We start from the raw sequence: 144179 nt of genomic DNA on the forward strand, positions 1-144179 counted from the left end.
ACAGATGATCATATTATTGTTGGCTATACCACTAAACTGGGTATTGCCTATCCTACTATCAAGAGACCTGACCTTCTGCACCCAGATACTTTCTTTTTTTTGTGGGTAGAGGTGGAAATCTCAAAAAGACGCTGCTGGGCCAGGTTGCAGCAGTGTGTGGGATTCTCACCCACTAAAACCACCCCCACTTCTCCGTCCATATCCTCGCGGGACCACCGTGAAGTATTACTTCGCTGGGAGGGCTCTGGTTTACACTAGTGGAACTAAGTCACGCGTCCATGGTGCTTTCCGAGTTAGTTTCAGTTTCTTCAGCTTCTCCTGTATCGCTGTTAGTGTTCCGTTTATCACACTGCAGTTTGCTGTTGATCTCAGCATCCCATCCACGAAATTATAGGGTTCAATAACTGCGTTGAGGGCATCGTTTAACCTCCTTCTTTCATTGGCAAATCTCGGACAGTGGAACATAACATGCCCCAGGTCCTCGGGTGTAGCCGCGCTTTCGGGACAGTCTGGAGATTCATACAATCCGAAGCGATGCAAGCACTTCCTGTATCCACCATATCTCGTAAGGAACTGCGTTAGGTGGGTAATTTAATTCTCTTTGCTTACGCTCGACCCATCTCTCAATACAAGGGATCAGTGTATGGGTCCAGCGGCAATTTTTGCAATTATCCCACGGTTGCAGCCATCTCCTGTACAGCTCCTTCCTAATGGCTCCTTATCCGATAGAGACCGTGCGCCTCATTCGCCAGGAGATCCAAGGGAATCATTCCCGCGATGGCACACATTGCCTCACTTGATACTGCTCTATATGCACTGCACACCCTCAGCGCGATTGGCAGGTATGCCGAACTTACCTTTCTCTGTTTGCTGTATTATACAGTGCGCACGCCCAGAGAGGGCCGCGTTAGCAGGATAAGCCGCCGGCGACTAGATTTTCGTCCTCCAAAATTTGGCATCATCCTTGCTTGAGATGAACTAGCCTTTTGTGTCTTTTCGCCAGCATAGTCCAGGTGCCCCTTGAAGCTCAACTGGGCATCGATCATTACCCCCAGGTATCGATCGATTTTGATTACCAACGCAAATTTTGACAGTGTTGTTTTTCCTGCGATTGGTAATAAGGACCGCCTCCGTCTTATCTTTCGCCAGGTCCAATTTCACCATTTGGAGCCATGCTTTGATAGCATGAATGGTTTCACTTGCATATAGTTCAGACTTCCTGGTGGTCTTTCGCAACTTTTACCACTGCCAGGTCGTCTGCAAAACCAATCAATGTTGCCTCCCTGGGCACGCGAAGGCCGAGCACTCCGTCATACATTATGTTTCACAGCAGGGGCCCCAGCACGGAGCCTTGGGGAACACCTGCCGCCACAATATATTCATTCCGTCCGTCGTCTTTCTCGTACCAAATAAGTCTCTCCGAAAGCTAACTCTCGATTATCCAAGCTAAGTAACCATGGACACCCAGTTTAACCAGAGTGCCCATAATCGAACCCCAGTTGACTGAGCTAAAGGCATTCCTGACATCTAGCGTTACCACCGCGGAGTACTTACTAGCGGCCGATGCCTCCAGGGCCTGGTACACGACCGTTGCAATGGCATTAACCGTGGACCGCGCTCCACGAAACCCATATTGCCGCTCCGACAGACCACCCGCTAGCTCGACGAACGGAAGCAGCCTGTTGTATATCACCCTCTCCAACATCTTCCCCATAGTGTCTAACAAACAGATAGGGCGAAATTAAGAGATTGCGCCAGGTGGTTTTTGAGACTTCGGTAGCAGAACCAACCTCTGCCTCTTCCACTGAGTGGGAAAAACTCCTTGAACCATGCATGATTCAAATGTACTTATGAACCATGCGGGCCTGATTTTAGCAGCCAACTTCGGAGCTTTGTTCGGAATCCCGTCTAATCCCGGAGCCTTATTGTCTCCAATTCGTCCACAGATCTCCCATAGTTCCTCCTCGGTCAGCCCGGCGATTGTGAAGACATCTTGTTGAACCGTTGGATGAGGTCCGCTTTCTTCTTGTTGTGGGAAAAGAATTAGGATTATTTTGAACAAGAGTCGCGAGCACGTCACTTGGGGTGATTTTTGTCCACGAATCTTGTTCATTACAATCTTGTAAGCAGCGCCCCACGGGTTCGTATTTGCTTCAAGGCACAACTGCGTCTAGCAATTCCTGTTACTTTCCCGTATAGGCTTCTTCGAAGATCGCGGTATTCTTTCTCCAACTGCTGATGTTCTGACTTCCCTCTAGTTCTTTGGCAAAGCCTACTCGCTCGCGGACACGATGCTCTCAATAGAGCGATTACTTGGTTCCACCAGTAGTTTAGTTTCCTAATGTGATGGAACTGGCGTCGCGGCATTGTAGAGTCGCAGGTCTCAGTTATCCGTCGACATAACTGGCTCACTTTTTCCAACGCCATTCCCTTCGGGTTGTAAACTGCTTCTAAAGCCATCAGGAATGTCTCTTCCTCGAAAGCTCCAGTGGACCACCCAGCTATCCTGGTTTTTCCGCTTTTGATGCTCACTTGACTGTCGCCTCCCCCGTTCCTGATGTCAAGAAAGATGGCCTGCTTCACTGTGGGTATAATGCTCGCTCACCCGCCAGACCATCCCTCTCGCCAATGAGGTATTGAGGTAGGCTAAATCGACGATTGAGCCTAGTCCTCTGCCACGGAAAGTGGACACGCATCCAACGTTGGCGAGTACGATGTCCAGCTCCGCGAAAGTTTCAAGCAAGATTTGGCCCCTGTCCTAAAGCCCACGCGTTGCCCACCGGCAATGATCTCCTCATATTGCGCTGATGTTGCACTAGGAGGAGCATAGCAGCTGTAGATATGGACGCCTTTTATAGTTTCCAAAAGTATAAATTCCTTTTCCTTCATCTTCCTGTTGTTCTATCAAACTCATTAGTAACAACGTTTGTATTAGTCATATTTTCAATTACAGACTAATTGCTTGTTATATTTCCATTTATTTTATTATTTCATTAATTATAGGAACATGCTTCAGTTTCATTATCATCACACCTAACGCTGTGCAGCAAATACACCAACAACAGCCAAACAAACATAAAATCATAACACATGTCCTTGACCCACATTCCAACCAGAAGATCAAGGAACTGACAACTTTCAGACCGTTATAACGTTAAAATAAAAAAAAAATGTGGACAAGGTTTCCTTCACCTGACCAGCGACGTCGTGCACGTGTTAAGTTTGAGATGTGTCTGTGCGCTCGCATTTGGCGAAAAGTCAAAGTCACAGAGCAGATAGGCGAAAGCGAGGGGCTCGCCATCGCCGCACCCACCTTATCGCACTTTCGTGCTTTGGCGCGCAGCACGCACACATGGTCCCCACATATGCGGTGTTGTTATGCACATTTGCCTGGGTCGCCGCTCGTCGCCATGTATGCCTGTTCGTAGTAAATGCTTGCTTGCTTCTAGCTCTATCTGCCCCGAATAAAATGACGTGTAAACATCCAATAGACCTAACCTCAATTCCGCAAATATCACGAATTGACTCAAGTTGGCTGTCAATTTTGGACATAGTCCGGCGACGAGTCCAAAGTTTGTAGTTTGGCTGGTATCGGGGTTTTAAAGGTGCCAGAGTTCGCTGGGAAAAGTTAGAATCTGTTGAGTTATTGGTGGTTTGAATAATGTGTGAGGTTTAGCCGGAGGAATTCATAGTATCACCTTCGCAATTGGAAGTCAAGAGTAGTTACAGGGAAAATGAAGTCAATGAGGAAGATGTCGAAGACCAATTGGGAGGTCCTGGACACTCCGGAGGTATGTTGTTTGGTCTAATAGCATTTGAAACTCATTTTCATAATTCTTCCTGTATATGTTTTTCATCTTTGCACATCATATTCTGCCGTATCTGGGAATTTGCTCAACAACCTGGAGGAGTTAATAAGTGATCCTTACTTGCTGTCGATGAATTAGAACAATTCAGTGTCCTTCTAGCAAGGTTGTCTTCACAGTTTCAGTTTTACAGTTTCGCTTTCTCCCCACCGTGTAAATGAGCATCAGTCAATTGGAAAACTGCCCCCAATGTATCTAAAACTGTTTTACTTCCTCACCAGTTAGTATTATCGATTACTGAGAAGACAATAAGGACCCAAGTCCCTACGTTTACATGGGATGCAACTACAATTCTCTACGCAATGTTTTCACTCCATGCGAACGAATTAATACCGATGTATTGGTTTTACTTAGATGTTACGCAACCACCCACTTTGCTTCCCAGACGTACCTACGCTAACCAGGCTTATCACTTGGAATTTTTTAAGATTAACATTTATTTCCAAAATTCCAATTTTTCCACCCCTCAGGCTAAAATTCGATTGCTTTGCCTAACGCGTGGTATGCTCCCACACTTATCTAATCTAATTCTAGTCAAACTTGAAAATTTGGTTGGGAAACTTTTCTTATCGATCTCACAATTTTTTTAACTACTTCGTTTATTATTGTGTCTTCTGTTTTTTTTTTTGAGAACTAATAATATGGGATCAACTCTTACGGACTAAAAGACATGAATTCCTTTCTAGTCTTTGGAATTTTGATATTATTATATGATTAGCGTTAGCGATATTCTAGGGTACGATATGCAGGTTGGATTAATTATGTTAAGTCAATGAGGATTATGCAACAATTTTTCGGCAAGAGTATTTGGATGATTTTCAGTTTTATCGATAAGTTTTAATTTCGTCTGGAGGACGAGAATAATCAATTGCGCTTCTAAGAGTTTAGATTTTTGTCTGCTACTTGTAGTCGTCTTTTTCTTCAGCCTTTGTCCCGTTCACAAGCGCGGTCGGCTCGTCGTGATGGTTTTCGCCATTTGGCTCTATCTGTCTGATCTGTCTGCTGCTTGTAGTATAGTCTAAAATTGATAGACAAGGGTAGCTTCCTCTACAAACTACAATTTTTAGTTTTAAATGTAAATATATATTTCGGGAGCGACTTACCCCCTTCATCAGTATAACGCTACTACTGTTTTTAAAGGGGGGGGGGGTCCACATTGATGCCGGATCGAACTAAATGGAGAGCAACTTGCTCCCACTCCTGATGGTCCACGGACTCCTCTAAGAAGAAGAACCGTAGCCGCCTTCATCCCTCTTTTAATTTTGGAAACTTGGGTGTTAAACCCACTCGAAAAATTGCAAAATTGCTCTTCTTAAGTCTGTTGCTACTAAATGCTGTCGAACATTTGCGTAAACAGTTCTTACTAAAATGGCCTAAACATTTTCGATTGGATTAATGCTTGGACTTCTGGCTTTGTAGTCAAAAATAGTATTTAATGGGACGGAAATTTTCTTTTAACGTTTTTGCGACATGAATACTGTCATTATCTTGTTGAATTATGAATTCTGTGCTATTATTTATATTTTGAATAGCTAATTAGGACATTCCAAGATCCTATAAATCTTTCTGCCTACATTTTGTTTGTTATAAAAGACAATTGCAGTTTTCCGTAATAAGAATTTACCGGTAATTTGCCGGGTACGTCTAGATTAATTCTTTACTCGTTTGACATTATGCTAGGTGATGACGGCTTTACGGTTTCTTACCAGGGTACAATTCTCAAAAAAATATTTTCAGCTCTGGCAAAGCTCTGGTCAATAAGGCGGATTTGCGATCAATATAATTCGTAGTCATGTTATGTTCTGCGAATTATATAAAGGAGCACTTAACATATGGAAGCCGCTTCGGCCACGTTGCTCCCAGTACGGAGGTCAGGCAGCGTCTGACGATTTGCCTCTGCCCTGGTAAGAAACCGTAAAGCCGTCATCGTCTAATATTTTGAAAGTTTGGGTACTAAGCCCTAAACGAGGGTCCGTGGACAAAAAAAAAAGAGGGAGTAAGTTGCTCCCCATTTGGTCCGGTCCAGTATTAAGTTGACGCGGACTTAGGACTCCACAACTCTCAAAAAGACATTATGCTACTTTTTCGTTCAAGCCGTATGATTTTTTAAGGTTTTGTTTGTCTGTCTGTCTGTCTGTCTGTCACACGCAATTTTCTCAGAAACGGCTATGTGACACGGAATTTGGTGAGAAGGTGGGAACTGTGAACGCGCAGACATCCAGTGAATGATATCCTTCTACGTTGGGATTAAGGGGGGTCCCCCTACATGCAAAAGGGGGGTGTACAATTTGTGGGTATCAAATGAAAGGCCTTGAGTAGTACTTTACGAAGCCGGTCTTAGTTTTGACATTTGCTAGCAAGGGCGGGGAGTGGGAGGGGTGGAAAGTGATTATTGCTTTAACGGGCCCATTCTCAGAAACTAACCAACTAAAAAATCTGAAAAAAATATGAAGCTACGTCTGTATAATAGATGATTTAGATTTAAAAGTTTATAGTAGTATAGAATATAATATGAAACATGTTATCCCCAAGTTTGATCAGAATCGTACTATTATTAACAAAGTTACAGTAGCTCCAAGTTGACTTCATCGTGTGAATTTACTGCAACTAAATAAAAATATCACACTAAGGTGAGTAGTCTTACATGGTAATACATAAAGGGCTACGTAAAAATGGGATAGTTCTACACTCAAATATACTCACAGAAGAAGCAAACAAAACCTTTCATACCTGGAGCGCTGAGCTTCCGGTTTCTCGACTTGTTACATAATTCAATCTGGCAGCTTTGTGAAAAGATGTAGGCTGGGATATTTTTGCCCGTTTTCCTTCCATTTGATTTTTCTATCCGCGCTTGAAATCTATTGAAATCGATACTTTCTAGTTGCAAGTTGCAATCTTGACACAATTTGCCTTTTTTCTTGAAAATGATAATTTGTCTATGTGATATCTTCATGTTTCCTGCAAATTGGAAGTAGAAATGCCGTAGTTGTCACCCAATTAAATTTAATTTTGTATTACTTCCACCGATCTATTAATGTGGCGAGAAATTCCACAATTTGAAAGTTTAGTTTCTTTTAAAACCGCGGTTCGGTTTTTTTCCACTTCTTTTAGAAGGTTTCCCCTTGCCATTTTAATATTCACCTTTTTCCAATTGAAATCATTGGCCTGAAATAATCCTGAGAAATTGGTTTTTCCGAAATGTTTAAAAAATCCCGAGAACAAAGGCGAATCTAGCGCTGTTATTGTGTTGAGTGACATCAAGCTCGATCCCACCGTCGATAGAAATTGTGCTACCAAGCTAGACATGATCGACACCCTCGATATTCTGCCCGCTGGTGCAGTAAGAAAGAGTGCGATGACAAATCTGCCTGAGAACCTTGTTGGTGTGGTTTTGCTGGTGTTTATATCTAGTCCAACTATGCTTGCTTTTCATGTCAAATCCAGATCGATTTGGCCAAGGCCTTCGATTCGGTGAGAAAGACGAACGTGTTTGAAGAAAGATGTCATGGCCAATTGAAGTCTTCCAACCTTTCGGATAAGGCTGCATGAAGAACGTCACCGATAATAAAAAAGAGTATCATCTTATTTTTTTTATTTGTAACGCTGTGTTATCATTAATTGGCAAATTGGAAACATATCTGAGATGTACTAATAGCCTTCGTACGGCTTCTTTGGTGGGCTTTTGTATTTTAATTGGAAAGACCCTTTATATAGGGCTTAAAATAAATAAAATAAAATAAATATACACTGTCGAAGACCTGAGGAAGACACCAGAGCAATATATTTTTTTCTTTGAAAGTTTCCCTTATTGCTGAGATGGTTTACCATAGCTGTTCTGTTGTACCATGTTTTTTTTCGGAAGTCAAATTTATGGTTAACGATTATATAACGATCTGTTACCAGCGATAGAATGTTTCATGCCAGCAGTTTTTGAAAGACTTTTGATAGACCCAGGCTTAGTAGACGGTGTAATGCTACGAGTTTAGGCTTCTCGATAATTTTCTCTGGATATGAGTGTGAAGCCTTCCCCTTCAGTTCTAATCGAATCATTTCCGGTTCCTTATTTTCGAGTGACATTAGTTCAAATCTTGAAAACACAAAGAGACCAAATGGGTATATATACATTTCTCTCTTCTTTTACGGAATGTTTTTATTATCTGCGAATTTCATGTGATACACATTGTATCCAATGGAAATACACAATTTATTACAATTAATTTATTGATGAAACTCTAGATATTTTCCAAATATGTTTTTTTTTATTTCTGGTAGATTCTTTGAATTTCCAAATTCATACTAACCTTTGTTTTGATAAAAAATAGTGAAATATTATGGAAATGGAAACCAACAGGTTAGACCACATTCGTTATAGATTATTACAACATTACTAACATTGAAGATTCATGGGTTAAAAAATAAGGAATCAGTACTGAAGAAGGGCACATGTTCTGTTCGAAACACGCGTTTGCAATTTTCTATATAATCAAATAAATCTACAGTATAATTGGAAGCTTATTTTAAGCGTTCTAATTAATTAACTCTAGAAAGCAAAATCACTTTTCCTTGTGAAACCTATAAACAAGTTGTTCATAAAAATATTTTTTTGCTTTGATGATAGTATTGTTGGGATAAGCTAACGTGTTAAATGTTAAACGATGAAATCATTTATTTGAATCGTATAACATCTTCTAGTTAAATTCCAACAAAAAAAATTAATCTAAAAATACAACATTCAGTGGGTGTCGGCATTGTTACTCAGAGATAAAATATATGACACGTGGCGATTATTCTATTGTCGCGAACATAGATAAATACAAACAGAAACAAAACAGAAAAAAAAATTATAAATCAAATATGAAAGGCGTAATGGTCGTTTCGATATTTCTTCAATATTAATTCCGTAGGCCCATGCTTTAAATAAATGTTCTTACAAACTTTGGAATACATTCATCCAAGTACTGAATAGTTTCCTCGTCTTTTTCCCGCTGTGCTTGTATCTTTCTCCAACCTGCTATTGCAAGCCAGATATTCACGCAAAAGAATAATCCGGACATTTCGTGATATCGACAATTTTAATAGTCTATCAGTCTGTCACATGCACTTTTCTTCAAAACGGCTAAACCCATGCGAAAGAAATTTATTAGTACTCATAATTGATATTACTTTTGACGTGAATTGTAAGGAGTGAAAATGTGCGCACTGTCTGTCTCTCCGTCTTTCTGTCTGTCAGTCTCGGAAACGACTGTACCGATTGATACGAAATTTTGTGGGAAAGTGGTAACTTTAAAACCCTATGCATGTGGTGAATTACATTGCTGCGTGTTGAAGTAAAGGAGAGCGCTCCTCATATACCTAAAAGAGGGTTGCAAATTTTTACCGAATATGGTTATATGCAGTATCAAATGAAAGGTCCCGATTAGTACTTTTCGAAGCAGGCATTAGTTTTGACAACAGTCGCAAGGGGAGCAGTGCGAGGGTCCGAAAGGGACAATTACTTTAAGGACCCGTTCTCATAAACTACCCAACGGAAAAATTGGAAAAAAAATATTGTGATATATTTTTATATTTTGAAAATGTACTGCTAATTGCCCTTCAGTCCCTCTTAGATCCGTAAAATTCTGTAATAAGATAGTTTTTAATACGAAGCATCATACTGGGAAGTTTGATGGAAATTCTACTATTCTTATCAAAATTATAGTAGGTAAAAATTGCTACTTTCGCGTCAAATAACTACTCTCTAATAAATAAAATGTCAGTACCACCTCGAATTAAATATCGGATATGTTTAGCATATACAGCACGAGCTATATATAAGTGGAACCATCGTGGAGCTAAATATTCTTACATAGAAATCCAACAAAACAACAAAAAAATCTGTAGCGCCAAGCTTGTGGTTTCTCACTTGTTTGCATTTGAAACAAATCCAGTAGGGCAACTAATTTGAAAAGTTTAAGTAGACCTTTCGGATCAGTGGAATTAAGGCTGCTTATGTTACAGTGAGTTCCACTCCTAATAGAAACGACCAATTCGGTCAATCATCATCATCAACCGGTATTCGGTCTAGGTCTGCCTTAATAAGGAACTCCAGACATCCCGGTTTTGTGCCGAAGTCCACCAATTCGATATCCCTAAAAGCTGTCTGGCGTCCTGACCTACGTCATCGCTCCATCTCAGACAGGATCTGCCTCGTCTTCTTTTTCTACCATAGATATTGCCCTTATGGATATTCCGGGCTGGATCATCCTCATCCATACGGATTGACCCGCCCACCGCAACCTATTGAGCTAGATTTTATCCACAACCTAACGGTCATGATATCAATCATAGATTTCGTCGTTATGTAGGCTACGGAATCGTCCATCCTCATGTACGGGACCAAAAATTCTTCGGAGGATTCTTCTTTCGAACGCGAGGAACACATGAGGACTGGCAAGATCATAGTCTTGTACAGTAAGATCTTTGACCCTATGGTGAGACGTTTCGAGCGGAACAGTTTTTGTAAGCTGTCGATCGACTTGTAATAATTTCTGATTGTGTAAGACGCCTCCTTGATAGTGATATTCTTTAGGGCAGTTGCTATTCCTGTTCCATGCTTCCACATAAGATATATTTTTCATTGCAGGCTGCACCATCACAATCTTCTGACGAGCCACAATTTAAGCACTTTTGGATGCTTTCCACATCTTAGCAATATGTCCTAAGTGCCCACAGTTGTAGCATTGCCTTTCCTTCATTTCAAAGGTGTCTACTTTAAAATATGTTTCCCCGATTATAATTGACACCGGCAGCGATTCTCCTAGGAAGGTTAATTTTACAATGCCCGTGGGAATTTTTTTTGTTCAGTCTGTCAGTGAATATCTGGGTTTTGATTACTTTTACGTTGGACTCTGAGGCTTGAATGATTCTCCGTCCCGTCCAATTGAGTGATACCCCCTTAAAGATGCAATAGCGGAACGTCGCATTAAAAGGTACGAAAGACTTAAGGCCGCGTTCTTTGACCCGTGGATCCGTTATGAAACGGTTCGCAGCTTGACCCGTTTTAAAAAAAATTGACACTCACAAAGCTCTCACGTTTGATGTTGACAATGGCTTTGCTGTAGTTGATGGCTTCTGCATGCGTCTATAGGTCTAACGGATCCATGCCCTCCCTTTTGCCTTATTTGTCTGGATTCGGTCCACTAACATCAAATACTGTCTGTATTTGCTGTTTTTATGATACAAATTCATTTCCACTAATGGGGGTGGAAATTGTTTTAGTCGAGTTTCCCACAGGAAAGGAAACCTTGACTACTTCGGACGTATTTTCGGCCTGATTGGTTTTCTTTATATTGAGAAATTCACTTTGTTGGCATGCAGGGTGCTCTTTCATTTTAGCCAAGGTCATCATGGGGGAACACGTTTGGGTACTTTGTTTTGAGCACGCGGCGCCGGAGGCACCTGCGCATTTCGCAGCGATCTTTTCTCTTTTCTTATTGGTTTGTCCGTTGCCAGATTGAAATTTTCACTATCGTCAAGTGCAGGATCCGATGCGTTAGCCTGCACCAAAGATTTCTGGGTTATCTCCAGCTATCAAAGACTCATCCGGGGTACGGTTACATCTCCCTCCCTAAAGGGTTTTTGCAATGTTTTCAATAAATGAGCACTCAAAATTTCGTTAGTAATACAAACTCTGCTCAACGAAACTGTCCATATTAGATTTTTACCTCTAAGATGGACAGTTTTGATGTAAAGGCAGATTCTAATGATACATTTGTGGAGTCTAAACCGGATTCGTCACACGCGCCACCCTCGCAAGGCAAGCAACTGCTGAAGCCACGCAACGAACCGGATACGACACACGCCACCGTCGCGGCGCAAGCAACTATTTAAGCCACGCAACTGCTTGTGCCGCCTGGGATTTTCTAGAGTGACGTTGCCGCCTTGGGACGGAATAACGTTACTTCGCCGCCGCTCTTCCAGCAAAACTGACGCAGCACGGACCAGTCTGAGCTGGACCACCGAAAAGCATACGCACAATTCTTGTTTCGTCCGTTTTTTTAGGACTGGTAGATTCCATTCAAGACTTGTTAGAAATAAATTATTGTTTTTACGGTAAACGACCGCGTTTCCTTTTTTTAGAGAAGGACTCGAGCCAGGATAGCGGCCCACCCGTAATTGGCTATCCAAACATTGACGCTAAAATATTGACATCTATATCAGTTAAGGTGGTACCAACTTTAAAAAAAAACGAAAATAATCGTTTCGTTTAAATTAAAAATCGCCGGTACTTTTTGATTATGGGCTATGTGTTACAGCTATTAAAGATTTCATTCAAGAGAGATCACATTTTACTGAATGTAATTTAATTGAGATTCAGGGTGAATGACTCTTTTAATTCTTAAGGTATCTGTCATCGTCTGTGGGTTATCTACGGTACACATCCTTAATCAGTCTGCGAGTTCATATAATAATTTTTTTTTGTAATCATAAATAAAATATCAGTCAAATATGTTTATTATTATCGTTACGAAACCTTACGAAAAAAGTCGTATCTGGATTTTAGAAGAAGATCAGAAATGCTTGGAACTGAGACCTTTATCGTCCTCCGGCTTTGAATCCTGATACTATAATGGATGCTTGCAGCATTCAATGAATTAATAACGAAACTGAAACGTGAGAAAGAGACTTTTCGGATGTCCTATTTGTTGATGATTCAATAAGCAGAACTGACGATATTCGGGAGATGTGCCCGTAATCATATTAATTGTCTGTTGTAGATACACCGATACCTTTTACTTTTTTCGTTTTCCAGTGTTCACATATAATTTTTCTGTTGCAGAGTATGGCAATGGCGGCATCTAAATACAACTTAATCGGTGTGATAGACTGCGGGACAAATACAGTCGGATTTTCGGTACATTGCAAAACCACTATAAAGTGTAGCCCTACTAATTTTGTTGTCATTGATATTTCCCAGGTTTACCAAACACCAGAATTCACAGAACTATGTTCCCACAAAATGGAGATTATTCAAATAACCCCACAAGATGGTTGGTGCGAACAGAATCCACTTGAAATAATGACAAATATACGAATATGCGCAGAGGAAGCATGTAAAAAATTGGAAAAACTCGGATATAAATTAAGTGAAATTGCAACAATAGGAATCACCAATCAACGAGAAACAACAATTGTGTGGGACAAACTGACCGGCGAGCCCCTATATAATGCCATATGTAAGCCGAGGAAATAATTTGTGGAAGACAATTCCTGATTTTATATCTATTTATTTTATATTCTAGTGTGGAGTGATATTAGGACTGATATTACAGTAGATCGAATCCTGGCTAAACTTCCAGACCAGAATAAAAATCATTTTAAAGATATTTCGGGTTTGCCTATTTCACCATATTCTTCGGCTTTGAAATTACGATGGCTTAAAGATAATATTCCAGCGGTGAGAAAGGCGTGTAGAGATCGGAGATGCTATGCAGGGACTGTAGATACATGGATAATTTGGGTAAAATGGGCAAATAAAAAAAAATATGCGCTGAATGAATAGTTTGATTACTTTGTAGAATTTAACAGGAGCCGTGGACGGTGGATTGCATATAACGGACGTAACAAATGCCTCCCGAACTTTACTTATGAATATTGACACATTACATTGGGATCCGGTAAGATTTTCTTTACCTTTCGATATATTTGACCGAATCTTTCTAACTTCAAGCTACTTGCCAGGTTTTAACGAGAGCGTTTTCAATCCATCCGAATATGCTCCCTCAAATACGAAGTTCTTCGGAAATTTATGGGAAGGTGAAAGACGGAAGTGTACTTAACGGAATCTATATTAGTGGTGTAAGAGGTTTTCCTGTCATGGGTCAAACAAATTATATTTAAAGTTATTTTTTCTTCCAGATTTTAGGTAACCAACAGGCCTCTCTTCTAGGACAAATGTGTTTCAAACCCGGTCAAGCAAAAAACACTTATCGATCAGGATGTTTCCTTCTTTGTAATACAGGAGAGCAGGTAAGCTTGGAAAAGTTGTATTTTTACTTTTTAATATTAAATGGAGAACCCACTTGGAAAACGGGTTCTGATAAAGAAAGATCTCTACAATTGTGACTTACCATGACCTTCATTTGTTTGTTTTCAGCCGGTCCTATCTTCGCATGGTCTAGTGACTACTGTAGCCTATAAGCTTGGTAAAGACAGTCCGACAATTTACGCCCTAGAAGGAGCTGTTGCTGTTGGTGGATCAGCTTTGAAATGGTTGAAAAATAGTTTAGGCTTGTTAAAGAGCGAGGACGAAGTTGAAGACCTTTCAAATGCTGTCCATTCAACAGGAGACGTTTACTTTGTACCAGCGTTCACTGGACTTTATGCACCATATTGGCGGAAAGATGCAAGAGGGTGAGTCCTAGAAGAGTAAAGAAAAACAAATTAGTGAGATAATCATGATATTTATGTTGCAGAACAATTTGTGGCCTTACACAATTTACAAATAAGAATCATTTAATTCGAGCAACCCTTGAAGCTATTTGTTTTCAAACACGTGACATTATTGAATGTATGAATCAAGACTGTGGATTTACGTTGAACAAATTGCATGCCGATGGGATTTTATCAGCGAATAAATTATTAATGCAATTGCAAGCTGATATTACAGGAATTCCAGTTTGTATGTTTCGAATTTTTGATTTTCATATTATCCCTGACCAAGGTTAATGGTGGAAATTCTTTCTTTTAGTACGTTCCCAAATGGAGGATACGACTGCTTTGGGTATTGCTATGTGTGCGGCACATGCTGAGGGGATAAATTCCTGTGAACTGTTACCAGAAAAAAGGTATGTTTACTATGATTTATTCGTTTGCACTGTTTTAAAGTTATGGCAACATTAAGGGTTTTCAGTTGGGGTGAGAAATATTAGATATATTTTGTGACGAAAATCACTTTGGAAAATTTTGTGTGACGTCAATGTAAATCGTAGAAATGACAATTAGCCTGGACAACCGAATACTTAGTTAGGATAATTGTTAACAGATGACTTTAATATCAGTAAGGAGACTTGTCGAAAGCGCAAAGTAGTTTTCTAGTAAAGTGTTTACATGCCTTCCTGGAATGTTCCGCGAGGTATAAACGGGCCCAAAGTCTGCCCACGAAGTCAGTCTAGTTCTAGAGTTAGAACCGATTGCGTCAGTTTTAATACACCTCGAATTGTACCAGTTGAAGGAATTGTTCTATAATTAATCGTGCAGTACGGTTGGATAAATCAATGAAAAATAAACACTTATATTGAAGTTATAGAACAGGGTTTTGTCTAGTGCTACGCAATCCAGTGATGCGAGTCTAAGTAAAGCCAGTAACGTAAACAGTGACAAGACTACGTAAAGTGAAGAACATAACAATTGGTGACAGCGGTGGGATTGTGTATGTCGCTGGAGCTGGCGTATCAAATTCAAACAACGGTTTGAAGAAATATTTAATGAAAAGAAGGTGAACGAGGGACAAAATGAAGGCGCTGAGGAAGTAGCGTGCCGAGGGAATGAAAATGTTCGTATGAGGGAACTGTAGTGTATCAGGACGAGAAACTGTGAAAAGTGAGTAACCAGAAGGTGGTAAGATAGCAGAAAGGATATGGAGAAGCAGAGGTCGTACGAGAAATTAAAAAGCGGCAGAGGAGTTTGACCAGTAGTGTTTCAAAGTGGCATCAAAATATCGCGAAACATCACGAGGTAAGAAAACTGCAGTTGCCAAAAGTGCCAAGAAGATGCCATTTGAGTGGTTCCAAAACAGTCCAGTCGGAATATTGGGAAACTACAAGAAGTAATGGGACAGGAGGTACCTAAAGAGCAAGAGCGAAATTACCGAGAAGCAGTAGACCATGGAAAGGAGGTCATAATTGAAGGAGTAAAGTGGCAAGAGGGGACTATGCTGGAATGTACGAAACAGAAGGAAGAAATTTGTAAGCAGGGCGAGCATACCTGGCAGGACAGTGCAAAGCAAGTGATCTCGAACTCTTAATTGGTCGCGATGCCAATGCTCAACATATTTGTTGGGGCAGTAGCAAATGCAATCCAAGAGGAGAGAAGCTATTTGATTTCATCACTTCAGCTGGTCTTATGACTGCAAAGAAGCGAAGTAATTGACCTAACAATCTGTATCTCAAAAGTGTTAGAGTTGATTACACACTGGCGAGTGTTAGACGAGGTCTCACTGTCAGATCACCGATATCTAGAATTCAGTCTGACAATTGCGGGCGAGCAGGCTGCAGTACAAAGACGGAACCCTAGGAAAACGAATTGGACAAAGTTCAATGAACTTTTTGGCAATAAAGTACAGTTCCCTAGGCAACTAGGACTCCTTTGGTGCTGGAAGATGAATTGGAAATTCTGAATTGCACATTTTTCGAGGATGCCTTGCTCTGGGCTACGTGCCTTCTTCTTGGCAACAGGTTAAGGTAGTCTTCATACCGAAACCTTGGAAAGATGACTATCCTAATCCAAAGAACTTCAGACAGATCAGCTTGACTTCATTCTTGCTGAAATGTTGGAGTGACTGGTGGAGCGTCACATTCATGGAAACGCACTTAGGTCACACCCACTTAGTGAAAACCAACATGCTTACTAACGTGGAAAGTCCTGTGAGTTTGCTCTTCATTCTTTGGTCACAAAGATAGAGGATGCAACTTTGAATGGTGAGTACGCGGTGGGAGTGTTCGTGGACATTGAAGGGGCGTTTGACTGTGCGTCTTTTCAGATGAGGGGCACTACCCTGGAAATCACTCTAGATAAAAAACTTCTTTGGAACAAACATGTAGAGGTAAAGATGAAACGAGCTCACACAGCTTATGGGCTGTGCAGACGGACTTTTGCCTCGACATGGAGGCTCAGGCCTGATGTGGTAATGCTATCATTAGGCCGATGTTCATTTATGCAGTGTTGTGGGTTAAGGTGAGACAAAAAGGTTTTCACGCTAAACTAGCCGCACTGCAAAGAACTGTGTGTCTGGGTATCACTGGTGCCATGAGCACGACATCCGACGCAGCTCTAAATGCACTACTCAATTTGCAGCCCTTGGATTTGTTTATTCAGAGCACTGTAATGAGAGCAGCTCATAGACTAATTCGATTAGATCTATGGGGAAACAACGGATGTGGGGGCACAGAGGATTGGAAGAGTTACTGGGAGTACTGAATTCAGTTCTTACAATGCCTTCCTATTCTCGTATCCCCATACATCTGTTTGGTAGAAGATATGAAGTTACCCTGAAGCGTAGAGAGAACTGGGTAGTTCTAGAGGAATGCGTGGCGGGATATACGGAAGTATTCTACACCGATGGCTCAAAAATAGAAAAGGATTCTGAAGCCGGAGTCTATCTCTCGAATAAAAACGAGAAGTGGGCTTTTCCTTTGGGATAATATGCAAGGGTTTTTCAAGCCGAAGTTTATGCGATTCTAAGGGCGGCAAACTGGGTGATTGACGAGCGGTTCAAGGGCAGATGCATCGCAATCTGCAGTGATAGTCAAGCTGTATTGAAGGCGTTGATTAGTCTTTTTGAACACCTCGAAAATCATTCGGGAATGCAGAAACCGTTTGAATTCTATCTTTAGATTTAATAGGGTGGAACTACTCTGGGTACATGGTCGCAATTGGAGTATCACTAGCATTGACTAAGTCTGTCTTCAAAAACTGAGAACAAGCTTGCCACAATGACAGGTGACAGAGCCTAAGTGCTGCTCGACACACCAATTTTTTCCTGCCAGAACCGAACATGCGTACCACAAAGTTTATCCTGCCGAAAAGCAGGAGTATTGTGGGGCATTCTGACAGGCCATAATTCACTAGCTGGGCGTATGTTCAGAATAGGAATTATTCAAGATGATACGTGTCCCTCCTGTAATGAGGAAGTGGAATCCATGGAGCATTTCCTATGTGAATGCCTCGTCTATGGACGCATCAGGCATCAGATCTTAGGTGCCGATGTTCTCCAGTTGCGACGGGTAGCATCACATCCACTAACGGAAATCCTGCGATATGTTAACGAATCCGGAATATTCCGTTAGATGGGGGTGTCGACTACAATGGGCCAATACGACCTGAGCGCTGACAGAAACAGATTGTTTCCCGTTGGTAGACTCCAATTTTTGGCATTCCTCAACCAACTTCTTCGCAATGTTATAAGTAGGGGAGTTAGACTCGGTGATAATCTCCCTCATCTCATTGCCTGATTTGTGTTTTTTTGGTTCGTATCGGGTTCTGGGTAAAGAGGGGTTTGGCATCCGGAGCTGGGCTGGGCCATCAACCACAAGAGAGCATTCTTTTGGGGCCTTCTCTACTCGTTTTATGGATCCTGGTAATGATTTAATCGCTAGAAATACCGCGTAATTACACTCAGATAGATTATTTTGCTTTTGTTAAGAGAGAGTTTTTTTTTTAAATTCAATTCTGAAACATTTAGTTATTGTTCTATATTTTACTTTCTATACATTCCAGATATTATGAAAACGCTAGATATGACACCTACCTACCAACTTCAACGCATTCGGAGCGTGAAATTCGTTACACAAAATGGAAGAAAGCCGTGCAAAGAAGTCTTGGCTGGGCCATAACAACCAAGAGCGCTGCAATGACAGACGAACGATATCGCATGCTAGCATCTATACCAGCTTCAATATTCCTAATTTCTTCTTTCACATTATTGATATTTGGGCAGAAACTTCTGCAAAGTAATTAGTCAAGAAATTAGGTCAAAAATTGGCTAAGATTTTTGCGATCGTGTCTTCCTTCTGATTGAGATGAGAGAAAATTCCAAATAATTTTTCCGTCTAATTCTATTGAAGATAAGAGGTCGATAAGACTAGGATATAAATAGTTATTGAACTTTCATTCAAATTAGACCACACAGTTGCCCTATTTGACCCAAATCTTTTAATTTAGCTTGCCATGAGGGTGTTAACTTCTGTAAGACAAATTGTATCTTTGCTTGGCGTTGAAATCTGATATCATGAGTTGTACAAATGAAAAATCAACTTAGTCTTAAGGAGAAAATAATAAATAAAAGAAAAGTGTTAAAAAAACGGTCTAGCAAACAGTTTAACTGTGTTGAGTACGCTTATTACATGCCTGAAGCTTAGTTTTACATATATACGTAATTGCAGTTCTTTGTTGTTGTTTAATGACGATTACATTCTTCCAATAAAATTTAAGTTGTATTGATGTCTACGTGTATACATTTTGCATGAGAAATTGGTTATAATTTTCTCGTTTGATGATGTTTATAATTATTTGAGTGACCACAATACGTAGACTGACATGATTTTTGACGACTTATTTTCATGTGATTAGAATAAATATTAGAATCTATTGAAAGATTCAATTAGTACTTACTGTTATCTGTATATGGTGGAAGAGGATTAAGTGAAACTTGTTGAAAGAATAATAAAAATGTAAAATGTTAAAAATTTGATTTTTTCTCCTAAATACAGTGAGTCCTTGAGGGTTTAACGTGAGCACCTGTCTTGCGACTTAATCCCACGGTCTTCTTAGAACACGGATTGATTTTGTGACCACAATCAAAGCCCCGCTGAGACAAGCAACACCGATACCAGTCTATACCAAGGCTTAGCATTCATTCTGGTGGATGCAAGACCTACCTAAATCTCTACCGAACTAAGGAGCACGGCACCCGTGTTGAAACGCAACACCACGCCGAGGCCCGAAGGTCTCTTCTCGCTTGAGCATAACCAACAACCCCCATGAAGCTCCCACTAGGGGGCCAACCACAAATAACCGAGCTGTACTCACATACAACAGGAGTTCACCCGAAGTATGAGAGTCCAGGGGCTATCTCGGTTCCCATGGTACCAGTATACCCCTGGTGAGGTTTCATGACCAATTTGCCACTTCAGATGAGTCTCGAGTCTGATCGCTCTGATTAGGCCTTTGGAGCATTCGCCTACTGCATCACGGCCGGCAAACCAAAGTGAGTACAGCGTCTCCCGGTGCGACCACTATGGAGGATCTCCTCGGCCACTTGGTTTTGGTTCAGCCGACAGGGTTGCCGCCCCGTCTTTCTCCCCGCCACTTCTGAGCGCCTCATTTCGGATGTGATCAAACGTGTCACGCCACTAGTCCAACGCAACATCTCCGTCTCCATTACCGCAAGACGCCGTTCATTGTTTTTTATAGTTCGTCCAGGTTGCGTTAATGCGTGAAGGAATTTCATAACGCACTTCTCCATTGGCTGATAGCGTTGATCCGAGATATTTAAATCGCTCAGTTCTGGGCAGATTACTGCCTCTGACAGTGATTGTGCCTGTTTAATTATAAAATTAATAATAATTGTTCAAACGCCGCAGGAGACAGAATCGATACTCTTTGTAAGAATTCATCGTTGGAGTTCCGCTCTTTTGGCGAGTTTTTATTTTAGTCTGCGCTTCAAGCGTCCGCTCCGGGGTACGTCGGTGGTGTTTCTTTTTCTGTCGTACGGGCATTTGTGGGTGCGGTCTGCCGTAGTCAAAGTAGGACCTTTTAAAATTCGGTACAGGCGCGTCTTTGACTCAACTCGCGTCGTTAAACCTAGCTTTTGGTATGTCGATAGACAACAAAGACGCGGCAAGCCCATCAGGCCCTCAGGTGACCGCCCTCGCTGTGCGCGTTCCTCCTTTTTGGCGACGGGATCCGGAGCTGTGGTTTGTCCATCTGGAGGCGCAATTTCAGATTTCCGGGTCAGGGCGGATGCGACAAAATTTAATTATGCGATTGTGGGCATGGATGAGGGGTCCATTCTCCTGGTAGTCGATATTGTAAAATCGGCCTCCTACGCTGTATTGAAAACGGAGTTTATCAAGCGCTTGTCGGTAAGTGCGATCACTTGCTGGCGGGTTTAACGTTGGGCGACCGAACTCCCAGCCAATTGCTTCGCGAAATGAGACAATTGGGTGGGAGCAAGATCGACGACGATCTGTTGAAGTCGCTCTGGTCGCGACGACTTCCGGAGGACACTCAGGCGGTCCTCGCATGCGTCTCCGGTTCTTTAGAGGCGCTGGCAGGTGCAGCTAATAATGTGCATGAGGTGCACGCGCGTTCAGCTATAGCGGCCGTTGAGCAGCCTTCAGACTAAGTTGGCGAGCTGAAGCGCGAGATGGCCGCGCTTATGGCCAGCATGACTGAGATGAGGGCGACGCTGGACGCTCAGCGTGCGGGCAGCAGGTCGCGAGTTCGCTCGCGGTCTACCGCCCGAATAGGACGATCAGGTAGCAGGTCGTCAGAACAGCCTACGGACCCAAGCATTTGTTGGTACCATCGTAGATTTGACGATTAAGCTACCAGATGTTCCCGTGTAAATTTGCGCCTACCACAAAAAAATAAGTCCGCGGGGGGCCTGGCGATGGCCACCCAGACGGCAGCGCCACGTCACCTAACAATTTATGCCCCTCTCAGTAAGCGGGGACGGAGGTTTCGGTTCTTCCCGTACCGGCTATTCCCTCAAACCTTGAAACTTGTGGCGGCAAATTCCTCTCGAATCAGCACCTACGGGTACAGGAAAGTGAACGTGAGTCTTGGCTTGCGTAGGACGTTTCTGTGGCAATTCATCCTGGCGGATGTCAGCTTCCCCATTTTAGGCGCAGACTTCTTGTGCCACTATGGGTTGCCGGTGAACTTGCAGAACAAGTCCGTTATAGATCCCACAACCAATCTTAATTCGTCGGGCCAAATCGCATCTCACCCAAATAATCTTTCAGTACTTTTGGAGGAGATTACCGACTCTCGTGTTCGGGCACTCCTCCAAAAGTCCAGCCAGATTACTACCGAATGTAGTCTCTCAAAACCAGTGAAGCACAATGTGCAGCACCACATTAACACCACTGGTTCCCTGATCTTCTCAAAGATGCGTTCTCTACCACCACAGAAGCTGGCTATTGCACTCTTGCGATCTTATGGCTGGTTATGGATCAAAGTGTAGTATCTCCTAAATATAATATAAAATCCCAAACATTAGAAACTGCACTTTTCTCTGCTTTCAATATTGTCTGAACAAGACTAGGCTTGCTTTGGCCCTTTGGCCAAGTAAGTTGGTCTAAAAATAAACGATGAGAAGACCAAAATCATGATACAAAAGTAGAAAGAGACCAATCAGTCAAAACATAAATCTAAACGCTGCGAAGTTAGGCGCAATTCTCACAAAGGACAACAACGCAACATTTTACCTCGTACAGCCAATTCTAAGGAAAGTCTCTCACTTAAAATATCTTTTCAAATTATCTGGCGAGAGCGCGTCTTGGACATCCACTTAAGGACGATTATGGAGAGAACGTCTTTCTCTAAGTCCTAGCATGCCTACCTCAAAGGACAATCCACAGAAACCGCCCTCCACGAGGTAATTGGCACTGTTGAGCGGTCGCTACAGTACAAGCAGTACACCCTAGCTGCTTTCTTGGATATAGAGGGAGCTCTTAACAACGTTAGTTCCAAAGCCATCAAGGAAGTCTTGACCAGTATTGGATTGGGGGGGTATCTTACGCATTGGATTATATCCATGTTAAGTACCAGGATAATCCAGTTAGATCTGGGAGGCAACCACTTGACCAGAGCTGTGAATAGAGCCACGCCCCAGGATGGCGCTATCTCTCCGGTGCTCTGGTTAATAGTAATGGACGAAATTTTACGAACATTGGACAGCAGCATTGTGAACGTGGTGGCGTATGCCAACGGCTTGGTGATATTAGTGTCAGGGATGGTTCCGTCCATTATGAGCGACATCATGGATGGAACGTTGCGAAAGGTGTGCATATGGACCGCAAGATGCGGACTCAGCATAAACCCAACCAAAACGGAATTGATGCTATTCACCACCAAGACAAGAATACCGGAATTCCACCCACCACGGCTGAATGAATAAAGATTGGTTTTTTCCTCTAATCTAAAGTAATCCTGGATCCAAAGCTAAATTGAGAATATAACTGAGGGTTAAGAAGGGCTGTATAGCCTTCTATGCCTGCAACCTTTGCAAAGAAATGAGGTCTCCGGCCGAGGATGGTTCTCTGGATGTACACCGCTGTATTGCGTCCGATCCTAACGTACGGCTCTATTGTATGGTGGCAGCTTTTGAGCAAAAAATACAATAGGATGAAGCTTAATAGGATTCAAAGAACCGCATGTGCAGGTGCTACTGGGACTCTACAGTCCTGCCCGGCAGATGCTCTTAATGTACTCCTGCATCTCCTCCCTCTAGACCTCCACATTAAATACGTTGCAGCGTGCAGTGCCATCAGACTACGTTAGTCCGCATGCTGGGCAGCAAAGTGCTATGGCCACAGTAACATCCTAGACGAAGTACCTCGGGAAATCTGAGCATTCCCCACGGACTATCCACACGCAAGTTGAACTTCACGAAAAACTGTACTGTGGACTTTCCAACCCGGGCAAAGTGGAAGACCAGTGGCGTGTTGCAAAGTTGTGACTCAGTATTCTTTACCGATGGATCAAAGATGGTCTGTGGAATCGGTGTGGGGGGCGGGGGGTTTTCTCGAATACACACAGTGTATCCGAGTCATATGATCTCCTAGGTTTCGCCAGTGTATTCCAAGCGGAAGTGCTTGCGACATTGGAAGTCTGTCGATGGCTGGAACGAAATTCGAGCCCCAAGCGTAATATAGCCATTCTGACCGACAGCCAAGCGACCATCGAGGCCTTGTACTCAGCGACGACATCTTCCAGGCTGGTGGGGCAGTGCAGAAACGCACTTAACCGTCTGGGTGGCACGCTAATGGTCAGCCTCCTCTAGATTCCCGGGCATAGGAACATAGAGGGGAACGAGCGGACTGACGCTCTGTTCTTGGCAGCCCTTCGGTGAATACAGTTGGTGTTCCACTGGCGGCTGTCAGGGGCGGAGTCTAGATGGCGAAGGCTTACAAGCTGTGCCAAATCAAGGAGAATTTTGTCGATTTATAACATAGCTCGAACACGAGAGCTCCTGTGCCAGGAGCGCTCAAATGCATTCAAGATTACGGCGGTCTGCGCGGGCATTGGTCCATAGGGGATCATGCCGCTAGGCTCTACATACCATACAATTTGCATTGCCGAAGCTGCGGAGAAGGAAGGCAAATCCTCATGCACTTTCTCTACGATAAAACATTCTTTTGGGACCTCAGAGAGACTTCTAACTGCAGGGTGGGAGAGCTGCTTTCCTTCGTGAATGCTACGGGCTGGCTCTGAAGATATGAGCCGGCTCTGCTTCCCTGCTCTCATAACGTCATGATTTTAGGAATTTGGGACATCAAAACGGCGCACTACATCGCTAATTGGGCTCCTCGGAGTGGCCACTGGTACCTACCTACCCCCTATCTGGCGAGCTCTTGTTCCGTCGACTGATTATCTTGAACAAATCTATGTTTAATAAATGGTAAAGAAAATTGGGAGCCCAAATTAGGTGTTAAGGCCGTTTAATGCTTATCACTCGCTGGCGTGTAATGATAACAATACAAGTCGATAAAATAAACATAGGGAAACTTGTAGGCGGTGTCAATCCCAATTTCTCATGTAAACTCTCAGTTTGGTCTATGAACTAACTACGATCGACCGACAACGTTAATCTGTATTAGGTGAATTGCCGCCGCAATTGAGCTACGATGCTACTCTCTTGAAGCTACGACGCGTTGGCCCTCCTATCAGCGTCGTAGAGAAAACAGACGAAAAATGCAAAATCGTCGGATTTTCGTGGGAGATACCTAGGGAATTCGACTCAGATTCAGAAAATGCAAAAATTTCGACGCTACGACGAGTAAAATGTGGGGCCGTGGATCCCTGACCAAAATCGAAAAAAATTGAAAATTCTCACGATACCCGAGTCGGAAAACTGACGAAAAATGCAAAGTCGTCGGATTTTTGTGGGAGGTACCGGAACGTTGAGACGACTGAGATTTCAGAATTGCAAGAATTTCGACGCTACGATGACGGAGACGCGAGATATGAGGCGAAATGTGGGGCGTCGAGGCCTGACCAAAATCGAAGAAAATTGAAAATTCCGACGGTACCTGACCGGCCGGCCGAAACAACGGGGGCTTGATGCATTTGTTTGGTTTTAGACAAGCTAGTGAAAACAGACATAGCGCCATTAATGCATCGGGCAGCACTAAGTCTGGTAACACCGTTAGCAGAAACCTCGCTTCCTAGATATACAAATTGATCAATGCTTTCGTGCTCTGTCCATTAATGCAGATAGGGAGGGTGCGATGACTTGTCAGACTGAGAACCTTGGTTTTGTTTGTGTTTATCTTCAGTGCCATTCTAGTTTCTCTTTCTTTCCAAAGCTAGGGCCATTTGGCTAATGTCCATGACCCGGTGAGAGGCAAGCAGGTATCATCAGCGTAGTCTAGTTTTTTGAGAAAAAATGTCATCGTCCACCCATGGAGACTCCTCCAATTGTCATACTCAAAACTGCTGTCCTTCTTTGGAATCTTAACGATTATCTCCTTCCTCCACTTACTGGGAAAGGTCTCGGATTCCCAAGATTTCCGTACGGGTGGAAGTAGCAGATCTGCATTAACTGCAGGTGCAGCGGCAAGCAACTCTGCGAGGAGATCGCCAAATCCAGTGGCTTTAACCCGTTTGAGTGCATTGATGGCCGGAATGATTTCTCTTCTGTTTGGAGGAACAGTCCGTATTCGCGTTTTACGATGACTGACCATTTCATCTGCAAAAGGAGGAACTCGACCGGATGTGATTGTTCGTCATCTTGGATGAGAAGTCGATTGTGAAAGTCCTTGACGAAACCATTGAAAGATTTGTGACCACATGCAAGTTCTTTCATGATGCGGTAGAACACTTCCAAAAACTTAAGTTTAGAAGATGTTAGATGTTGATGGTCGGACATGCTCTAACCAAGGAAGGAAAACGAAACGTGGATGGTACTAATTTTTGAACGGTGGTATTATTGTTCTTGACTTACTTATCGAGTTTCCGTTCATACAGTGTCCTTTATGCTTTTGAGATTTTTACTCTGTTTGGTATTCCATTCCAATATCAGCTCAAATTAGATTTCATGGAGATGAAAGTTTTGAAATGGATTGCATGTAATCAATAGTATAATAGGAAAAATATGTCTGTAAGGATCACAGAGCGGCAGCGTGATCTGGTACACGGCTAGCACAAATCCGGTGGAACGTCCTCTATATTTTAACATCGACAGCTTTGCTATCGAATACTACCTCGCCGTGATGACCACTGGGTGTTTTTCCATCAAAGCAGAAGTCGGAGGAGGGTGGAGATGAGCTTTCCGCGCCTTACAACGAAAAAACTGTCCAGCCTGATCCTCCTGCTGAGGGTTGAGCGAAGCGCTGACAACGCTTCCTCAGAAAATATCGACGTGTCCAGCAATCCAGGATACAGCCTCGGATTGGACGGATCAAACGGCAACAACTTCGGCAACGTAAAATGGACTACTTTTTTGGGTCTTTCTCAACGTGAGGTATATCAGCTCTCATGTACCAATGGAGGACAAAGATAATGTTATTAAAGGCGAATTCTACACCCGCCTGGACAGAATTTTTGACAGGTTGCTGCCCTCCATGGCATCAAAGTGTTTTTGGGAGACTTCAACGCTAAAATTGGCAACGAACAGTTCCGTTGAGACATAACAGGAGGGCAGAGCCTCCATAATGAAACAAACAATAATGACCAAAGACTCAACGACTTCACCAGCAGCGAAAATTTAATAGTAAGCTCCACCTACTCCCCCCATAAGAACATACACAAAATGACATGAATATTACCAGATGAGCGGGCATTCAGTCAAATCTGCAAATAGAAATTATCTTGTTGTAGTTCTGGGGGCGACAAATCCAAAAAGATGTATTTAGATAGCTGCATCCTGGAGTAAAGAAAAAAACCACCAACAAGGACATTAAAGAAGTTCATTATAAACTTTTAGTTAAGCCTGGCATTCTGCCGCTTTTGCACGTTGTTTTGTGTCCTCCTCCTCGTAATGTCGGAGCACACACTGAAGCGTATGTAATATGTTCAGTAGCCGTAAAAAGGAGTGACTTCCATGCATTGCCCAAACGCACCGGAATAAGGGGAAGTCCCCCCTCCTATATCTGGGGTATAGCGCGTCAACCACAACTACGCGCGCCATTGCACGCGGTTACCTGAAATGTATTTCAGCCGCCGCTACGACTTCCAGAGGGGTTCGCACTCCTCTTCTACTATACTATGCCAAGTGCCTTTGGGGCGAACCACTCATCGGCCATCTTGGGAAAGTGGATTTCACTGCATGGAGTGGCCCGCAATGCAATTGTCGCCCTCTTATGTGTGACCTATCCATTGCCACTTCCGTCTTCCGATCACACTGCGTACGGGTAGCAGGCCTATGCGTAGAGCAAGTTCTTCGTTTGTAATAATATTAAGTCAGCGCATTTTGATGATACGACGCAGACATGTATTGACGAAAGCTTGAAGCTTTTGAATAACAGTGGAGTTCACTTTCCATTGCTATTCTCATATAGCAACACAGAAGGAATACTAGCTCAGAACAGTCTCATCTTGGTCTTGGTGTTGAGATAACTGCATTTTCAGATTTTAGACAAGGCAACGAACGCTGTTAATGCGTCGGGCAACATCAAGTTCGGTGCCACGGTCGGTAGATACCACGATTCCTAGATCTACAAATTGATCGACGATTTCGATGCTTTGCCCATTATTGAAGATAGGGAGAGTTCAATGACCCGTCAGACTGAGAACCTTGGATTTGTAGTTGGTTATCTTCAGCCTAACTCTAATTGCCTTTTTCCAAATACAGAGACATTTGACCAAGGTCCCGGTAAGAGAGCAAACAGATTTCATCAGCGTAGTCGAGGTATTGGAGGGGAGATGTCATCTTTCCTCCATGTCCTCTGGATAAGGCAACTTGAAGAGCGTCACCGATAACAAGGAGTAATATATGGCTATGCACATCCTTTTTTTCAGAAAAGGTTAGCAAAGCAGCTTGCTGCCTGATTTATCTTTTTCTTCTGTCCCTTGGGGTGGAGGCCAAATGATTCTCTCTCTTTTTGGATACTTAATCATGAAGAAAAACTCCAGTTTTCATAAAATCAGCACCACTTAACAGTGTACGAAAATTTCACTTCACTAAGGGATATATCGATTTTTCCCTGATATGGAAAAGGACATGTCTAATCTCTTGGTTGCTCTTTTCCTGTCAAAAGTTCCCCGGCCCATGAGGAAAAAGATAAAAACTCCCAACCGTTTATAAACATTCGCTGTACGAATACTAACCAAGAGAAGACGATGTCTTTCCAAGTACTGACGATACTCACTCAGTCTAGTGTCGGTCTCAGTCCGGTCCCAGTCATGTCCTGCCGTGCTTCATAGTGGTAACGTGTAGCAAGGAATCTTATGGCCGATAAGCATTAAAATAAACTACAGAGTGTAGTGGGTAGGAGGACCAAAGAGAGTACCCCACTGGGAGCTATCTTTGTCCGAAAGAAATATATATGCGAGAAGATATCACGGAACTCTCTCAATTCAACCCTTAGTTGGATCGGTCTGTTATCCTCCACCCACAAATAGGGTCTGGTTTCTTCTTCGCATAGTATGTATGGAATAACATGTTTTGTACATATTTTCATATTGTGTGTGGGCATCGAAGGGTGGTGGCTGCCATGTCTTATTTAAATCACGACACAGCTTCGTCCTGAAAGGAATGTAGCAGCGCGTAGCAGTGAAGAAGTAGTGAATCCCGGATACTCTATCGCTCGGTGTGTTTCTATATCTCTTTGATAATAATTCAGACAGATCCTGACTCAAGGATAACACTAGAAACAATGGTATAAGGCATCTTCAAAGTGGAAGGCGGTAAAACAAAGATGTGAAGCGACATTGCTAGGAAACGAAAGTGGAAATAACCAGGACATAATGGGAATCCCATTGTGAGCCTCGACTGAGAAACGCGCTCCAGGAGGCGAAATAGATTGGCGAGTGGACTACGACGTTCAGTTTCAGTTTTCGTAATAGCATCAGAAAAATAATCATCATCTCCAACAATACGGGGATTATTTTCTCTATTGATATAGTGATGTGGTTGATTCCTTTTGTGCCATTGTCGGTCCTTAGATGATACTTTTTGTGCTCAGTGCTTTCCCCATTGCAACTCACTGTGGTGATGCTAATCTGTGGCCCGGAGATTAAACAAAGCCGGCTCACAAAAGTGGTGATGACAACAAGAGGAAACAGTTTTTCTTTGATTGTGGTTTCCAGGAAAATGGAGCGCAATTTCAGCAGGAATGATGTGCTCCTAATTTAAATAGTCGGCCATCGAGATTATTCGTATTGTGCTGGGGTGTAATATGATCCTTGGTATCCTGTGTCGTCTAAGTAAGATGGAAACCTGGGAGCAAATTGGCAAATTATAAAGAAGTGTCGGATTACGTGATAGTCGGTGTTTGCACGTACGCATTATAAATGCTTGAGTTAATTGCCTTTTAGGGTGGAACACAATCAGGATTTGTGATTTTAGGGAATGGAGAATTAAGTTATCTACTATGACGCCAATTTGGATACTTCGTTTTTTCGTTCAACTAGTGGCAGGGGTGATCGTTGGATCGGATAAAATACCAACAATGGGAGGTAAGTTTTGTATCGTATTGAATGGTCCTATATTTAATGTGTCCCTGATGATCCTGGTTGAAAAAAATTTTCCTCTATATAACACCTCGTTCAATAAGTCCCGGGACTAACTATGAAGACAACATTTTATCGGCAAAATTCTTTATTATTCATCAACATAATCTCCTTCAAGGGTGATATAATCATTCCAACGCTTCTCTAACTTTTCAATGCCATGTTTGTAGAACGATTTGTCTTTTGACTCAAAATGAGCCTCAGTAGCAGCGATCACCTCCTCATTTGAGCCAAATCTTTTTCCCTGGAGCATCTTTTTGAGATCCGCAAAGAGCCAGCAGTTGCTGGGGGCCAGATCCGGCGAGTACGGAGGATGAGGAAGCAGTTGGAAGCCTAATTCGTTGAATTTGATCATCGTTTTGATTGACTTGTGGCACGGTGCGTTGTCTTGATGAAAGATGACTTTCTTCTTCTTCATGTGTGGGCATTTTTTCGCTATTTCGGCCTTCAAACGATCCAATAACACCATGTAGTAGTCGCTATTGATGGTTTTTCCTTTTTCGAGGTAGTCAATGAAAATTATACCATTCGCATCCCAGAATACGGACGCCATCACTTTGCCGGCCGACCGTTGTGTTTTTGGACGCTTCGAGCGGCTTTTACCGGTCGTACGCCATTCAGCTGACTGCCGACTTGACTCTGAAGTGAAATGGTGAATCCATGTTTCGTCCACTGTCACATATCGACGCAAAAAATCCTGTTTCTTGCGAGTAAACAGTGCCAAACAGCTCTCCGAATCATTGATACGTTGTTGCTTTTGTTTCATTCTGAGCAAACGCGGCAGCCATTTGGAAAAAACCTTTTTCATAGCCAATTTTTGGTGCAAAATAGTAAATGCACTACCAGTTGATATGTTCACCATCTTAGCTATCTCGCGCACTTTCATTTTGCGGTCACCCATCACGATTTTCAATACTTGCTTGGTGTTTTCGGGAGTTACTCCCTCATTTGGCCGACCCGAACGTTCCGCATCATTTGTATCAGCACGACCGCGTTTCACGTCTAAAAACCACCGACAAATGGTTGTTTTCGACGGAGTAGAGTCCGGATAACGTTTTTCAAGCCATTGCTGAGCTTGAACAGTGTTTTTTCCCCATTAGAAAACAATGTTTTATCAACACACGAAACTCGTTTTAGTTCATTTTTTCACGATTGCAAAGGTAGCGTCAGTTTAACCACTATAGCTTTCTTGGTTATGTTTCGAATTACATCAAATTTTGACACATCTTATCTGAAGGTTGGTACTTCTGAACCTTGGTATATAAATGGCATTATTAGCGCCATTTCTACACTAGTCCCGGGACTTATTGAACGATGTGTTATTGGATTGGAGAAAAAGTAATGTCGTATTTGTGATCGAATTTTAACGCTTTATTTAACATACTTGGAATTATCCGATTAAAGTCAAATTTGCGCCGTTTTGTTCGCAAACATGGTGCCATTTAGAAGGCAACTCCATTGGCCCCCCCCCCTCCTTATTTGCAAAAAACTCAGGTAGCTAATTTTCGCTACCTCTTTTGAGGCCAACTTAATAACACCAAGAGCGTTTTGCATGGACCGGAAGAGATGGTAATCACTTGATGCCAGGTCGGGACTATACGGTGGGTGCGATAGGACATCCCATCCGATCTCCCGTAGCTTCTGGCGGGTCATCAAAGATGCGTGAGGCCGAGCGTTGTCCTGGTGGAGCAGAACACCATTCCTATTGACCAATCCTGGCCGCTTCTGGTCAATCGTCTGCTTCAAACGGTCGGGTTGTTCACAGTAGAGGACCGAATTGAGGGTCTGGCCATAGTTGAGCAGCTCATGGTGGATGACTCCATTCCAATCCCACCAAACACACAGCAAAACCTTCCTGGCCGTCAATCCGGTCTTAGCGATGGTTTGGGCCGGCTCGCCGCGGTTCGACCACGATCTTTTTCGCTTGAGATTTTCGTACGTGATCCACTTGTCATCACCAGTCACCATCCGCTTCAAAAATGGGTTGAATTCGTTCCGTTTCAGCAGTGCATCGTAGGCGTTGATTCGATCCAAGAGATTTTTTTTACGTCAACTCGTGTGGCACCCAAACATCCAGCTTTTTTTGGAATCCAATCTTCTGCAAATGGATCCAAACGGTTTTATGGTCCTTACCCAGTTCCTGGCCAATCGAGCGAATGCCCACATGCCGGTCTATTTGGATGATTTTGACGATTTTATCGGTTTCTACGACGATTGGCCTACCAGTACGGGGTGTATCTTCGACATCCACGACACCAGAACGAAATCGATCGTACCAACGCTGTGCTGTGCGAATCGTTACAGTATCGGACTCATAAACTTCACAAATTTTTTCGCCCGCCTTCGTTGCATTTTTACCTCTCAGAGAAGTAAAAATGTAAAATATGACGAATTTGTTGCTTTTTTTTTATGGATGGAGGTGGAAATCTTAGAAAGACGCTGCTGTGCCAGGTTGCAGCAGTGTGTGGGATTTGCACCCACTAAAACCACCCCCACTCTTCCGCCCCTCCCCGCGGGACCACCGTGAAGTATTACTTCGCGGGGGAGACTTTGGTTCGCTATACCAGCTCGTCCATGTCGCGTCTCCGTCGCGCCGCCTTCCGAGCTCGATCCAACTCCAGGAGTTTTGTCTGCACCGCGGCTACTGCCTCATTTAGCGCCATCCAGTTTTCCTCCGACTTCAGCATCTCTTCCACCAGTTTGGAGGGCTCGATGTCCGCCCCTAAGATGCTGTTCAACCTCCTTTTCTGCTGCAGAAATCTGGGACAATGGAACATAACGTGCTCCGGGTCCTCGGGTGTAGCACCGCATTCAGGATAGTTGGGAGACTCGTCCAACTCGAATCGATGCAAGTACTTCCTATAGCCACCGTGTCCCGTAAGGAACTGTGTCAGGTGGTAATTCAATTCTCTGTGCTTTCGGTTGACCCATTTCTCGATACACGGGATCAATGTATGGGTCCACCGACCCCTGTCAGAGTTATCCCATCGTTGTTGCCACTTGCCACACAACTCTCTCCTGATGACTTTTCGGAAATCCGCATTCACCTCGTCTGGATTTGCCTTCCGTTTTTCGTAGAGCCAGTGTGCCTCGCCCGCTAGAAGATCTATAGGGATCATTCCTGCGATGACACACACTGCCTCCGTCGACGCCGTCCTAAATGCGCTGCACACCCTTAGCGCAATTGGCCGGTATGCTGCACTTATTTTCCTGCGATTGACAGCATGGTTCAACGTTCCCGCCCAGACAGGGGCCGCGTATCGCAGGATCGACCTCACCACTCCCGCGATGAGTAGCCTGCGACTATACTTCGGCCCTCCCACGTTAGGCATCATCCTTGCAAGGGATGAGCTGGCATTTGCTGCCTTCTCTCGCGCATAATCCAAGTGTCCCTTGAAACTCAGCTTGGCATCGATCATCACCCCCAGGTATTTGACAACCGATTTTGAGACGACCTCACGATTACCAACCAGGATGGTAACCGTGCTGTTGTTCCTACGGTTGGTAATGAGGAGCGCCTCCGTCTTTTCGTCCGCCAGGTCCAGCTTGGCCATTCGTAACCATGACTTGATGGTATGAATGGCTTCATTTGCATAAAGTTCCACGTCCTCGGGATGCTTTGCAATTGCAACTACCGCCAGGTCGTCCGCGAAACCAATCAGCGTTGCCTCCTTCGACACGCGAAGGCCAAGCACTCCGTCGTACATTATGTTCCACAGCAGCGGTCCCAATACAGGCAGCGGTCCCAATACAATTTCTTGCTTGGTGGACTCCATCTTTGACGCGCTATAACTTGAGACTGAAACATACGATCATAAAACTGTCAAAGAGACACCTGTAGCCCAGATTGTCGTCTACAAATCGTCGTATAGTATGACCCGATGCGATAAGTACAACACAAGATGTGTTTAAGTGTCGCCATCTATTGACAAAATACGACATTACCTTTTCCTCAACCTAATATTTCGCATCCATTCAATTTGAAGGTGTTCAACTAGGAATTCTGCCTCTAAAAAAGATACATCTGGAAAGAACTCATGTGAATGTTGTTTGATTCATTATCACTAGCACCAGCCACTTCCACACTTCTCTAAATTTACTGAGTATGCCTGCGCTTGATTATCCTTCCCGTGGAGCGTAACCAGGTGTTAATGTAAATCCCTTTGGGTACTTAAAAACTCATGAGAAACCAGCAAACAGTTGGCACTTGTTCCGCTCACAAAGTTTTTCTCTAATTCAGGTAATTCAACTCTTCTTGCTCAGTTGTAAATCCTAAGGTACATATCCTTGGGGCAACTCAGCTAGGATACTGAGAAAAAGCATTTTGCATGTACCTTAAAGAGCTCTTCTGAAATTCTTCGTTTCTTGTCTTTTCACTTCATCCCCTCGCACGATAATGTACATATACCCACGTACCATCCATGTTCACGAATCCATTCTGAATAACTAGATCCCATATAGGATCCTAAAGGAAGAATTTCCAGCTTAAGCAGAAGAGGCAGAAGGAAGCTTGGCAGAAAAGCGAAAAAAAGAAAACAAACGAAAAATAACACCTGTGAAGTGGGCTCTTGTCCTAATTCCTTTCGAATGCTTTCCATATCTAGATCCAGGCTAGAGCCTGCACACGCCTGGTCCCATTGTCTCCGCCAGCAACGGCCCTCATCATCGTCATCGTCGTCATCAAAAGTTGCTATTTTCTTCTGCCTCTTTCCCCAAACTAAGGCAATTCTCCATCTTAAATCTTTCGTGTAAACAATGCAAAGTGCACTACCATCTTATCTGGCATTTAGAAAAAAAAAACCCGTGGAGATATAAATCGTCCTTTTTTCCGTATTCAACTTCGAGAGGAACAGAATTGCATGCAGAGGCTCATCGCTTCTTGCATCATATTATTCTGCTCTCGAGCGCTGCGAATATAACAATGAAACCGACAAAAAGGATTTTTCGTGATTGCACTTTAAGATGCAGGAGCAGAACGGAGTAGACAACCAGATCCAGATGTAATAGTGGCTTTGAATGGATGCTACGGCAGATGTCTAGGATATGAGCACGGTGACGATGCTATCCTTGAAGAGGAATCTTTCGAGAGGAAAGTTTTCATCCCCCAAAAGCTTTAACATCTCAACGACGAGAATATTAAGTAGTTGTTCAGTATTCTGTCTAACGTTGCCCAAGAATTGATATTTTTCTTGCAAGGATGTTTTAATGCATATTTAAGTGGAGCGTGGTGGTGGGGGTAGCTCAAGTGTTCATAAGTTTACCAAAGAAAGTTTCCTGGATACCATGATATCATCAACAGAAGGCACAACTGTTAACTTTTAAACTTTCCTGTCTTGTTGGTGCTTTTCTAATTTAATATCTTGCGCTCAGATGAACGTTGTGAACCCTTCAATTATGTGAGTATCATCCTTTTTACAGTAGCTCAAGATACAAGACATCCTTCGTCACCCGTTCGAGGGTAGAAGAGGTTTGTCCGGCGAATGTGCAAATGAACGGAAGTAATTAAAAAGTGTTGGTTTATTTTCGAAAAGTTTGCTGGTGTCTGCTGCCATTGAATTTATTTATGGAAAACATCACAGGGACGACTAACAGAAGTTTCTATTCAACATAAATCCTGGGATTCATATTTCCCGGAAATTTTATCATTCATAAAGTGCATAATGACTTTCAACCGTTTCACATCCAGTTGTTAGATTAGTGGGGACTTTTTTACAATTTTCATAACTAAGCTCGGAAAAGGGACACATAAACCGTCTTTACTTCTGAGGTGGATGGATTATCTGGAAGGATGTTAAGCTCTGCAACATAAAAGGAGAAAATTAAACTTGGATTTCGGTTGAAGTAATCCCGAAACTCTTGGGAAATAGATTAAGATTGCGAGCGAAGCTATTATACAATCAAGGATTGAGGAAAAGGACCGAAAGGACCCTTCCATTACAAGATTGAAGTTCATTGAACTCCGGGAAAAAGGTAATCAAGGAAGAGGGAAAGGATAAGTTAAAACTTGGTGTGAAAATCTTAGCAGGCGTGTATAAAAGTACCAAGACCCCGGAGGAGATGGGACTTCAACCAATTAGGAGCTATGGTGAAAACGCGTTGTCGCTATAATCCATACTAGACCTTGATTCTCCAGGTACATCTGATTCAACTTTCTTGTTCTAACCATCTCGCTCTTCGATATCAAAAGACCCTCAGGTGTTATCAATGGTCCTTAACGGGTCATTTACGATACCGGGTATGGCGTCCTCGAAGTGCCCGAGCAAGTAGTTCTTACCCCCTAGCTGGTATAATACCTGCGTACTAGGTAGAAACCTCGACAAAGTTTCTCAGTGAAAAATGAACTGCTAATAACCAATACACGCCGGCACACAATGGGAGTCCCCGGAGGTGTCAACGTCGATGGGGTGATGTGGGCCTAGCTCTTCAAAGGTGGTAGTTTTGACGTGTGTCAGGAACCAGCTCATTCAGGATCCTAGTCGGGTAGTGTGCATTGAACAGGTATTAGAAGACCACGTTGCTCCGAACGAGCGCTAATCGTGAGTTCCGGGATCAGCTAATTGAAGGTCAGGCCCCAGGGAACTGGGGTAGAAGCGTTGTTCCCGAGGACATACCCGTTCTTGACTATTGCGGCTCGTTCCGTTGCACACGATGCGCTAGTAAAAAACTTAAATGGTGAATAGAAACAATACGAACGAATGGAGTACTACAGGCGGGCTTAGAAGGTAACAGAAAATCTGCGAAAAGCAGAAACAACCGCACCTCTCGATGAGAACACCGCGAGTGCCAAACAGACTGCAGACCGAACTGTGGAAAAAACAAAAGGTGGAAGGGGCATCTGAAGAAGACTACACTCAGGTACTCTTCAAGGCTCAAAAGAAGAAGGCAAAGAGGGATAAGAATCAACAAAACGCCGCGCCATTAGAAAAGCCTTTGCTCAAAATGAAGGCGGACACGAAGGATGGAGCACCGAAAGAAAAGGTGGGGAGACGAAGGAGGACTAGACCGCTAGCTGTGCTTATTAAGCCGACAGAAGGCAAGACCTTTGCGGAAGTCTTCAGTGAAATCCGTTACAAGATCAACCCCGCAAATATGGGAGCAGAAGTGGCTTCTATTCGAAAAACGAAGGGTGGTAGAGTCCTAGTCGAATTAGGCTCGACGGCAACAAATAAAGGTACATTATTTGAAGCAGACAAAGGGCTTCTGAGAGAGGAAACTTTCGTTTCTAGCCTGAAACCCACATGCTTTCTGGAAATCCGAGGTCTTGACTGCCTCACAGAAAAGAACAGGAAGGAGAGGCCATCAAACGCGAATGTCCTCTGCGAACAACCGAGGCCAAAATTCTCGCTGTGGTGGAAGTTATGGAGCAATACCCGAAGAAGCTTCTAAACTGCGCGAAAATCAGCAATGGTTGGAAAGTGTGTAGGATAGGAATCTGGACCGCCCAAACCATATATCACGATGTTTGGATTATGGGCACACGTCTGCAACCTGTTGGGGCCTAACAGAACAGCAACATGCAGCAAACACGGCCAGGCAGACCATAAAATGAACACTTGTAACGAAAAGGACAGCTGCATCCTATGCAGTCCCTGGCAGGTCTGATGAGAACGTTGCGCACACTGCAGGCTCGGAGCGGTGTCCAGCATTCAGAACAAAACTGGAAATAGCTAGGACGTGGTCAACACGATTCGCATCCTACAAATCAATATGAACGGAAGTGCAACCACTCACGAGTTGCTAGTGCAGTTCGCTGCAGAAGCCAAAGTCGATTTAGTACTAATCAGTGAACAGTACCGAAATAAGGACCCAGTTTCGTGGCACCCTGACATATTGAGTACCGCTGCCATCTGGGTTTGGGACGGCACCCACCTTAGGGTTCTTGCCCAAGGGCGAGGGGACGGTTTTGTCGGGATTTGGTGTTTAAGGGTAATGTTTTTCAGTGTCTATCTATAATAGCACAGAAAGAGGCGATGCCGGACTTTCGACGCAGGCTTGATGCTCAGGAGGACCCTGACTTGAGCACAGAGGGGTGGATCCTGGTCGGAAGTGACTTCAATGCTAGAGCACTTGAATGGGGCATGCCTCATCTAGACTCCACAGAGGAACGAATTCTCGAAATGGCGGCAAGAACAGGACCTGCAGTTTTAAACGCCCGATCCACCCCAAAGTTCCTGTGTCCAGGCAGAGTAGTGTTCGCGTCGGAGACACTGATGTTGCTGGTGGACGGGTGGCGAGCTCTGGAAGACTTTTCGGCAAACGAAATTATATTACCTTCGAAGTGGTTGACACAAACTCTCATGGAACGTCGCAAAGGTGAACACCGGGAGGTTTGTCGAAACTCTTTGAACAAGTCGGCTTGCACAGAAAGTTATTCCTGGGTGTGGTGGCGCTGCAGCTGACACTGTCGCAAATTCAGTTATGAACCTAATATCGACAGCCTGCGGAGTTTCCTTGCCACGGGGGGCATCAGGACATTGCAAATCTTCTTCTTCTTCCGGAAGGAATGTCACAGATTCCACCGCTTGAAGCAACGTCTAAACGACAGGGAGGAGGCATGTACCATAATCACAGAGCACAAACCAGCCAAAAGGAGACAAATCTCGCGGTTGGCAGGATCTGTTCGACAAGCTGAATGGGGACCCGTAGGGGCTCGGTAACAAACTGTCAACCCGAAAAATCGGGGCTGTGCGGAGACACTGTTCACTTAAGGCCGAATATTTATATTTAAGAGATGTCAGTATGGGGGGTATCTCGGAGTCTAGGTACCGTTTAGTGACAGTTTCGTGATTTTTTTTTCATATTTTTCGTTTGCCTAGGTCGTGAGAATGGGTTCACGAAAGAAATGGTAACTTTCCAACCCCCGACCTCCCCTCGTATGCCTTAAATATCAGAACCAATGCCGGGATTGAAGAGTGCTAATCGAGACATTTCATCTGATATTCCACATGACTATTTTTGGTGAAAAAAAATTGTACACCCCCTTTTGCATTCATAGAGCCTCCCTCTCTCTCCTTTGTGAGGTCTATCTCCCCAATGTGAAGTCTATCTCTGTTTTATCGCAGACGAATAATGCCGAAAGAGAGAGATCTCTAAATAGATGACAAGAGCAATCCGGACATCGAGGAAAGGGCTGTGGACATACAGGCTCATTCTTGCCATCAAGGAGTGGTTGGAGAGACGGCACGGTGAGATTAATTATAATCTTACCCCAGTTTCTCACGGGACATGGCGAATATCGCCACTACCTGTACATGTTTAAACTGGACACCTCACCGATTGTCCAAACTGCAGTGCAGTCTCAGAGGACCTAGAGCACGTACTCTTCCACTGTCTAAAATTTGTGGAAGAAAGGAAAAACCTAAAGGAGACCCTAGCAGAGGTGCTGGTACCCGAAAATCTTGTGCGAAGAATGTTAGCACGTCAGGAGGACTGGGATGCGATCAACTTTATGGTCGCATCTATCCAGGCACACTACGAAAGCCAGAGGAGACGAGAAAAGCGCCTTTATATAAGCGGCGTAGAGACCAAAGGTGGCCAAGCTAGAGTGAGCTGAGTCCACCCCGTGATGTTATACCTTATGGTGGCTCCATGGGGCATGGGTGGAATCGGGGTTGATTTTAGCGAGTAAAAATCCCACACGCTGGCATGTCCAAGCCAGTATCTTTTCCCACTTCCTCAAGACCTAAAAAAAAACTAGTTGAATTTCTTGGTCCACTGGCAAAAAATTTCCTTTGAATGTAAAGTGGAGTAAACTTCATTATTCAAAGATTGTGGAAAGTGACATTATATCTACTGTGGGCCGTTGGGAAGTGCTGTCTCCCTATTTGCATTGACATTCATTCAGGAGGAGGAGGAGATTTTCTGGAGGTTGTTTTCTCGGCCCAGCTATTTGCGGTCCGTCTCCTTGTGGGAGTCTCAGTGGTTGTGGTTGTGCCCATATTGCAGGCAGAACTGCTTGTACGCTTGACGGTGAAGTTGTGTTGAACAACTCGCACGGCGTACTGCGCAGTTGTGGTAGAGCTATTAGAGAGGCCTCGTTGGTATGAATGCTGAGCCTGAATTCAGTATAAGCCAAAATGCTATTCATGACGGGACTCGGATTGTGCTTTGCAAATCAATCCGTGCTCGAGGAGAATAATGCCTACACCGCAGGTACCCACGTTAAACTCTCAGAACGCCGATACAGCAAGGAAGCGGAATAGAGTAGTTAACAACTAACTTTGAGAGGTGAGATATCAGGGAATGGCATGTAAAAACAGCTCATCCGTTTCTCCTTTTCGTCAAAGAATACTTTTTACAAAAAAGGATTCCTAGTCTACTATGCAAGTTAATAGCATAACTATTTTCCAAATACATCCCTTTTCTCAAACTAGCTTGTAGTTTTCCATAGCGGTAAATACTACTAAGAACAAAAGGGTCGTAGAAATAAACTACATTTCGTCAAACCAATTGCACCTTATGAAGCCTACATATGACGTCGTAATTAGGGAACTTTGGGTCCTGGACTTCATATAAACAAGTCGGGCGAACTACGATGGGATGCAAAAAAGGTTACCGAGGGTGTATATTAAATGTCAAACACGTGCACGCCTTATATATCTCCATAAAAAGTATAAGCCTTCTGAAGGTCTCCAGTTGATTGCCTTGAGATCGGCTCAGATACCAAGTGGTTATCTATCACTGGAGATTCAATCCTACGTTCTACTTTATCATCCTTTTTGATGTGACGAGAACTAGGAAAGATTTTAGGCAAAGTCCTTGTTCAGTATAATTCTCCACGTAGGAAATAAAAATAATAGGACCAAAATTAATATCGGGAATCCTATCACTTCAGCATCCCAACACCACATGAGGTATCTTATAAACTAAGCGGATGTGTATCCTTTTCCTTTTTAAATTCTTCCACATTCTGTAAAATGTAAACTTTCCCGACAAAATTGCTGATTCATGCGATCTGATTCAATTTCCGGGAACTGATGAGTGCTTTTCTATAAAGGACCCACTGATTCCTTATTTAAGCTTCTCTTCATGTTTTAAGATACAACAACAGTAAGGAAAAATCAAGACGGATAAAAGTCGAAATAAAGATTAAGGGCACACCCGAGATCAAGGGGAGGCAATAAATGCAAACCCGACAAAAGGAACGAGTAATTGATTTGAATTCAAATTGATGTTGTGAAAAGTTCCATTTGTGTAAAACATTGTGTTCCTTTTTGTTTGGAAATCCATTTGAAGGATAAAGGGTATGAGATAAGATTTGAGTAAAAGATTTTGTTATTCCAGGCATGATTTGAATATGATTGAAGGTTCGTTGATTTTCTTATCAAGAGAAATATTTTTATTGCCAAAGATTGACGAAAGATGAAGTCAATTTTTCAATCAGTTACTTTCAAGGATCCTTAAGATATTCACTGTGACCTAATCGGAAATTATGAGGAAAATTTCGGCGGAAAATTTGTTGAAATCGATTTTCAGTAATGCTTCGTTCTAAGATGGGTTCAACCCCCGTTTATTTGCTTTTTACAACTGCCAAGTTAATTTACAATTGAGATCCTGTTCCTCGGGGTTATTTGCACAAGACCCGAATCCGTGATTTGGGAGCATGTCTTATCTTTAACATTCATAAAACACCTTGGTATCCAGTCAGTGAAATCGCGGGAGGATTGGAATAGGACGCGGAATAACGTAGCGTACTCCCAAGTGTAATTGTAGTAGAACGAAGGGTATTTTAAGGGACAAGGGTGAAATCCATTGGTTGAAATTATTTCCACTCGATAAATTACACAGACCGAGAAACTTATGCGAAAAATGGGTATCATAACATAATGTCGAAGCGAATTGACTGCTCTAGTGATAGCCTGCTAGGGTTTTTGAATATTTTTCCCACGAGATTTCTTACACAAATCCCAACATTGGACGCTCTGTCCTCCAAGACTACATCGCAATTTGGACAGTCAGGTGAAGTGTCCACTTTAAATTCAAAGTATCCTGCATGCGCAAAACAAAGGCCGAGTGGATCATTTATAAAATAAGGCGAAGAGCAGTTCCAATCCTTAAGTTAGCTCTGTTACTACGAGTATATAGCAAGGTTTTGCAAAGGGTAGGACGAAAAACTTTGTGTTACAACTGTGGCTCATTGTTATGTTATGCCCTTTGCAAGGACCGCGATGTACAGGAAGAAGACACGGTTCATGTTCTCGGTTCCGGGTGGTGCTATAATCCACATCCTGTTAGCAAATATGCATTGAAGGGCAACTACTCAGGGTTTCTCCAGAAAGAAGAGCTGATTTTTTGTTCCTCAACGAGATAGGAGTTCACCATTGTGGTATGCCAATAGCTCTGCCATTGCTGTCATCTGGATGAGAAATGAAGTCAACTTGCAAGTCCGGGACCTCGTTTGGGTTCGTTGTGCACAAGTGCTAGGTTCGGTACCTTGGCGAACGAGATTCGGAACACAGGAGGGAGAGTTCTAGTAGGCGGGAACTTTAACGCCGGTCTTCTTAAATGGGGCATGGTTTTACCAATTTGGCGAAGCCGCCAGGTCAGGGTTTATTGTCGTAAATATCAGCAGCACTCCGGCATTCCAATTCCACGGTTGTGAGGGGACTATCCCTGACGTGACCTTAACTACTCATTGTTGGCAGTGCAAAAACGGAGAGTACTGGAAGACTTCACGACCAGTGACCAACACTACATTTTCTTCGGCTCGAAAAACGGCTCCTCCCAATGCTTTGACGTCCAACAAATACCTATCAGGTGTGTGTGTGTGGTAGGGGAGCTATAGCTTCTGAGCACTCAGACTGTGGTGGCCATTGTACACGACACCCCCATCTAACGGAATATTCCGGATTGGTTAACGTATGGCATGACTTCCGTTAGTGGGTGTGATGCTACCCATCGCAACTGGAGAACATCGGCACCGAGGACTTCATGTCTGATGCGTCCATAGGCAGGGCATTACTTCCCCATTACGGGAGGGACACGTATCATCTTGAGTAATTCCTATTCTGAACATATGTCCAGCTAGTATATTATGGCCTGTTAGAATGCCCACAATACTCCTGCAAGTCCTCCTGCTTTTGGACAGGATAAACTTTGCAGTACCCATGTTCGGTTCTGACAGGAAAAGTTTGATGTGTCTAGCAGTATTTATGCTCTGCCATCTGCTATTGTGGGATGCTACTGATACTCCAATTGCTGGTTCCGGTCCTAGCTTGCGGGAGAGTGAACCCTCTTTTACTAAAGCATCACAGATTTTATTTCCCTCTACGCCACGGTGACCAAGTTCCCAGAGTAGTTCCACCTTATTGAATCTAGAGATGGAGTTCAAATGGTAGGTAGACTCCGGCTCCAGAACCCGGGTCGATTTTTGAGCCATCGTTGGAGAAGACTTCCATATATCCCGCCACACATTCCTATGGGACTTCCCAGTTTTCTCTACATTTCAGAGTAACTTCATATCTTCTACTAAACAGACAGACAATCGGACGGCATTGTAAGAATAATCTGTCTCCCCATAGATCTAATCGAATTAGTCTATGAACTGCTCTAATTGCAGTGTTTTGAAGAAATATATCCAGGGGCTGCAAATTGGGTAATGTATTTAGAGCTGCGCCATACGGAGGTTCCGCTACAGTATGCACTATCCTCCGCGCGCAGCTCCATTCTAGGAGAGCGCTCCGAAGATGCTGCAATTTGGTCTATATTGTGTAATTCGAAGACCATCATTGTTTTTCGCTCTCAAAGATGATGTTCAACAGCTTCCTGATATGATTGAATTCTAGGATCTATCTAGGAAAAAGCGGAGCACCATAGGGTGACTTTCCTTGAACACATTTAGACTATTTTGGCACAGTTTCAATAGCAAGCTGAAAGCTTCCACGTTTGTTGATTTGTCCTTCTTGGCAATCATGAACTTTGCCCTTTAGCGAACTTCTTCCGACCGCCACAACTCAAAGCTGGGATTACCTGCTGGAGCCACTTTAAGACAGCCTCAACAGTACTCATCAAATAGAGAAACATATCGCGAAAACCTTGATTGTTAAATTTTGGCTTCGTTTCAGGCTCCAGCATTTTTTTTCACAGACATCCCCGGAGGATGGCAAATTGTCCCTCTGACCTTTCGCCATCCTTGGAAGAAACTCCCACAGCAGCAGTCAGAACTTTGATCACCTACTGGCACACCGGTCCTATTCCCCGCAGGACATTGCCCACCGCAGATGTGTTACGCTTCTGGCGAGCATTATCGCTGACAGAAGAGTCTGGTGCGTCCAGTGTGGGTCTCACCGTAGTTCGATTTCTCTGGACATTAGCGTACCTAGTGGTATAGCCATGTTCATGTCCTCGTTTCCAAAGTGCGTTATCTTCCTTCACAGTGCCTTCCTCTGGCCGGTTGGAGCCTTTTCGGGTTCACGGTGTCCGGGTTGCTTGGGTCTATTTTCACATATCGGTGTTAAACCAGTAGCGTTCAAGTCACCAGCTTCCCTTTCGTCCGCTTGGCCTGGTAAGGGTGAAGTAGAAGCTCCCAACAGGCAGAATTCAACCTGTAGTCCCCCCTACTTAGTAACTGAAGTGCCCTTCTTCCGAGCCCTAGTTTCAATATCCATGTTTGGACACCCTTAGTGTAATACAATTACTACAGGTTGGCCCACCACGACAAGGTTTCGTCCGAGAGGGAACTCGGTGGAACATCAGAAATTGCCTTAGGAACACAGTTATTACTTTCGACGAGTGGTGCTCGTTGTGCCGCTAGATGTAAGAAACGCCTTCAATTCTGTGAAGTGGTGTAACATGCTCAAGGTGGTGGAAAATCGTTTCTATATTTCAGGCAACCTTTTGCGAATATTGATGGGCTGCCTGGACATTCTGTTCGACGAGACCCGGGAAGGACACTATAGAATGAGGGTCATACAGGAGCGGCTCAGGGATCTATCATTGATCCAGACTTTGAAACGCCTCATACGATGGCCTGCGTCGACTCGCTGCTCACACGGTTGAGAATCGATTCTGTTAAGGTTTTCTTTTTCACAAAACCATAAAAATGAAACTGGATAAGATTATAATTGATCTCTATGTGCTTTTTCTCCAGCCCTGGTAAGAAACCGTAAGGCCATCTACGTCTAACATTTTTGAAGTTTGGGTGCTAAGCCCTAAACGAGGGGTCCGTGGACCAAAAAATGGGGATAAAGTTGCTCCCCATTTGGTCCAGTCCTACATCAAGTGGATGCGGACTTAGAACTCCACAATCCCCCAACAAAAAAAATATAATAATAGGTTCTTCTCTGAATTCCTCCAACTTAAATTATTGCTACATAACAGTGCAAATTTCTTCCCTGAGATATCTTTCTGGGTACTCCAGAAATTACTGACCGCGCCAAGTTCTTTTAGGTAGCGTCGCATACGGAAGGTTGCCCTTGCTGGTTTCGCACCTTTCGTTTCTGCTACGTCTTTTTATGATCTTAGTCTAACCACCATTTTCATCCTCTTTGGGTTTTACCCTGCTAAACACATGCTTTCTCCCTGATGACCTTTTATTACAATTTTTTTTGAAGCTGGCAGAATGCCTTTTTTTTCTTTTAGGTGTCTGCCGATTGCCTAAAGGTACCTCCTGTTTTTCCCACTTTTTTATTTTTCCGCATGTGACATATTGGGGAACTAGGTTCCGACTTTTTCTTCTTTTCTTCTTCCTTACTCCTGGGACCCATTAAAAATAGCTTTCTTTCATGGCTGTACGTTGTTCTCCTCTTTCATACACGGAGAGTTATTTTTTCCGAATCAGAGTTTTGTTTTCTACAATCCTTCGCCGCATTACTCCTTTTACACTCTGATTTACCTGTAAGGTTTAATAAACTTCTTTTGAGCTTTCCTTTTCATTATCCTTGACATTGGCGGTATCTTAAAATTGACGAGTTTTTCCTGGTTCATTACCGAGTTTTTTTTTGGTGTCGTTGGCCTCCGTTGGCCAGCGATCTCCTTTCATACAATCATTATTCTCCTTTGTTATTAGTAGACTTGATTGAGTCGTGCTTCGCTTGAACACCTCCTTCCCTAAATCTAATCGCTTGCCAAGTTATACACCACCGTGGTCGACAGACATCGGCTCCGGGAAGCCCGCCTACTCACTCCCAAAACCGGCCGGTACTGCGGTCCCGGCTTGTTGGTCAATGTTCTCCACTTTTTCAAGTCCTCAAACTTCATACCATTTCGCCCACTTATCCCAGCAAGATTCAAGAGCATTTATGCCAGTTTCATAGAAGTCCAACTGTTGGGTGTTGATAAATTCGCCGAAGGCAATTTTGACAGCCTCTTCGTTCCTAAATTATTTTTCCGCCAAAAAATGATCCAAATGCTTAAAAAATTGGTAGTCGGTTGGCGAAAGGTCCGGTGAATATGGTGGGATGAGGCAGAGTCTCATACTGCAATTCGTTCAACTTTTGAACCGTTGTTCTGGACACATGAGGTCGTGCATTGCCGTGAAGGAGTATCACACCATCTCTGTTGACCAATCTCGGCCGTTGAATTCTCAATTTTTGGTGCATTTCCTCGAGTTGGGCACAGTATTTCTGTGCATTTATCGTTTCTCCAGGTGCCAACAAAAATAGTGCATAACTCCAGCTATAGACTACCAAACAGTCACCAATACCTTCTTCGGATGGAGGCTCGGTTTCGGTATATTCCTCGGTGGTTCATCAGCATCTAGCCATTGTGCTGATTGGCAACGATTGTCGTATAATATCCACCTTTTATCACATGTCACTATTCTGTGCAAAAAGGGATCGGTTCTGTTGCGGGTGAGTAGAGAACTGCAAATTTCCATTCGAAGCGCCATGTTTTGGTCCGTAGGGCATGCGAAACCCATTTGTCGAGCTTTTTCACTTTTCCAAATTGTTGCAAGTGCCGGGAAACTGTCGAATAGTGTACGCCCAGTTTCTCTGCAATGTCCCTCATAGACTGACGTGTGTTCGATTCGACTAACAAACGCAGCTCGCGTTGTCAATCGATGGTCCTGGATGTCCACTCACTCACTCACTCACTTTGAAGGTTTACCTGACCGGAATTTTTCGAACCACCCCCGTGTGGTTCGTTCGGTTACCGCACCGAGTTCGAACTCATACAGAAAAAGTATACGTTCTTGGCTCTTTTCCATCCTTTTCTTCCTTTCTATTCCCTGTTATCCCAACGATGGTCAAAACTGAAACGACTCCTTGATTAGGAGTATTTATACTTCAATATTCAACACCAACAGCGCCAACTGGTGGTGGTTTGATACACCAAAATCGCAACTAACTTCACTTGATTGCCAATGCAGCAACCTAATACTTTGGGACCATATTCCAGGATCCAAGGACCATATTTTTACTTCCTTAAGGTAAACTCCACAACTCTGCCATGGAAATTGCCAACGCATGCACAAATATCTTTCAAAATTAAAAAAAAAATCCCAAATCCGAACACTCAACAAACGTTTATTAGCTGATTTTCGACAACAATGATTTCACCAGAAACTACTCATGTTAAGTAGAATCAACCAACCACCATTTCCGTATTGCGTTTTTTTTTCCACGCGAAGAGCTCTAGTCAGAAATCTCAAAAGTGTAGAAGTTGAAGCCATCTTATGATTGCAAAAGGAGCATTCCAGTCACGTTTAGGATAGTGAGGCCCTTGATATTCACCCCAGGGTAATGATGGCTTGAAAATTACCGCAGTTGTATTTCGCTGGGAGCCTATATGGTGATTTAAAAAATGTTCGTGTTCATATAGTGATGGTAATGAAGGAGGATGTTAACATGAAAGTTGGTGGAAGAAGTGCCTACTTTTGAAACAGGGATTGAATTTTGGAAGGTAATATTTTTCATTTCTCTAGAGTACCCAATATTTTCATGATGATGTATATCATTTCCTTGCCACATTTATTTCCTTCGTTTTCTGGGGTGTCCATAAAAGACCTATTTCATCCTTCTGAAATAATCTTTCCTCATCCTTTTGGTAGACCGTCTCCTTCATGCCAGAGTTGTGAACAGAAAGTGCTTTTTCGGTCAATTGAGTCCTCCCCATCTGTTTTGAGGTTTCCTTAAATTTGCTCGCTTTTTACTTTACAATTCAATAAGCGCTTGGGAATTATTTTATCAACTGTGTGTTCGGCATGTCCAGCCTGTTATTGACAATCCTGCAAACCATAAAATTGATTGGTCCCTATTTACCTTTGTTAAAGCCCAGATAATACGACTTATTAGCCATTGTCATTCATAATTTTAGTCCTTATTTTCCATCCATAGTCATTATGTTATCCCTTCAGGTATTTAACTTACTTGGTATCGACCTGCTTCTAAGTTGGGGTGAAGATTATAACTCCTTTCTTTATCATCAAAAAGGAGAGGATATAAAAGTCAGAGGGTGAGATATTGTGGAAAGCATCATTCTCCTTCCGCCTTAGTCATAACAATACCCATTACAAATCCCTTTTGTTCTTCCCGACAATGAAGGAAAGATGGCCTTTCACACAAAGCAAACATGAATACTTTCAGGAGCTTCGGACGGGAGAAACCTTTTAGGAAGTAGCCACAAAGGATATTGAAGGCTGTAGTTTGTAGTTGAGGTGTAACCCGATATCCAGGCAAAATGCTATATAGCAATCTAGGGTATAGCTATTTCGTCAAGATTATAACATGCTTGCATGTTGGTAAGCTAGTACAGCGAACTTAACGGTCTAGTTGAAAGCGGGGTTCCGAAATATAGTAATATATAGAGCGAATTAAATGGGCTGACGAATTGGTCAGAAAAAATTCCACAGTTGTCAATCTCTCAGCTGGACTTGCAACCACTTCTGCGCACGCCAATGCACATATACGGCACTAACACCAGACCTAATGTACGGAATTATTCTCATGCAATTACCGTCGACGGTCGAAGATGCGCAATCATTTTACTTCACCATAAAATTTCGAACAGTGCGCTGGAAATTGGATCTCTTGTATATAGTCTTCTTGCTCCACAGAGAAAACAAAAGCGCGAAACTACCTTATCTTGTTGTTGATGTTAAGGTATCTGCTTTTCTAACTTTCAATCAGGAAGATCTGGCGGTATGATGTTAGGCCTCCCGATTATTTATTAATCCTCGACAACAAAATAAGCCTTTGTCTCATTTGTGCTAGAGAACAAGGTCTTACCAGTGAGTAGAGAAGGACTGTTAAAATTTAGAGATTTAAATCTGCCTCAGCATTAAATTGTTGAGTATTCCCGCTTGCTAATACACCTGGCCTCTTAAATCTATTCTGACTATGGGTATGTTTTCTGCTCGTTGTTGACATCAGTCTTCTTTTGACTGCCGTTGCTGTACCTGCGGCTGAGTACTCATCGCTTATGTCATAACGCTACATGCTTCCACTAAGCATCTTGCTATTTGTTGCCTTTGCTTTAGCCATTCGTTTGAGACAATGGCACCTTCGCTATCACCTTTTACAAAATTCGCAGAAACGCTCTCTGTCACATGACCCATTTTTGATTTGGTGGCCGATGATAGCTGACTAACCCAGCAGGTAACGTAATAATCACCTACCCTAGACCGACTATCAAGCATGCGAATCTTTCTCGAAAAGTGGATATGGCTTCAATGCTTATGAGGACCATGTCCAGTTTCTTTTAAGGATATCGAATTGGTGGACCTCGGCGCAAAACCGGGATGTCTTAGTTATCCTTATCATGGCAGGCCTAGACCAGATACCGGTTGTTGCCCCGTTGATGATGATGATGTCCAGTACCATAAAATCTATAAGTAGAATACAGCCTGGGATGTTTTTAGTTCGACAACCAAATTTCAAGCACTAAAATCGCCTGCTCGGAACCTTACATTTATCATCGCGTTAGAAGAAATATTGGACCTGTAAATGTCAACGCCAGCTATTTTTGCCCTACCGAATATGACATCCGGGAACCCCATTATTTTTTTGGTGTTTGATTTTCACATGCTTGCATTGCTTCCAAGTTGTTTATACTATATTTTGACCCCAGGATCCAATGCTGTAGTTTGTTTAAGGTTTATAGATAATGACCACTTGGATGTCCTTGTCAAAAAAAAAATTTCGTACCTATAAGACAGGTGCTTAGAAGTGGCGGTGGGGAAGACGGGGCAGCAATCCTGTCGGCCAAACTAAAGGTAAGTGGCCAAGGAGAACCTCCATAGTGGTGGCACCGGGAAGCACTGTATCACATTAGTTTTGCTGGCCGTGATGCAGTGAGCGAATGTTCTAAAGGCCTAATCAGGGCGATGAGACACGAGTCTGCACCGGGACTCATTTGAAGTGGCGGTAGGTCACGTAACCTTACCAGGGGTATAACCGGAATAGCCCCTAAATTCACATGTTTCAGGAGAATTCCTGTTTCATGTGCGTCCAACCCGGTTGTTGCGGGTGGCCCCTTAATGGGAGTTTCAAGGGGGTTGTGGTTACATTCAAGCGAACAAAAACCTTCGGGCCTCAAACATGGAGTTGCATTTCAACACGGATGCCGTACTCCATATTTCGGTAGAGATTTAGGTAGGTCTTGCATCCACCAGTATGAATGCTGAGCAATGCACTCAGTATAGACTGGTACCGTAGTGCATGTCTCAGTAGGGCCCTGATTGTGGTCACAAAATCTCAATCCGTGTCCTAAGAAGACCGTGGGATTAAGTCCACGAAACCGGTATCAACGTAACAGAATCGTCCTGCAATGAAATATTCTTACATATAAAATACACAGAACTTTGTTTGGTCTTCACCTCTGTTTAAGTCATTAACTCCGGCATTATGGCTTACCCAACTCTGACTGTTTTCTCTGACTTTCTTGATTTTTCTAATGAAAGGCCTTTTTACTTTATGGGTCTTATAAGCTTTCGAGATATTCGTTTGTTCCCTGTTTGCTTCTCTTTTTAACTTTACCCTCCGTTGAATTTTGAGAGGGCATCACTTTCACCCTGTGACTTGGGGCTTAAAAATACACTCATAGTCTTCCCTGTTTGTCGTAAGAGGCGACTAAAAGATAGAGAAATCTGTGGACTAACAACCTGTCAATTTCTGGTTAGAGACTTCCTTCACGGCTACGACTTATAGCTATGGAAAACCGACTTTCTGGAATGTGTTCACGCTCCTTGACAACGAGGACCAAGGATCCTCAGAATACTCGCCTTTTCTAACCCCAGCGAGAATTTTAACGATAAGGGCTGGACATTCTGGACCTAAACGAAGTAAAATGGTGCAACTCTAAAGAGTACTCCTCTCCCTCTTGCGGCAATGTGCTTTTTTACCCTGCAAAGCTGAGGCGTGAATCCAGTGTCGGGTTATTTCTGACTTCTACCGCAAGGCGCTCTTGACTTGCAAGCCGGTTTCTGACAGACTTCTGACTACAAGATTGCGGTCCAGGTGAAGGAGCATCACAATTATGCAGTGCTATACACCAATCGAGACATTTAATATAGTGGAGAATGATGCTTCCTTAAGGTGACATTGTGATCGTGATGGGTGATCTAAATGACAAGGTGGAATCTGCCAACATCTTGCTCGGACATGTGATGGGAAAACATGGTCTTTGCGACGGTAACGATAAGGGTAGGAGGTTCGTAGAATTCTGCAAATTCCACCGCCTCCTCATTGGTGGCACATAGCCTACCATTGCGTTTCAACTGACCGACGTCGTACGAACAATCAGATCGACCATTTCGCGATCAGCAGTAGATTTAGTAGTTGTCTCCTGGACGTACGCAATAAGAGAGCGCTGACATTGACCCTGAAAGGGATCATCATCTGATGGTCGGTCACATTCGCTTGCGTGCTGCGTCCGCAACTTCTTGTAGAATTGGGAGCTGCGACCCCCTAAGTTCAACATCGACCGCTTGTATAATCCAGCTGTCGCTCGACAATGCTGATCGGACGGCAGATATACTTAGTAACCCGGTAAAGAATATCAATGAACATTGGACTACCGTCAAAAATGTTCTTTTCTCGGTTGCTACACAGGTCGTTGACCACGTCCCGAAGAGACATCATAAAATCTGGCTGACTGCGGAATCGTGAAGTGAGACAACACCAAAAGGGTCATAAGGAAACCTTCATGGGGTGGCACTGGGAAACGTTGTGTGTAGAGTTTGCTAGCCGTGATCGGCTCGCACAGTAGCCAGGTATAAGACTGTTAGAACTGGATTGCTAGAAAAAACTGATTTTGGACGGGAAGTTTAGCGGTAAGGCTTAGGCATTCTTGAGAAACATGCAGACACAAGGATCCTGTTCTCTTTCACTTTCCTGTTTATTTCAGTCAGAGACTTTTTAGTTTTTGGGTCCTGAAAGCAGCCGAAAAATTCTTTTTCTCTGTCTCTCATCCTCTTTTTTTCTCTATCGTCATTTGAACTTTGAAAAGGAATCAAAAGCATCGGTATTGTGCCGTTTCAACAGTTGTATAGAACTCCGATGAATCTCACAAGGTTGTTAGTGTCCTAGTTCCTACTGTGTTTGCACTTTATGTAATTGGACGTCACCATTAATTTTCCTCTGAGCAAGGCAAAATCTTGGAATGGACGAACACGTCTACTTTTCTCTGGTTTGTTTTCTATTAGGACCCCTCGATATTTATTTCTGAGAGTTCCTTTTACCTCCACCTTTGGTGTCATCCTGAATTGGTCTAAAGTTTCGGAAGTGATGGTCTCTTTTGAAGTGGCTCTTTAAATAGACTGCTGGCATGGATGCACAATAAGAGGTTGACTTCTTGACTTCTGCCCTTTGGAATCTCGTCTGGAGGAAGCCTGTTGCACACATTCTATTGGGAAGGAGTAATACCTACATAGTAACACGGCATTTGATGGGCTCGTAGGAACTATGAAATCCCAAAATGATAGGGAATGGCATGATTTTGTGTTGATTTTAGAAGGATGAGGCTTCCTTTATATGCAAAAGAGGGGTATAAAAGTTGATTCCTTCAAATATAGCCACGAGATACCGAAACACGTCCTAATTTATTACATAGATATAATTTTCCTGCCAGCTTTTCGATATTCAAATTTGGCGGGTGTATCAAAACCGCTTCTTGTTGCTGTTGGTGTTCATCAAGGTAGCGTCCTCTCACCACTCCTCTTTGTTCTTGTTATGGACACCGTCACACGGGATATCCGACGTCCAGCGCCCTACACACTGTTTTATGCAGATGATGTTTTCCTAGCATCTGATAGCAAAAATGATCTCGAGCAACTTGTTCAAAAATGGAATGATCGCCTCATGCAACACGGTCTCAGATTGAATTTAAACAAAACTGAATTTTTGACGACCATCCCTATGAAACAGGCACAATCACTGTGAGCGGCAGTGATCTGCCCAGAACTGAGCGATTGAGATACCTCGGGTCAACGCTATCAGCCAATGGAGAACTGCGTTATGAAATTGCTTCACGCATTAATGCAACCTGGATGAAGTGGCGTTCCACAACTGGTGTTTTTTGTGATCGACGTATCATCGAACGTCTCAAATCTAATATTTACCGCAATGTTGTCCGTCCTGTCGCTCTCTATGGTTCTGAGGGTTGGCCAACTATAAAAGACAATGAACGGCGTCTTGCGGTAATGGAGATGAAGATGTTCCGTTGGACTAGTGGCGTGACACGTTTTGATCACATTCGAAATGAGGATATCCGCGATCGTTATGGGGTTGCACCGATCGTGGAAAAGTTGCGATGGTATGGTCACACAATTCGTGCTAACGAGAAATCACTTGCCAAGATTGGTCTGAACATCGAAGTCGATGGTAAACGACCAAAACAACGGTGGCTTGATACGCTGGATGGGTATTTAAAAGCCTCGAGGTTGCACCCAGATCAGACATTCGATAGAGCCAAATGGCGAAACCGATTACGACGAGCCGACCCCGCTTGTGAACGGGACAAAGGCTGAAGAAAAAGAAGAAGAAGCTTCGGCCACGGAAGGGAAATTTATCATTGTGGCTTGTTTGCCGCGCAATATGGTGGGGGAATATGTTTTTGACAGGAGAAAAAAATGGGAACGTGGAGGAGATCGTGACATCGTCGCTTGTTCGTGACATGTGGTTTTTACGTAAGAAGGTGAGAAAAACGGACATTGGTTTCGGGATCCCGACTGGTTACCTTCGAGCGAATACAGAGAAGATTTGATTAGTTGAGCTGATCGTTTCTCCCCAATGCCAGGTGCTGGTAGCAAAGGAGTCATGTGACCGGAAAGTGTTTGACAGCTCCGGCTAGAAATTCTTTCGCCAAAGGCATTGTTTGCCAGCGCCTAATATATTGTAAATAACGTGTAATGGCAGGTTTGAATTCCCCTTAGTTGCCTGAAATTCTAAGTAAGTTGTTACTATGGCTCCAAAGCAGTGGCTGCGTCCGAGCGTTGCTGCTTGAAGGTCCGATGAGGGACATCGCCAGCTGATGGAACAATTAGAAACCATTTAACAAACAAAAAAGAATTCCGCTCGGACTGTGGCGGAGGGAATCGTTTCCAATCAATACACCACTGAAAATAAGTATTCAATTAGGCATAAACAGAAAAAAAAGAGAACCTAAAAAAAAGAGCATTAAAAAGATGAAACGCGCTTGAAGGAAGTAATGCGTCAGACGATTGTTATTTTTCGAATGTATTCTACCGAGTTAAGTCGAAATGCCCGGAAAATACTTTGAATTTATTTATGAAATATACAGAATTGATAATCCGGCAATGATGGCATGTTGGAATGGTTGAGCTAATTATACCCTATATAGGGCTCTATGGTAATCAAATAATATAACTTTTTGTATTATTTTGTCATCGTAGAGACATTCTGCACTAAATCTCCTTTCCGTTCAAATATTGAGAACTATGTACGACCGTGAGTAAAGTTTTTTTTCCTTAATAAGTTTCCTGGATATCTAGGATCTAGGACCTTTAACATGACTTGAGTAGAACCAATATGCATAGTTTCCGGTTACAAATGAATATTCTTATTCCCACTGGCGTCTTTTCAGTACAGGTGCGCAAAACTTTACCTTAGTAGGCATTATTACATTCAAAACTAAAGGATCTGATCGCACCAAATAAGTAACATTGAAGAAGGAATGAACCTTTCATGCAAATGAAAAAAAAACGATTCTTGCGAACGAGCATTGCTTTACTTTGATCTAATCTTTGCTTGGTATAAATACAGTTTGTCTATCACACTCAAAATCGCCTTTTCACATTAAAGCTGACCGAGGGAAAAGATTCGCAACTGATAGTGAATATTCGCACTCAATAGTCGCCTCGGCCGCTTGTACTAGAAAATATTAAGTAGACCAACGCCATACATCAGCCGACATTTATTCTAATCCGTAACATTACAATCTATGACTAACAGCCAAGAATCTGCATTCCCATATGAGCATGATCCCGGAATTATTTTCTAGCCCAAAGCCAGCTTGAAACTAGTCCAAAAGATATCCCAAATCCCACCTAAAGCAAGCCCAAAGCCAACCCGAAAAAAATCCAAAAGCCAGTCCAAAACCAGTCTGAAGCCAACCTTGAGCAAATCCAAAGCCAGTCCAAAAGTCAGCCCGTAGCCAAACTAAAATAAGTCCAAGCCAACTCAATACTCGACGTCGGCATCGACAACTACTGCTGCGACTAGTACTACGAAGATCGCTAATGTTAGGTGATGCTATATTACAACATCACTTTTGTAATGAGATGATGCTTAGTAATGGGGTGATGCTAGGTAATGGGATGATACTAGGTAATGGGATGATACTAGATAATGCGATGATGCTAGGTAATACCATAATGCTAGGTAATGCGACGATGCTTGGTAATGCGGTGATGCTTGGTAATTTGATGTGATATGATACTTCGTGATAGGTGATATTATATTGTTTGGATCGCGCTCGATGATGGTAATATCATATCATGCTTTAAAGTGATATCACTTTTGTAATATTACATACATCACCTACCCATCTCTACCTTTTGGTTAAATATGGCGCCTTCTTTCGAATTTCTCAACCTTTAATGTTAAGGTTAAGATTACCTTATTTTCAATGGTGGTAGGGAACCTTTGCATTTTAAACATGGGATACATACTACCCTCTCTAATTTCTCCACATTAATTTTATTTCATTGTACCTAAACCTTTTGATAATCATTACAAAATTTTCCTTTTTATTTCCAGAAAATCTAACAGTTTTCTCACAAAGCATCAGCATCGAAGGTGGCACCTACATTAACAATTTTCTCAATAACTCCAACTCAGTCCCAGAACTCATAGAATACTATGAACTTGTTGAGGACCTTTCCACCCCAAACTCACCGCAATCCGATCTGATTTACCCAGATCCTGAAGAAGTTAATAAAAAAATCAAAATATTGAATAGTAATCGGATTATACAGCAATCCGCGGAGACGATTAGTAGCAAAGAAATGGATTCGAAGGATGTCGACTTCAAGGGACGCGACCTAATTGATAATATTATGTATATTTATTATGGATCAAACACGACATTGAAGAATAGTTTGGGGAGTAGCATTGTTATTGGGGGTTCGGTTCTAGCCTTAGCTGCACAGATTCTATGTTCGATTTTGATGGTGTTGAGGAATCGGTAAGTATCGTAGGACTAGAGACGACAAACTTTGCTTGAAAGGGGGGGAATCAACTTCAATTTATAACTATCATAAATAACTATGCCTGGGTATACAAATTATGCACTAAATTGTACAAATTAGGATACAAGTTTATAGTTTACGGTCGGTCATTAATCATCCCAAAATCGGAATGTACTCACCCCCGAAGTTTGGATATCAGAATATACCGTGCGCTATGCAAACTCATTCAATGTCTACATACTTTTGATAGCGTATCACAATACAATCACTTACTCAATGAAGTTGATACCACTCGTCCTTGCAAGGAAAGTCAGAGCTAAAGGACTAAGTTTCCTATACACAAGGACACAGCCATACACACAATGCAAAACTTTTCCGTTCAACCCTTCTTGTAACATTCTAACTTTGTAATATTCTCTTTTGCAGACGACTCCGACGACAGAACGCCCTGTTCTCGATATTCCTCAATTTCGTCCTTATTCTGTTGATGTCTAATCTGATTTTCGTGGTTGGTGTTCAGGCAACAAAAAGTGAATTCCGTTGCGGCATGATAGCGATACTCTTGCACTATTGTCATCTGAGCACGGCCGTATGGGGTCTAATTTATATCTACATAATCTACGACTACATCGTCAACGATTGTGGGATCAACTTAAAGTACAACTACTTTATGGCATATGGTGCTCCAGCTATTTATGTGCTCGTAAGTTTTGTTTATTCTGGCGTAGTGAAAGTATAATGAGAGTCCTTGTCCTAGGCAATTCGGTTTCATGTATTCATAGGGAAACGTAGGGCCATGTGTTGTTGATGTTATGATAAGTATCTATCAAGGGTGCTAATAAATTGAGTGCCACCTCTTTTGACCCGGTGGGAGGGAATGTTTGCTCAACTAAATGGGTATCTGGTTCTGCTTTTGTGGGCCAGATGAGGATGGAGGTAGGAAAAAAATCGATTTTATCCTAATGGTTTGGCTGCAGGCTGCTGCGGAAATGCAGTTTGTGCTCTCTTTATTTTATCTCTACCCCACATGCATAAAGCAAACCCCATCGTATAACACTTTATCATGCATTATGTGGCAACCTCTTCAGGTTGATTAGTTTTTGCCTTAATTGGATTTCCCTGAAATGAGAGTTGTAAATAAGATTTTCAAATGAAGGACATAATCACGTAAGAAGATATTTTGGTATATAGCTTAAAGCTGAATATATTGTAAAAGACTTAAACTGGGTACAATTCATAGCTTTCTTTGACTAAAGGGATGAACAAATACAGAAGTTTTCCAGGAAGTCGCGATTTTCATCGCAGGCACATTCTGGATAGTTTGCACATCAAATGACGCTAGCCTTTGCCCAGTAAAGGGAACCCTAGATATCAAGTGTCCTTGTTGGCTTCTTTAGAGGTTTTTTGGGATGTGGTGTGGTCTCCCAGATTGTGGGAAAGTCTACCTCCTGCGTTTTCATCTAGAAGCGAAGACTGGAGATGGTGTGACCACCAGTTAGTTAGTTTAGTTTACTGGGGGAAGTCCCAACTCCAAGGACTCAAACCATTGCTAGGCCCATTGTACTATCCCCAGAGATCGCCTATTCGTCGGCCTCTCGTCGACAGCATTCGCAGACTTTCGCGAATCTGAAAACATTCTCCGGAGACAGAATGCTCAGACTCTTCGTTGAATAAAACCATGCCAAGGTACTTTCTCCCGAGGTCTGAAGAGGCTGGGCAGCTGCATACGAAGTGCAGGATCGTCTCTCCACTCCGATTTTTTCCATGTTGCAGTTTAAGGGGCAGCGTTCCGTTAAAAGTCCTACTAGGTTTTTCATGTCGCACTTCAAATTATTATTATTCTGTTAGGGGGAAGTCGCACCGCATCCTTAAAGAACTATTGTGCTCCTTTTACAAGTATATAACCGTTAGGAATTTTAGAATATTCCCTACTTCCAAATCTTTCAATATTCAACATTTGGTATTAAGGTTTCTTCCATTCGGACGAATGGATCTTGACAGAAGGGAATGATTTGTCACATCCGTAGCGCACGCGCGTGCTGCTACAACATGAACTCTCGGAGTTCAATCGAGTTCAAGGCGAGCGTAGCGGCATGGAGACCGGTTCATGGGTGGACAGCTGATCAACGGCCGGTGGGATTTCAAAATTTCATTGATTGTGCCGGAGCCGTATAGAGTAGAATTAGAGGTAATTTAGTGGTCTCCCGAATTTCAGCTTTGGGCATTCAGGAAAGTAATTTATACAGAGTGCGGCAGCATAACTTCCTTTTTTCAAAACTCAATAAAAACTATTATATGCATCGGAAAATATTTATTTATTTTTTATAATGTAGGTACATGTCTAAAGTTTTTATTTACATTGTTTTGAAGATCAAATCTGTTAGGTGACGTCCCCCATTCTCCATGCATTGCGTAAACCGATTTCTGGCGTTTGTCATGACTCTTGTTAGCATAGCAGGTGTTATGTTGGCAATTTCGTCTTGGATGTTGGTCTTCAAATCTTGTAGGGTTCTTGGACAGTTCACATAAACACGGGATTTCAAAAAACCCCATAGAAAAAAATCACAAGGGGACAGATCGGGAGAGCGTGCCGGCCATTCCAAATCGCCTCTAATTGAGATAAGGCACTCTGGAAAGTGTTCCCTCCATTCCCAGCCATCGATGCTCTTGAAGTGTGTGCTGTTGCACCGTCTTGTTGGAACAAGTGTCCTCCAAATCCAAATTTTCTAGCCGTGGGAAAAAAAAAATTCTGTAGCATGTTTACATACCGGTCCGAATTCACTGTCACTGTAACTTCATTTTCCTCAAAAAACCAGGGACCAATAATTCCAGCTGAGGAAATTGCACACCACACTGTGACTTTGGGTGAATGCAAAGACTTTTGATGCAATTCTCGAGGGTTGGTGTCAGCCCAGTAGCGCATGTTTTGTTTGTTAACCGACCCACACAAATGAAAATGGGCTTCATCGCTAAAAAGACAATAGCACCCTCGGGAACGACATCAAGAAGAAGCTCACACGCGTTCATCCGAGAATTGAAGTCACGTTCTGAAAGTTCCTGCACTATCGCCATCTTATAGGGATGAAAATGAAGATCATCACGAAGAATTCTTCTCACAGAACGATCGGATAGTCCAAGGGCAGATGCGTGTTTGCGCGCAGAACGCCGTGGCGATCGCAACATTGACGCTCTCACTGCTTCAATGTTCTCAGGTGATCTAACGGGCCGAGGGACTCCAGTTCTTCCTTTTGTCGCACTTGCAGTTTGTCTGAATATAGTGACCCATGTAACAATTGATTTGCGGTGTGGGACGGGAGCCAATGGGGCTAAATTAAAGCGATTCCGAAATGCACGCTGTGTTGCAATAACCGAACATCCGCTTGAAAAGAAAACCTCAACGGCAAAGGCATGCTCCTCACTATTCCAACGCATGATGGCGACTGAACCGTGTCGGGACAAAACTTTACAGTATCCCCTCTTGAACAAGACCACTAGCGCTCCGCTATGATATCAACTAACTGAGTGGCGCGCATTTTAAAAAAGGAAGTTATGCTGCCGCACCCTGTTTAAGACGAAAAAGGAAGTTAGCGAAAAAGGAATGATTGTCGTGGAGGCGTAGTCGGAAGTAGTCGGGTGCAAAGTTTTGGATGTCATAACAACGTTAATTTTTGCTAAATTTGTGCATGGGCGTGAGGCGACAGAATAACAAGCCACAGAAAAGATAATCTGCCAAGAGGACGTAATAAATGAACGGCAGACCGGTTTTCAAAAAGGAGCTTGCTTTGCTGTCGCTAATGTGAATTTCCTCAGTTTCTCCCGGGAACAATCGTAAAGTGATTTTGTGCTGAAGTATCAGTTTCGAGCTTCGGGAGACCTTCCTCATTGAGTGTGCGATATCCATAGAGGATCGCATTTGTGGGATCTAAGAATTTCTGGTCTGAGTGTGTGCGAGACATTTTCCTCTTCGCGTGTGTGTCGCTGGGAGGACCCCTGGAAAGAAAATTAGGAAAAGAAAAACCAAAAAACTTTCGGTATACTTTTTTTTTGCTTTAAATTCCGTAGTATTTCCGTGTATATATTTCTTTCTTCCTTCTTTTGAGTCAAGCAATTTCCGTATTAAATAAAAAGAGACAAACAACAACAGATTCACGCCACGCGGAACTTGGAGTGTAATCACCGTGGGAGTTTTCTTTGCTTTGATTTCATTTTTCTTTTATATTTTTTTCTGCTTTGATTTGATTTGATTTTTCTTTTATATTTTTATTTGATTCCATTTCCCATGAATATACCATGAATTTGAACTATTTTTTTTTATTTAAGGACTTTCTCTCTCTTCCTCCTTCACCGAGCAAATCCTTAATAGGGACATTCTCTAAATAATGGCCTGAGGATGTCAAGGATGGGAACCTCATCTGAGGCAGAAGAAGAATGATGTGAGGGAACCTTAGGGGCCGCACCTCAATAACTATCTGAGGCATAAGAGGAATTGATCGGAACTGTGATCCGTCGTGGATTTTCCCTCTTGATCTCGGCACTCGGGTTCGAAGACTCACGGCTCCACGCGCGCAGTCGAGCTGTTTTTTTCCAGGTTTAGCTCCCGTTCTGTTTTTTTCGTCAGGCCGTCGCGAATTCCTTTGTTTGTTGTCTATTTTTAGATCCGTTGCGGACCCACGCATTGGTATAAACACGTTAATTTTGTAGTAATGACACGCTCAAAGGACCCCTCCCCCCCCCCCACATTCCCGAGCCTGGCTAGCACAGAGGCGTTCAAGAACATGTCAACCGACCACTTTGATGGAGCTTCAGTTTCTGGGATAGCTTTTCCCTCTAGGCCTTCTTCGGCCACTCAGGATGGTCGTGTGATCATCCTATTTCCCCTAGTTTCATTACAAAGGAGGACTTCACGTACAGCGACCATCAGGCAATCACCTTTAAACTAAGGATGGAGCCACAGAAGCCGAAATTCAAAAAAACCCCAGGATGGTCTGCAAAAGCGATGGATGAACTAACATTCATGGAGGCGTGTTTAGACGTGCCTAGCAAAGCAGGCACCTCCACGGATAGAGTACATTGCCTCCGCAGATGTCCCACAAGGCTCTGTACTGAGCCTACTACTGTGGAACATCATGTATATGTGCCCTCTTTATTTTATCTCTACTCCACATGCATAAAGCAACCCCCATCGTATAACACTTTATCATGCATTATGTGGCAACCTCTTCAGGTTGATTAGTTTTTGCTTTAATTGGATTTCCCTGAAATGAGAGCTGTAAATAAGATTTTCAAATGAAGGACATAATCACGTAAGAAGATATGTTGGTATATAGCTTAAAGCTGAATATAAAAGGCTTGAATTGGGTAAAATGCATAGCTTTCTTTGACTAAAGGACTGAACTAATACAGGTTTTCCAGGAAGTTGCTATCCCAGACATTTTCTGGACAGTTTGCACATCAAATTATTCTAACTTTTGGCCGCATATTCGAAGGGATGCAGCATAACCCTAGAAGGCTGTCCTTGCTGGCTTCTTTAGACGTCTTTTTGGGATGATGTGCGGCCTCCCAGCTTGCTTCGGGAGGTTCATCCCTTGTGTTTTCATCTAGGGTCAAACTTAGTTAGTTAGTTTAGTTTACTGAGGGAAACCGCAACTCCAAGAACTCAGATCATTTCTAGGCCCATTGTACTATCTCCGGAGATCGTCTATTCAGCGGCCGCTTGCCGACGGCGTTCGCAGGCTTCAGCGAATCTGAGAACATTCTCCAGAGACAGAGAATGCTCAGTCTTTTCGTTCAAGAAAACCTTACCAAGATACCTTCGTCTGAGGACTGAAGAGGCCGGCCAGCTGCATACGAATTGCAGGGTCGTCTTTTCTTCCTCCTCGCATTAGTTGCATATGGTAGAGGGCGTCACTCCAATTTGTTCCATGTGGCAGTTTAAGGGACAGTGTCCCGTTAAAAGCCCTACTAGGATTTTCTTGTCCCACTTCTTATTGTTATTATTCGGTTAAGGGGAAGTCGCGTCCTAAAAGAACTATTGTGTCCCTTTTACTGATTAGAGATTACCTATTAATCATAGTATCTCAAGCAAGCCTATAACCGTTAGGAATTTTAGTATATTCCCCACTTCCAAATCTTTCAACTTTCAACATCTGGTATTAAGTTTTCTTTCAGATGCCTCAACCTAGTTGGATGTGGTTCTGGCCAATGAGGGTAACGTAAACACTTATCAGAAAGGGGGATCTGGTTCAATTATAGATCTGATTTTTGTCAGCCCTGCGCTGGCACATGATATGTCCTGGCAAGTTGTAGTGACCGCGGATTCGCGAGGGAGGCGGAATCTCATTCGCCATTTTCTGAATTAATCAAATAATGCATTCCATAATATGCAATTACCCTATTGTTCGCCGCGGATTCAATCGATTTCAAGGCGAGTGTAGCGTCATGGAGACCGGTTCGTGGGTGGACAGCTGATTAACGGCCGGTGGAATTTCAAAATTTCATTGATTGTGCCGGAGCCGTATACAGTGGAGTTAGAAGTAATTTAGTGGTCTCTCGAATTTCAGCTTTGGACATTCAGGAAGGTAATTTATATAAGACGAGAATTGGATAACGCTGGGAATCGGAAAGAAAGTTAGCGTGAAGGTGTAGTCGGGAGTTCAGGGAATTGATTTGCTAAGATAGCGGTACAAAGTTTTGGCTGTTATAACGACGTTAAGTTTGGTAAATTTGTGCATGGGCGTCAGGCGACAGGATGTCGTCAAATTCTGATATATGGTTGCCGTTCACCCCTTGGTAGGGTATAGCGCGTCTACCACACCTATGCGCCATCGCTCGCGGTTACCTGAAATGCGCTTCAGCTCCCAACACGACTTTCCGAGACACTCGCACTCGTCCTCTACTGTTCCTCGTCAACTGCCCTTGGGGCAATACACTCGTCGGTCATCTTGGGAGAGTGGTTTCCACTGCATGGGGTAACCCGCAATGCAATTGTCGCCCCTTCTTAATGTATGACCTATCTATGGCCACTTCCGTCTTCTTATCACATCGCATACGAGTGCCTGTGTACCGACCAAGTTGTCCGTTTGAGATAGTGTCAGGTCAGCGTACTTCGGTTGTTCAGTGGAGTTCATTTGCCATGTGCTACTCCCATATAGGAAAATAGAAAGGACATTAGCACGGAACAGTATCAAATTGTTTATTTCCAGATTTTAGATAGGGCAACGAAAGCGAATCTGGCGCTGTTAATGCATCGGGCACCACCTAGTTCAGGGCCGCCGTTAGCAGAAACCACGCTTCGGAGTTGTACAAATTGAACGATGCTTTCGATGCCCGTTAATGCAGATGGATGGTGCGAAGACCCGTCAGATTAAGAACCTTGGTTTTGTTGGTGTTTATCTTCAGTCGAACTCTACTTGCATTTTTTTCCAAATCAAGAATCATTTGGGTAAGCTCCATCGGTGGGGGAGCCAACAGATGTCATCAGCGTAGTCGAGATGTTTGAGGAAAGATGTCATCGTCCATTGAAGCATGAAGAATGTCACCAATAACTAGAAGAAATAATATCGGTCACAGGATGCAACCCTGGCGAACCCTGCTTCAGAACCCTCGGTGCAGAGTATGACATTTTGCGCTATTATATACTCCAGATACCCTCCCTGCTCAAACTGTCGAAAGCTTTCTCGAAATCGATGAAGAGCAGATGCAGCGAAGATCTAAATTATTTCGCGCACTGTTCCAAAATGATCCGTAAGATGTTGATATGGTCAATGCAGTGGAACCCATCCTGCTCACTGCGTTCCTGGATTATTTGCGTGCGCCCTTATTTAGATTTTTAACGATCATCCTCTTCTTTCACTCTCTGGGAAAGGTCTCGGATTCCTAAGATTTCCGTACGAGTGAAAGCAGCAGATCTGCAGTAATTTCAGGTGCAGCGATAAATAACTCTCCGGGGAGGCTGTCAAGCCCAATGGCTTTACTCCGTTTTAGTGCATTGATGACCGAAATGATTTTTCTTCCACGTGGAGAAACAGTACGTATCCGCATGTTATGGTGACTAGCCATTCCATCCCGAAGATTAGGAACCTCACCAGATGTAATACGGTTAAGGACCCTGGTGAAGTGTTCCTTCCACCTCTTCACTTGCTGATCACCGTGGACGAGAAGTCGAACATTGACGTCCTTCATAGGACCATGGAAAGATTTGAGGCATGACACGGTGGCTTGATACGCTGGATGGTAATTTAAAAGCCTCGCGATTGCATCCAGATCAGACATTTGATAGAACCAAATGGCGAAACCGATCACGACGAGCCGACGCCGCTTTTGAAAAAAAGGTCTGAAGAAAAAGAAGAAGATGCAAGCTCTTTCGTGATGCAGTATACAATTCTGAAATCATTGCGATCGGTGGCATCTTCCGCTTCCTTGACTAGCGCAATAGAAAATTCTCTTTTGTCACGGCGTTCACTACGCTAAATTCCTCGGGATTTCGCTCGATATCGGAGTTCCAGCGGGTCACGCCTGCCGTCACTCGCGCTGTCAGTAGAGCTTTTAACCCCTTCCGTTTATCGATCCGCGTTCACGATTCCGCAGTGCGCCAGACGTTAGGACGCCTTTCGGGACGTGAGCGACGACCTGTGCAGCACCCGAGAAAACAGGATTCTTGATGGTGGCCCAGTGTTCATCGATATTCTCAGGCACGTTACTCAGTAGACCTGCCGCTCGACCAACGAGATAGCTCTCCCACTGTCGAGCGACAGCTGGGTCGTAAAAGGGGTCGATGTTGAACTTAGGGGGTTGCAGCCCACCAACCCTGCATGAAGTCGCGGACGCAGCACATAAGCCACCATCAGATGGTGACCCCTTTCGAGGCCCATGTCAGCGCCTCTTTTGTTATGCTCATCCAGAAGACAACTCCTAAATTTACTGCTGATGGCGAAGTGGTCGATCTGATTGTCCGTACGGCATCGGTCAGTTGAAACCCAACTGGCCTTATGACAAGCTCTATGCTCGATAAGTGTACTAGAAGTTGGTGGTAGACGTTGCAGAAATCCATCAACCTCCCACCGTTACTGTTATGGCCGCCAAGATTGTCCGAGCAAGGTGTAGTCAGATCCCATCTTGGCATTCAGATCACCCATTATGATCACAATGTCATCTTTAGGAAGCTTCCCCTGAACTTCATTTAATTGCTCGTAGAAAGCATCCTTCTCCACTACATCGGAAGGCTCCGTTGGTGCGTAGCATTGTACAATTGTGATGGTCCTTAACCTGGAAGGTAATCTTGCAATTAGAAGTCGGTCGAAAACCGGATCCCAGGTTAAGAGAGCATACCTTGCGGTAGCCGTCAAAATCAACCCGACACCGGATTCCCGTCTGCTACCACTAGGGTTTCCAGGGTACAAAAGCACATTGACACTCTGATGAACCCCTCGAATTCAACTTCCCAGAACTATCAACCGTGATTGTATTCAGCACTAGATGGTGTTGAAAATGCGTTCATGATATTAATTGTAAATTATGCCGGTGAAAGTTTTCGTCTTTTTCTATATAATTTGTTACGTCAATCCGAACTTTACCAGTCGCGAGTTGGCAAAGGAGAAAGTGCCTATATTTGGTCCATGCTTTCTCTTCTCCCTCTAGAACTCTGTGCGAAGTCCCTTTTTTAAGTTTGTCCATTCTTCTACTTACTACCTGGTTAGGATGACGAACTTTTTTCCCTATTGCTCTTAATGCTCTTTGTTATTACGAGTGCACTTAATTTGAGGTAACACCCAAAATCCAAGGAAGACAAGTACCGACATCGTCCCCTAACGTGGGATGGTTCAGGAAGCAGAATGTGTTAAATGGAGCAACTGCCGACATATCAAGTCAACGTCGGCAAAACACATGGACTTGCCTCTTGTTTCCTAATTTAATCGGGAGCCGAAACAAAACTGGAATTTTCCTAGCAGAAGGGATGATGTGGACGAGAGTAGCAACGTTTAATCAATTACTAATTCATGCGCCACATAGTGCATGAAGAATGTTCATTTATCCTCAAGTGTCCTTCTATGCTCTTCATCTTGACAAAATAGATACGATAATTTAGGATAAGTGCCTCGTTAAACCGACACGCGCCTACGAGTGTCCCATCTAATGAAAATGTCTGAGAGCATACATAGGTGTGAATACCGGGAAGAGATATGGAACCGCTGTCGAACAGAGAACCACCACTACCCCCGTTGGGTTTATCAGAATTCATGTCGTGAAAATCATCTTGAATGAGAAAGGACGGATGGGATAGGTAGCTGTGGGCTAATTCTATGTCCTACCAAAGTTCTTTTAAGTGAATGGTCCTGTCCTGTTAACTAGAATTGGGAGATATCGACTAAGTGCATCTGGACAAGTCTGTTTCAGATGAGAATATCCTTGAGTTAATTATAGTAAATAGATAGAAGATATAATACGTATTGAAGATGTCTCACAACGGTTCTCGATGCTGAAATTGAAATGGAGCGGTTACAATATTGATGGGTATATTGCGGAGTCTGCATCCTTGAATGCTGAAAGTACTAGAAAAAGAAGGATAATATCACAATATGGAAGAATAACAATATTTACTAGAGGTAAGGAATTACTTGAAAGAAAATTAGAAGTGATGGTTGCAGAAAAGAGCAGTGAAAGCTATCAATATGCAAGTGAGCGACCTACTGAAAGCGCTCTGAAAAATTGTCCATATAGGTCAAATTATTCAAATTTGGTGCGTCTGATGCCCAGTTTGCGGTTCAAAGTTTATGAAAAAAATTGAAAATGAAAACCTCTGAGGACTTCAAAAAATTGAAAGTTTTCATAACCAGGAGGTCGTAAAAAATCTCTAACGGTTAGTACCTCGATTGGGGTGTAAGCCCGCCTGGATTTAGGATATACGAAAAATTGCTCCACGTCAGTTCAAAGGGGCTACGTTTTGGATAAAGGATTCGAACCAAAAGAATAGAAGATGTGACGAAAACGACTATGAAAAGGGGAGGAACATCAGGAACAAGTAGCAAGAAGTTTAGCTCCAGTACTTAGCCATGGGATTTCTCGACCCCCAAAACAAAATACCGCTACCAAAGTAACATTCATAAGGGTATGAAAAGTTCCGTGATCTACCCAGAATCAATTTATTTTTGGGAATTCCGTGAACATTTTTCGGATATAAGAGTGTCATCTGAAAAGTCCGTGCAAAGTCAAAGACATGGCACTACTGGCGTGTATCAAGATCATGTTTAGTTAGTCGCACATCTTGGAAGCACACGTAGTTTCTGTCAGATCGGTCTATTTCTTCGTGTTTGACATTTGCTTAAATTAAGAAAGGCGAGTGATTTTCAAAAAAGATGGACGAAAAAGAATTTTGTGTGGTGATAAAACATTACTTTATGAAAGGCAAAGTCCATCAGGAGACTAAAGAGGAGCTAAATAATCATTATGGTGACTCTGTACCTTCGATTAGAGCAGTTTATGAGTAGTTTCAAAATTGTCGGAATGGTCATATGGTTAGTGGCGCTGAACGTTCTGGACGCCCTGCTGAGGTTACTACTCAAGAAATCATTGATAAAATCCATGATATGGTGATGAATGACAGAATATTGAGGGTTTCATGGGATTCCTAGTGCTGTTGGCACATTTGGACATGGAAAAGCTAACGGCCAGATGGGTACCGCGATTGCTCACGCTTGATCAAAAACGAAATAGTCTGAAGTGTTGCGAGGACGGCTTCCAGAAGAATCCGCATGACTTTAAGCGTCGTTCCGTCACTATGGATGAAAGTTGGATCAACCAGTACACTCCTGAAATGAAGGAACGATCTCAGCTATGGGTTACCAAGGCATAATCTGCGCCAAAAAAGGCGAAGACAGTTCCTTCGACCGGAAAAATTATGGCGACTTGCTTTTGGCGTTCGCAAAGAATAATCCTCATCGACTATTTGGGAAAGGGCACCTGTAATGCATACAGATTTGGCTAACACGAGCTACTATTTGTTCCCCAATTTTAAGATGCCTGGCGGGAAAAAGATTTTATTCAAAGAGGAGGTGATTACAGAAATGAATGGCTATTTTTCAAACTTGGATAAACCCTATTATCCGGAATAGATCAGGGATCAAGAAACTAAAGCAACGTTGGACGAAGTGTGCAACCCTAAAAAGAGACGATGTCGAAAATAAAAAAGGTTTACCCCAAACAATTAAGTAGCTTTTATTTTTGCATGGACTTTTCAAATAATCACCGAATATGGATGTGAATATCCCCTGAGTGGGGCACAGGGCGTCACCTACATGTCATCGTTTTTGGTTCACCTGTGTTATCTTCAGGCCTTCACTTCTCCTCCCCTGTTCAGCGCTAAGTTTTCCTACGTCAACCCACTCGCTGATCACTTTGGCATAGCCAACAAGAAAGTTGCGGGTTCTGACCCTTTCTTAAAATGTAACTTATCCGCTACCTTTTTCGACTTGTAATAAATATATCTACCGGTACCTAGCTCGATAGGAAAAGTACGATAGCCGGTCATACTGAAAATCCTCGTTTTCTTAAGAGTTTTCGCCTCTTTCGTTCTCATTCTAGTTAGGTTTCTGTTTCACCAGGGTACGTCCCTTGATGACTAGACAGTATTAGCCGGACAGCTGGCATGATATGCGTCAATGACGGTATCTTGTATAGGAATCCCAGTCTGCTCCTGGTATTTCTTATTTCAAAAAAGCTGACTGACGGTATCGTCCAGAACAGAGGCAACTCATCAGACGCTGCCTCATCTCTGCCTTGGGATCAGCGTGACCGAAAGTAGCGACAGGTGGTAATCGCTCCATTTATGTATGATCGCAAACATGACATGAGTGCGAATTCTATTGAAGTGAAATCCGCCGTAAGTTCACACCAAGGAGTCCATGAACCACCAGAGAGGAAGTAAGTTGCTTGTCAAATTGTCTGGTCCGTCGTCAAATGGATGCGGACTCAGGACAGGACTACCTATTTATCTTTGTACCTCCCAGTTGCCCCCAATGTCGAAGCTAATTATTCTGTGCTCCGACATAGAAAGCTTACACCTCCCAATTCTCGACCAAACCGTTCATCAAAGTGTTGCCTATAATTATGTCTAGTCCCGCTTGCCTGGTGCTGATCACGAATGTTGGCAATATGTATTTCTAACTAATGGCTAAGGATGATTTTCAGAAGATACTCACCTCTTAGGTTAAAATTCTCTCCGGCTCAGATAGTGCTTGGAACTCTTCTCCAATGTCGGAGTATTGTCCTCATTCTCCGACATGGCACTTTCTTGAGTTTCACTGTCCGAGTTGAGTCCTAGAAAGTCCAGATAAAGGTCGCTCAAATTCTTCTCTTCTGTGACCAGCAGGTTCACTTTCGTGTACAGTTCTGCCCTTTCAGCCTCTATAGCTTCCGCAATTTATATCCTTCCTTGTTTCCGAAAGACTTTCTTTTTTCCATCGTTCGGGTGATGGGCCGGTCGCTTGAAAGAAAGAGTAAAAACTGATTCTTTCCTTCGAAGAACCGATCGAAAATTAGACATCAGCTATTAACAACAAGAAGTACTAGACTGTACTTGCCAGCAGCAGACCATTTCACATTACTAGATTTATTTCCGTTTTGGCTAAATTGAACTGCCCCTGCAAAATGCATTTAATTGCCCACTAGCATGGGCATGTACATAGCATTGCAATATATTTATAAGAAAAAAGGTTAAATGATTACTTTTGGTGGCAAATTTATATACTTATATGATTTTCAAATAGGATTTAGGATTCCGGGGATCATAATTTTTGTTAATTTGAGCGTAAATAGAAGAATCTTGTGATTGTGCTTTCCAAAATGATATCAAAAATCTTTTTATCTTCCCAGTTTTCATGTGCAATTTCCAGTACAAGTTACGAAATTGTTGAATATTGTTGGATGTCCGTTCAACGTGGGATGATTGTAAATTTTATGATTCCAGTATCAGGAATAATAGTTGCATCGACAATTCTAGGAACGCTTTGCCTCCGTGAAATCGCGAATAAGCAAAGGGAAGTGATCGCTGAGAGTATTGAAAATATATTGGAAAATGCTGCCAAATGCCATGAAATCAACGTGGGAAGTGTAATCGAGACGGATAAATGCTGTGAGATGGATGATAAGGTAATCCTTTTGATACCGTTTTTGTTTTGATTTTGACCCTTTTCCTTGTAGTCCATTGATGTTTACAGAAAAGGAGATTTCTATGATTCTAAGTTTGATTTGGGAGTACTGTCTATAGTGGACCTATCACTACAGAGTTCGGCTGATGTGCAGGACTTCACGGACTTTAAGCGAGCCGTTAAATTCTGGCTGTTCTTCCAACCAACCTTTGCAGTCTGTTGGTTTTTTGGAGCCGTGGCGCTTGAGAATCGACAATCTTGCGTGATGCCAATCATTTTTGTTGTTTCCTATAATGTGATGGTAATTTGCATCCAAGGTATATATGTAGGACCCAAGATACTAATCTTTACTCCGATTTTTCCGCAGAATTGGTACCTTCTAATACGATCACCTTATATATGTCCGATCGTCCAGGATCAACATCAAACGGAGAAGTTCCAAACGAACGAATTAAATAATGAGGAACCTAATCAACCCTCAGCTTGCACTGATACAATCCCACTATTATGTGCTCCAAATACTCTCCAAAATGGTCAAAAATCTGTTGTAGTGGAAGATGCAATGAATGATGCCAATATATCCGTTAGTGGTATTAGCGGAGGAATGGTGGCCGCTTCCATAGCGAGTTGGACAGGCGACTCTATGGGTGATGTTTCGGTTAACTTGGACTCAATCAGTACCATCAGCAACTGAATCTGCTAAACTGTTGGTCAAGCTTGAATATAATCAATCAAAAACCAAAGATAACGAATCTTAAATATAGATACGGACATATAGATGCATTTACCAACTGTAGATTTTTAGAGTTAAAGGTTTGCATGGAATCCAGACAAAATATTTTATAAGAGCATTACCAAAAATGAAACAATGAAATTATGAAAATTATGTGATTTGAAAGAAAGAAAATTAGAAATTAATAGAAAATTTTGTGTAAGATAAAAATTGAAATGTATATTTACAATACTTTTGTTGGAACGAGCATCCATGTGATTATTATTAGTTAAATTATAGAGAAACCCATATTATAGATGCGATATTGCTTTTGGCATGGTACAAAATATTAGCAATTCCACCAAATTTTTCGGTTTCAACTAAACCCAAATGGAACAAAATTCGATTAGATTTAGAATGGATTAAAACCTTTAGAATGTCCGGTAAGGCCTCGTACCCTTACATTTTAGAAAATGACCAAGTAGGTCCACCTTCCCAAATATATTTTTTATTTTTAAATAATTTTAAAAATTTAAATTTAAAGATAAATCTAAATGTCAATCAAATGAGAACCTTTTATATATCCAAATGCTCTATTCAACAAAAATATTGATATAAATACTCAAATATGAAGCAATAGATCAACAAATCCATTGGGAATTGAGGGCTACGAGAAAGTATTTTCCAAATCAAAATCATTTCCAAAACAATATTTTCGAGTAGCTTTCAACTTTCTACGGAATCAAATCAAAGATTAAATGAAATTTAATTTTTTTTTTGCTGAATATTTATCAATTTTAATTGTTACAATTCATTTTAGCATTATCTGGAATTTATTATTTAAAATCTTTAAAATTGAATAATTATCAGATTTATTGGAAATTAATTGTTAATTGTTTTAGTGAAAATTTATAATATTAAATTATTTAAAAAAAAAGATTTATAAATATTAAATTATTTCCAAATTAATTAACACACGCCTTATGGATAATATTTTCATAGAAGGAAAAGTAAATAATATATATATATATATATAGTAAGTTTAAAGACATATGATAGGGAAATTTTTGAAAAGAAAAGAATAATTGATCAACTTATTAACTACAAAAATTATTCTCACAAGGATAAAATAAAGTTTTCATGAGATATTATTGAGGAAAGTTATTAGCATTGAAACTGTCAATTTTTGAAACAGTATTGAGTTTGCTTTTTGGACTTAGACTTGAGACTTACAAGGTTCATTTGGACTTCGGGAGAATATTTTTTTTGGGAATGGTTATCTGACTGAAGCAGCCTTTGATTCATCAAGGAATACGTTAAAAAGAATTAAAGATCGAAGATTAACCTTTAAATATAAACCCATTTGAATTTTAATAAAATTATCCTCTGGGAACTTTCCATCCGCAGTATGACCCCAAAAAGCCTGCCGCTAACAAACAGAATCGACTACAATATACCAAGTTTAAAATCTTACAAAGCCCTCTCGTTAATGCTCCTTTATTCAGTGGCCCAGCTGATATGTGTTTTTCTGAAGCGTCCGCCGGCTCATCGAAAGCCTTTAGTCTCGACAAAGAGACCCACTTGGCTCCGCCCCGAACATCGAGCTTGAAGGAGTGCTCCCCCCGCTGCAGAACTCTGAAGGAGCCCTCGAATGGTGGTCTCAGTGGCCTCTGATTAGTGTCCACCCCAATGAGGATTTGTAAGCAGGTTTCAAGGTTCCTAGAGACACCGACCTCCTCTGAGCAGACGCAGCATGCCTGAGTCACTTAACCCTGTTCTGATATTCAGCAGAAGGTAGGCCCTTTAGCTGACATTGCACCTTTCGTTCAGAGTGTATTCCGTTTGATTTCCATTTAAGCTAGTCCTCCAAATCCAGGGCTGCAATATTAACATCAAGTCGTGGCATACACAGAAGTTTTGATCTGACGGCACCGGGGTGTGGAAACAAGTAGAAAGCAACAAAACTAAGAACTCGCCGAATGTGGACGGTCCAATTGGAAACTTGTTTTTACGTTACCAATAACAGATGCAAACCTCTGATGTGCCGCCGCAAACCCTTGGAAACCAGAAGAAGACGAAACCAATCGCCTTCAGGCATGAGATCAATTATAAAAGCAGAAGAAGCAGAGTTTGCAAAGGTTAGACGCCAACCAAGACACGACGTAAGCAGGAATCACTTACGGCTGGCATTGGCAAATGGCAATTCCGTTACCAGCTGGCGCCAAAGGCATGGGCCAGCGTCGAAGTCAAGCTGTCAGAGCTGGTCGTCGAGCATCTCCTAGACGGTAAGATGGAATGAGGGCGATGATTCCACTAAGGTGGCCCGTAGTTGCCAGGTAAAAGTATGTAAGGACCAGTTCTGCACGAACTTTCTCGATTCATACGTTGTGAAGGTCGCTAGGAGAATGTGAAGCTCAAGATTGTAAAATATCACGAGATTCCCAGAAGAGCAATTTGTATACATAAGGACATGCTCGTCCAACTCATGTTTCTTCAAAGCTCAGGATTACTATAGACAACTGAAGTGAACAGCCAGCCCTTTACACTCCCCATAAATGAAGAAAGACTAGAGGCTCTGTAAAGGGCGGACTACAAAGTTCGGTTTGGATTCAGGAACCCAATTGTGAAAGTTTTCCACTCCGCGAAACGGAATGTCAACTTCTGAGAGTAAAAGCCTGGATGGGAGGAAGCTGAACCATCAAAGAGCTCCAATGGTTTTATTACGACTTATTCCATAGCATAAGGGACACTGATCGGGGTAGACCTAGAGCATGTATTGCCGCCAAAGTCTGCGCACCTTCCTGTGCCCAGTCCTGAGTTTCAGTGAGATAATCGTGGAGCAAATGGGAGCGGTGAATCCCTACTATATATATTTTTGGCTAACATGCTTCACGACCGATCAACTCCGCAAGAAAAACTACAACATCTGACAACGATCATCGCAGCGAAGAAGGTCAACCTGTTAATAGGCTGCTATGACAATACGAAGCACACGCTTTAGAGCAGCTCCGAATTCAACGAAAGAAGTAAGTGTCGCTTTGACTTTATTATTAACACTTTTTCCCAACTCGGAGAACTGTGATGGTTGGGAGCATGATCTCTGGAACTGGAAAGTATCAGGTCAGAGATACTTCTCGGATCAGTCTCTGCCCTTTCAGAGACCCCAGAAGGATCGATTGGAGGAAGTTTGGTCAAGTTATTAAGTGGTACTCGCCATGGTAACAGTGGCACATCAGACGAATTAAGTCGAAGGTTGGAATTCTGGAGAATGCGTTCGAAACCTCCTTTAAAGTCTCGTGCCCTGCAAAGTACTGGAAAATACATTGCCATCGCCGTGAAATGAAGATTTGTCCATCTTCAGGAGATTGACCAGAGAGGTCTTCAACATCTCGTGCAGGCACAAATACTGACAGCCATAACAGGACTGCCTGAAGGCATATTAGTCACCAGGACGCAATCCTGGCTGGACTATTGTCAGAAAATTGTAACTCAGTAATATTCTTGAGAAAGAACATAGAAGCCCATCCTTTCTTAAAAGGTGGGAAGGCTCCTGGACGGAATCTTGTGGTGAGACCCTGGAGTTGCTAGTCCATACACACTTCCTCGCCAGCGAGAAGGAGTGTGAATCAGAGCCTTGCTTGGGGATATGGGCTGGCTGCTGATACAACCCACAACTAAGCAGTCGATGGCTCCGGCGAATCCCATTGTTTTCCGACGCGCTTGCGATACGGGGAGTGACGTCCTCGAGGTGCCCCAATAAGTAGTTCTCACTCCCTAGCGGACAATATACCTGCGTCATAAGTAGTAGTAGAAAGAGCCTCTCGGTGGAAAGCGAATCGCCAATGGCCGGTGCACGTCGGGACAAACTGAGAGTCCCCGGAGCCATCATCAGTTCTCTGTCGACGTCGATGGGGTGATGTGAGCCTAGCTCTCTCAAGGTAGTAGTTGCGGCATGTATCAGGAGCCAGTCCCTTCGGGACCCTGGTCGGGTAACGTGCATTGAGCTGGCAGAACGCGTTGCCCTGAGCGAGCGCTTGTCCGTCGGCGAGTCCTGAGATCAGCTAATGGTGGGAATCCTGGTAGGCCCTTGAAAGGAGCATGTCTCAGCCAGACTTCAGAGGGAAACGGATCCTGGAAATGGTGGCGAGAACCGGGCTCGTAGTTTTAAACACCGGATCCACGCCAACGTTTCAGCGTCCAGGCTGCGAAGAGAGCATGCTTGACATCACCTTTGCGCCATCGGTGGACGGATGGCGATTCCTAGAAGACTTCTCCGCAAGTGATCGCGTTCGAAGCAGTTGTGGCTACTTGCCGGCGTGTATCAACCCGCCGCTCCCCCTGCGTCTGAAATGTCACAAGAGTGAACATCGGGAACTTCGTCGAAGCTCTTGGAAAAGGTAAAGTCGTGCTGGAAGGCGCTTCGCGAGGTGGTAGCATTGCAGCTGACATTGTCGTAAACTGAATGATGAAACGGATAACAACAGCGTGTAAGACTTCCATGCCCCGGAGGCGCCCCAGCTGTGACAAGCCTTCTATGTACTGGCAGACGGCAGAAATTGCCGACCTACGAATTTAGTGTCATAGCTCCGCTGTTTGGCACAACGTTTACACACCATAAAGGCAGAGTATAGGTCAACAAAAAGCAGACTCCGAAGTGCGATAAATAAAAATAAAGCTCGCGGCTGGCAGAACCTGGTCAATGAAGTGAATGAGGACCCGTGGGGACTTGGCTATACACTTGTTACCTGGAAATTAAGGTTTCTGCGAAAGCCCTGGATACTAAGTACCGGCCAAATGGACCGCATTGTATGGGCATTATTCCTCAGATATCAGGTACGGGATGATGTCAATAGCGCGGAAAACGTTCGAGGATTGCGTCCTTTTGACAATAAGAGAGCTCGAAGAAGCGGCGCTCACCATGCCAACAAACAAGAAGGTGTTCCCCTAACGACCAGATTTGCTGCTAATTCGGCAAAGTTCTCACACGACCACCTCGTGTTGGCTGCTGGAAACCGTCTTCAGACCGGCCAAGAGTGTGTAGGGTCGGACTGGAAGTAGGCTCATCCATCTGACGAGGATATGCTTGTCTGCTGGTCAAACGTTAGAGGCAAGTGGATTTGAGGGGAGGATGAGCCAAAGCGACAGCCCAGGGATCGTTCCATCGTGACGTTACGTAATCAGTACCAGAAAGTGTCCCAGAGTCAGATCAAGCAATTATCCCCTAAGGATAAAGCCCCTCATCAGTAGTGAATCAACCATCTAGTAGCAACCCGGACTACATCCTTCTAACATTAGAAGAACCACTTTCCTCACAATCAAGGGCGTTGCGGTAGGCTGGGAGATAATAAATCGGCCGGCCTCGATGAAGTCGAAGCCAGATATATTCGTAGAGTTATTTGAAGCATGCTTGGCAGATGAAATCCTGTTTCCTAAACCTGGTAAGCCTCTTTGTGAACCATCTTCCTACAGGCCTAGATGTCTATTGGACACTATAGGGAAAATTTTGGGGAGAATAATCTACAATAGATTACTCCCAGCTGTAGAAAGTCTGGGAGCCTTACCAGACTGACAATTCGACTTCCGTACGGCCAGATCAACAGTCGATGCCAGCAAACTGGTCACTGGTTTAGCTGAAAATTCGATATATGGAACGGCTGGCATAAGCAAGTATTGTGCTGTGATTACCCTTGACGTGCAAAATGCGTTCAACTCTGGCAGTTGGAACCATATAAGGAAGTCATTGGCGGCGATTGGTGTTTCAAGTTACTTAATTGCGCTAATCGACAGCTACTTAACAGATAGAAGGCTGTGGTACGATACAGACAATGGAACCAAAGAATACATTGTCTCCGCGGGTGCTGGGCAACTGCTTGCATACCGCATGCAATGGTCCAAAATGTATAGAAAGACCGCCCTAAGAGTTTGCTGTGATTAAAGAACCATCTCGGACGAAGGGGCCTATGCAGTAGCCGATCGACATTTTGGCCGATGAGATAGCACGTATCTATGATGGACCCGGTTCCTCCTCTAATCGGCAAATGGAAAACGTCGAAAGGGAGGAATCCTTCAGCAGTTGGCAGCAACGGTGGGAACAACCGAAAAAGGGTCGATGGACCCACGTATTGATTTCCAGCATTAAGGTGTGCACGCAGAGAACGCATGGTGAGATAAACTATGATCTCACGCAGCTCCTCACGGGACATGGCAGTTACCGTAAATACCTCTATAGGTTTAAACTGTCCCAGCTTCGACAGTAGTCCGGAAGACCTGGAGCATGTTTTTTTTCATTGTCCTAGATTCGCTGACGAAAGGAGGAGTTTAGAGGAGACTAGAGGACATTGGGAGGAACACTAGCACCGGAATATATAATTGAAAAAATTGCTTGCGTGCCAGGAGAGCTAGAATTCAGTGAGCGACATGGTAGGGCGGATTCAGTGCAGATTAGGAGAGGCAGAGGAGTCGAGTCGCGTTTGCGAAAGTGATCGATGGGCGAAGAGAGAGGCTAGAGCCATGTTCACCCCGTAACGAAATACTTTGTGGTGATTCCGGGGGGACAGGAGTTAGGGGGTGGCTTTAGTGGGTAAAAATCCAATCCGCTGGAACATGTGTACCAGTTTCTTGGGAAGATTTCTACCTCTGGAAAAAAAAGTTTTGGATTGAGCAGTTTCCGAAAATGGGTCCTGTCTCAGTATAAGCGTGCACATTTTCAGTTCTTACTCGCGCATTTTACAAATCACGTCAAAAATAATATTAGTTGCGGAAAATAATAATCGAGACCTTTCATTTGATATCACAAACGACTATATCCGGCGAAAAAAATTTTAAATCCCTCTTTTTCATGTATGGGGGACCCCCTGTAAACTCGATCTAAATTTGTGTCACTCACTGTATGTGTGAGATTTTATAGTTCCAATCTGTCCACCAAATTTCGTTCGGATCAGTTTAGCCGTAAAGTGGGTGTGATAGACAGACAGACAGTGTATCGATTTTAATAAGGTTTTGTTTTAGACAAAACCTTTAAAAAGGTTAAGGCAAAAGAGCCTAACTTAATCACGACCGGTTAAGGAACTTTGACGACCCCTCGTTCGTGTTATTTAGAGTCTGATGGATTTTTTTCTCGATCAGGAGAGCAAGTATTTACCTCGCTGCGTTAAAGTTTCAAATGAAAATTTAAATAAATGACGCCTATGCCAATGCCCTTTACTCTCTAATTGGGTATGAATATCTGGCATGCATCTTTAAGTGAAGAATTCTTTCATAAAAGGTATTTATTACGTAAGTCACGATTCAACGGTTCATATTCAAACCGACTTTCCCATAAACTCTGCCCTACCGCCCAAGGACCCCTCCCATAATCCTAACCAGCAGCCAACTTCACTCGTGACTTTCCGACACTCAGCTGCTGCCTGTCAAACCCATCCAATAAGATCTCTGCGCTCAAGTCGATTAGAGGCGAGTGGATTGCGTGCTCTGAAATTCAATTTCGACTTAAATTACAACAAGCGCCCGCGTAAAGAGTTAATCAATCCACGGTTAATTGAAGTATTCGTAATTATGTAATGAGTGGAATGTGTTTGCTGTGAAAAGTGGCAAAGTTTCAACCGTTGGCTGTGCCTTCTATGACGTGGTGTTCGGCGTGAGGGAAGATCTCGTCGAGGAATCCGGGAAGTTCCGTCGAAAACGTGTTTTGTGTGTTTGCACCTCATCCCCAGCTCTTCAGGTGTTTGTTTTGTGTTTCCCGGGAGAATCGTGAGTGTGGAGTGTCGTGAAATTGGCTCGAAAGAGTCATCGTCTTGCGGGCACCGTGACAGTGCAGCTTGTGGACAGAGAACTTGGCGAGAACGCGGTAAAGTGCGGAAATGATTGATTCCAGTTGTTGCGAAGACGACAAGCAGCGAAAAGCGTGAAGGGACAGCGGAAACTATTCGGCCCGCTCTCGCGCTGCCACTCTCGCAAGTAAACTGTCAATTCATCGTCAAATGTCAGATGTGAAACGTCAAACTGCGAACAAATCGAATCGACCGAAATCTAGTTGTAATTTTGCGGCGCAACTTCCAACGCGAAAATTGCAAATTCTGCCCGTAATGGCCAATAATATTTGAATAAATGTAAAGTGTGCATGTGTCTATGGAGTTGTTTGGGTGAAATTGATTACCGGAATCAGTGGATCAAAGGGCGAAAAAGTGTTGTGCTGTGGTCACGGTGTGCGAATGAAAAGCTTTTTGTAGTTGCATTTTGTCGTGGAAATCGTCGTCATGGCTCGAAATCACAAGTGCTCGCATTTAGAAAACATTGTCCAGCTTTCGTTGCCGGAACTATGCAAAATCAAACAGGTGAGGAAGCATTTTGTAGCAACTGACAAGGGTCGTGCTGTCGACACGCTCGACCCTCAGTTTTCAATAATTCACCTGAAACTGGAAGTGTTTGGGTAAGAAACAGTGTCCTAAATAGCAACGCTTTGTACCTAATGAGTTGCAGTCGCAGGAGGAAGTTATCTGGGCCGAACTGGTACGAAATTGGTTTCAATGTCACTGGGCTGATCGGCAGCAAGTCATCTGAACCAACACTGCTCACTCGTTTTCCTCAATGTTCGCTTTTCTCAAGGCAAAGAAGTTAATCGGTCACTGCGCTCGACACCTTCGTCAGAATGTATATTTCTGTGTGTTTACTTTGTCATTGCGCCTCAGCTGGCGCTCACACGGAGATGCCTTTTGTCAATTTGTTGAATGAATTCCTCAATCGATCTCGCATGGTCGTCCTCTCCCCGAATCCTCTTGTTTTCTTCCAGCTCCGGATAACTAAACTTTCCGCGTATGCACGTAATGCGCGGTAAATAAAATTTATTCGCTTCCGCCGACTGGACTTCTCACTTGCATTACAACAAGTGCATGGACCTGAGTTTGGCATCAGATGGTGGTCGTAAATCGATGAGAGTCGGATTGGATTTAGTGTGGGACAGTGCGGGGTCAGCGGGTCAGCATGCATTGCTATGCTATGCAGAGAGCAGACCAGCATTGGGAACAAAGCAACATTTACACATACTTTTGACTCATTGTCACCAGTCATCGGTTTTCTGTGATATGTGCAAAACGATTGGGCAATCGAACGCTATGCGAGCCTCAGCGTCGTCGCGTTGTGATGCTTCCTATTAAAACTTAAACAATTACAGCCGTTTGCCATGCATCACGAGTCATTTCGCGATGGCATGCTTTATTGTTTCACCGAGATTTATGCAATCGCCGAGCGTTGCTGGTTAATTATGGAATTCCCTGGGCCGCCCGCGCTGGTCAGGCACTTGAGTGGAGATGCAGAGAAGCGGTTACTTAAGCAATGCATGTTTGCATTTGTTTACTTTTATCTCGAGGCGACAACGATAGCTTTTCAACTTGGGCATTAGAGGTTGCACACTCGTAGGACTGCTATCAACGTTCAAAGTGACAATTGCTTTTAGGTTTTATTTTCGAGAAACTTTTCCTTGTTTGGCGAATATTTAATGTGCAATTTTATGGTCTTTTTAATGGAACTTCTGTTAGTGGCAGAAATTTATCAGTTGATTATGAACAGTTGTTTTGCTTGTTGCAGTTCACGTTTTCTACGATAAACATTTTATACCCTTCTTGGTATAGTAAAAACCGTCAAAATAATGCCATTTTCTTCTCAAGAATGGTGACTGTGCGGAGATATCATTTGCCTTACTTCCTTGAGACCTTTGTTTCAGGTTTGGGATTTTTACTAACCATTAAACGATAATTTTTTGGTGTATTTACTCCGGGTAACCCTCCCCAGCCCCTCCAACAACTGACTTCTCCGAATGTGGATGCAACATGGTCTAGAGGAGCCATACTTAACACCCACTTCAGTCCTGTCCACGTTGAGTGATGAGCGCGAAGTCTCGATACGCAACAAACTATTCCCTAAGCAGCTGAAATTAGCGGCAGGAAATTTCATCCCCATCACAATTCACGACTACAGGCAAGTAGACGTGAATCCTGGATTCCATCGGGCTCTCTCGTGGCGCTTCATTTTCGCTGACATCAGGGTCCCCATATGAGAGGTCGCCAAATTTCGAATCATCCAAGTCTTTGCGGACTTAGAAAACTGTCGTGTTTTCTAGACTTTAGATTTCGCCAAGGGTTTCCACGGAATCCCTGTGGCTACCGAAAATAGTCGAAAGATAGCAATTTACACATCTTTGGACTCTTCGAGTTCACACTTGGCACATATCGAGTACATTTTCAACGCCTCTTTGACAATGGCCTAATTCTCAATATTGAAAGAAATAAGAAAGTGTAATGCGTCGGCCTCGTGCCAGGCCGCCAGATGTTTTGGGGGCAGTTCAGTGCGTCGGCGGAGGCTTTTTTACTGCTAGCAATGCAGTCGGTGAATCTCGTCTCCGCTGCGCCGCTACCACTCCGCCCTCAGCTAAAACAGAGCGGGTTCAGCGGAGGACCCGGCCAACTCCAATCTGCAGGCACATCCCCGGACTTACTTCCGCTATCCTGCGCTTTACTTGGCGTTAATATATCGGTCACTGGTTCATCCCCACTACGCGCTTCGGCTGGCATGCTCCCAAAAGTTGCACAAAATTCGAGTGCACATTCGCACTTTCCCTCCAGCGAGGAGGACTGTGAGTCAGAACCTCGCTTGGAGGGTTTGCAGCAATCCCAGCTGTGCGAGACTATCAAATCGGTAATTACCGGGGATAGGATCGGCTGGGCTATAAACAGCTTCTCCGCATAAAAATCTCCAGGCCCAGATGGCGTAATGCCAGTCATGCTACAGAAGCAGCAGGAAAGGGTTGTGCCGTGGGCTTGTTGAAATTTACCGGAGCTGCATCACTTTAGGATACGTACCACAGTCCTGGAGGCGCGCACGGGTGGTTTTCATACCGAAAGCCGGCAGGCGAAGTCATGAGTCCGCGAAGGACTTTCGGCCAATCAGTCTGACCTCTTTCGTGCTGAAGACCCTAGAACGCGTCCTGGACATTCACTTAAGGACGATTATGGAGAGAATGCCTTTCTCTAAGTCCCAGCATGCCTACCTCAAAGGAAAATCCACAGAAACCGCCCTCCACGAGGTAATTGGCACGGTTGAGCAGTCGCTGCAGTACAAGCAGTATACCCTTACTGCCTTCTTGGATATATCAGGTTGTCCACAAAGTTTTCGCACAAATCAAAGACAGAATTCAGCAGATAAGTTTATAAAAACCTTTAATTATTTAATCTAATATATAATTGCCTCCATTAGATACGACTTCCCTCCATCTATCGGGCAACTTCAAAATCCCCCCTCTATAAAACTCTTCCCCCTTCCCCTCAAAGTACGTGCGAAGTGCACTTTGGAGGTCAGCTTCAGAAGCCATTTTTTTACCATCCAGAAAATGTTGGAGGGACCTGAACAAATGGTAATCAGAAGGAGCAAGGTCGGGACTATACGCAGGATGACTCAAAACTTCCCAGCCAAGCTCACTCAATTTTCGCTGAGTAGTTAAAGATGTATGCGGCCGGGCGTTATCATGATGAAAGACAATATTTCGCCTGTTGACCAATGCTGGTCGTTTCGAACGTAGCTGGGTGTTTAATCTGTCGAGCTGCTCGCAGTACTTATCGGCGGTAATGGTCTCGTTTGGTCCCAAAAGCTCGTAGTGTAAGCCACGAACGTCCCACCATATACTGAGCATTCGCTTCTGCTGATGAATAGACGGCTTTGCTACCGATGGACCCGGTTGATCTCGATGAGTGTAGGCTCGTTTCTTCGCTACGTTTTCGTACACAATCCATTTCTCATCGCCAGTTACCAATCGATTCAAAAAAGGGTCGTTTTCGTTCCGTAAAAGGTTAGCGGAGCAAATTCTCACTCTATCGGCCAGATTTCGCTCAGTCAATTCGTGCGGTACCCACTTTGTGCTCTTCAAAACATATCCAAGACGCGTAATGGCTACTGCTACTCCTGATTTTGATACACCGAGATCCTCTGCAAGCACACGTGTCGAAAGAAAAGGATTCGCTTCCAGTTTGTTGCGCAGGATATCGTCGTCAATCGTATAGGGTCTTCCTGAGCGAGGTTCATCTTCAAGTGTCAGGTCTCCGCTGTAGAATTTTTCGAACCAATCGTAAACTGTCCTGCGCTTTACCTTTCCTTCACCGAATACCTTCGACAAATTTTCAATCGCCTTCGGCACCTTCGTCCCCATTTGAAACTCGTACAAAATGCAATGACGAAAATGTACTTTGTCGAATTCCATGTTTATCCTTGAATATCCTTCACAACACTGATCCTTCAAGGATAATTTACCATGCATTTTATAGTTAGGACTCTGACCTTTCCATTGGGATATCACATGTTGTACCTGCTGTTTTGGTTTGTCTGCTAATTGCTTTTTAATTGTCACATTAATATTTGTGCGAAAACCAGGCGGAAGTACTGGCGATATTGGAAGTCCGTCGATGGTTGCAGCGTGATTCGAGCCCCAAACGTAACATAGCCATTCTGACCGACAGTCAAGCGGCCATCAAGGCCTTGTATTCAACGACGGTTGATGGGGCAGTGCAGAGACACGCTCAACCATCTGGGCGGCACGCTCAAGATCACTCTCCTCTGGGTTCCCGGGCATAGGAACATAGAGGGGAATGAGCGGGCTGACGGATTGGCCAGGCAAGACTCTGCTCTTGGCAGTCCCTCGGGGAATACAGTCGGTGTTCCGCTGGCTGCTGTCGGGGGCCGAGTCTACTCGCACTACCTAGCAGCCGCGGGCCTGAGATGGCGAAGGCTTACAAGCTGTGCCAAATCAAAGAGAATTTGGCCCGCGTATAACATAGCCCGATCACGAGAGCTCCTGTGCCAGACGCGTGCAAATGCATTCAAGATTACGGCGGTCTGCACGGGGCACTGGCCCATAGGGGACCATGCCGCTAGGCTCGGCTTACCCTACAACTCGCATTGCCGAAGCTGCGGAGAAGGAAGGGAAACCCTCATGCACTTTCTCTGCGATTGCCCAGCTCTGGCTCGAGTCAGGCTGCGGACACTGGGTAAACCATTCTTTGGGGACCTCAGTGAGATTCTTAGCTGCAGGGTCGGAGAGCTGCTTTCCTTCGTGAATGCTACGGGCTAGCTCTGAAGATCCGAGCCAGCTGGACTCTGCTTCCCTGTTCCTATAACAACAGTCACGGTCTTAGGAGTTTGTGGCATCAAAACGGCGCACTAATGCGCTAATTGGGCTCCTCGGAGCGGCCACTGATACCACCTACCTACCCTACGAGTGCACATAACCCGCCTACTCCAACTGCTTCGCATTCTTTTGATGCGACCCCGATACCTTCGACCTCCCCGGTGAACTCTCCAGTTCAAACTTCGCCTGTTGGACGTGCTTCATCAGGAGAGGCTGCTGTTCACCCGCCGATGGGAGTACTTGGCTGCTTCATAGCTCCCCCAGTGGGCTCTAACCCATCTTCAGTACGCTATCTTTCATCCATCTGCTCTCCTGGCCTAACATTCCCGGCCCGCCAAAACTTCCAATTTGTTTCTCTCATCCGTTTCTCCTTTTTTTTTACTTTCATGAACACCTTTGCTGCTTTTCAATTCAACCGCACCGCAAATCATCTAAATCGCACTCCCGATCTAGTCCTCTCCAACATGCCAGAACAGTAGGCCCGCAGTGCCTACCAATCCCCTCCCACTTTCATCAAATTCTCTGACCACTGCTCAACCCTCCTCAGCTATCCTGTGATTTATAATACTTTGCAGTATTTCTCCTCTGTACATAACTCCTCTTCCTCTTCTTCCTCTCTCCCTGCGACCAAGGCTGATCGTCCCGAGCCATTAAGCCCTCTTTTAGCATCCGGTGAAAACGTCTCACCATCCCATTGGACTGCGGATGGTATACAGTGGTCTTGTGGCGTTTGAAGCCTAGGAGCTTACCTAACTCCGAGAAAAGAGTAGACTTAAACTGTATTCCCTGCTCGGTGATAACTACGGCTGGTACACTAAAGCGCACGGGATCCATTCTCGACAGAAGGCCTCGTCACGTGATTGTGCCGTAACGTCAGTCAGAAGTATTGCTTCATTCACACCGCGTAAACCTGTCGATGATTGTGAGGTAATACTTGTATCCGTGCGAGTCTCGCAAAGGGCCAATAATGGCGAGGTGGATTGTGTAGAAGTGCTTGGTCGATCGTAGGGATACGGCTACTTCCTTTCACTTCTGGCACACGATGCACTGTCTGGGCCAAGAGTTTATGTCCTTGTTTATGGACGGCCAGAAGTATTTTCAAGTGACTAACCGATTCGTGATCCTAATGCCTTCGTGCGCAAGATGGTGTACCGCGTGGAATACTTCCTTGCGAAAATCAGCTGGAATAAATGGCCTCGGTGCCTTGTCTGAGGTCTCGCATAGTAAGTAGGAGTTTAAGCCGAATATAGTAAGGCGTAATTGGAGTTCAGGCTCTGCGTGGTCTTTCTGCGCCTCGGCGATTGCTGTATAACCGACCATAACGGGGACTGTAACCTCCGAGATTCGTGGCAAAGCGTCCGCAACAACATTGTCTTTCCCAAACACGTGTTGGATGCCGGAAGTAAACTAGCTGATGAAGCTCAGTTGCCGAGGTTGGCGAGGAGAGGCTTTGTCGAGCTTTTGTTTAAGCGCAAACATAAGGGACTTGTGGTCACAGTGAATGAATTGCTATCAAGGGAGAAACGGTATTTAATTTAAGTATTTAATGGAGCTGTACGCGGCGAGTAATTTAGGATCGTAGGCGCTGTAGTTACGTTAAGTTGTTCCGAAAAGAAGCTCAACACTTACCAGGTTTGGTTCACCCGTTGGTAGAGAGCGGCGCCTACCGCTGTGTCTAAGACATCGACGAACACGACTAAGGATGCATCTGCCGGAGGAAATGGCGGTAGTGTAGCATCAACAAGATGTTTGAACATTTCAAACGCCTAGGTGGCCTCAGTAGGCTACGCAACATCGCGGAAGTATTTTGTTTTTGGCCCAGACAAGAAAGTGTCGAGGGCTACTTAATGATGAGCTGTCTTGGGCAGGAAACGATAATAGAAGCTTAACATGCCCAATAACCTTCGCAGATCCTTCCCATTGGTTGGCAGGGGAAAGTTTTTAATCGAATTCCGTCAGGGGTAATCATGTGGCCGAGATATTTCACCTGTCTGAATAGGAATTTACATTATTCTACATTTAGAACGAGCCCGGCCTCAAGCAGATGTTCAAAAATGCGCGAGAAGTGTGCAAATAGCCGTTTTCGGTATGTCGTCGGGAACTACAGGGATTTGGTGATACTCCTTGGCCAGATCCAAGGTCGTGAGAACAGGGGAGTTTATCAATGAATATGCGACGTCATGGATGAGTGGAATAGGGTAGCGGTCTGCACATAAAATGGAGGTGCTAATATACGCCAAAACGGATTGCCACGAAAACATTCATCGCAATCCGAAATCTCCCTGTAGCCGTTAGTGCAGAAGGGAGAGGAGTTCGTAGCAGCTAGTCGCAAGTTTTGCGGTATTAAGGTGTTTGGACGGGGTACGGGGAGAACCGACTCCTTCGCGCCTGTGTCCACCAGAAAGCAACGTCTGGTTAGAAGGTCACAAATTGTATGGCGAAGTGGTGCTGCGCTTTGGGTAGCCGCCGCCAAGGGACCCACAAGCCTAGCTTTTTATTGTATTGAAATTGCACCGGTGATACATTTAGTAGCTTGAGCTTCGGATTCAGGGTGGTACCAGCAAATTGTCGGGGCCGATGAGGGTTGCGTTCGGGAAGCAGACCGTGAGTGCGATCGAGATCACCTTCCCGAACGCAAAGTAACTACAGTCGCCGTATACCCCGTGGAACTTGTCGGCCGTGGCGTCTAGCAGCTCCGGCGGACTCGAGTTCACTAAGGCAAAGATATCGCGGGTGCTCTTCGGGAGCTGGTGCAACCAGAGCTTCCAAAAGCTCTGAGGCAACCTTATCCCCACTCAGCTGCCTCTTTTCTCGAAGCAGCTGGCTGGAGGTTCGGTCACCAGGCGTCAGTTCGTTCAGCAAGTAATTTGCTTCGCTTCCTCACTTACTGACAACCGGCGTATGAGCTGCTCCTTTAGCCGGTCGCAGGATCCATCCCCCAACAGGTCCGCGACAAGTCCCATGGTCTCTTCGTCAAAACCGATAAGCGCGTGGCATCCATCGTAACGCCTGCGAGCGGAACTGGCGGAATCACGGTATATCGTCCCTAGCACATGCCGACAATTCTACTCCTTCCCAGCCCGGCAATTTATGGGCTACAAATATATTCCTAAGCCATTCCTAGGTGTCCTCCGTCGTGCAGTCCGCCAGTGTATGACCTGATCGAAAGCGTATCCCGCTGAACGCAAGCTTCACACTATGTTCCTTGCACATCTACCTGACGACGAGGTCTTCGATAATTTCCCGCTCACTCACTCGTGGTATTTGCAACGGGAACGTAGCAATGGGGCATTGACCGCACTAGAATACCTAATGGCGGGTTTCCTGGCACCTGTCTTCATCCCTGAGCTACCTGGAATTGTCCCCATCTTGGGTTTTTTTGGGAGCATTCCCGTCATGTGAACTAATCTCTGCTACTACCCACTTCATTAGCTCTGTTACTGATGGCTTAAGTCTGCCCTGAGCTTTTTGGGAGCCTCTTCTGGTTTCAGGCCTTTTTTCAGACAACGCAGGTACCACTTAGCCCCCTTTTTTAGCTTTTACTTGTTCCTGCGTTCTAGCAGTGGTCTTTGTTGTTTGTGGTCTTCGCAGTAGGCCAATGTTAACCTTGGCTCCACTGCTCTGCGCACCAACTTCTCCTTTTTTTGATGCAACCACCTGTCTCTCAGTGGTTCGGAAATTTTCCTCCACCTTGCTGGCCAGCTTGTGTGAATTAAGGGGTCCTGCTTGTTTGTTTTTATTTTTCTTATGTTCATTTGTGTACTCATATGGTTCCTACGAGTATGGGGGTTAGCAATTTTGCCGTGGCATGGCCCCCCGTCCATAGTTTGGTCACATACTCACTGAGACAACCAGGTGTCATTCCTTCCTTCATTCAGTTACACTCGACTGCAAACTATCTAATGGGCGCGATTCGTATGACACTCCGAATTAGGGGAGGTGTTTTTCCACTTCCCAGTTTAGATCCGTAGTGTAGCTATCACCATTCACTAACGATCATGGTAGACGAGAGGCTTTGCTCCTGGAGACCCTCGAAGTGACACACTCAGAGAGAGAAAGGTTGGCTCCCAGGGAACTATCCCTAGTAGAGACGTCCAAAAGACAGTCCTAATTATTCAAACCTTCATTTCATTGTCGCCTCCCTATTTTCAACTTCTAAATTACGATCTCATTTCAGGGACACTCATGTTCAGAATGTGACATATTTGGACCGAATTTATGGATATGTTTGCACCGAAATTGTCTTCACATCGGCTGTTCTGAGCAGGCAAATGATCATAGTACAAAGCACTTTAAGGTAAGCCGCTTCCCATCAAGTAGCCATGATTCAGGAACTCACTTCGATATAGTTTGCGAATGTCTAAATAGAAAATGTAAAATCACGTCAAAGATACAATAATTCCCAATCAATTTCAAACTCAGTCTAGAACTAAAAATTTTGATAAAAAAAATTCCAAATTAAATCATTTTCGCTTCGATTTAATGAAAAATTTCAGTTTAATCATCAACATTGCATTCATATGAACTTATCGTCCCAACGAATTTGGTGTTATCTTTGTGAGACGGAAGTATTTTTGCCGCAACGGCGTAATTCGATTGTTAGTAACGATTCAAGTGACACGAGTCGGTACTCGGAAAGGATCTACGAACGAGCCATGAGTGTTGGGAGTGGTGGTGGCGGTGAATCGCCTGAATCGAGTGGCGATGAAGATGACGGAGATCGACGACATCTAGATGGACTTGTTGGGCTACAAAATATCGCCAATACATGTTATATGAATGCAGCACTGCAAGCGTTGAGCAACTCCCCACCATTGACAACATACTTTCTAGATTGTGGCGATATCATAGAGGCTACTAGTGAATTAACTGGAAATCAAAGGAAGATTGGTTTGGCGAAAAGTTACCATCGGTTAATGAAGGAGATGTGGTGCAGGAATAAGAGGAGTAATGGTGAGTTGGTAGTTGTTGCGTTTTTAGGTTTCTTATCGAAGTCCTTTTTCTTGGAATTGTCCAGGCTACGTCGTTCCGCGAGGGATACTTTACGGAATACGGAGCGTTCATCCCATGTTCAGAGGGTTCCAACAGCACGACACGCAGGAGTTCCTTCGGTGCTTTATGGATCAACTGCACGAAGAGTTGAAGGAAGTCACACCACCGCCGCCTGATATTCTAGTGAAAAATAATGTTGCAACAGAGGAGAATGATGATAATTCGCCATGTTCTTCGCCATCGCCTTCTCAGTCAGAAGCTGAATATGAAACTTGTGATAGTGGAGTCTCGGAGCAGTCGAGCTTGTCTGATGAAATTCCCGCGTCTTCAGGTCATAGATCACCCAGTCCAACCACGTCAACAACCAACCAAAGATATAATACATATTCAACCAAGGCGCCAATTAGTAATTCAAATTCCGAGACCAATGTCCTTTCGTCACCGCCACAAAGTCCACAGAATCTTGCAAACACCCCACAGTCTAAAGTAAACTCACAATCAGACAAATCACCACCGAAACCTCCACATCGGTCGATAATTAGTGATGTCTTTGATGGAAAACTTCTCTCGTCCGTACAGTGTCTGACATGTGATCGAATATCAACAAGAGAAGAGACTTTTCAGGATCTTTCACTTCCGATTCCTGGCAAAGATCATTTGGCTGTTTTGCATCAGTCGCAGGGAATATCGGTGGCGTTGATGAACCAACCACCTCCGTCGGGAGTGAACTGCACAGATGCTGTTTATCAGGTGGGCCAGGACGGTTGGATATGGTGGCTGTGGAACTGGTTCAAATCGTGGTTCTGGGGTCCTATGGTGTCTCTTCATGATTGCTTGGCGGCCTTCTTCAGTGCGGATGAACTCAAGGGTGATAATATGTACAGGTATGGATTGTAGCTTATTTTGAATTAATTGTTTAGGATAAGTGAGGGATCCTGAGTCCACAACCACTTGTTGTTGGACCGGACTAAATGGAGAGCAATTTACTCACACGTCCCTTTGGTCCGCGGATCCCTCGTTTGGGACATGGCACCCAAGCATTAAAAAATTATAGGACAAACGGTTTCGTCCAGGGCAGAGGCAACTCGTCAGACGCTGCCTCACCTTTGCGCTGGCAGCGCGACCGTGAGTGGCATCAGACGGAAAATGCTTCTCCGTATATTTGGAAAAACACGCCAAGGGTGCGAATTATATCCAATAGAAACCGCCAATAGTTATATAAGTGATTTGGTCCGGTCCAACAAGTGGTTGTGGACTTAGGATCCGTCACTTATCCTAAACAATTAATTTTGCGTTAGCCTAGCTTAAGCTCAAACTATTGGCGGTTTCTATTGGATATAATTCGCATCCTTGGCGTGTTTTTCCAAATATATGGAGGAGCGTTTTCCGTCTGATGCCACTCACGGTCGCGCTGCTCCCAGGACAGAGGTGAGGCAGCGTCTGACGACTTGCCTCTGCCCAGGGCAGAGGTGAGGCAGCGTCTGACGAGTTGCCTCTGCCCTGGACGAAACCGTTTGTCCTATAATTATTTTGAATGTTCTACTTAGTCAGCTTACTCCATCCAATCTAGGATTAATTATTATTATTGGAGGGTCCCAGAGTTACAACCTGCTTAGCTTGCTGTGACCACTTTCTAATGATTCCCGCATTTTTCTCCTTCTCCTTCTCAGTTGTGAAAAATGCAACAAACTTCGTAATGGCATCAAATATTCAAGAGTCTTAGCGCTGCCAGAAATGTTATGTATACACCTGAAACGTTTCCGGCATGACCTGTCCTATAGTTCGAAAATCTCTAGTCCTGTAAATTTCCCGCTCACCGGATTGGACATGCGACCGTACCTACATAAGGACTGTAAATCGGAAATATACACATATGATCTGACTGCTGTGATATGTCATCATGGGACTGTTGGCGGTGGTCACTACACAAGTTTTGCCAAACACGAATTGACTGGAAAATGGTTTGAATTTGACGATCAACTTGTTACCGAAGTTTCACCGGATGTTGTGCAAAATTGCCAAGCATATGTTTTGTTCTATAGAAAAAGTAATCCACAAATGTCGATAGTGCGGGCTGAAGCGTTAGAATTGGCCGATACGAATCCACCACAAGCCTCAGACATAAGATTCTTTGTCTCCAGGCAGTGGCTAAGTCGGTTCAATACATTCGCGGAACCAGGACCTATTGACAACTGGGCTTTGCTATGTCCTCATGGTGGTTTGCCGCCTGTGAAAGCAGCGTTAATATCTAGACTGGCCGTTCCTTTGCCTCAGCCGCTTTGGGATTTCTTGTATAAGAAGTTTGGGGGTGGACCGGCCTGTAATCATCTATTCGAATGTGACATATGTAGGTTAGCAGCGGAATCGCTTACTCGAAGACAGCGGGCTGAATTGGCCGCTTTCACTCAATATAATGACGAATTTCAATATCAAGAAACTCCGACAACAATTTATGCAATTTCAATGGCTTGGTTTAGACAATGGCAAATGTTTGCCAGAGGTGTGACGACGGAGGAGCCGGGACCTATTAATAATGCTACTATTGCTGCCCCTTCGGAGACTGTGCCGATCCGGAATGTACGTCCCGGGTCAGATTATGCTCAAATCAATACAACGTTGTGGAAATTTTTCTATGGAATTTATGGAGGCGGTCCAGAGATCATATTGCGAGGTGGACCCGCTGAAGATACTAAAATCTCAAAGGTAAGCTTCTTTATTGAACAATAATATTCATTTAAAACGGCATCTGAATGTCTCTCCAAAATTCTAAAATATAACCCTTGAATCCTCCACTCTCAGCAGGACAAGGAGGCAGACCAAATGGACATCGATCCAGACAGTGAAACAGGAGCGGATTCAACATTTGAAAACGCAAACACCACAATCACTCCCGAACCTGATTCTAGATCATCGGCTAATTCGATATGCCCTCCTGGAATGACGACGCCCCCGACACCGACAGCTGTATCGCCATCAGTCCCACAACCGGTCGCCTGTGTAAAACCAATGAAGAGCGTTTCCTTCGAGGATGAGACTGAATTGAACAGCCTTGATACCGTTTCAACGACCAAGTGTGAAAGTAATCGTTCCAGTATGGATGAAAACGAGCATGTAACGTCAACGACAGTCATCACCCCACCAATTAATGTCCACCATACGTCCCGTCATTCCGGTACGAAACGTGGCAAGCATTATTCGAGTACGTCGTCAAGTGGTGTAAGCAATAGTGGTAGTAGTGTCAATCCGGATCTTTTACTTGGAAAAAAAGACAAAAGATATCGTGGTGCCATGAAATCAAGTGGATTTTTCGGACCTGAAGGTACAACCTTGAATAGTTCTTTAAATTATCGCAAAAGTAAGTTAACGAAGGTGACTTTTTTTCGGGGTTTTTACAAAATACTAATTTTTGCTTTGTCTAAAAACGTAGATTTGTGTTGCGATGGGCAACTTTTTTGTATATAGTATTTTTTTGTTCATTGTTTCCGTCTAGGTTTTGGTGTTTCGTTGTTGGCTTGACGCAAATAGGGAGAAATTTCAAAAGAGTAAGCGCCTATTGGCCTCCAAAGCTAGTAAAATTGTTGTGTCGTACGTCTATACATTTTAAACCCCACATTGAATGAATCTAGTGTCGTTGCACATCACGGCTAAATTTCTAGCCGTCACCAGATAACAGTGACAGTTTTTCCAAATAACAGGGGGGGTGAACGCCTGCCTTTTTAAGACCTTCTGAGTCTATATTTCCGACATACGACGTCCCAGATTTGTCTTGAATTCAATTTTCTATTTGACGTCTCTATCTGACTGCGGGCATCCCTACTATCCTTTTTTTATTGAAATTTCTACTCCAACCCGCTTAAAAAATTCCAGGACTGGCAGGACCCAGGTTTCCCACTCCAGTCTGGTCAGGCTTGTTTACGAACTGTATGCCTTCATATCTACTTAGGACAGTTTCTTCTACTGCGAACTTATCTAGATCATTGAACTCGATGTTATTCTAACAATTTTGGTGTTTGATAAGCCCTGTGAGTTGGGGCTTAAAAATACACTCAAAGCCTTCCATGCTCGTCCTAAGAGGCGACTAAAAGGGATAGAAATTTGTGAGCTAGCAGCCTGCAGATTTGGAAACTTTTTTGCTACCGAAACATCAACACCTCGGATAGCGACTGACCCCACGGCAATGGCTTTTGGCTATCGAAGGCGGACTATGATTGGTTTCTGGAATGTGCGCATGTTCCTCGACAATGGTAGCGAGTGTCCTTAGAATACTCGCTTTCTTCAACGTGAGCGGGTTTTCCAGCGAGATAAACTGGACATATTGGCCCTAGGCTACCGCAAGGTGCGCTCTCTTGACCTGGCCGCGGTTTCTGACAGATTTCGGCCCAGATTAAGGAACATCACCAGCGGAGACTTCCGATGTAGTAAAGAAGGATGCTTTTTATGAGCAATTAAACGCGGTTCAGGAGAAGCTTCCTAAAGGTGAATGCCAAGGTGAGATCTGACAATACCTTGCCCGGACATGTGATGGGAAAGTACGGTCTTGGGAACCGTAACGGTAATGGTAGGAGTTTCATGGATTTTTACAACTCCCACCGTCTAGTCATCGGTGGCACCTTATTTGAGCAACTGATCGACCACTTCGCGTTTGGCAGTAGATTTAGGAGTTGTCTTCTGGATCTGTGAAACCAAGTGTCGCTGATATCGGCCTGAAAAGAGATCATCATCTGATGGTCGCTCGCGGTTTGCGTCCGCCACTTCTCGCAGGATCGGAGAGCGACTTGCTAAGTCCAAATGTCGACCGCTTGTACGACCCAGCTGTCGTTCTACAATGGACGAGCTATCTTGCTGATCGAGCAGCTGAGTAACTCGCCTGAGAACATCGATAAACATCGGGCCGTCATCAAAAATACTCTTTTCTGGGGTGCTACATAGATCGTCGGTCATAATTTGGCTAACTGCGGAGTCGAGGAAGCGGTTCGGCGAACGGAAGAGGTTGAAGGCTCTACTTACCACGGAGGGTGATGACGGGCGTGTCAGGGAAGCGATGGATGCCGCAGATTGCAATGATTTCAGGACTGTATACCGGTTTACAAAAGAGCTTGCATGTGGTCTCAAATCTTTCGATGGTCATGTGAAGGACGTCAGCGGTCGACCTCTCATCCACGATGATAAACAACTGAAGAGGTGGAAAAAACACTTCACCATGGTTCTTAACCGTATTATTGGCTAGTCACCGTAACATACAGATACGGAATGTACCTCCAAACAGAAGAGAAATAATTTCGGCCATCAATGTACCCAATCGGAGTACAGCCTCTGGGCTTGACGGTCTCCCCGCAGAGTTATTTATCGCTGCACCTACAGTTACTGCAGGTCTGCTGCTTCCACTCGTACAGAAATCTTGGAAATTTGAGACCTTTCCCCAAGAATGGAAGAAGGGGATGATCGTCAAGATTCCAAAAAAGAGCAGCAGTTTTGAGTGTGACAATTGGAGTGGTATCTGCGTGCTCTTTGCCGTCGCAAAAATAACAGTTAAGATAATCCTGGAACTTATCAAAGAACAAAAGCTTGATCGGCAGCGAGCAGAAGCAGACTGGTTTCCGCCCCGGGTCCTCCTCAATGAACAGTGCGCGAAATTTAAATCTTCGCTGCATTGGCCCTTAAGAAAACTATCGATTGGGTGAACGGACACTGTAGCTAGAGGGCTCTACGCGGGAGGAGCATTCCCGAGAAACTGGTAGCTATTATCAGAACGACATATGAAGGAGAATTTTGAGATCGAAAACGCAGCCTGCCAGGGATGCATCCTGTCATCGGTATTATTTGTCGTTGTTAGCGGTGACGTTCTTCATGTGTCTTTACCCGGAGGACGTAGAGGAAAGGTTCTCGTCTTATGAGTCATTGCACTCTCCCTGCCTGCATTAAAGGATGGACCATCGAAAGCGGAGCCAAGAAAATCAAGAAGCTCTACCAACCTGCCATCGGTGGAGCATGCGATTCCTTGTGTTCTGGTTTCGGCCTAAATACGAAGAAGTTTAAGCAGAAGCTGCCAGCAGGAAAAGTCATAGCAACGGTGTTTTGGGACCGGCGTGATGAGCTGCTTATTGAGCTCATGCCTAGAGGTACCTCAATAAACTCCAATCCAAAATCGTTTTAGGGAAAAACTCACCAAAGGCGTAAGACGGCACCACGGCAATGCGCGTTCGCATGTCTCGCAACAAACGAAGGATTCAATCGGGGGATTTGGCTTGGAAGTGATTCCCCATCCCCCTCAAATCCATGATATTGCACTCATCGATTTCCATCTGTTTCCGAAGTTGAAGGAGCATCTAGGCAGTCAACGATTCGTAACAGATCTCCTTCCCCCCCCCCCCAATTCCCCCAGCCCGATAATATGTAAATCTTTTATACACGACGACACATCCAAAAGGAAATGTCAATTCAGTGAAAATTGACGAGTCGGGTCGGGTCGGGTCGGGATACGTACCACACTCTTGAAGACTTCTGGGTGTAGTTTTCATACTGAAAGCCGGCAGGCGCGGCAATGAGTTCGCGAAAGATCTTCGACCAATCAACTTTAACTCTCGTGTTGAAGACCCTAGAGCGTGTCCTGTACATCCGCGATTATGGAGAGAATGCCTTTCTCCAAGTATCTCAAAGGCAAATCCACAAAACCCGCTCTTCATAAGGTAATTAACATGGTTGAGCGGCCGCTACAGTACAATAAATATACTCTAGCTGCCTTCTAGAGGAGGCATTCAACAAGGTTAGTATCAAAGCTGTCGAAAAGTTCTAACGAGAATAGAATTGGAGGATAATCCGGTCTGATCTGGGCGGTTGCCATTTGAACAGGGCCACCGGGAACGTCATCTCTCCAGTGGTCTGGTTGATAGTGATGGACGAAATGCGACGCATATTGGACAGGACCAGAATCGAGGTGGTGGCATATGCCGACGACTTGGTGATATTGGTATCAGGGATGCCCTTGGTTATGAGTAAAATCATGAAGGGAGCGTCGGGAAAGGTGCGCCTGTAGGCTACAATAAACGAACTTAGCATAAATCCAACCAAGGCGGAGCTGATACTATTCATCACCAATACAAGATTGGTTCTTTTCTCCAAAGAAAAGTATTTGGGTGTGATTCTGAATTCTAAGTTAAATTGGAAGCTGAATATAGAACTAAGGGCTAAGAAGGTCTGTAGAACCTTCTACGTTCGCAAAAGAACTTTTTTAAAAAATGGAGACTCCAGTCGTAGATGCTTCTCTGGATGTGCGCAGCCTTCCATCCTAACTTACTGTTCTATTATATGGGAGCAGGTGGTGAGCAAGAAGTACAATAGCTTAATAAGATTGAAGGAACCGTGTGTACAGGTGGTACCGTGGCTCTGCATTTCTACTCGGTAGATGCTTTAAATGTATTCCTACGTCTCTTTCCCTTGGACCTCCACATTAAATACATTGTCGCATGCAGTGCTGTCAGATTCCATGAGTTCAGATGTTGAACGTCGAAGCCCTACGGCCATAACAACGTCCTAGACGAAGTCTTGGGAACTCCGGGACTACACCACACGCATACCGAGCTTCACGAGGGATTTTGCTGTGGACTTTCCAACTAGAGCAAAGTGGAGGACAAGCGACGTGTTGCAAGGTTATAACATAGTATTCTTTACTAAATTAAAGATGGTCTGTGGGGTCGATGCGGAAGATTTCTCGGATAGATACAGTGTAACCGAGTCGTACGATCCCCCAGGATTCGCCAGTGTATTCCAAGTAGAATTACTGGCTTTATTGGAAGCCTATCAATGGCTGGGCACGATCGGAGTCCCAAGCATAACATAGCCATTTTAACCGACAGCCAAGTGAACATTAAGGCTTTGTGGCGGCGTCTTCCAGGCTAGTGGGGCAGTGCAGGGACGCGCTGAACAGTTTGGATAGTTCGCTCAAAGTTATCCCTCCTTGGATTCACGGTTATAGGAACATAGAGGAAATGAACAGGCGGGTGCCCTGGCCAGGCGGGGCTCTGCTTTTGGCATGCTTTCGAAGGGAACAGTCTACATCCCGCTAACAACCGTCAGGAGCAGAATCTATTTGCATTACATGACAGCCGCTGACTTCATCAGCTGTGCCAAGTCAAGAAGGATTTGGCTTCCATATAATAAGATCCGATCGCAAAAGCTCGTGTACGAGATCCATAAAAGATTACGGTGGTCTGAGCAGGGGACCATACCGCCAGACTCGGTATACCCTACAATTCGCATTGCCGAAACTGGGGAGGGGAGAGGGAAATTCTCACGTACTTCCTTTGCGATTAATGAGCCTTAAGGAGTTTTCTAGTTGCAAGTAAGGGGGGTTACTATCCTTCATGAATTTTGCTGCTGCTATAAAAAAACAATTTCTTTTCTTTCAAATGGTAAGATCAGAGGTCCACAGGAGCATTGGACCAACTGCTGCTAGCCTAACTCCGCAAGTGTGCAGTCCTCTGAGTGATTGCAGCAGTTTGAGGCCTAGCGTTATTATGGTCAACCAAGACGTTACCTCCATTCACTAGGGGTGGCCCTTTTTCCTTCAACACTACCTCGAGACGCGCTAGTTGGGGACTGAATATTTCTGCTGTTAGGTTTTAATGGTCGAGTGGTAAACGTGATTGCGGATGATCTTTGATCCAAAGTGTTTGCCCTAGACATTTTTTTCAGACGAAATTGAACAAGCATAATTCGTCGTTCATCAACAACAGATTGAGATGACACGTAGAAGTTTACACGAACTATTTCTCTAAAAAAAATTAAGACAGCCTACGGTTTCGTCCAGGGCAGAAGTTACTAATCAGACGCTGCCTGAATGCTACCCTAGGAGCAGGGAGACCAAAGCGATATGCAGGTGTTTAACGATCCTTTTTAAAATTAGCAAAATACAAAGTGAGTGCGGATTATATCGAACGTAAATCTGGCATATTTAGATCCAAGTTTGGTTAGAGATAGAACCTTTACTCTGAACGAAACTATTAATCATCTTCGTTTTTAAGGTTTTGTGTAAAACAAAACCTTATTAAAACCGGTTTACTGTCTGTCTGTCCGTCACACGCATTTTTCTCAGAGACAGTTATAGCGATTGACATCAAATTTGGTAGGAAGGTGGGAACTGCATGCAGTGAGTTACATCCTTTTACGTCGAATTTAAGGGGAGGGGAGGGGGGGTCCCCATACGTTCAAAAGGGGGGTGTACATTTTTTTTCAACAAACATAATCATGTGGGGTATCAAATTAAAGGTCTCGGTCAGTACTTTTCGAAGCCGGTCTTAGTTTTGACATTTGTTAGAAAGATGGGGAGTGTGGGGGCCATTCTCAGAAACTACCAAACCGAAAAATCTGAAAAAAATCGAGAGACTGTCCATGGACCACAAAAGTGGGAGCAAGTTACTCTCCATTTGGTCCAGTCCGACATCAAGTTGATGGGGACTTAGGGTCCCTCAATCGATACGATTTTGCTTGTTTATTGCAGTTGTTATTCGCCTACTGTGACGAGTGTACATAATTTTGCTGTTTTAATATTTGTTAACTTACTTTTGTGACTAACGCTTTTCGCCATTTCTTACGAGCAAATTGGTTTCTTTATTAATGTTCTTTTGAATATATTCAGGCAAATACTACACACATCCGTACCATCAAACATCAGCAACGACAAATAGCAACATTCCCGATGATTCAACAACATCCTCTCACATACATTCTGGACATTCGTCTTCACAATCTACCAACCACACTCCTGCCAATTATTCCTTTAATGCCAATGATCCCACATCTAATCCTAATCCTAACCAAAATTCACAGATCCCATCCTCACCGGATTTAAACAGCAATGGCGGAACAAGTCCTGTTACGACCATGAATCAAATGAACAAACGGACAACGGAGGAAGTAACACCACTTTTACATCATCGACGATATCCGTCGTCAACAATGTCGACACAATCGACAGTCATACCATCAACGCCTGGCCTGTCCTCGTCAATGACACAATCGGAATCCGAGACTATTGTCGCGAACAATCTGAATGCTGATCAAAAATCTCCGGTGGCCAATCGTAGTAGCAGCAATGGAACTAGCATAAATGTGATGAAAGCTTCTTCGTATCGGAAAAAGTTGAAATCGAAAAGTGGCAGAAAGTATTCAATGACCAATCACCATTCGAATCATAACGATGTGAATGCCAGCGATAGTGGATGATGGATGAGAGCCAAGGCATGGATAACGTGGTGGATGAGATTGGAATGACGGTTAAGATAAGTTTGTAGGGGAGGGGAATGCCGCGCGTGTTTCATTTCGTTTTTAATTAGTTCTTTGTTGTAAATTTACCGGGAAGATGTTTCCGAGGTTTTTTTTATTCGAATAGAAACCAAAACACACGATTGGCTTAGGTATTTAATGTATTTAACTCTTCGCAAATCGAAGAAACGTGATATTGAATCTTTAGATGATGATAGTCTGCGTGGATTCGGAGGATTCGGGTAGCTCATCTTGATAATAGCCCTTAACCGAGCGAAAAGTAGAAATCAATGCAATGGGAAATCAATCGACGACAGCCTCGGAGAATTGCAGAGAACCTCAGTCTACTGTCGAGACATTCAGTTTATGACAATTATTGTTTTATGTACTATCTTTCGAGCCGGAGTCGGAAATTAGACGACGAAGGAGCATTACGGATTGTAGCCTGCATTCGTATACACGCCCCAAACTCAGTAAGATTTAGCTCTTAACTGGTACCATCCCTTTTTGCAGATTGATGTGGGATGTGGCTCCCATCTTCATAAAATATTTTTTGCTAGAAATTGCGCCCAAACAGCGCGGTTGACCTAAAAGGGACGAATCCCTCTTCTCCTTAAAAGGCCTCTCACAGTCCCATAATTCAGGGATACTAATTTCTTTCCTTCCTCTCTTGAAAAACAATGAAAATTCTGCAGTTCTGCGACTCATCTCATCTGATTTCTCCTTGCATATCTTTTTCACAATCCAATCCAAGCCTAAATTAACAATTTCAAACTTTTTCCTCAAAAGATATTTTCACAATTGTGTGATGAGCGAAAAAAAAGATCGATTTGCGAATACGAATCTACACACGCGGAATTTATAGGAGACTAATAAATTGTTCAGTAAGAAAACAACAACAAATAACTGCATTGTTCGATTTGGATTCATTTCAACTTCTTGGGCGCTATTTTGAGCGATTTTTCTCGATTATTATTGGGAGAAGTATTCATTTCCACCAATTTAGGTTCGAATTTCTCTTCATCTTCGCATTGTTCATGGACAATTGACAAAATATTGTTGCATTTAAATAAAAATGGAAAACGAGTAGTTCAAATTCCTGTACGATTCCTGTCTGTTAAGTTTTAGTGAGATGTGCATGAGCGCTTACTGGGGTTGAAGAACGAGGAGCAGGGAACTCGTAGATTCCCAAGATCTGAATCTGTTGTCGACCTTCAGGAGGCGAGACTCGATTAAATTTTCTTGGAAAGCCATCAGTCTTCTTTTTCTTCGGCCTTTGTCCCGTCTACAAGCGGGATCGGCTCTTGGGAAGCCATCAGTGATTGAGGGATATCGAGCAAGAAAAAACGAGCCCCATCTTTTCATTCGTATGACCCAGAGGCAATCATGCACAGCTCAACCGTTTGTGTCGCCCTTGATCTGTTTCCGTTTCCTGTTTATTTGTGACATTCATGTTACTCTCTTAATATTCCCAAAGTATTCCTCACAAGACTATGGATTAAAGTATCTTTGTTCGGTTCGTGTGTCTGTTGGCCTTCTTTTGTGCATTATGAGAATATTACGTGAAAGTACTCCTTTATTAATAAAACATTTATGATTGTGTCAATTCCTATATTTCTAGTTTAGACAAAAAAAAAATTGGGGAAAAAAAAGTGAAAAAAGAGGGGAAACTATTGTTTATTTCTATAAATAATTTATTAAATGATTGTTTCAGTTCTTAATTTTCATTTATATTATTATTTACTCTTTGCTTAGCTGGGGGGAAAATGTTGATTATTATTAGTAACGTGGTATAAATTGTTTCGAAATAATTATTATTAAACAAAAAAAGAGTCGGTTTAAAATCCAACAAATTGGAAGAAGTGTTCTGTTTAGTTGATTACAAAAAAAAAGAAAATTAAAATAGGAAAAAATAAAAAATAATTATGGAAACTTGGTCTTTTAATGTAGATTTAAAGCTTGTAGTAAAATTGAGCCTCCCTTCGTCCAGATCAGTGGTATGAACCCCTCTGAGATTTAGGGCTCTCGATTAAAATGAATTTGTCCACAATTTTGATGAGGTGTCGTCTGAGTCTTTTTCGAGGAAGATAGGTTTTAGTCTTTCGATAGAGGGTGGCGATTGGAGGTCTGTTATCAATGTCGATTCTGAGCTATAAGTTTAATTTCATGTTCGTTTTGATGTTTATGAAGAACTTCCCCAGGTGGTACAGGAAAGGCTTTAGCTCCGATGTATAGGTGGCCCCATACTTCTTTTCGACGTTTTTTAACCATGCGGGATTGAAACACTGCTCTTGTTTTTTTATTAAATTATATATTACAATTTTATCATCTTCCGCTTACAGCATGAATTAAAATAATTAAAAAAGTTATAAAATTATATAAACTTTCAAAAACTTGATCTTCTTGACATTTTTCTTCGCCTCAATCCCATGTTAGACCGTCAGCTGTTTCTGCGGCCATTGAATGCAGCGGTAGAGGCGAATTCATGTTAGCACCTAGGTTCGCGCCTCCCCTATGCCGCTCCCAGCTGAAACCGCGCGGGTTCAACGAAGCAAACCGTTCGCGTGATCTCGCCAATGGGGTTGACCGGGCGATTCTGACGCTTCGCGGGCGCTCTTTCGAAGCGGCACCGACAAGGACACCCACTTGAGTCCGCCTCGGACGTCAAGTTTGAACAATTGTTCGCCTCGTTCCAGAACTTAAAAGGGGTCTTCGTATGGTGGTTGCAGTGGCTTCCGAGGGACGTCCACCCTGACGAGAGCCTGGTCAAACGTCTCGAGACCCTTGGAGGTGTTGACCTCCAATGTCGCCTGTCTGGACGGTGGAGTTGGCCGCATCTTCGAAATCGCGTCCCTAAGCAGACGCAGCATTCCCATAAACCATCTCTACTGGGCTGGCCCCGAACTCCTCTCGCTGGGCTGTACGGAGGCCGAGAAGGGCGAAAGGCAAGGACCGTGACCACGACGGATCGTCACGGACTATTAGAGCGCCCTTCAACGTGCGCTGCCAACGTTCCAGCATACCGTTGGAGTGTGGATTTTATACAGTGGTCCTATGCCGTTTAAAGCCAAGCAGATTTCCTAACTCCACGAACAGAGTAGATTCGAATTGCATTCCCTGGTCCGTGATGATGACGGCTGGAACACTAAAGGGCGGAATCCACTCGGGGATTCGGCACATGATTGCGCCGTAATATCAGACAGAGGTATTGCTTCAGGTCATCGCGTAAACCTGTCGATGATTGTAAGGCAATACTTGAATCCGTGCGAATCTCGCAAAGCGCCGATGATGTCGGAATGGATAGTGTGAATGCGCTTGGTTGACCGAGGTGATGCTTCTTGATCTTGCACGCGATGCACTGGCTAGCCCAAGAATTTACATTCTTGTTCATGGACGGCCGGAAATATTTTTCGGTGACTAATCGGTTCGTCGTCCTGATGCTTGGGTGCGCAAGATCGTGAATCGCGTGGAATACTTCCCTGCAAAAATCGGCCGGAATGAATGGCCAGGTTCCCTTATTTGAGGACCAGCAGAGTAAGTAAGCGTTTGAGCCGAAAATAGGAAACTCCTTGAATTTATATTTGGAATTTACCTTCAGGCTCTGAAGCTCTGCGTTGTCCTTTTGTGTCTCGGCGATTGACGAGTCCTATGGCCTCCTCGTCGAGACTGATAAGGGCGTGGTTGAACCTTGTGGCGTCCACAATAACGCCCGTCAGGACAAATTGCGCCTCCAACTGGCGAAACCACGCAGCCGGATTGCGTCACCGAAAGGGAGGCACCCTAACGCGACTGCCGTCAACGGCGAAAAAAAGGCAAGCTACTGGTTTAACGCCGGTATGTGGAAATCGAAAATAGACTCAAACGGCCCGGACACCGTGAACCTGGAAATGCCCCGAGTCAGCGGCAGAAGAGGACACTGCGAAAGAAGCTGAAGCACCTCGAGAATGAGAACATGGACGTAGCTGCAATGTACAGAGAAATCGGAGGCAAGGAAGCTGAATCTTCGGCGGAAAGTGGGGATAAACTAGTAACCTCGGCGAGATTCACTCTGGACGCATCAGACTCTTCTGTCAGCGGTAAAGCGCGCAAGAAACGTTAAACCAACACATCTGTGGTGGCCAACGCTCTATTGTGCTCCGCACCAGGGCCTAGATCCACGCGTCCCGTGGGGATTAGGACCGGTGTGCCGAGGAGCCCAATTAGCACTGTGGTGCGTTGTTTTGATGCTACAGACTCCTAAGACCATGACTCCTATTATGAGAGCAGGGAAGCAGAGTCTAGCCGGCTCGGATCTTTAGAGCCAGTCCGTAGCTTTCACAAAGGAAAACAGCTCTGCCACCCTGCAGCTAGAAATATCTCTGAGCTTCCCAAAGAATGGTTTACCCAGTGTCCGTAGCTTGACTCAAGCTAGAACTGGGCAATCGCAGAACAAGTGCTGAGGGTTTCTGTTTCTTCTCCGCAGCTTCGGCAATGCGAATTGAAGGGTATGCCGAGCCTGGCGGTATGGTCCCCTATGGGCTAGTGCCTCGTGCAGACCGCCGTAATCTTGAATGCATTTGCGTAGGAGCATAGGCATAGGAGCTTTCGTGATCGGGCTATGTTATAAGCGGATCCTCCTTGACTTGGCGCAGCTGGTAAGCCTTCGCCATCTAAGGGTCGCGGCTGTTGAGTAGTGTAGACTCCGCCCTTGACAGTCGCCAGCGAGACACCGACTGTATTCATCGAAGGGCGGCCAAAAGCAGAGCCCTGCCTGGCCAATCCGTCAGCCCGCTCATTCCCCTCTATGTTCCTATGCCCGGGAACCCAAAGGAGAGTGACCTTGAGCGTGCCGCTCAGACGGTTAAGCGCGTCTCTGCACTGCCTCACCAGCCTGGAAGATGTCGTCGTTGAGTACAAGGCCTTGATGGCCGCTCGGCTGTTGGTCAGAATGGCTATGTTACGCTTGGGGCTCGAATCACGCTCCAGCCATCGACAGACTTCCAATATCGGCAGTACTTCCGCCTGGAATACACTGGCGAAACCTGGGAGACCATACGACTTGGATACACCGTGTGTATTCGAGAAAACCCCCGCGCCGACTCCATAGGCCATTTTTGATCCGTCCGTAAAGAATACTGTGTCATAGTCCTGCAACACGCCGCCGATCTTCCACTTTGCCCTGGTTGGAAGGTCCACAGCAAAATTTCTCGTAAAGTTCAACTTGCGTGTGACATAGCCCGTGGGATATGCCCAGATTTCCCGAGATATATCATCTAGGATGTTGCTGTGGCTGTAGGACTTCGCTGCCCAGCATCCAGACTCACGTAGTCTGACGGCACTGCACGCTCCAATATATTTAATGTGGAGGTCTAGGAAGAGGAGCAGGTATAGGAGTATATTGAGAGGATCTGCCGGGAAGGACTGCCCCAGTAGTACCCGCACCCGCGGTTCTTTGAATCCTATTAAGCTTCGTTCTATTGTATTTTTTCTTCAAAGCCTGCCATCATACAATAGAGCCGTACGTTAGGATCGGACGCACTACAGCGGTCTACATCCATCCTCGGCCAGAGACCCCATTTCTTTTCAGAGGTTCTCTTGCAGGCATAGAAGGTCTTCTTAACCCTCAGTTCTATGTGCAACCTCCAATTTAGCTTAGGATCCAGGATTACACCCAGATACTTTACATTAGAGGAAAGAACCAATCTTTGTGCATTCAGCCGTGGTAGATGGAATTCAGGTATCCTTGTCTTGGTGGTGAATAGCATCAGTTGCGTTTTGGTTGGGTTTATGCTGAGTCCGCATCTTGTGGCCCACAGGCACACATTTCGCAATGCTCCTTCCGTAATGTCGCTCATAATGGACGGAAAAATCCTTGACACTAATATCACCAAGTCGTCGGCCTACGCCACTACCTTCATCCCGCTGCTATCCAATATTCGTGAAATTTCGTCCATCACTATTAACCAGAGCACCAGAGAGATGGCTCCACCCTGGGGCGTGCCTCTGTTCACAGCTCTGGTCAAGTGGTTGCCTCCCAGATCCGACTGTATTGTCCTGGTATTTAGCATGGATATAATCCAATGCATCGCCCTCTTTTCATTGCATTGCTGGATTTAGAGAAAGCGTTTGACCGTGTGCCACACGAACTCATCTGGTATACTTTACAATAACACTTAGTGCCAGAAGAACTCGTGCGCTGGGTTCAATTGTTCTACCACGATCCGAAAAGTAAAGTTCGAAATATGGCGGGTGTATCAAAGCCTCTTCGTGTCTCTGTTGGTGTTCATCAAGGAAGCGCCCTCTGACCACTCCTCTTCGTTCTTGTTATGGACCCCGTCACACGGGCATCCAACGCCCTATACACTGCTTTATACAGATGATCTTTTCCTAGGATCTAATTGCAAAAATGATTCCGAGCAACTTGTCCAAAAATGGAATGATCGCTTCATGGAACACGGTCTCCGATTGAATCTAAACAAAACTGAATTTTTGACGACCGATCCCCATGATACTCTTCCGCCCGAAACGTCTCACCATAGGGTCAAAGCTCTTACTGTACAAGACAATGATCAAGTCCTCATGTATTCGTCGGAGACTTGGGTTTTTAGCAAGAAAAATTGCGAACTCTTGGCCGCGTTCGAGAGAAGAATCCTTCGAAGAATTTTTGACCCCCTACATGAGGATGGACGTGGGCGGGTCACTTAATCCGTATGGATGAGGATGATCCAGCCTGGAAAGTCTATAAGAGCAATATCTATGGTAGAAAAAGAAGACGATGGAGCGATGGCGTAGGTCAGGACGCCAGACAGCTTTTAGGGGTATCGAATTGGTGGACCTCGCCACAAAATCGGGATGTCTGGAGTTCCTTATTAAAGCTGGCCTAGACCGGATACCGGTTGTTACGTCGTTGATGATGATAATGATCCCCATGAAACAGGCACAATCACTTTTAGCGGCAGTGACCTGCCCAGAACTGAGCGATTTAAATACCTCGGGTTAACGCTGCGCTGCGTTATGAAATTGCTTCATGCATTAGCACAACCTGGATCCAGATCAGGCGTTTGATAAAATAAAATGGCGAAACTGATCACGACGAGCCCACCCCGCTTGTGAACGGAAAACAGGCTGAAGAAAAAGAAGAATCCTGGAACGCTTCAAAGAGCATCTCGAAAGCTTGATCGACAGAGAGCAGGCTGGTTTCCGCTCGGGATCCTTCTGCATTGAGAACATTAAAACCCCACGGATCATTTTGGGACAGTGCACGGAATTTAGATCTTCGCTGCACCTGCTTTTCGTCGATTTGGAGAAAGCTTTAGATAACGTAGGACGTAGGACGGGCATTCCGGAAAAACTGATAGCTATTATCAGAACGATATATGATGGCGTAAAATGTCTCGTGGTAAAATCTTAGTGGATTTTTAGGTCCAAAGCGCAAGGGTTGCATTCTGTCACCAATATTATTTTTTCTTGTTATCAGCGACGCTCCTTATGCTGCCTTGTCCGGAGGACGCGGAGTAATTGAATGGACGATGGCGTCTTCCCTCAAACACCTGGACATCTGTTTGCTCTCTCATCGGCTCATGTAGTTTGGCCAATGACTCTGCATTTGGAAAGAGGGGCAAGTAGAGTCGTACTGAAGATAAACAGTAACAAAACCAAGGTTCTCAGTCTGACGTCTGTCTGCGTGATATTATCAGAGTATTCTGGCCTGACACTATCGCAAACGAATAACTCGGTCGACGCACAGGCTTGGCATTCGTATGCGATTTGATAGGAAGATGGAAGTGGAAGTGGATAGGTCACACATTAAGATAGGGCGACCATTGCATTGCGGGCTATGCCATGTAGTGGACTCCACACTCGGGAAGTCCTGGGCATTGGAGGTTGTATCAGTCCAGATGTTTAATTTTTTAACAATTGAAGGCTCGCACGATTCTGAATCAGTTGTGCTAAGCTATTAAAAAAATATTCCACAGCTTTGTCGTTAGGAGACTTCGGGATGATATTCGAGCATTTGATTTTCAATCCATCGATTATCATTTTAAGGGCGTCGCAAATAAAAAACGCACACCTTTATCGTTCCCATCATACTTCCTAAATGAATTCCTGATCCAAGCCGTCTTTATTGAAAGTAATAAAGAGGTATGCAGATACTTATTCAAATTTATGAAGCATTAAAATCTAATTTACGTTTTTTGGATGCCTAATAAACTTACTCTTCCGAATTGTAATTGATTCTTCTCATTTTCTACGATTATTGATGATATATGAATATCTAAAGAAAATCTTCTTTTTCTTCAGCCTTGTTCCGTGCACAAGAATATTTAAAAATAAACCTTCAAACTTAACTAACAAATTTAGTTGTAGAATGTCCCTCCACGGTTACTTGAATGAAGCGCGAAACGTCGTCGAAATTCGTTAATTTGCTTCCATTCTTCCACCTTTATCGCTCCGAGCGCCAACCTTACCAGCAGCGGTGAAGTCCAAAACCACCCGACCACTGTCTATTTATTTACAGTCTACGCCGAAACACCGTTGCGCCTTGTGCATTCGTCATTCGTCGCATTACGACACGTTTGTTGTTGTTTCTCGTGGCTTCTGGACGTGAACGTGTTTTTCGACCGAATCACAGCCATCGACCGTTGTGAAGCGGAGATCGCGTGCAAAATTTCGCGATTCGCCAGAAATCCAGCGAAATTCACATTCAGTGTCGTTCTAGGAGGAAAACGCGCGAGTCGACCAGGTCGTTGTGTGTCATAATCGCGCCCGTAGCCGCATTTTTTGCCTGAAATCGCAGCCAGGAGTTCGCCAGACAAAAGTCGCACCCACCAAAATAGAGTCGGGAAACGTGTGTTGTTAGCCGCACACGAGATCCACCGTCGTCGCCGTGCATTGAGAAAAGTGTGTGGAAAACGGCGGGAAAACTGCCAAAATCGTTATCAACCAGCTCTCGCGGGACTGACGAAATGGCCAGCACAAGTCTTTTGTGACAAATTCCCTCTGGACTGCCGCGACCCGTTCGTTTTTGCACTTTTGATTTACGGCTTTTCTTCAGTTCTGTTCTCGCAGTTCGCGTTCCGGCGGTGAATTAATTTGTGAAGGAAATCGCAGCCGCCGCGGTCCCAGTAGAACCCCCCAATCTCGCGGGCAGATCATCTTGTGTGAAGGAGGCACGTCAGGAAGTCGTCGCGATCTCGCTGGCGGAGTCATCGACATTCGGAGAAGTCAGGTAGGTCCTTGTTTTGCCCCCTCCCCCGGGCGGGTTGTTTGTGTAGGGCCCGAACGCGGAAGTGGGTGAAGTGCGCGTTTGTGAAATCTGATGACTGCTGAAGTACCAAAACATTGCGGGGGAGAGTATCGATTTTCCATGTTTTCCGGTGTCCGAGAGAAGAAAGGCAGGCAGACGACCATGCGGTTGTCACCAGCTCTCTGGCTGGCAGGTGACTGCACCGATAATGTGACACCCCGAGACGAAGCGGGCGGCGCCGCCACGTCCAAGTGACAGGCGACTGACTAGTTCTAGAACCTGCACGGCGGACGCTTCCTACTGCAAGGAATGTTCATGGAAAGTTCCACGCAGCCTACAGCGGGCAACCAGACCGAAATGGGAACGAGTTACTGGTTGGCGTCCTCCTCCTCCGTCTGGCCCGCAGCGGCTCCAACAGTTGGTCCAGTGCGCGCTGCGTGTGCTAATTGATGGTGTTTGGCCGTTTGATTCCAACGATTGGGAATTGACTCGCTGCCAAGAGCCTGAGAAGTTCCAGAGACGCGCAATTTCACAGCTTCACATTCATTTGGATCATATGACCACGGCTGACTCGTGGCTTCTGACCGTCAGGCCGAAAGCTGGGGCTAATCGAGACTTTCCGGTGCGTGCTTGATTTGCAATCAAATGGCGAACTGGACACAGCAAACATGCCGTCATGGCTGGGTGTTTGCGTTCCGCTTGATAGGAATGTGCAAATTCAGAAGACCTTCGAAAGGGGACGGCGGGAGAGGCGCGGTTCCAGCTAGCACTGATAATTCGCAGTGACCATTGTGCTAACGAGTCTGAGCTGGGGCTGGCGACGCCAAACAGTGGAGTCATATGTCCGTCCATTGTGGCTGCTTCTGGAGTTGTAGAGATTTCCGTGGTTTGTTGGGTTAAGCTGGGTCTCGGTTTCCAGCTACCAGAAGGTATCATCTTGGAGCCTTTCAATTCCAAACGATAACAACCACCGTCAAACTGAAGTGAGCATGTCACTCCATTCAAGGAGGCACACATTGGAAAGGAAGACGACCACACGCAGATTTTCTCCTTAAAAGTTCTCAAAGAAATCCTTTAATATTGAATGAAATGAAAGGAGAGATGAATGAGCGCCCCAGAGGGTGGCAAATTGCCTTCTTGTAAGTGGGTAAGGATTATAAGAAACACCACCCCATGTCAGTTCAATCCTTTATTTTGCTTAGGTGTTGCTGCTCCCCAGGTAGCACTTCATTATTCTGCAATTTCCTGCTTTTGAGAAATGGGTGACGAACAGTAGCTGGGAAGAATACAAGAAAAGCTGGAGTCTATCGCGTTTGGGCTCAGTGTGCATGCATCTAATGGAGTGACGGAAAAACTGTTAAAATGACTCCAATTCGAACCTGATTCCTTTCTTACTTTGCTTCATTCAAGCAACAAATTGGATTAGAAGAATTTATGACTTGACTGCATGCCTATGTCTATTTTGGATCTAACAATGGACAAAGGAGTCAATGAAATCTTGGTTCAGGATCATGAGGAGTTCGCATCCAGTTCACGACAGACCAGACAAATTGGGAAGAAACTTTGTACCACTATTGGATTCCACGGACTCCCTTCCTCCCTCCTGATGATGACCTAAAAAGTTGAACTAATTTTTGCGAAATTCTCAATATTAATGGAGATATAAACGTCCGAGCTACGATCCCTGGAAGGCGCATCCAACCCAGATGACCACAACTAGCATGAGAGGTACACAGAAAACAATGAAGAAATAGCAAATCATTTGCTTGAAGTTGACTTCCCAGGTAGTATCTAAAACCTCACAGGCGCATATAGCCCCCAAGCAAAAGATTGGGCCTGGAATGAGTAAAATGGGCCTAAATGGGAGCTAAAGTTCAGGGGTCGTCAACGATCCTTAACGGCGAGGTATCCCAGCAAGTTGTTCCTACCCCCTAGTTGGCGTAATACCTGCGTCCTAGGTAGTAGCCTCGAATAAATTTCTCGATGTAGAGGGAACTGCTAATGACGGCGTGTATCAGGAGCCAGACCCTTCGGGACCCTGGTCGGGTAGTGTGCATTGAACCGGTATTAGTAGATCATGTTACCCCGAGCGAGCGCTGATCCGTACGTGAGTTCCGGGAGCAGCTAATCGTAGGTCAGGCCTCAGAAAACTGGGGTAGGGGCTTTGTTTCCGAGAGTATACCCGTTCCTGACTAATGCGGCTCACCCCTTGTACCCTTGCTGGCAAAAAAAGTTAAATGGCAAACAAAAACAAAACAAACGAGGAGATAATGGAAATGGAGAGTGTGTTGACTGCGTTTATACTCAGCTTGAAAATGCGTCGCTAGCCCCAGCGCCCAACGAAGGACGCAACAAGGGCTGAAATACCTGGCGAGACAAGGATGCGCAGACAGACAGAAGGACTCACAAAGTGATACAGCACCTGCAACGGAGACGGGAATCCAAACAGTACCACGCAGTGCTATAGTTGCGGAAAGAGGCAAAGTGGAAACTGCCAAAACTAACCAAATGGTTTCGAATATAAGCCGAGTGGGAGGGCTGCTGACTACTCTGGGGCAAGCTGAAGAGGAAAGGCTTATTAAGAAATGCACGGCAGTTGTGAAGCGCATGTGATCTGCCACGTTCCTCCAGAAAAACGTTGGCAAACAGAAATTCTGCGGAAAGCAGAAACAACCGGTGGAAGGGGCATCTGAAGGAGACTTCACTCAGGTACTCTCCTGGGCTCAAAAGAAAAAGGCGAAGAGGAACAAGAGAAAACAACATGCCGCGTTATCAGAAAAATCTGCTTAAAATTAAGGCGAACACGAAGGGCGGATCACCAAAAGAAAAGGTGGGGAGCCGAAGGAGGACTAGACCGCCAGCTCTGCTTATTAAGCCGACGGAAGGCAAGACTTTTGTGAAAGTCCTCAGTGAAATCCGTTACAAGATCAAACCCGAAGTTAGCGGAGCAGAAGTGTTTTCCATTCGTAAAACGAAGGGTGGTGGAGTCCTAGTCGAACTAGGTCTGAGGACAACAAATAAATTTCCATTCTGTGAAGCAGTCAAGGGGCTTCTGGGAGAGAAAGCTTTGGTTTCCAGCTTGGAACGCACGTGTTCTCTGGAAATCCAAGACCTTGACTGCCTCACAGAAAAGAACAAGGTAGAAGAGGATTTCAATCGCGAATGTCCTGCAGTAACCAATGTGCGGATTGGTATCACCTCTGCGAACTGGCGAGGTCAAAAACTCGCTGTGGAGGAGGTTGTGGAGCAGTACGCGCGGAAGCTTCTAAACAGCGGGACCACCAGAATTGGTTGGGTAGTGTGTAGGGTACGAATCCGAGCTGCCCTAACCAAATGTTACAGATGTTTCGATTATGGGCACTCGTGTTGCAACCTACCGAGGACCTGATAATAGGTCAACATGCCGCAAATGCGATCAGGCAGGCCATAAAGTGAATATCTGCAACGAAAAGGAGAGCTGCGTTCTATGCAGGAATCATGGCGGTGGTGAGATGCGTTGCGCGGGTTGCGGGGCGGTGTCCAGTCTTCAGAGCAGAACTAACTTGTAGTCTTAAACATCGGATCCACCCCAACGTTCCGGCGCCCAGGTTGCGAGGGAAGCATTCCAGACGTAACCTTCGTGTCAGAGTCGCTGGTGGAGGGTGGACACAAACTCCCGGTGTGCGCCATCCCGGCGCTCTTTCTGTGCATGGAGCGTCGCGAAAGTGAACACCGGGAGGGTTGTCGAAACTCTTGTAGCAGATGGGGCCGCGTTGGAGGGCGCACCAAGGGGTGGTGGCGCTGCAGCTGGCACTGTCGTAAATTCAGTTAGGAATCTGATGGCGAGGCCTGCGGAGCTTCCATGCCCAGGGGGGCAGAGTCGTGGCAAGCCTTCTATATATTGGTGGACGGCGGAAATTGCTAAGCTCCGGAAGGTGGCCAAGTGGTAAGTGGATGGATGACTCATGATTTCAACCTTGCATTAGAAAATACCGAAGTAGTCATCCTGACTAAAAAGAGAATTCCGAGTCTGCGCCCCATATCGATCGGCGAGTCGATTCAAATTCTTGATTCAAAGATTCGAAACTTCCGAGCAAATCAAAACAGCAGCTGGAGTTTCAACCTTAAGTGGCAAAAATGGGGGGCCCCAAAGTCTAGCAGACGACGTCTCCTGATGAGTTCAATGCAGTCTGTCCTGCTCTATGGCGCAGAGGTATGGGCTCACGCTCGTGGCAAGAAGGTATGTCGTAAGCGTCTCGCGCAAGTGCAGATGCGGGAGCTTTGCGGGTGGGGTCTGCGCAGCGCACTATCTCTGAACCGGATGGTGATCGCGGGAGTGATCCCCGTTGCCTTTCTTGCTAAGGAGCGTAAAGCCATATACAAGCACAAAGGAGAAGAACCAAGGAAAGTGGTTGTTTGTGAAGAAGGGAAACATATACGAGTGGCAACTCTCTTGACAAAATGAGACTAGAGGCAGGGGGACCGAGTGGCTCATTGGCAAATTAGGAGCGTGGCTGGATTTGAAGCATGGTGAGAGTAACTATTTCCTTACCCAGCTCCTAAGTTGGCATGGAGGTTTTCAGTGTTACCAGCACAAGATTGGAAAGGCATGATCATTGGATTGTGGGTTTTGCAATGGAGTTGTGGACGACGCCCATTACATCTTTTTTTTGCTCTATATAATCACAAAGGATCTCTCTCCAGACAATATTGTCGAGGAGATGCTGATGCACTGACAGGTGCAGCTTCGGACGTTCGGGTCCTTCTCGTTGCAAAGAAGATAGAGCTTGGAGGGGGGGGGGGGGGAGTGATGGCGAGGGGTTCCTTGAACTAACAGTTCGCTTCCTTCTCTCCCCTCCCGTTGGTGAAAGGAATTCCCTGGTATGAACGCTCCGCAAGACTGGAGAGCTCGGGGGCTAGCCTGAAGTAATGTGACAAACGGTTCCAGGCTAGCTCTCTGACGATAGGGAGGTCTTTAGTTGATAGTATGATGGCGTACCATTACGGGAGTCCAACATTGCGTAAATACATTCCCCTATCCTACCACCACGTTTCAATGCCATAAACGCTAAGACATTGACTGCTGTTATGAGAGTAGAGGTAGAGACCAGGCGGCTTAGATCTTCAGAGCTAGCCCGTAGCGTTCACCAAGGAAAGCAGCTAGAAATTTCCCCGAGTGCCAGTAGCCTGACTCTAGCTAGAGCTGGGCAAATGCAGAGGAAGTGCCTTAGGGTTGCCCCTCTTCTCTGCAAATGCGGAGCAACTGCCTTAGGGTTCCTTCTCTTCTCCGTAATCTTTTATGCACTTGTAAGCTTCTGGCGCAGAAGTTCTCGTGATCGGGTTTTGTTATAAGCAGGCAAAATCCTCCTCGACTTGCCACAGTTGGTAAACCTTCGCTATCTAAGTTCCGCGGCTGTTAAGTAGTGCGAGTAGATTCCGCACTTGACAGTCGCCAGCGGGACACCGACCGTACTCGCCAAAGTGTTGCCAAGAGCATAGTCCCGTCTGGCTTAACCGTTGGCCCGCTCATTCCCCTCTATATTCTTATAACCGGGAACTCAAGGGAGCCTGTCGCCCAGACTGTTCAGCGCGTTTTGGCACTGCCCCACCAAACTGGAGTATATATAAATAACACTAGGGAATAGAAAAAAGCAAGTCTTAATTATTTCAAATTCATTCTATTGTACTTTTTTCTTAAAGCTTACCACCATATAATAGAGCCGTACGTTAGGATGGGACGCACTACACTTGTGTACATCCAGAGAACTATCCTCGGCCGGACACCCCGTTTCTTTGCAAGGTTATCTTGCAAACAGAAAGGCCGTCTTAATCCTCAGTTCTAAGTTCAATCTTCAATTTAGCTTTGAATTTAGGATTACACCCAGATACTTTACATTGGAGGAGGAGTTCGTCAAATATTGTAGTTCTTCTGGCGAAGCTAATCGGTCATGACCCATGTAAGTTGAGGAAATATACACGTTTTCTGCCCCCACCTGCTCCAGGTTGATCGCGTCTATGTCGCTGGAACTCAGGTCCGGACACAAAAAGTCGTGCAGACTCTTCCTCGCGAGGATACATGCTCTAAGTCTATCCTAATCAGCGTCTCCTTTGATTGTTCGGTCGCCTCCGATCCAATGCCCCTGTACTAGTGCGATGTCGATGTCTTCCCCGTGGAGAAGAGAAAACTTTGAGTGCTGCAGATTTAATTGCGTTACCCTCAGATCTGCTTGTGTGGGGAGTTCGTCAGTCTTAATCGGATTGTCAATCTTTATCTCCTTCCAACAGCTGGCGGCGTCGATTGGATCCAGGTCGTTATCTGGGTTTGCAGATCGGAACACTTTTAACTTTGCGATCCTGACTCTGAATCGCACTTTTTAGTCTACGTTTTCCAGCGCCTCCAGGCGCTCTCCGTTTATAGAAGGAAAGGTTGGCTGTTCGTCTGGAGTTCCGCCTTTTTGATAACTACCCAGTCGTCCATGGAAATCCTGGGGTTTTGAAGGCACAGTAATTGTTCAAGCTTGTCCTTATCTATGCGGATCTTCGGCAACCAGATGCGAGCGACAGAGAAAGTCCTTTGCGAATTGGTCCTCGCAAGCCATAACTTGAAATCCACGGACCACCTGAGAGGAATCAAAGCAGGGGATAGATCCCGTGTGTTCGCTTTTGGCGACCAGGAGGTGTTCAATGATCATCTTCGACAGCCTGGCCTCAAGGCTGGTCACACTTCCGGCGCTAGTTTGCCACTAGCGGAATTGAAGGGTTTTGCAGTTCTTGACTCGTCGACTGGCTGTCGCTGCTTACCTTTCTTCAGGGGTTGCTTATTGTTCGAGCTCTTACCCACTCTGCTTCATTTGTGTTTCTGTTCGACCTCGTTTTGAAATCAATTGTGTTGTCTGTCAGGCGTTTGCTGTTATATTCCTCAACAATCGCTTAGTATTTAGCGAGGTTCGTTCATTCCGCTCGTCGACAGTGCCGGCCTGCTTATTCTTATCAATTTTTTCGGGAATATGCATAGCCTTCTGGTACTGGCTCTTGAGCAGGACTCCAGTGGACCTTCCGTTCTTAGCCGGTTTCCGGTTACTGACGTACTTATCGGTCTTCGCTTTTTAGGTAGGAGTATTATCTCTGGTACTTGCTACACCCAGTTTGGTGGCAGTGGATTCGGATCACTTAGGTCGTTAACCAAGATATCTTGGAGGTCTTTTCAAACCACCATGCAGGAGCGGGGTCTATCACTTCCATTGGCTTACAACAAGTCAGCATGTCGGAAGTTTAAGCCCCTATTTTCCCCACCAACAATCCATGGATCTTGGTATGAGGTCCTTTCCTTTCCTGAACTTGAAATCTTCTGATCACAAATGGGTTCCGTACATGCATGTATTCAGGAAACCTAAGAAGCTGAAATCATAAAAGCTGAACGGCAAGTTCATACTGAAATGATTGTTTCGGTGGGGCAGAGGTGGAAAGACCGTTGTGGCTTTTAGTGGGCGAGAGAGATCTGTCTGGTCCAGCTGAGGCCGCCTTTCTGCTGTAGCTGGCTTATTCACCAATAAAATTTCTTTCGGCTGTTTTTCTGAACACCAACATGTCACACCCAGAACCGCTTGTATATTTTTCTGTTGCGATCCTCGTGAATGAAGTGGTTGAAGCTGGTTGCCCCGTATGAAAATGGGTTTGATATTTCTGTTTTCCGGTTACAAACGTCCGATTTTCATCGCGCCACACGCTTGAAAGACAAAGGCAACGGTGTGCTCCACTATCAATTGTCCTCATGCAATTCTCAAAACAGCATCAACGATACTTTCTTCGAACAATAGCCTAAAGTTCCAGAAATTCCATTGAACCCACGAAAACAATAATTCTTGATAGTCGTTGTGTTGTGTAGTGTTTCGTAGCGATAAATTAATAAATGTTTCGCAATAGCCCGAGTCGATCCGCTAGGTAAAAGTGCATTTGTCAGCACGCCAGCACATGGCGAGGCAATTTTGTTTATTATCCAACGAATAACAGTTAAAAATAGAGTAACCCTTATCTGGTTATGTCTTTAACCTAGCACTAAGTGCGGCAAGCGTGCACACTTTATCATGGTCATATATTTTGTTAATTTTATCATGCGCTTGTAATGATTGGACGAGCACAAATTTGAAATTCTCGAAACCTTCCATGATAAAGTTGGGTGTGATTCACACAAAACAACGATATGCCTATAACCTTGGGGCTAACACGCTTTGATATTAAGTCATTCATAGCCATGGATTGACCATAAAAAGATGTCTACATCCGAAGGGTGAATGAATCATGTTCAAAACAAGAGCTTGTTCGCTGGGGGACGCCTTCCAGACGACGATGTCCGAAAACTCTTTTTGCTGAGCTCCTCAAGAGTCACCCTTTAGTTTGCTTCCATGATACTATCTGCCATCAACACTATTTTAACTGATTTACGAACGCTTTGTTGCGTCCACCTTGCCATTGTTGGAACTATCTATACATCTCTGACGGTAGGGAAGGTCATTAGAGCTTGGAAAAGTGAGCAAGCTACCACGCGATAATTGTTGCCATACGACTAAGATAACATTTTGTAAACAAACAGAATGTTCGTGCTGTTTATTGCGGAGGCATGGTCAGAGTCAAACTAGAATCGTCGTAGGCAATAAATTATGCAAATTGTATACGACATTGTGATGCGATAGTCAATTTATGATTGTGATGGGGTAATTGGTGATGGCTAGTTTGTTAAAAAAATTAATGAAATTAAAATGAAACATTCTCAGTTTTAAATACCAAACTACGCACGGAAATTTCCACTTAAAAGTTCAAGTACTTCGCGTTTTAAAGGAGATATGGCTGCAGTTCATCCGTGGCTTGATTGGAAGCTATTTCTGGGGTAACTGGGTTGATGGGAGATGCTTTGTTTTGAACAATATCACTGATAACTTATTTCAGAACTTGGCCAGTAATTTATGGCCTTGTTTCATGTAAATTTTAAGGTTTTGAAATAGTTTTAAGATTTTTTTCTAAGCAGATTTCTTAATAATCCTTTTTTCTTTCTTGTATCTTTTTAGATCTCAAAAATATCCACAAATACGATATCTAAAGGTCCAAATTGTTAGACTGCAGCTTTCGACTGAATTGCAAAAAGCATACAATATAATAAAAAAATTTTCCGGCGAATTATAAATTCCCGTAAAAGAAAACCCAGTCATTTTCAATTGCATTTAAACTTTTTGGTTTTCTATCGCGTTTTTTAAAAACTTATCCAAATGAGGAGCGCAGGAAGTACCAAAATGAGATTAAGATTCGAAGGATCAGTTGGAGGTAAGTGAATTCCGGACTTTTGTTTTAATAAAACTCAACATCATACAAATCCCTTGAATATATGCCCTATCAGCAATTAATGCGTACAATCATTTATTTCGGAGAGTTAAAAAGTGTTCTACGGAAGCCAAATTGTTAATCTTCTTCAAGCGGGGTCGGCTCGGCGTGATCGGTTTCGCCATTTGGCTCTATCCAATGCCTGATCTGGATGCAATCTCGAGGCTTTTAAATCCCCATCCAGCGTATCAAGCCAGCGTTGTTTCGCCCTGCCTTTTGGTCGTTTACCATCGACTTCGTTGTTCAGACCAATCTTGGCAAGTGGATTCTCGTTAGCACGAATTGCGTGACCATACCATCGAAGACGCCTCTCTCGCAACTTTTCCACGATCGGTGCAACCCCATAACAATCGCGGATATCCTCATTTCGGATGTGATCAAAACGTGTCACGCCACTAGTCCAACGCAACATCTTCATCTCCATTACCGCAAGACGCGGTTCATTGTCTTTTATAGTTGGCGAATACTCAGAATCATAGAGACCGACAGGACGGACGACATTGCGGTAAATTTTAGATTTGGGACGTCCGTTGATACGTCGATCACAAAAAACAACAGTTGTGGAACCCCACTTCATCCAGGTTGCGTTAATGCGTGAAGCAATTTCATAACGCAGTTCTCCATTGGCTGATAGCGTTGATCCGAGGTACTTAAATCGCTCAGTTCTGAGCAGATCATTGCCGCTGACAGTAATTGCGCCTGTTTAATTATAAAATGAACAATAATTGTTCAAACGCCGCAGGAGACGGTATCGATACTCTTTGTAGGAATTCATTGGTGGAGTTCCGCTCTTTTGGCGAGTTTTTATTTTGGTCTGCGCTTCAAGCGTCCGCTCCGGGGTGTGTCGGTGGTGTTTTTTTTCTGTCGTACGGGCATTTGTGGGTCCGGTCTGCCTTAGTCAAAGTAGGGCCTTTTAAAATTTGGTACAGCCGCGTCTTTGATTCAACTCGCGTCGTTAAACCTAGCTTTTGTTATGTCGATAGACAACAAAGTCGCGCCAGGCCCATCGGACCGTCAGGTGACCGCCCTCGCTGTGCGCGTCCCTCCCTTTTGGCGACGGGATCCGGAGCTATGGTTCGTCCATCTGGAGGCGCAATTTCAGATTTCCGGGATCAGGGCCGACGCGACAAAATTTAATTATGCAATTGTGGGCCTGGATGAGGAGTCCATTCTCCTGGTGGCCGACATTGTGAAATTAGCCTCATACATCGTAGCTAAGCTGGATCAGTTGTTGGCGGATTTGACGTTGGGCGATCGTGGGAGCAAGATCGACTCTGGCTGCGACGGGGCACTTAGGCGGTCCTCCCGGGCGTCTCCGGTTCTTTGGAAGCGCTGGCAGCTGCGGCCGATAAGGTGCATGAGGTGCACGCGCGTTCAGCTATAGCGGCCGTTCAGCAGCTTTCAGACGAAGTTGGTGAGCTGAAGCGCGACATGGTTGCGCTTGTGGCCAGAATGGCAGAAATGAAGGCGACACTGTCGCGAGGTCGCACTTGGTCTACCGCCCGAAAAGGGCGATCGGGTAGCGGGTCGTCAGGACAGCCTACGGACCCAAGCATTTGTCGGTACCATCGTAGATTCGGCGATAAAGCTACCAGATGTGGGCTCCCGTGTAAATTTGCGCTTATCACAAAAAACTAGGTCCGCGGAGGCTCCTGGCGACGGCCACCCAGAACGCAGGGCCACGTCGCCTAACAATTTATAACCCTCCCAGCAGGCGCAGTTATCTCGTAGATACTAGGGCGGAGGTTTCGATTCTTCCCGTACCCCGGCACCATGAGTCTTGGCTTGCGTAGGACATTTCCGTGGCAATTCATCCTGGATGATGTCAGCTTCCCCATTTTAGGCGCAGACTTCTTGTGTCACTATGGGTTGCTAGTGGGCTTGCAGAATAAGTCCCTTATAGATCCCACGACCAGTCTTAATTCGTCGGGCCAAATGGCATCTCACCCAAATAACAATCTTTACGTACCTTTGGAGGACATTACTGACTCTCGTGTTCGGGCACTCCTCCAAAAGTTTAGCCAGATTACTACTGAATGTAGTCTATCAAAATCAGTGAAGCACAATGTGCAGCATCACATTAACATCACTGGTTCTCCGATCTTCTCAAAGGTGCGTCCTCTACCACCCCGGAAGCTGGCTATTGCGCGGAAAGAAGAAAGTTTTAGAACCGCAGAGTATAATGGTGGGGAAAAAGGAACTTAACAGGCAGAAGGCACGCCACTGCAGGGGCTAATCAACGACGTAAACAGAGAGCCATGGGATCTCAATTATAAGCCGCTTTCCAAAAAACTCGGTGCCTATCGGTCATCGTGCTCCAGCGAAGGTGAAAGAAATCATGCAGGCCACTTTTCTTGTTCACTCCATCCGAATTGACGCCGACGTGAGTACTGAGAAATGCCCGCTCTTCACTGCAAATGAACTAGAGGAGATGGTCCTGTCTATTACGGACAAGAGATCATTTTCGCTATCAGATGCTAGGAAAACATCACCTGGATAAAGCAGTGTGTAGGGCGCTGCACGTTGGATATCACGTGTGACGGTGTCCATAACAAGAACAAAGAGGAGTGGTGGGAGGGCGCTTCCCTAATGAACACGAACAGAGACACGAAGCGGTTTTGCTACACCCAGTTTTTCATTTTCCAGAGCTCAGATGCAATGTCGTCAGGTCCTGTGATTTTCCCCGATTTCATTCGTTTTATTGCCTCCTCGACTTCAGTTGCCCTAACAGCCAGTCCTAGGGGGTTTTACGTGAGTACCTGTCATGGCGACTTAATCCCACGGTCTTTTTAAGACACGAATTGATTTTGTGACCACAATCAGAGCTCCGCCAAAGCAAGCTACAATGGTGCCAGTCTATACCAAGTGCATGGCTCAGCATTCATACTGGTGGATGCAAGACCTACCTAAATCTCTACCGAACTAAGGAGTATGGCACCCGTGTTGAAACGCAACACCACGCCGAGGCCCCTTGGTACCAGTATACCCCTGGTAAGGTTTCGTGACCAATTTGCCACTTCAGATGAGTCCCCGTGCAGACTCGGGTCTGATCGCCCTGATTAGGCCTATGGAGCATTCGCCTACTGCATCACGGCCGGCAAACCAAAGTAAGTACAGCGTCTCCCGGTGCCACTACTATAGAGGTTCTCCTCGTCCACTTGGTTTTGGTTTGGCTGACAGGGTTGCCGCCCCGTCTTCTTCATCGAGCACAAAGTTGCGCTGCCAGGTGGAGCTGGTCCAAATGTCGGCAATGATTGTGGAAGTGGACGATTCTTCCACGTTGATAATGGTCGGTAATCGTGTGAGTGAGATCGTTTCTTCTTTCTTCTCACCAAATCGCCACCATTTAATGCATCGCGGGCCAGTGCGTTCCTCACGCTGTTTTATCGGTGGTTTAATTCGCAGGACAGCAATCAACGGCTTTGTAATCAGTGACAGTGGTAAAATTTCGGCGTCTTATATCTGTGGTGCGTACGCGGTGAAGAAGTGAATAGTGCGATCAGCTGATATAATGGTGACCTTCATCACCCGATCATCAAATCGTGCGGTTTCTTTAGTGGCATCACGGAAACCCTCTGAGATGGCAATACCATATTGAGTGTGTGGGCTACCAAAATAGAGAAGTTTGTAGCCATTGTTACTACGTTCAATGTCACAGTTTTTGGCACCAGACCTTCGGGTTTCTGCAGAGCGCAGATATCAATGCGCCTTTTCTGAAGGGCTCTTGCGAGTTCCTCGGTCTTTCCAGTGAGAGTACCAACAGTTAGCGTGCAGACACATATTTGTTTTGTTCGGACTAGCTTGCTTATATCCTTACATCCATTCTCGACAGGACCGGGGCCCGTCCTGCCGCGTCGACTGAGGTGGACGCCCTAGCATTTCTCCGAGGCTTGTGACTCAATCCGATCATTATGTTTGTAACGATATTGTAGCATTTGCTTGGTTGGTCTGTCGCGAGACCTGTCACCAAGAGAGATCAGGTAGGATTTAGCATAGTGGAATGGCTCCAACTATACTCTATTTATCCCTGATCTCAGGGAAAGAGATAACTCCAACTCTTTCTATTTGTGTTTTACCGAGGATAGTACAGAGTACGTTGCCTCAAACCCTACCAGGGATTGGGACCAGCACTATGTTAATAGCATGGCGGAGTTCGGAAGCGAAATTGTCAATCTGATAAGCCTTTCAGACTTTGAACAATTTCCGAGATGCAACATGTCTCACTAAATGACTAAAATATCTACGCTAGTTTAAGCTATTCATTCTTCTCTCTCTTAATTCGTGCCTTATTTTTAGAATCTAGACAGCAACAACTTATTAAGTATCCTCCATTCTTTTCCTACAATTTTGCTGCACTCGTTTGTACCGATTCTGAAAATTTATGAGTGAGATTTCACCAAAAGCTAGATAAGATAGTAAACACTTTTAAATGCTCACATACGTAATTCTCTTTGATAAAATATACACATGGGCGATAAAGAAAAATGGATGGTGAAAGACGGAAGTTTGTATTAGATTAAAGTAAAATAGATTGAGTATGAATTTTCTTCTGCAAACATTTACGTTTGGGTAATAGGAGACTTGGATGTGACTTAAGGTAGGATTTGTAGAATTGTCTGGGTAAATCTGCAATAAAAATTTGAATGATTGCTCCTACAGTAATCGTAGGTATTGTTGTGTTTGATTAAAATGGGTATTGTCTCCATAAAATTGATTTATCGCATGTGATTTTTATAGTATTATCAATACTATCACATCATATGATCGTCACTTGATTACTGGTTTTTTTCCATGGCGAACGTTATTTAGTTAGAAATAAGCATAAGCGCTACCCTTACGTTATAATCGAGAAATTTCCTGGCTCCCAATGTATTCATCAAAATGGAAGAGGCGCGTTGCATATCAGCATATGGTTGTCATTTACTTCTTCGTGGGTTATAGCGCTTCAACAACACGCACGCGCTATCGTTCATACTTGAAATGTGCGCCAGCTCCCCTCCACGATTTTCTGAGACGACTGCATTCCTCTACTGTTCTGCGCCAAGTGTCTCCGACGGATGGGCTGCCATCCGTCGGCCATCTTGGGAGAGTGGATTCCGCTGCGTGGTGTAGCCATTAATGCAGTTGTCGCCCCTCCTTAATGCGTGACCTATTCACTGCCACTTTTACTTCCACTTTTCGATCATAGTGCGCATGAGTACCAGGCCTGTGCGTCGTCCAATTTCTCCTTTTGTGATAGTATCACTTCAGTGTACTTCAATGATCTTGGAGCTTTGCGTCAGTCAGTAACAGTGGAATTAAAATTCCATGAAGTACTCCCTTATAGCAACACAGAAAGAACACTAGCACAGAATAGTCTCAACTTGATCTTGGAGTTGAGATAACTGCATTTCCAGATTTTAGGCAGGGCAGCGGAAGCGGATCTAGTGCTCTTAATGCATAGGGCAACAACTAGTTCCGCGCCACCGTCGGCAGAAACTACGCTTTCTAGATATAAAAATTGGTCAACGCTTTCGATGTTCTGTCCATTAATAGAGATAGGAAGAATGCGATGACTCGTCATACTGAGAACCTTGGTTTTGTTGGCGTTTATCTTCAATTTACCTCTACTTGCTCTCTATCCAAATTCATTTGGCCAAGGTTCATGACCCGATGAGAGAGCAAACAGGTGTCTTCAGCGTTGCCGAGGTATTTGAGATTTGAAAGATATCCATAGCCGATGACAAGAAGAAATAATATCGGTGACAGGATGCATCCTTGACGGACTCCACTTTGAACCTCAAAATCCTTCGAGATTTTGCCTCGGTGCAGCATATGTGTCTTGATGTGGTCAATGCAGGAGGATCTGGAGCGGAGACCAGGCGCCTGTCGAACAAGCTTTAAAAATGTTCTTTGATGCCTTCCAGAATTATTTTAGCTATCACTGCGACAGCAGAGCGCACGCAAATATCCCTCCAACTGTCACACTCAAAACTAGTGCGTTTGGAATCTTTACGGTCATCCCCTTTTTCTACTCTTTGAGAAAGGTCTCGAATTCCCAAGATTCCCAAGCAGATCTGCAGTAGCTGCAGGTTAAGCGATAAATAACTCTCTCTCTCTCTCTAAGACCGTCAAACCCAGCGGCTTTATTCCGTTTGAGTGCATTGATGGTCGCAATGATTTCTCTTCTGCTTGAAGGAATAATCCGTATCCGCATGTCACGGTGATTATCCATTTCATCCACAAAAGAAGAGTTCTCACCGGATGAGATACAGTTAAGAACCGTGGTGAAGTGTTCTTTCCATCTTTTTAAAGGATTGTTGCACATTATTAGTTACTGATAACCATATTGAAATTATATTCTTATTGCTAAATCCTACCTGATCTTTCTTGGTGACAGGTCCCGCGATAAGTCGACCAAGAAAAATCATCCAATGTCGTTAAAAACAAAATGATCGGATTGAGTCACAATGAGCTCCGGAGAAATGCTAGGCCACCTCAGTCGACGCGGCAGAACGGGCCTCGGTTCTATCGAGAAATGATCAAGGATTCTTGTCGCATTGACGACGTCAGGATGTAAATAAGTTAGTCCGAGCCGAAGAAATACGTGTCTGCACGCTAAATATTGGCATCCTGACTCAAGCGCCGTACCCCTTAGTTACGACAGAGGTAGTAAGGTAGGCCTCGCATCCACTGGTGTGAATGCTGAGCCTGCACTTGGTATAAACCAGTACCGCTGTGCCAGCCATGGCGGGGCTTTGATTTTGTTCTCCAAATTAATCCGTGAAAAGGACCGTGGGATTATGTCTATTCGGCGGGTACTCATGTTTAACCCCCGGAACTTCTCTTCAGCGCAACTGAAGTCAAATCAACACGGATCCACCTGTTAGCATTTCCTCAATAATGTTGTCTGAAGAGAGATTTTCTGTGCTTAAATAGAGCTACAGACGAATCCCATCCCACTTTCCACAAGAAAAAAGTGTGATCGGCGTTGTCCACAACTCCATTGCAACAGACACAATCCGGAGATCGTGCCTTTCCGTAAGATATAGTTCGGCACGTGGAAAGTATTGTCTAGTGTGCCTAGAATGTCTTCCCATCTTATGGAATTAAAGGCGTTTCTGACGTTAAACGTTACGAGGACCACCACCCGACGAGTTCGGGGGCTATTTGACGCCGCTCGTCGAACGACTTGCATGACAGCATCACCTCTGGATTTCCCTGCTCTAAAACCGAACTTCTGTGAAGATAAGTCTCCGGCAGTAGGTACCGCTTCAGCGAGTTTACTTCTGATGAGTTTTTCGAGCACTTTTCCAGCAGTGTTAAGCATAAAAAGTGGGCGGTATTAAAACACCTTTCCCTTTGCTGATTGGCGCAAGCTTCGCCACCTTCCAAGGAACAGGGAAAACGCCCTCCTGCAGGCAAGCATTGAATACGCCGAGCAGTAGGTCTGCCCGGTGTTGGAATACCAGTTTGTATACCTCTGTTTGAATAGCGCTTTCTTGCTTTTCATAGAGAGGACTGCTTGTTCCAATTCTTTTATAGAGAAAAATGGACAGTTCTCGACGCTCTCCAGTGCGGCCCCACCTGTTTTAAGAGTTTCGACAAACGTCTCGGTGTTCACCTTCGCAACGTTCCATGCATAGAAAGAGCGCCGGGGTGGCGCACACCAAGAGTTTGTCTCCACCACTTCGAATCCAATGTATTGATGTTCACTTGCCGAGAAGCCGACCAGAACTCGTCCACCAGCGACACTAGTGACTCCGGCGCGAAGGTTATGTCTGGAATGCAGCCTGGGTGCCGGAACGTTGGGGTGGATCCGGTGTTTGGAACTACAAATTCTGTTCTCGCCATCATTTCGAGAATTCGTTTCCCTCTGGACTCTGTTTGTGGCATGTCCCATTCAAGTGTCCTGGTATTGAAGTCACCCCGGACCAGGATCTGCCTAAGGACAGGCATCATCGTTGTCTGTATCCCATCATACGTCTTCCTTAGGCCGATAATTTTGTAGTTCCTGCCGTTTAAACTGCTTCACTAATTGAATTTAGATTTTTGTTTTAGATTTGGCTTCTGACACTGGATGGAGATTTCACAGAGAGAGGCAGTTCTGGATTCTGCTCCAAATAGTTCAAATGTGATATTTGCTTCTTAAATCCTTTAGATCCTTTTATCTTTTTTTGTATGACCGCGTAGGATATACCTGTGTTGACCATCAGGAGATTTGTGTATGACAATCTTATGATGATGGTGATGGTTAGTACCCTGTTCCTTAGTCATTTTCTACACCAGAGTGAACCACTTTTTCGTTTCGTTTTCATTGCGGGCTGTTCAATGTTTTCAATTGACTTACAACTCCCATGACTCCAATTGGAGATATCGAAGTGGATGTTCTTCTCCTAAGTCGAGGAAGTAGTTGTCCTGAAGTGAGTGCTTTGCAGAAATCGTGAAAACTTGCGAGAAGCGTTTTCGCTGGTATGGTCATGTCATTCAAGCTGATGAAAACTCACTTGTCAGGATTAATCTAAACATTGATATCGACGCCGATGGGAAGCGACCAGAATTACGTTTATGTGGAATTTCGTCCTTTCCAATCTACATTTTTTTCTCTAGAGTATTGGAAAGTGTTGGGACAAGAGCTGCATAGAGTAAGATCGGATTGACGATCTTTGAAATATTTAGGTGATAGCTTTACCTTAGTCGATCCATACTTGCTAATATTCTGTAATGACTATACAGATTGTCGATGGTCAAAAGACCACACTGAATGGCCGGAGACGACCAAGAGAGAGTTAACCCAAAAACCTAAAAAGATGGTGAAATTGACCGTGAAGGTCCGCCAGCAAATATTGAAGCTCCGTCGACACGTGCTTGCAGGCCTCTGTGCTGGCCTCAGGAATGTGGAGGGTCCTTTGAGCACATCGATCCCTCAAGTGTCATTGCACAAAATTCACGTGTACTTTCCAGCACGTGGGTCTGCACCGGATTTTAAACACCAACACGGTGAGCTAAACCAGGAAATTAAACAAATAAAATAAAGACGGCTCAACTGCGCGCGTGGCAGATTCCCATCTTTTTTATACGCTGCGACAAAAACAAATGAAGTTAAGAGTGAAAGCAATCTTGAGTCTAGCTTGTTGGAGGAATCCAGGATAGTTTTAGTTCAGAACTGTGACGAACGTAAGGCACTAAGCGTGTGCAGACATCAAGAACTGAGAACACAAAATCCTTCCTTTCGCGTTAAATATGCACGATCGACGTTCACGCGGGGAAACTCCAAAATAATTTCACTCTTCCGCCACCACCGGTTCCATATTCTCAAGATTGATATTTCGTTCGTGCACTGGCATCGATGTCTCTGCATGTGCAAAGAATGCAAACGAAATAAGACCCCGGGCGGAGGAAATGCCCATCCATCCATCGGTCAGTCATGGCCGTCGCAGCAACAACACCCATGAAAGTTTTGGATCAAAATGTCAAATTGAGGTTACCCGTCCCACAAACTCCCACGCTGATTAATTTCCTATCAGTCTGATTTTCCTCACAAGAAAGGAGTGTGCTCATCACATTTTCCTCTCAACAGAGGACGATTTTAGATAGGTCGTCCTCTAAAGTTTCGACTTATGAAGAATGGACAGATTGCGATTGCTTGCACTGCGCTATCTTTTCAATACCCTCTGTCACTCCGAACACTGAAGCTCCCGTCACGCCCGGTGTTCCTGGTATAAAGATCGCAATGCCGCTGATGTCGGAGGAATCACCAATTCTCGCTTTCTTTCACTTTGTGAGGAAGAACAGAACTAAAGAATAAGCACGGTATTAGGTATTCCTAAAAAAAATTGAAAATTCTGAAGTTTATATTTCATGAATTTACCTTCGCTCGATATTTTATAAAAATTCGTCTGAACGTCTGACTCATATCGAGATACACCATCAACTCCCGTCCAGCGGTTCCGCTGTCAATCAATCAGCCGGTCCCGCTAATTTTTGTTCTCGGTTCGTGGCTTTGAACTCAAAAGTCCATGCCGGGCTCAGCGTCACCAGAAACGTACATTGTTGTGTTGAAGTGTGCGGCAGGTCATCCCCCCTCAGGCATGATCAATTGCGTGCCTGCAACCAATAATGTGCAAATTGGGGAAGTTTATGAGAGTCAACGAATGAGTAGCTAGGTTGTTTCCGGGCTGCATCATTGGAAATTTATGGGAAAATTAAGTTTTAAAAAAAATAAGAAAAAATAATTAGTTGAAGTATTAAGAATTGTATTTAAATGAAGGACAGGATGGGAATTGTGAAATAAAGAGGGATAATTAGGAAAACTAGGATAATTAGGAGAACTAAAGAAAAATGTGAGGATATAGGCACTATTACACATTATTGAATTGATGAAAATTGGTCAAATTGACCCAGGAAAATTCGAATGGAATACCACTTGTGTCACTAAGTCGCATACACTACAATTGTTGCAAGCAATGTACTGATGCCTGATGTTCTTTAAGGTTTTGCGTAAAACAAAACCTTATTAAAATCGTATTTGTGGTTTTTCTGTCTCTCTGTCAGTCCGTCTGTCTGTCCGTCACATCTATTATCTCAGAAACGATTAATCCTATTGATACAAGATTCTGTAGAAAGGTAGGATCTGCAAATCCCATTGCGTGCAGTGAGTAACAGTTTCGCGTTGGGTTTAAGGGGGGGAGGTCCCATACAGGCCAAAGCGTGGTGCATATTTTGTGTGGGATATCAAATGAAAGGTCTCGATTAGTACTTTCCGAAACCGATATTAGTTTAGACATGGCTTACAAAGGGGAGGAGTTCCGCGGTTCCGAGGGGGATTAGGTTAGGTACTTCAAGCTAGGACCTAGGTACAAATGGCCCTCAAATACCCTTATATAAGCGATACACAAAACCTTTCACACCTGAGGGGTTTAGCTTCCAGTTTCTGTGGACTCCGCCCGACTAGTAGTACCAATTTTTGCTGGTGCTGCCCATTGACAGCAACTCCGCTATTCAAAATATTTTGAGGCTTTCTTTCTCTTCTGCTTTTCATCCTGAAATTAATAAATTTCAGGGAGGAGCACGGTATTTTGTGGCATAATTTCTGACGCAGCATCTTAAAATTTCGTCTCCTTTTTATTGAACATATTCAAGGAAAAATTCAAATATTAGATAAGTTGATTACGGTGAGAAGAAAATCATTCTAAACTTGTAAAAATACAATGACAACAAGAGTCATCAGCGAATAAATTTTAAATGGATTAAACGCTGGCAAAGTAGAGGAAAATCATTGCGCAAGCAACAATTGTGCAATATCTTTGCTACTCTACTTATTCCACTGGAGTGATGATAAAACAGTCGTACCCAGATACGATAATACGAAAAGTACTGACCTTTTCTCTATGCCTCTCTCATACTAGTGAGAAGCAGCCCCAACTGAACACGGGAAATTTCCATGTGATTCCATACTCACGTGTACCCTCTTATCTACCTTTTACGGTATACGATACAGAGAGCGTTGTTTTCCCATGTAATCGACACCATCACGATTCAGCAATGTCTCCATTCCGTCAACCTGAAATATGTATTCTATGAAAAGATACTTTACATGAAACACTGCCATATTTCCATTGTGCATTTCCGATAAATCAATAGAATTTGTTTCCGCTTCCCGATCCCCAGCTCCGTAAATTGTTTGTTATATGACAATAGCATGGATTCCCCACTGTCGTTCGTAATTGACAATTATTTAATCGGTTGCTCACCACCTTAGGGACCGTTGTAAAGGTCACACGCAAAGAAAATTTTTCCATTAAAAAGGAAAACTATTTACAATGTTTTATCTTTTGAATAAAAGATTCGTGTCAAAAGCAGCATTTGTAACAAAATCACGCGATTGGTATCTCAACAGGAGATGAGAGGTATCGACACGAAATTATCGATTAGAGAAATTGCTATTCAGCCTCGTGGTTGATCCAATGGTGACCTTCTACCAAATTGAATGGCAAGGTCTGCATGGTGATGAAACGGGCGAGAATTGAAAGCAGTTTAGATACAATTAGCGAATAATTGAAGCAATTGTGGTGTTCAGTATGCTGTTCCCGACCGGGTTGAACTTACACATTGCATTCTACGACTTTATTACATTATTGCTATCATTTTAGGTGAACTTCACTGCAAAGATTGCAACAGGAATATTGAACGCTACAGATATTAACTGGGACCAGAAAGGGGCGAGCATTGTTTCTTGCAGCAGGACTCAGGAAGCTACTAGGAACCGGAATGATATCTTATTTACCAGACGTGATAGATAGCATGTTGTTTATCAAAATTCATTTCATCATTCCCTCATGACCCATTCAACTCACTATCAAACCGGCTCCAAGGTCCATAAACTTCTTCAGAAGTTGCTAATCGGAGCAGTCATAGCAATCTCAATTGTCTGCGCCACAAGTCAAACAGATAACAGACGAAACCTTTTTATTCCCATATCTCCATGGAAACTGTGAAATGGTTTGATAGTGCTAATTTGATACTCACCAAAGGCTATTAACCGACGAAACAACTTTTTTCCTGCATCTTACGCACAATGGCGGCTCAGTTTTCAACCAGATTGAAGCTACTTGGGTTGTGTTATCATGTGACCTTGTCACACATTCATTCCTTGTGCGTATAATTCGCTGAAATTGATATTTAATCTATATCTCGCTATGAATGATTAGGTTAGGTAAATGCTCACGAATAGTAGATAAATGGGGCTTGTGGTTTTTCTGCATCAAAAAACGTCAATTGTGCATTTTATCGCGATGCGGTTGAAATATTTTAGATTATGGAATGAAATCAGATATGGCCCGTGAGGAAAATTGTGCAATTTCTATAATAAAAGTAAAAAAAATCTAGTTCAACCATTAGGCATGCTTTAATCGTTGAGTTCAGGGGAAATTGGCAGATTCATCTCTTTTTCCGGCTGTACGTCGATAAATGCAAACGTCAGAGCTATGCAAACGAAGATTTCACTGAATAAAATCAATAAAGCTCCGGTTTTTGTGCGATGAATACTCAACAGAATACGCTAGAAGACGCAGCTGTTGTAATGAATCTCCGGGAAATAGGAGGATCAGATGACCCTCTTGAGTGGCCGAAGACGACCTAGAGGGAGGAGCTATCCCAGAAACCTACAAAGTTGGCGAAATTGACCGTGAAGGTCCGCCCGCAACCGAAACAACGGCTGAAGCTCCACCAAAGTGCTTGGTTGACACGTTCTTGCACGCCTCTGTGCTAGCCAGATTCGGAATGTGGGGGAGGGAGGGGGGCGCTCCTTTGAGCGCTTTGATTCCTCCCGGAGCCCATATAGTGGAAGCGTCCTGATTTTTTTCAGATTTTTCGGTCGGGTAGTTTCTGAGAATGGGTGCGTTAAAGAAATGATCAATTTCGACCTCCCGCACTCCTCAGCTTCCTGACAAATGGTAAAAGTACGACCGGCTTCGGAAAGTACTAATCGAGATCTTTCATTTGATGCCCCACATGACTATATTTGGTGAAAGAAAATAAATCCCCCTTTTGCATGTATGGGGACCTCCCCTTAAATTCGCCGTAACAGGATGTAACTCACTGTATGTGTGATCGTTCACAGTTCCCACCTTTCCATTAAATTTGGTGTCAATCGCTACAACAGTCTCAGAGAAAAATGCGTGTGACAGACTGACAGACAGACAGTAAACCGATTTTAATAAGGCTTTGTTTTACATAAGACCTTAAAAAATGGTCCAATCGCGCGCGTGGAGTCGTAAGTCTCTGGACCCGAGTGCCCCGACCGATTGGGAAGATCCACGATGGATCACAGTCCTGATCATTGCTTCTTCTGCCTCAGATAGTTATTGAGGCGTGGCCCCTGAGGTTCCTTCCTATCCTTGTCATCCGTAGGAGCTCGAAACTAAAACTTCACCACAAAATCACTACACGTTTGTTCCCGCAAAAAAACTGATTAAATTCACATTAGCGGTAGCAAAGCAAGCTCCTCTTTAACAAACGTTTTGCCATTCGTTAATTACGTCCTCTTGGCAGACTATGTTTTCTGCGGCTCTTTATGCTGCCGCCTCACGCCCATGAACAAATTTACCAAAACTTAATTAACGTCGTTACATCATCAAAACTATGCACCGCTATCTCATCAAACTAATTCCCTGACCGCAGTATCCATCCCTTTTCTCGCCAACTTCCTTTTCGAATCTCAGCGTTTTTCAATTCTTGTCTTATAAAAAAATCCACTGGGATCCTATTACGAGGATGGAATGCATTCCCCAAGCCAGTATATTACTTATTAGAATTTTGAAAAGAAATTTACCTCGGGAGACCAATAAGTCACTTCCAATTCCACTCTACGCGGCTCCAGCACAAACAATGAAATTTTTAAATCTCACTGGCCGTTGATCAGCTGTCCACCCACGAACCGGTCCCCATGCTCCGAGAATTCATGTTGCAGTAACAAGCGTGTGTATCTACAGATGCGTCAAATCATTCCCTTCTGTCAAGATCAATTCGCCCGAATGCATTCAATAATGTGGAATCTGCGGCGGAAATTAGGAGGAATGCTGGCTCTTCGAGTTAACTAGGATCATCATGGTGTAAGCGTTTCAGAAATTCATCCAGTCTGTGCTACGAAATTTATGTTCTGGTGGCATCTTTCTCTGAGCTTCAACATTAAGAGCATCTCAACGTCTCTTTCAGGCCGGTCGAATTCTCAGCGTTGAGAAACGAAAATTTTTTCAATCGCTGCTGAGATTTCTCTGAAGGCATTCAACTGGACTCAGTCGAAACGCAAGCGATTCCGAGCTTCCCGTTTACGAAAAGAGTTGACGATCTGGGAAATCTCTGGGTATGTTAAACATCTACCGTTGATTCTTCCCAAGGCAGTCCACCACTAACCGATCCTTAACGCTAACCTATTTTCGATTCATTCTGTGGTCCCCAGAGACTGTCGGGGCGTTTGAGACCAACAACCAACAGCCCGTGGATGGTACTCTTCTGATATTACCTCAGCAAAAAACACTCCAAGCTTTATTCGTCGACGCCTCAAACATTGCCGTAGGGGCTGCCTTTCGCCAAAAGGTGAATCAAGTTTGGCACCCGTTGAAATTCTTATCCAAGACGCTATATTCCATACCGTTCAGGCACTAAACAACGAATCAATTAGTGATCGCAAGATATTTTTGTCGGTACAGGAACAAGGACATTTATTCTTGGGTCATACAATGTGTCGTATTTGGCAACCGAATTTGCTTCTGCTATTAGCCAAATTCAGTCTCGGCCACCAGACGATACACCCATACATCAAAATGTGGTTTTTATTATGGATGTAAACATCCAATGAATCCGTTTTGGTGAAAGTCCCCAAGGCTTACCTATCGCAGTCCTACAGCACCAGAGCAATCTGCAGGATTTCTGATATTGTTCCTGGTTATGGTGCTTCCACGTTAACTTGGAGCTGAAATGTACCCTTCTTTATGGATTTCTGTGTTCCTCCCGCTCTGCCTCAATTCCAACAATGGGTTTGATGCGTTTCCCAGAGGTCGTAACTCGGGCGCTCAGTTTTATTTTACGTCGTTCAATCTGTCTTCCGTGAATTCCGAAATGGAGTGGCCGGAGGTGGGTCTATGCCTATTACGAAATCAATGCGCCTGTGGTCCGAGAGTGTGATATCGTTTGATACTCTCCACTTTCCGACCAGAACCGTAATGTCAGGGAATGTCATCGTGATGTCGATGACCTATCGCCTGGTCACGTTGATTACCCAAATTGAGGATCTCCAGATCGCTTCCTACTAGACACCCTAATAGTCTCGATTCTCTGGCACTGATGTTGGAACTTCCCCAGTATATGTGGTGGGCATTGACACCACATCCTTCTATTATCCCCATGCCTTTGCTTTTGGCACATTGGATAGCTCTGATGAATGTTCCTCTGGGAACTTCGTCTACGTCATAAGGGAAATAAGCAGAGCACCATAGAATCTCTTTATCTCCCAGTTGGCTTTTTATGTTTAGTTTGACCGTTGTGATGTCGTCACCACATAGGTCGTTAACCAAATTATCCTGGAAGTCTTTTGAGACCCGCATGTAGGAGCGCGATCGATCACTTTCATAGACATACAACAGGTCAGCATTGTGGAAGTTTAGGCCCCTGGCCAACAACCTATGGCTTTTGTATGAGGTATATAAATATCTTAAACCTTTTGATCCGGCTTTTGGGAAATATGGCACCTCATCTGTGGTTGAGATGAAGATACGGAGGGCTGCGCTTTCCCCTTCAATGATTTTAGGAGCCGACACGATACAGACAGTCACTAGTCCGTAGTAGAGTCCACCACAGCTCGTTTGTTCTCGAACTTTCTTAATGTCTGATTTGGAAACACGGATAGTAAGGAAAGTTCCTGGCCTATCGCCTCTCTTTCCTGTTTTGCTGCCGCAGCATCCAGGTGGCGGTATTGGGATTATTCTGGACTCCAAGTTGTTCCAAATTCTCAGCACCATTCCACTCTTTTTCCGGAAGCCAAAGGAAGTACTTTCTGAACGATCACAGCTGAAAGACCCTTTTCAAGGTTAGTGGTGCACCCTTCCACACATTGTTGAGCGATGAGCAGTACTGCCTGAGCCACTCATTCGTGCTTTCGCCGGCAAAGTTTAGCCGTAACATTTTACGATATACGCCTACCGACTCAAAGCAAAGCTTAATGCCTTGCGAGTTTCCGCAGGTGCCCGGTTTCTTCTTTCCCCTCAACTTTGGCACATCCCGTGGGTTCTGATTTGCCAATGGCCGATTGGATCCCGGGGCTAGGAGTGCTGGCAGAAGGGGCCTGCTTCAGTTTGGCCGTAAGAACTTGGTTCCAATCAGATTGGTTCCCACTTGAGTAAATAGAGAATTTGAGTCTAGACTCAGGCTCTCCATCAATGAGGTTATCGTTGCCTCTTCATTCGGGGTTAAATCGTCACGATCGAGATTTATTTTTGCTTTTTTTAAGAGTTTTTTGTTTTTTTGTTTCTCATAATTGGCTGGCATGGCCTCGGTTTTATCGGCGAAAATAAGTCGACCTCGACAGAGCCCCTTTTTTCCAAGACAAACCTATTTGAAACTGGGGGTTGCCTGGTACCTAGAGTGACCATTCATCCCTCGGCACGGTAGTCACACCTTGGTTTGGGGTTTTGATTATCGCTTGGCTTCAGATGTCACCTCTTGTTTCCTAGAGGATCTTCTTTACTGAGATCACTCAACAAGACAAGGTAGGTAATCGTCGAGGGGGGGGGGGGGGATAGTGACGGTGAATGTAAGCCATAGTTCTAAGAATCGAATGTTTGAGGTAATGGAGGCTATTGAATTTTTCTTGTGGCCCATTTTTGATTCGTAATTTTGGTGTTGAACGTTCGGATTGTCTTGAGTATATGAAGGGAGAGGTATCCTAGCTGATAGGAAATTTGCTATATTTTTTTGTTAAGATTTGAGTGTTGAACCTCACCGGGTCGGCTATTATCAAACTTTCCGCTTCTTCAATATAGATTGCAGATCCAGCATTTTTGGCTTCCTCTTCCGCAGATGTTAACAGTAAATTTTCCATTGAAATAAAGGTGATCTTTTACGGATCCTTCAATCAAACTTTCTAGGTTAGGTCTCTTTCCTTTTCGAGTTTTTGGATATGTTTTCTTTGGAAGCTATATATTTTCTGAGGGACGGTTATAGTTTTCATCCTATTTTCATGGCGTTTTTCTTCTTTTTTTGTTTTTGAGCCGTTCAGAAGCCAGCTCGGTTTCGTCTTGATCGGTTACGCCATTTTGTTCGGTCATGTCCCTGATCTGAATAAGAGTCGAAGGGCTCTCAAATCGTTTTCTAACGTATCAAGGCAACGTTATTTTGACCGGTTTTTTGTTGTTTTCCCACCGACTTGGGTGGTTAGACCAAATTTAATAAGTGAGTTTGCATCAGCGCGAATTATATGTCCTTAACTTCAAAGACGCCTCTCTCACAGTTTCTCTACAATCGATGCAGCCCCATATCGATCGCGAATGTCCTCATTTCTGATGTGGCTTTGGTCATTGGTCTAATGCAATATTTTTGTCCCCATTACCGCGAGGCGCCGTTCATTGCCTTTTATAGCCAACCAATATTCAAAATCAGAAAGGCTAGGCTGATAGAGTGAACGGTAGTCTAGGAGCCTTCCGACTTTTTAAGGAAGGATGGGCTCTTATGTTCCTTGGACAGAATCTTACTGAGCCTCGCGGATTCACTAGTGCTTTCGATGTTCTGACAATAGTCCAGCCAAGACCGCCTCTTGGCGGTCCTGATGGCGTACTTCTTCAGGCAGTCCTTGTAAGGCTGCCAGCATTTTGCCTGCAGCAGATATTGAAGATTTCTCTGGTCAGCTTCCTGAGACTAGAGAGATCTTCATTCCACCACGGTGGCAGGGGTTTTTTGCTGTATTTAGTAGCCCCGACCTTGGACTCCAGTTCGTCTGTCGTGCCAATCCTACCAATTTGCGCACCGGAGAGTTTGTTCTTAATTACCTGACCAAACTTTATCCAGTCGATCCTGCTGGGGTCTCTAAAGGGCTTGCAGACCTCTGCGAAGAGATCTAGACTGAAGAATATCCAACTGTGGTCAGAGAAGGATCTCTGGTCAGACACCCTCCAGTCCTCCACCATAAGAATCCCATTGTTGGTTATTAGGGTGATATCAAGGACCTCCTACCAACCGTCACAGTTCTCCGAGCAGGGGAAATGAAAGGTTGGTGTACTGCCCTGTTATACACCGATAGATTTGAAGTAATAAAATCAAAGAATGACTCACCTCTTTCGTTGATTTCGGAGCTGCCCCAAAGCGTATGCCTTGCATTCGCGTCGCAGCCTATCAGCAGGTTGGCTTTCTTTGTTGTTATGGTGTTCGTCAGATGTTGTAGTTCTTCTGGCGGAGCTAATCGGTCATGAGCCATGTAAACCGAGGAAATATACACGTTCTCTGCTCCCGCCTGCTCCAACTTGACCACAACTAGGTCACTGGAACTCAGGTCTGGGCACAGGAACGCGTGCAGACTCTTCCTCTAGGTCTATCCTGATCAGCGTCTCCTGTGCTGTGGAATAAATTAAAATATTTGCTTTTTAGCCCTTTGATGGTTCGGTCGCTTCCGACCCAGGGCTCCTGTATTAATGCGATGTCGATGTCTTCCTCTAAGAGAAAGACGAGCAGATTAGCCCAGGCGCATTTCGAGTGCTGCAGATTTATCCGTGTTACCCTCAGCATGATCTGCTTGCGTGGGGGGTTCGTCAGCCCCCGTCGGACCGTCGATTGTCATCTCCTCCAACAGCTCGTTGGCGGCGTCGATTGGGTCTAGGTCGTGGCCCGGTTTTGCAGAGCGGAACACTTTTACCTTGGCATGCTGACCACATTGCCTCCTACAGTATACTGTAGTGTACCGTTACGGGTTTGAATGAAGTGCTCTAACACACTTCAAGGCCCTGATCCAATATGGATTGTTGCGCCAACGATTATTATTATTATATTCCTGACTCCGAACCACACTTTACAATCGGCCTTTTTCGGTGCCTCCAGGCACTCCTCGTTTATGGGGAATAGTACAGGTTGGCTGTTTGTCTGAGCTTCCTCCTCCTTGATAACAACCCAGTCGTTCATGGGAATCCCGGGGTTGTGAAGGCGCAGGAAATGGGCGAGCTTGTGCTTCCCCATGCGGATCTTCGGCAACCAGATGCGATTGACCAGTCTCCTGGGAATCTCATCGTAAAGGATGATCTTGAGCTTAACGCCCTCCCAGGCGTCGCTGATCTTAGCGACCCACGAACCGAGAAAGTCCTTAGAGAACTGGTCCATGCAAGCTATTACGTGGAACCCACGGACCACCTGAGATGGATCAAAGTGGGGGGTGAGTCTCGGGTGTTTGCCTCCGGTGTCCAGGAGATGCACATAGACCATGTCCGACAGCCTAGCCTCAACACTGGTCCATACCTCCAGCGTTAGTTTGCCGCTAGCTGAATTGCTATCCGCCAACGCGTCGCTGAAGGGCTTCGCAGTACGTTGCCCGCCGGCTGCCGGTTGCTGTACAATTTGCTTCGGATGTTGCTTAGCGTCTGCGCTCTTGCCCACCCTGCTCCGCTTCTTATCTTACTCGATCTCGTCTTGAGATCGATTGCGTTTTAGAGCGATGGGCTCCGCCTTCTGCTCGTCAGCCAGGCGTTTGCTATTGTATTCATCAACAATCGCCTGGTATTTAGGGAGGTCTTTTTCATCCCGCTCGTCGACAGTACCGGCCTCCTTATTCTTAGCAATTTTGCTGAGAATATGCATGGCCTTCTGGTACTGGCTCTTGAGCAGGACACCTGTGGACCTTCGCTTCTTAGCCGGTTTCCGGCGACCGACATTCTTGTCGGTTTTCGCTTTCGAGGGATCCCCCGACGCTGAGTGAACGGTACTACGGTAGATTTTCGACTTGAGTCTTTCATTGATGCGTCGATTATCACCATTCCGCTGATACGTGAAACAATTTCGTAACGCAGTTCACCATTGTTTGGATAACCGTTGTCTCCAATATATGAAAAGATCCGTTTGCTTCGTTGACCATACACTTTATTGCAAAATTCTCCGTGAAACTATCACAGATATCTCTAAGATTACCAAAATGTTAAATTCACTACAATTCGTTAAATTTGTTGCAATTTGTTCATTTTTTTGGACCTTTTGAAAGAATGGCTTTTCGCTGGCCGGTGGACAAAATTAGAGTGTCTTTGTGGCAAGATGTCATTTTTGACATTTGTCACCTCAATCTCCTGTCAAGGCTATCAGCTGTTTCCACGGTCATTTAATGCGGCGGCAGAGGTGAATTCACGATAGCGTTCAGGTTCGCGCCTCCGATGTTTCGCCACAATTGGCCGAGATATTTCAGGCCATTTTTCTAAAATCGAGTTAACGCTTTCTACGCTTGATAAACCCCGGTCTACACGGGATCAATTTTGGTCTCGTCGGTTTCGTTTTACTTCATAGTTGGAAATACATTTCGGTACAAAAATTCAACTGTAAGGGTTCTTTCAGGATGGTTAAAGAAACCAAGGTGGTCCAACTGGTAAGGACCTTGATCCATGATTGCTGAGGATGTTTGACACGGGTTGTTGCGGTCTCTGGTTCAAGAATGAACCCAATTCAATGGGATATCTGACAAATCCTGACGCTGATTTTGGCTATTTGTCTTTCTGATCCTTTGCCGATCAGCATCTCATTTGATGTTGGGAATGGTAGGACTGCAGGATGGAACTTTGGTCGCTTGTAGTTTATCTCGTCCCCGTGATATTAGTTGAGTGTGTGAGGGTAAGTCAAGTGATTTGGTTGGATCATTGTGAGCTCGACCTTGCTTGTAAAGGAAAATCCTGGAGATAAAGAAATGTCAAGTTAGCGTCATTTATTATAGAAAAGGTGCCACTGGTTCCCCGGTCATTCGTCGTAATATTAATGGATTTCCGACATGGAATATCCAAATTATTGCATTTCATTGATGGATTCTACAAATCAATTGAAGAGAGCTTTGCGTGAATCGCAAAAATATGACCTGTTAATGATCAATGGTGGATAGGCCCGGGTCCAATAATTATGGCATTACAAAGTTCATGTTCTAACCACATTAAATAGTCGATACTGTCAATTCAAGACATTCCAATGAGTTTTTTTTTACGGATGTAACGACATTCCTGCGTGTTGTAATCTTCCTCGTTTTTGCTTCTATCAACGAATTGTATATTATGATTCGCGTTTTTTGTTATTCTTTATCGCGTAATATTGCCTTATTAGGGGAGCGAACAGCAAAAAATTGAAGAAATCGAATCGCTGGCACTTCTTTTAATAACAAACGAGAATTAAGGCACAAATTTGCGCATTTATTTTGCTGAACTGCACACTTCTGGGGCTATAGGTTGTATGCTCGTTTATATTAAGTATTGTTGGCATACCCCAGAATGGCACACTGTGTTTTTTAAACATATACCTCGCACCTATGTATATCCGGAGCTGAGAAACATACTAAGAACAACAAGTTACGAGAGAAGCCTTTGAAAAAATGAAAGAGTTGACGGGGATGGAGTACTCTACCTATGGCCATCCAGGTAAGGGGTGAGCAGGAAGTTACGTGAATGGTGGAACAAAAAAAAAACATGGAAGAAAACATTTGCAAAACCAAAAGAAAATATTGAATAAGAGCATTTGAGCGTTGCCTGTCCAATAGTGGCGTGCAAAGTTACACATTTCTTACCTCTAGGGTCAGTATTGTCTGGTAATCGGTACCATTAAAACGAGCAGATGATGGACATCATCAAAGGAAACGTGAAGAGTCAGAAATTGACTGCAGCCCCGAAGGACCAAGTCTATCATCGATAGAAGGACAACAACAGGAGACAAGTGTGATAAGTGCGGGAGTTGTTTCCTCATCGTTCCTAGTTTCGAATCCTTGAACTTGACTCGATAATATGTAGTTGGTGCGGTCACGAGAATATTGAGTTTGTGCAAGTTTATATTTTTGTTTTTGTAAAATCAAGTTTGCGCTGAGTTCGTCCTGGGAGACATCTAAGTGCTACCTTGAATTTGTGTAATATTATTTGCCTATACCACTTTGTATCATCTAAAAGGAGCCGGAGCCATGAAGTATCAATTGTCCTACGATAGTGGTAAGTTGGTCCTTGGCCAGGATGCGATATTTCCCCTTGCTAAGTGTGTTATGCTCACCAGGGCATATATTTGACCGACATCTGCTTATTGCATTGAGCAGGAAGCGTGTTTAAATTGCGTTTTAGTGGCAACTCTTGATTCGAAAGGGAAGCTTTTAGAATGATGAGGGGATGGGGTTGGACATAGAGGAGGTGAACAAGGGTTTCTGGTTTTAGTTTGTGGGGATGACATCATCAGCTTCTGTTCAAAATTGAGGAGGCTAATGGAATTGGAATTGGAGAAGAATGTTTCGGCCTGTATCTGTCCCTAGGATATTCTGTCTACCCTTCAAATGTCCCACTGGACGAACAGAATATATCCGCATGTTCAGTAGATTTATCGGAATCGTGACAAATGACCGATATGCATCATTTATACTGCTCATAACGTCAGTCGTACTTTTCTCGTGTTTCATTCGTTATCAAACTTCTCAATCATTCCACGAAGATAATACTGAGTAGGTTTGCTGACCACGTGATATGCAACAAAAAACGTTCCAGCAAAACGCTCTCTTCAAAATATTCCATTTGCTTTGCACGTATTTTATTTTAATAGCTAATAAACGTATAATTTACCATGTCTACATCATTTTCACGTATTAATGATTATGCGAATTTACGATGGATTTCGATTTATGACCAATAAATTTACGTTGCTTAAAATGTTTCTTTCAATAAAACTGTAGCTGATGGTGAATGGCAAGGATGAATGACCATTGATTGAAATGAATTGATGATTGATGACTTAACTCCTGTTGTCGGTAATTTCAAAGATTTCCATGAAATATGCAGTTTAAATTTCAAAGCACATCATCCATATGATGCATGTCTGGACTGTATACCTCTGACTCAATAATTGAGTATATCATGGTCAACACTTGATTTAGGTTCCTCCTCTATTCCTCCTCTATTGCAAATCTTGAGCAGTAAAACATCACATGCTCTAGGTCCTCCGGTGTTCCATCGCATCAAGGACAATTTGGAGAATTATCCAACCCAAACCGGTGCAGTTATCGCCTGTAACAACCACCCTGAGAAGCTGGTAGTTGGTCTCCCCATGTTTCCGCTCAAGCTACATCCTAATGTTGGGAATGACCCTGTCCGTCCACCTACCCTTCCGACAAACCCGACAATCGTAGTCCCCTCTGACACGGGAAGAGCAAGCACCCCATTATGCATGATATTCCACAACAGAGGACCAAGTACCGACCTTCGTGGCACCCCGGCTGTGACAATGTATTCTTTGGGGCCCTCATCCTGTACCAGAAAGTCCTCTTTGAGAGGTAGTTTTCCACCAAATTCGCTAAATATCCGGGGACACCTATGTCGGCAAACGTTCCTTTAATTCTGTATCAGTTGGCCGAGTTGAATGCGTTTTTGACATCCAGCGCTAACACGTCACAAATGCCACTAGAAATCAGTGCGTCTTTTGCCGGGTTTACTACAATACTAATTGCATCCACCGTAGAGCGGGGCACGTTGGAAACCATAACTGGCGTTCCGACAAACCATTGTTGGAATCGACTATGGGTGAGTCTGTTGTAGATGATTCTCTCCATCATCTTCCCCTTTGTATCTACCAGGCAGATAAGACGATACCGCGCTGGGTTTCCAGGTAGATTGCCAGGTTTCGGAAGCAACACCAATTTTTGCTTTTTCCACTCGACAGGGAATACTCCTTCTTTTAGGCACACCTCGAAGGTGTTGGCGAAAAGGTCGGGCCTAGTCTTCATTCCAGTTTGAAAGCTCGGTTGGGGATACCATCCAAACCTTGGACCTTGTCACCGATCCTACCACATATTTGCCGCAGCTGCTGCACACTTACTGGAGGTATTATGCCCTCATTTAGCTGAACAACCATTTGCCTTCCTCTATTTTGGTGGTGAGGGAACAGAATGGTAACAATTTGTTTCAGGAGGCGTGGACAAGTCGTCTGGGGTGATCTCCGCAGCACCAAGGGTTTATGTCGGCATGGTCACACAGCTGTTTGAAGCAATACTTTTTGCTCCTCCGAATGGCTTCCTTTAGATGACCACGCAATTGCCTGTCTGCTTCCTCTCGACCAAGGACGCCACCGGGCTTTTCCATGAGCCTCTGGCAAAGCCTCCTTACCCGGAAACACGTGGCTCGCAAGCCTGCGATTTCGCTGTTCTACCAGCAGTTGGGTTGCATACTAGGGAGCAATCACCTTCTGGGCGTCGCATGCCTCCGTCATCCATTGGGTGCTTTGGGTAGCTTTTTCTTTAGCCATACCATTCAGAGATATGTCGAATTCGAGCGCAGCGGACTTTCGCTGTCCAGCGAGAAATCTTTTTGAGTTCGATCCGCCCTTGATTTCCATGCAGATTGCCCGGTGGACGCTGTAAGTATAGTCTTCACTGACATGCCAAGCGACTCTACCAGCTAAAAGGGCATTCACGTATGTCAGGTCCACTATAGATCCCAGGCCCCTTCCCCGGAAAGTGTACGAGGCGCCAACATTTACCATTACCACGTCTAGCTCCGCAAAAGCTTCCAGGAGAACACATCCCCCACATTCGTTGTCCGGCTGCCCCATTCAAGAGCCCACGCAATAAAATCGCCTGCTATTATGGTAGGCCAACGTTCTCTTGTATCCAAAAGCAGAGTGGCAAACATCTGCTCATACTCGGCAAGTGTAGCGCTGGGTAGATAACAGCAGCTGCAGATGTGGACTCTAATGAAGCCCTCCTCCGGGTGCTCCATTGTTTCCTCGAAGGTTTGTTCTCCGCAAGCCCATAGCGCTGCTTGGTCCGTTTGGTTTTGACCGAAACGCTACCACCGTGGTTGCGATATGGCTCACTAATTATAGCCACATCGTCGTTTTTATCGCAGATGGTTGGCGAGAGTAGATCCTGCGTCGCTTCGCAGTGGTTGAGGTTGATTTGTATCAACCTCATCTGTGGTTTGTGTTAAGGGCTCTTCTGTATTCCGGGCACTTTTTGCTGTCTAAAATGTGCGGATGATCCACACCCTCCTTCTCTTTACACAGTAGGCAATTTGGGTCAACTCCACAGTCCTTGCTAATATGGCCTTCCACTCCTGCATTGCTTCGACCTGTTATTTGGACTAGTGTATGCCTTCGCAATGTGAACGAACCCTAGCATCGCTTCAACGTTACTTACTCCCTAAGACGATACATAGCCCAGCCTATTCTGACTCTTCCTCCTGCTAATATTTTGAGTGCTGTCTCTATCGGTAGGCTGGTGATAGCGGTTTGTGTTCCCCCGTAGGCTGACTCTTGTAGTCCGACAAGATCGAATTGTTTCCCCAAAGCTTCGCGAACCTCCTCCTTCATGGTGATTTCGTCTATATCTTTGCAGATTATATTGATCTTCGGTCTGCTACTCCTCATGTCGGCTTTCTGACCTAACTTTTCGATTTGCCTCAAGAATTTGTCCACAATTACGTCCTTGGATTTCTTGACCTCCAGCCTAAGATCTCTCTTCTGGGATCGCCTAATGCGGCTGACATTGTCCCCGAAGTTCGT

At 44.3% G+C, this 144179-nt stretch overlaps 4 protein-coding genes across 10 annotated transcripts in view; all 4 read left to right on the forward strand.

The window, feature by feature from the left end:
* The first annotated feature begins 3458 nt into the window (after positions 1-3458).
* LOC119655164 (glycerol kinase) lies at positions 3459-19309 on the forward strand. The gene is made up of 11 exons (XM_038060912.1): positions 3459-3791; positions 12685-12759; positions 12823-13081; positions 13148-13365; positions 13424-13522; positions 13587-13703; positions 13764-13874; positions 14002-14258; positions 14321-14526; positions 14596-14692; positions 18342-19309. Exons 1-11 carry the CDS (start codon positions 3735-3737, stop codon positions 18580-18582), a joined length of 1737 nt encoding a protein of 578 aa, XP_037916840.1. The 5' UTR covers positions 3459-3734; the 3' UTR covers positions 18583-19309.
* Positions 19310-28162: 8853 nt separating this feature from the next.
* LOC119656086 lies at positions 28163-72142 on the forward strand. The gene is made up of 6 exons (XM_038062389.1): positions 28163-29471; positions 55682-56108; positions 56539-56815; positions 69979-70254; positions 70306-70554; positions 70621-72142. Exons 1-6 carry the CDS (start codon positions 29387-29389, stop codon positions 70945-70947), a joined length of 1641 nt encoding a protein of 546 aa, XP_037918317.1. The 5' UTR covers positions 28163-29386; the 3' UTR covers positions 70948-72142.
* A 6234-nt stretch (positions 72143-78376) lies between these two features.
* On the forward strand, positions 78377-101147 carry LOC119653672 (ubiquitin carboxyl-terminal hydrolase 20). 5 transcript variants are annotated; one of them, XM_038058504.1, is made up of 7 exons: positions 78377-79298; positions 88311-88430; positions 88630-89086; positions 89151-90009; positions 90796-91828; positions 91925-92480; positions 98760-101147. In XM_038058504.1, the coding sequence occupies exons 1-7, from the start codon at positions 79221-79223 to the stop codon at positions 99344-99346; spliced, it is 3690 nt and encodes a 1229-aa protein (XP_037914432.1). In that variant the 5' UTR covers positions 78377-79220; the 3' UTR covers positions 99347-101147. The 5 variants fall into 5 exon arrangements, with proteins under 5 accessions (XP_037914432.1, XP_037914434.1, XP_037914433.1 ...); XM_038058506.1 differs by having other exon boundaries at positions 91925-92444; XM_038058505.1 differs by having other exon boundaries at positions 91928-92480.
* Positions 101148-107902: 6755 nt separating this feature from the next.
* LOC119654703 (influenza virus NS1A-binding protein homolog) overlaps positions 107903-144179 on the forward strand; it is a 250906-nt gene continuing 214629 nt past the window's right edge. The window contains exons 1-2 of one of the 3 annotated variants that reach the window (XM_038060217.1): positions 107903-108593; positions 117653-117905. In XM_038060217.1, coding sequence (XP_037916145.1) covers positions 117851-117905 — 55 coding nt within the window. In that variant the 5' untranslated portion in view covers positions 107903-108593; positions 117653-117850. Of the gene's footprint in view, positions 108594-117652; positions 117906-140196; positions 140633-144179 lie in introns of those variants that run through there. The other 2 variants (XM_038060220.1, XM_038060218.1) reach the window with 2 other exon arrangements.

This window comes from Hermetia illucens, chromosome 4 (assembly GCF_905115235.1).
Source record: "Hermetia illucens chromosome 4, iHerIll2.2.curated.20191125, whole genome shotgun sequence".
In the NCBI taxonomy this organism is placed as follows: domain Eukaryota; kingdom Metazoa; phylum Arthropoda; class Insecta; order Diptera; family Stratiomyidae; genus Hermetia; species Hermetia illucens.

Bases quoted from the DNA above. Each gene is read 5' to 3' on its own strand.
- LOC119655164 (XM_038060912.1), top strand. From the start codon at position 3,735: ATGAAGTCAATGAGGAAGATGTCGAAGACCAATTGGGAGGTCCTGGAC. The intron at 13,082-13,147 runs GTAAGCCGAGGA...TTTATATTCTAG, and splicing joins GCCCCTATATAATGCCATAT to TGTGGAGTGATATTAGGACT. The intron at 14,527-14,595 runs GTATGTTTCGAA...TCTTTCTTTTAG, and splicing joins TATTACAGGAATTCCAGTTT to TACGTTCCCAAATGGAGGAT.
- LOC119656086 (XM_038062389.1), top strand. From the start codon at position 29,387: ATGACGCCAATTTGGATACTTCGTTTTTTCGTTCAACTAGTGGCAGGG. The intron at 56,816-69,978 runs GTAAGTTTTGTT...TTATCTTCCCAG, and splicing joins CTCCAGCTATTTATGTGCTC to TTTTCATGTGCAATTTCCAG. The intron at 70,555-70,620 runs GTAATTTGCATC...ATTTTTCCGCAG, and splicing joins TTGTTTCCTATAATGTGATG to AATTGGTACCTTCTAATACG.
- LOC119653672 (XM_038058504.1), top strand. From the start codon at position 79,221: ATGGCTCGAAATCACAAGTGCTCGCATTTAGAAAACATTGTCCAGCTT. The intron at 89,087-89,150 runs GTGAGTTGGTAG...GGAATTGTCCAG, and splicing joins CAGGAATAAGAGGAGTAATG to GCTACGTCGTTCCGCGAGGG. The intron at 91,829-91,924 runs GTAAGCTTCTTT...CTCCACTCTCAG, and splicing joins AAGATACTAAAATCTCAAAG to CAGGACAAGGAGGCAGACCA.